Consider the following 144,179-nt stretch of genomic DNA (forward strand, 5'->3'; position numbering starts at 1 on the left):
GGATCATAATTTACAGCATGAACATCATACTGGATTGAAAAAAATTGACCCCCCCCCCCAAATAAAACCCCTAATTAATAGATATACATAATAGATGTTTCCTTATGTTGTAAATTACAAAGAAAACAAAAAATTTGACTGCATATCTGAAGCATGTCCACATAGGCTTAACCTTTGGGACCACGGGGCGACATCAGTCTTTTAAAACCCGCACTGACAGGTGCTACTGAAAAAGTCTTCTCTCTAATGTCGGAAGGATCAGTGTTGCTACTACTTGTTATTAAATTCTCTCCAGGGAGTCGGTGGTGTTGCATTCGGCTGTACACGTGTCACAATAGGTTGAGTCTGAAGTAAAGGACATCCAACATGAAAAGGTGAAAGGGGAGGTGGTGGCCAGAGTGCTGTCTGAACATACAAAACATCCTTTTAGCTCAGTTTTTGGTCTCCATTGAGTCCCGAGGGAACATTAGCAGGCAGATTTTCCACTGACATGTATGTATGGTGTGGTTATAAATGATTAAGATTCAGAAAGAATAGATAGATAGATAGATAGATAGATAGATAGATAGATAGATAGATAGATAGATAGATAGATAGATAGATAGATAGATAGATAGATAGATAGATAGATAGATAGATAGATAAAGTATGAGCATGAAATAATGAAGTAGGCTTCCATCTCTGACTTACAGTGGTGAAGTGTATCAAGCCCTTTAACCATCCAGTGGGCCCAGGGGACTTGTGTGTAGGAGGATTACAAACCTTACTGCCAGCTCCGGCCATCATTTAAACCTTCTTCAGCATCTCATGCACTTCTAATCGATGCGTTGCCAAGCATTAGCATCACATTAACAGTGTGAATATATAGACTTCTGCATTATTATAAACATTCACTGCAGTCACCTCGTACCATCAGCCCGCGTAGCGCCGCCACCCTGCCAATAATGACTTTAATGAGCATCCTCCTGCGTGATAGTGGGCTTTTATGAAGTGGGCAGAAAGCATGAAATATACAGTAGCTTGTTTTATGGATTTGTGTCCTCTGGGTTTCCCTCCGATGCCTCGGCATAGCACGGCACCTCCATCACATTGACAGTCAGTCGGTGGGCTGAGCCGTGCTGCTGAAGCTGTATTGTGTAGGCTTGTACAGTACAGTTAAGCTACAAGCTGCTGCATTAGAGCTTGCAGACTCTGATGTGTGCTGCACAGAAAAAGAAGAAGAAGAGGGGGAGGAAAAAAGAGTTTTTCCTTCATCTCCTCCTCCTCCTTTTCCTCCCCTATCTTTCACTATCCGCTTCCTGGAACCTGCCCATGCAATTGGATTTAGTGTCTGTCTGTGTGCCTGGCTTGTCTCAGCCCTCTCTCTCTCTCTCCACTGCTCCATAGCACTCCACTCTCCCACTTTACTGCCCCCCTTGGCTCGTCTCTGCATTCTAATAGGACAATAATGCAGCCAGTGTGGTCCACAACTACAACACTACATGACAGTGCAACAACAATAGAGCTCCTCCAACAGGCTCACTGCCGACTGTGTATTGAGCCGCTGCTGCTGCTGCTGCTGCTGCTGCTGCTACTGCTGCTGCTGTGGTGTGTGTGGATTATTCCACGTCTGTTTACATTCGTGCACGCGCAGTGTGATACCCAGGTCTGTCCGTACAGTGACTATTTGTATTTAGATAAGGGGGGCTGAAAGAGGGAGCAGAGACGAGGGACGGCGAGACAGTCCACTGTTTACCCTCATCGATTGAACTCCAACCACCACGCCTCTCGTTCACATTCCTAGCTGGTTTTTTGCCTCTACTGCATGTGTTCATTTTATGTGTTTCCCCATCCATCCATCCATCCATCCATCCATCCATCCATCCATCCATCCATCCATCCATCCATCCATCCATCCATCCATCCATCCGCTCTCAACAAAACCCTCCTGACCCTCTGCACACTTATCACTGCTCCGATTGCCCTGTGCTGCTCCCTCTGCATCTGCTCCACGTTCAGCTGGGGAGTGGGGAGCTGGCCGGGTAATGGCTGTAGAAACGGCCTAATAACATTACAAGCTGCCATAAGAGTGGGGAGGGGTCAGGAAGGGTGAAACGAGGGAGGGGTGGGTGGGTTAGCGGGTGTACTTATGAATTGCAAGGGGTTGGTGGGGTCTAGAAGGGTGGCTGGTTGTGAGTGAGGGATGCGGGTGTGTGTGTGGGGTGGGGGGTGGAAGGGGGGAGGGGCAGGTGCATCACTAATGGCTTTTTAAAAAGGTTACAGCATGTCGCTCCCTCTTCATAATGGGGCCCTGGCTGTGCTGGAAATGCAATTTCCGGGAAAGATAATGCAAGGAGTGAAGGGGCTGCGTGTGTGTGTGTGTGTGTGCCGGGCAAGAGGTGGGTGGAGGGTTGAAGATGGGGTGAATGGGTCTGGGGGGAGGCTTAGTGTGTACCTTGCGCTTATATTCAAGTCAAAGAAACAGAAAGGGAGTGAATGAGACGGGGGGATGAGGGGGAGAGAGGAGGTGCAGGTGTGAAAAAGCACGGGGCTTATGGAGGTGTGTGCATGCATGCGTGGGTGTGCATGTGTGTGTGTGTTTTGGGGGATGTGTGTTGGGGGGGTGGTTACACATTTTCTCGGATGTTCAGATAAAGCAGGAGAGACGGCGGGAGACGGGCATGAGAGGAGGAGGCGTCGAAGGTGGAGGAAATGCCGCATGTACGCTGGAGGAGATACGGGGTTTATCTGTGTGCTGTGTGCAGCAGCATCAATACTTAATGAAGACATTATCTGCGGACACTGTGTCCGTGTATCTAAACAAACATAATCCTTCAACCCCTTCCCCCTCCACCCCTCCAACATCCTGAATGGTTGGTTAAAGCCAAGTATACTAATTAACCCCACTCCACCGCTGGATATGAGTCTCAACTTTGCTTGATTGAATCTTCCTGCTTTTCACCGGGCATCTGTAATTGCTAGTCATGTTAGAGGGAGGATTTAAGTGTATACATTATGTTCCTGTCGGCGCTGCACACTTTGCTCAATGCTGTAGTAATACTTTCAATTTATTTCACACCCTCTGCACATAACACAAAATCAATACCTCACAGTTATGTGTAATTTCATTGTGTCAGCCTGTAGTTCTGCCTGAACAATTATAATTTAACTAAATTAATATTGAGCTGACATCTGGTATCAGTGCGTGTGTGTGTGTGTGTGTGTTCAGCATGAGTGTGCCCGCCTCTGTGCATTATTTTTCATACATAAATAAAAGAAGAGACTGAGGATTGAGAAGCAGGAACTTAATAAGTTTCTCTACACCTGCTCTGTGGCTTATTTTCTATAGAAATTCAATACAGCACCACACACACACACACACTCACACACATATACCCACACTCTCACTTTCTCTCCCCTCCCTCCCTTCCACGTCTCCCTCTGTTCCATCATGACTCATCCGGCTTGTCTCTCCTCCTCTCCTCCACTTAACCACGATGATGACATGTGCAACTTCCTCAGTGGAGCAGCTCAGCTGACTGTGCCTCACCTTCAAACTGTCAGGGGGAAACTGATGCCCCGAACCTACAGCACCCGCTTTTAGAAACAGGCCCCATATCCCGGCAGATGGGAGACAACGTGGAGTGGGACGGAATTTGAGATTTGAGTGGGAATGCCCCCATCGTCTGCTTGTTATAGATTTTGTGTGGTGCCTCTCCTCTGCCTGCTCGCTTGCTCGCCCTGCTGTAATCAAAACTACAGGAGTGAGAATTCAAATCAGGTTCCACGGCAACACTTTAAACACACTCAAACACACAACGAAATAAAAAGCAAAAGACTGAAATAATTATTGTGAAGATATTATTTTATTTACTCAGTTGTAAAATTATTCTGTTTATAGTTTTGGAAATAAAATAAATAAATAAAATAAAACCTGCTTGAAATGCATTCGCTGCATAAACCTGGATAATAGAAAGTTTATTCAAGAAAAAACAAACAAATATTGTTTAGTGCATGGAACATTTAAATTCCAAGTGGAAAGATGTCAAAAGAACTTGTGGTATCGTACAGAAGACACACAGCTTGATTTGAAGTCCCTGCCATAAAGAGTCATGCTGAAATGTTTGCAACAATGTAAAATTCATTCATAACGTAACTTTATTAAAATCAGGACCGGATTTCCTGGCTAAAAGTAGCAACTCATTACATGAAGGCAACCATTTCAGAAGGCTTGTTACTTCCTGTAGTGACAAATAATCCAGCAGTGAGCTGAAGATGTGGTTGGACTTTATACAACTCGTGTATCATATGATATGAATGGCTGTGTAAGGTCCAGCACAGTATTGGAGAACAACCTCTCAACAGTAACATGTTGTCCGATACTCTGAGGTTTGTGCACTTTTTTCATTTAAATATTTAAGAAAATATAAAAGCAGATGGAATTTGTGAGTCTTCTGACTCACAGCGGTTGTATACATGTGCCTGTGGTCTCTAAACAATGCTCAGTAGAAGCAGCCTGAACCAGTTTTTGGTGATAGTTGTTGTAGCCTCAGTTTTCTCTTCTTAGGTGGCAGGAGAAGTACCTGCTGTGGTCTTCTGCTGTTGTAGCCCATCTACTTTGACTTCAGTGCATTGTGAGATCATCTTCTGCATACTTAGGTGGTAATGAGTGGTTATTGAGTTGAGGCCATTCTCCTCTGGCATCGGAGAACTGTTGCTCACTGGATATTTTCTTTACAGACTATTGTCTGTAAACCCAAGAGATGGTTGTGTTGAGCGCACCAACAGCCACGCCAAGTCCAAAGTCACTTAAATCACCTTTTTTATCCATTCTGATGCTCAGTTTGAACTTTAGGAGGCCAAGTTGACCATATCTTCATGCCTAGAAGTGTTGGGCTTCTTCCATGTGATTGCTTTGTGTTAAGAAGCAATTGATCTTTCAAAAATGACTGGTGCCTGTATTCTTGTCATTGAATGCAAGATAATAAGTGTCTAAATGGGCAGCAAATATTTAAATATATATTTATGTTTGCAAATATTTAACCCTGTAAGACCCATTATTATATATTTATTATATTTTTTTGTATCGCATTTCGATACATTGGGCATTTTGTGCAACTTTTTGTAACAACAAAAGACAAAAAAAAAAGTTTTGTCCATAACATTTTGAAATTATGGCAAGTACTGATCATGTTGATGAGATAGAGGTCTCAGAAACTCATGTATCAAATATGATAAAAAGGGCATAATAGGGTTAAAGATCTACACTTTCTCCCATTATGTAGAAGATGTGATGCATAGTGCGGTTGTGTTTTTTTGCTGTTTGTTGGTTTGGAAAGAGAAAAACTTGAAGATCTCTCAGCCTTGTGCACACTGCTCACACATGTGCATAAATCTGAAGCCCGACAGGCTAAAAATAGAGATCATTTAAGGTTTAGTGATGGGTCACCTAAATTCACTAAATTACTCAATAAATATTGATTAACCTTCACTTGATATCATCTCCTGAGCAAATGGTCCACATTTGCCCATATGCAACTTGACTGTCCAGTTTTACTGACTCGGGAAGGAGATAAAGGATCAGTTGTGTTTTCACCTTTGCCTCTCCACGTCATGCATATTTGCGAAGCATAAATCAGTTAGACGGCTTCAGCCTTGAATTTTTAATATATTTTCTCTCTGTTGAATTGAAAGATGTTGATTGTATCTATCAGGATCATAAGCATAAATCATCAGACTCCTGGAAACAATAACAAGGACAGTCACTGCTTCAGTGTATTTCTTTTCCACTTATGCAAAAGAAGAAGAAGACAAAAATGACATGATTTCTCTCTAAGAAATCTCTTAGTGCACATTCTGCAGTCATATTTTTTGCGCACTCATCCCCAGCATGCAAAACCCTCTCTGCTCCGAATTGGTATTAAAGCGTTTGGTCACCCCAATCACGTTTACCTTCAAACCCAAAAGAGCTTTCTGGTTGAAAATAAAATTACCAAAAATTACAAGAAAAGCTTTGCGATAGGAATGCAGAGAAGAAGACAGTGGAATTAAAATTCCCAGCAAACTAACAGAAGGAGTTGTGCTGCCCACACTAATGAGGCCTGTATGGGCAAGAAAAAAAAGAGACAGAAAGATGCTGCAGGTGGGATTTCACCAGGAAACGGCACCATCCTTTGAACCTCTCTTACTGGGATGTTTGGTAGTCATTTACATTCAGTCAGGCAGTTAAAAATATATATATTTATTTATTTTTTAGGAATTGCAGGTGCATCTCTCTAAAAGTCTGGAGAATTGAGCTGGTTGCAATTAGCGTCAGCTGTACTGTAAGGTTTCTTTGATCAGCTTTCCGTGGATAGTGTTCCATGTTTCAGGGCCCGAATTTCCCTCCAAAAAGAAAAAAAGAAAAAGAAAAAGAAAAAAAATCTGTCAAAAAAGAGCCACTCGCTGTGCAAATCACACGTGCAGAGTGGCAGAGCGCGCAGACGCTTACGTATAAGCAGTACTTACCATTATCTGTGACATTAAGGAAATGGATGCCATTATAACTCATTAGCGTGCACAGGTGCAGATCTTCTCATTAGAAACTTTGATTGTTCCTTTCATTCGACTACCTCACCGACAGACCACAGTACGTCAGGCTGAAGGACATCACGTCTGACACAGTGGTCAGCAGCACAGGAGCACCACAGGGAACTGTGCTGTCCCCTCTTCTCTTCACCCTGTACACCTCTGACTTCTGCTACAACTCTGAATTATGCCATATTCAGAAGTTTGCAGATGACACGGCCATCATGGGGTGTATCTGGGATGATCAGGAAGAGGAGTACAGAAGTCTGGTGAGGAACTTTGTCGCATGGAGTCACACAAACCACCTGCAACTCAACACCTCAAAGACTAAGGAACTGGTTGTGGACTTCGGGAGGTCCAGAGAAGGTCCACTGCCAGTTCAGATAGAGGGGGAGGAGGTGGAGGTGGTCAACAAGTACAAGTACCTCGGGCTGTGGGTGGACAATAAACTGGACTGGTCATGCAACACAGAGCACCTGTATAAAAAAGCCCAAAGCCGACTGTACTTCCTCAGGAGGCTGAGGTCTTTTAACATCTGCAGGAAGCTCCTGAGGATGTTTTACCAGTCAGTGGTTGCTGGAGTACTTTTCTATGCTGTGGTGTGCTGGGGGAGCAGCACAGCAAAGAAGGACTCATCCAGGCTGGAGAAACTGATCAGGAGGGCTAGCTCTGTGGTCGGCATGAAGCTGGACACTCTGGTGACAGTGGCAGAGAAAAGGACATTAAAGAAACTGATGGACATTATGAACAATGCTGGGCATCCTCTGCACACGGCCATAAACAATCAGAAGAGTCTGTTCAGTGACAGGTTGCTTCTCCCCAAGACAAGAACTAACAGACTTAAAAACTCCTTTGTCCCACACGCCATCAGACTGTTTAACTCCTCTCTGGAGGGGAGAGGGAGGGGAAACAGGAGGACAAAGGAGGGGGGAACAACTAAGCTGCAGTGCCTCTGCACCTCACTGTACAATACCTTGTGCAATACTTTTTGTAAATAGTCAACAGTGCAATAGACTCAATACTTGAAATGTGCAATTCACTTGTATTTTTATTTTTTATTCCTATTTATTCTATTTATCCCCTTTGTATATTTTATTTATATTTGTCTCTGTATTTATATATGTGTGTGTGTGTGTGTGTGTGTGTGTGTATATATATATATATAACAGTTCTGTAACTGTAACTTTGGTCGTTGCTGTGCTTTTTTTGGAAGTCGAATTTCCCAGAGGAACCCACCCGAGGGATTAATAAAGTTCTATCTTATCTTATCTTATCTTATCTTATCTTATCTTATCTTATCTTATTTCATGACACAGCTTGAGATGTCTCTTCACGTCTGGAGGATGAATGCTTTGTTGGAGCCGACTTTGTGCTCCCTCCCTTAATATTTACATGTCTGTGATGTACAACGCCATCGTGTGGATTTAACCCGCAAACGCATGCACCCCTTGAGAGTGGCCAGTCAAGTGTTGTTAAAAAGAAAATGAGAAAAAGCATACTTTTAAATTTTTTTGAATTTAAAGTTTCATATGGTTTTCTTTCATGTGGTCATTCCCAGCACGCGTGACACCGTAGTTTAACTTCCTTTCATTCATATTTAATTGATTCATTTGAACATATTTTAAATAAAACTCTGAAAATAACTGGGCTAAAAGATTATAATTCCCCTTCACAATCATTGAGCTCCATCTCAGGTGTGTGTTGGAAAGGAACGCTTTACCCCACATGATGGCAGTACTGAGCCTGCCGTGTCACACAGCTTTAAACAGACTGGGAATTTATGCCGAATGAGACTATGTATGTATTTGTTTTCGGTTTCTTTTTTTCGAATATTTTAAAAGTTGTGCTGTAGGTTTAAAAGAACACTTTGCAGACTTAACAGTTCAGCAGTCATGCGGAGCAGCCTGTGAGAACAGTTGGAACAGCATGTCCCCTGATGATGTCATTATTAAGTGGAAGACTGTGAATAGTTTCTGGAGCTTGATGCGTAAAAACAAGTCTGAACATCACAGCCTCTGAATTACTCATATATGCCAGTGATTCTCTTAATATCTTTCTTAAATGCAATATATCTGATATCCTTGTGTTGGAGTTCCTGCATCATAATAATGTTGCAATTGGCCAATCACATTTTGTGATGTCATAGCCTTGCAAAGTGGGGATAGAAAGCAAAAAACAAAAGGATAAAAAAGGCTTTGTTTATCTAAAACTCCTTTCTGGAACAAATTATCAGCATTTCAATTGTTTTATTTGTTCATTTATACAACATAATGATGTCATGTTAGTCAGATTTACATTATTCGTGTTGGTTCGCTTGTGAAAGTTTTAACAGCATTATCTAATGTCTTGGCTCCTGCTAACCTAAAGCATTGATCAGTTGCATTGTTGATGATCCTGGATCAATGATGATGTAGGAACAACACCAACGCGCGGATATCTCATCAGATCGTGCCATATATATTCTGTTACGGTGCTGGTTCATAAGAAAGATGGCCAAGGGTTCAATGAGGTCAGTGTATGTGCGAGTAATCCCTATGAGCCATACTTTAAGGCTTTTTCTCTACTCCTGGCTTTATAAATGTCAATGAAAGTGGATAGCCTAACCCTGTTAGGAGGGGTGCCCGATGCTAGCTTAAAGGTGGTCTTAATGGAAGAGAAGCTAAAACAGCATGTTTCAGACAGTGGATGAGGTGTGTGGCTGCATCAGCTCGAGATAAATAAGGGTTATTTTGAGCTGTGAAGTATGCAAAGCCACTCTAGTAGAGGCCACGAATAAAGCAGGATGAGTTCCCTATGGAACAGATGGAGGTGGAAATTAGCCAACTACCGCAGGTCTGCTTCGTGACACTTTAATGTTACTTTAACTTACAACTCAGCAGCTAGACATTTTAGAGAGACATAGGGCACCCTGTCTGCAACTGATTTCATACATTTATTCAAAAGTAACTTTAGGTAGTAAGATTTTATATTTAAAAAAATTAAAGTCGAGAAAAATTACCTTAAAACTTCTCTCATTTTGATTACATTTAAACAACTACTTCACTTTAAAACTTTAAAAGCTTAAAAGAACATTTTTTCTGTTCTAATGTTTAAACTTCTGACACCCAGTGAGACTTATCAAGAGACAAAGGGCCTAGGTTATGTAGAGTTAACGATCCAGTAACATGATTTTTAATGATAATGAACATAGAGACATGCTGCTGGTAATACTGCTAAGTACTTTCTGTCAAGTAGAATGTTGGATGTGGGACTTTTTTCATTGCTGTACTGACACATTTGTAAAGAATTTGTCATCTGGAGATATACACCATGTGTATATGGGAAAGGAATGGGAATAATAATGTAGTAAGTCGTGACTAATCATTTTAAATGAATCTGTACCTTTTGTTATTAGTTTTTTCTTTTAATCAGTGATACTTTGGCTCCATGTCAGGAGATCAGAAGATACTTTAGGAGTTGAGCTGCATTTATAAAATACAAAGAAGGGGACAGAAGGCTTTCTAAAAAGCCCTGACGTTATCACTTTTTCCCAACAAAACGAAATGAAATGCAGTCTCAAACCATGACAGAGTCTCCACTGTGTTTTACATGGCAGTTCACTGTTCTAACTTTCTCCTGACCTCCTCTTTATATATTGATAACCTTTTTAACCAAAAATGTAAAATTTGGAGCTATCACTCCATAAGACCTGCTGATGCTGATTTTTTCGTCCAGTTTTTGTGTGACTTGGCAGCCTTTTCTCCCCGCTTCCTTTCCTCAAGTCAAAAAAAGCATCCTGTTCACATGCAAAACAAATGCAGCAGCTCTGACACACAAAATCACCGCCAATCACTCTGAGAACACAACAGCAAAACAAGAAGTGCAGACTGACACAGACAGCTTTTCTTATTTCAATATCCATTTATTGTTCTCATCACACAAATCTTTACAAAAACAGAGGGTTTGCTGCATCAGGATCAAAGGAAACACGGTCCTGCCTCTGAGTAGCAGATCTGAAGGAGACTGGTGCTTTTTATTCACATGTCAGTCAACTGCAGCGTGTTTGTTGTTTGATTTTTAAACATGTGTTACCGAAGACTTTACAGGAAAGTAAAGCTGCGGCGACGGCAGTCGAGCCGGTGGAGAATCCGAGTCTTCGTGGCGGGCGTGTTTACCTTTCATGTTTGATTGTGTCTCATTTGTGCATTTTGGATCACAGAGGATTCACAGAGAATTTGGACAAATGACAAATTCGCACTTGCAAATGAAATTACAGCCAGTCACTGCTTAGAAAACACTTTCGTTACATTTTGTCATCAAGATTATCTTAAGGCATTTCTGCTTCACTGGGACATTGAAGACTGGAAAGAAATGAGGAAACACATGAAACAAAGGGCCATCATGCAGCAAAGGTCACATGTCTGACTCAGCTTCACAAAGTTGCAGGTACACTATGTGGTATAAGTAGCCCTGGCTCTCTGAGCCATCAAAATGTCACAGTTTTGATTATTTATTTATTTGTTTTTTCAGTGAAATCAAACCTCTCACAAGTACAAGATGCTGATGATAATGAAGCTTAGCATCCATCAGGGAACTATATAAGGGTAGTTTAGCACATATTCTCAATGGTCAAACACATGCTTTTGGTTAAGTAGAAGCTATAATGAAAAATAAAATCTACTGGGTGCTAGATTTGGATCTCCAAAAGATGGTCATTTTTATTTAGCTGAGCACAATTAAAAAAAAATAAAATGAAGAGAAGTTATGTTCTTTTTGTTTTAATTTCCAAAATGATACCTATGACAGCCACATAGAGTGTGAGTGGAGCGTTCGTAAGGAAGGTTAACAAAAAACTTAAAGATATGTAGGCTGATGGAGGATTTAGTTGTTGTCACGCAGTCTGATGGCGTATTATCACTAATGTTATAATGCTAATGATTAGCCAGAGAGGCACATATTTACAACACAGGCCTATCATCAGAAAATTGGGCCATCTTTATCTTACATCCACATGAATGGGGAACCAAAAGCGATACATGCCTTTCCATCTGCAACAATTATTCTTTTCTGGGACCTTGCGGCTTTATTACACAATAGACATGACATTGATGAAGTCAGATAGAGCATTCGAGAAGGGGTAGTGATCAAGGTGGGTTGCAAAGCAGCTTGCAGAAGTGCATTAACTGCAGACAGGCTACACCAACTCAAATAGCATAAGTCGGATCAGCTAATGTGGAATAGCATGAGGATCAGCTGATCTGCTGGTATCATGAATGAGTCTCACTTTATGCCAGATAATTAAGACTTAAGAGCAGTAAGCTCCCTTCAGTGGGGAAACCTCTGGTAACTGTAAAACTGGTCCAAGTAGACAGCAGACAAACAAAGTTAGCAGCTGGCTGGTGATCATAGTAGAGCATAGTAGAACCAAAATAGAAAATATGCCCATTCATCATTAATATTACACCATTCATCAAATTAAAGCTCTTAATCTGTTAAGTTGGATGTGAAAGCTGTTAGATAAAATATTAGTGCTAACTAGAATGCAATAATTTGTGAAATGTGTGTTCACAGCTTGACCTATTGCCTTGAAAAAGGAAAAATAGATCTCTTAGGGTGTTTAGATATCTATGCTTTAAATTTATGGCCCCACTATAAACTGTTGACCTGTCTGGGATGTAACCTCACTCTTGCCCCATCACAACTGAAAAGTAGAGGATGGATGGATGGATGATCAAAGCATGAAAAAAGGAAAGTGAAAATGGCCTAATAAAACTCAGAAAGTCAGGATCACATAGTGTCTGATGTCAGAGTAAAATGACTTTTCCAATCCAGCTTTATTCAGTCCAACAGACAGACGCAGCAAATTGAAACAAAAAGTGAGTCATCTGAGTACTTTCCAACTGATAGGTCAGAGTGGTTCAGCACGTCTGCTCGAATTCTCCATCATTGTAACAAAAACAAGATTTTCCTTCAATCGCCACACAGAGTCTTGGTGATGCTCGTGTAAAAATCACACTCTCAATAGAAAAAAGAGCTATGTACAATATCTTACAGGTTCGGTGTTAGAAAGTGGGGAAGAGGAGAAGTACAGTAACAAGTAGGGGGTATAAGTGTGCTTGTGCATGTGCGTGCTTTCAAATATGTTAGAGTTTACGTCTGTAAAACGAGGTCTTCTGTGCTTTGTGTGTCTGTGCTTGTGTGTGTGTGTTTGTGTGTGTGTGTGTGTGTTTGTTTGTCCAGCAGAGGGAAACATTTCACAGCACAGTGATGGCATATTAGCCTAGATACAGACACCACAGAGAAGAGAGATAAATGGAGAATGTAAAAAACAAAATGTATTTGTAAAGAAAGGAAAAGCAAACAAAGGCAAATGAAGAGAACAAAAGACAAAAGTGGATCGTGAGGGAGTGTGCAAATCAAAATCAGCAAAACTGTCACGCCACACGGAGCGCTTATGGCAACCACGCCGTATATACACAAACGTCAGTAAATCAATATATCAATAAAATCTCAGAAATAAATCACAGTAATTACACGACGCAGCCAAAGGAGACGCCACTTCGGGATGAGCGATGCTGTTCCACAGTTAAATGAAAGAGACATTTTTTTTAAAAGTCAGTTGGCATCACAGAGAAGTGTCCTGTATGAAGGCTCCTCTTCGCAAAAGAATACAAAAAAAAAAACAAGCAAAAAACAAATATTTGCTCCTGAATGTGATGCACTTAATTTGGCTCACTGTTGTGCCACCTGCATTCGGGAGCTTGGGTTTGTCTCATCCAATGTGTGTTTCTGTTTCACATTAGGTTTTGGCAAAATTGCAACCATCTGAGAGCGACGGAAAACACAAAGTTGATAGCCAAGTGAAGATGTCTGTACCTTCATCCTGTTTGCTTTTGTCTGGTGCTTCTGCTGAAGGATAAGAAACGGATCCTTTGATCCTGGGAAACCTCATGCGAAGCTGACTAGGGCACTGCTACTCAACCCTGGTGGGTGCTTATGCGTGTGTCTGTGTGCACGTGCATGGGATGAAATAAGGAGAGCAAGTGTGTTTGTTTGTGTGTTCATATGGCTTGCTAAAAGGATGTTTTGTACGGGTAAATCTCAGCAGCACACATTTCCTCAGGTGGGTTTCTTTGGTCCAACACGGCGCACGTCAAAGCCGCGTCCTGAGAGCTCACCATCACCTTTCGGGTTCTTTCCTCAAACAGGCGTGCGCTCGTACGGTTGGAGAAAAAGAAGCAGCGGACATTCTCAGTGGTCACCGTTTGATTTCGTTTTTGTAACAGAGCAAACCACTGCTGATGAAAGTGAGCTTCATGTGATTGAGTTTATATACATATAAAAAAATTAGTTACATTTTTCAACATGAAAAAAAAAGGAAAGAAAAAAAAGATGTACCTGACTCTGTACTTATTGATCAGAGCTTTACTTTACTGGTATTCCAACAAAGAGAAAGTCTTTGAAGAGTTTGCCTATCGGTTCCCCGGGGGTTGAGAGGGCAACGGGGGATGTGTGTGCTGTGTATCATGTATTAGGAGGGGTGGGGGGTCTAGACCTGCGTGGAATAGGAGCGGTGCAATGTTGTGTACCGCCCAGCCGGATGGGCGGCGCATTGTGGTGAGTGCTGCTCCGACTGGTCTAGACTTCGCTGGAAATGGAGCGAGACGGTATGAGGACATCGGGGGTGGCGGGGAACCGATAGGGCTGATGGTCATGTGATCTCTGTGAACGGAGATCCCCGCGGAGTCTGCAGGGGAAAGAGAGGAGTGAGAAAGAGAGAGGAGGACGGGGCAGAGAGGAGGCGGAGGAAGAGAGAGAAAAGTGAAGAAAAGAATAATCAAGAGCAATGTACAGGGATGAGTGGAGGACAGAACAGATGTTCGACAGAGCAAAAAACAGAAATAAGGCAACAGATGGTGGAGATAGTGTTGGGGGGGGTGGGGGGGGGGTGACAACGTTGGGTAAAAAATATTCAAAGCTGGTTAGAATGGTTGGACGTAGGTGTTGTAAGGTGGGGAGGGGGAGGAGAGTGCAAGATGCTGAAGGAGAGTGAGGGACAAGGGAGCAGATTGAAAGGAGAGAGGCAAGGTGGGAGACAGAGGAAAACAAGGCAGTCAGGTGAGGGTTAGAGACAGTGAGAGACCACAGAGGACGCACGATATTTTTCTAAATGCTTCACCCCTGAGAGAATCGCTTTAGAAAATGCAGCGCTTTCGGAGAGCAGATATAACTTGAGGGGATCGCTTCCACAGCTGAGACTATTTTCTTTTAGCCTCTGCTGACTTCACAGTTTCCCTTCAGCCAAGTGCTCTGCATTATATCCAAATGGTAAATAACACTTGGAGTGTGTCAGCCAAACTGCTGATTCACCTCAAAGACACAAGTGGCTCTCTCTATAAACCAGATAACGTGAAAATTTGTAACACTGTGGGATTTTTAGGAGTAAGCAGCACCTCTTTCCAAAGCAAACATTCACACTAGAATTTGTTCCATCCTCTGACTGAAACATAACCGTGGCTCATTTCACACCACTAGAACAAATCTCACATGCGTTCTTATCAGGGTACAACAAGCCTCGCGTGCGCAGAGATTTAAAGGATTCACTTGGGTGTTTTGCTAGGACTGGGCGTGCGGGTGGGCTTGGAGCATGCATGTTTGAATTTGTTCTTTTTTGAGGAACAAAAGGAAGGTCACGGATTCAGTTAAGAGACAAGGGGTGTGTATCTCAGCCCTTCTGTGAGCACAGTTGTGCCTCACACCCACCCCCGCCCCTTACCTGAGGGCCACTTAACTTTTCGAGTGGACTCTCCACGGAGGGCAGTGTCACCATCGGCATGCCCAGCATTGACTCGGGACGTTGGGGTCGCGGTGGAGGAAGACCGGGCTGCAGCTGTTGGAAGTTGTTAATCACACAAGTCACCTGATGATAGAAACCAACATAAAGAGTTAACTGGGACCAGAATGAGACACATGAGAGAAATTGACCATTTGTCAAATTCAACACCTAATCAGATTGTTCAGTAACAGCTTAGTGGATTTTCCTGTGTGGCAAAATGGTTTACAAGGGCTTTGGGGGAAAAAAGGACCGAATTATCAAAGAGCATGAATGTTAAAGTTATTTTGGGCTTTGGATAAAAACTTTGAACTGTTCTTTTTCCAGTGTACATCTTTAATGGACAAGTTTAAATATTGTTCTCCAATCCACACGGGGTCAAAAGTACTCAAACATACTCAGATATCGACATACATTCACTTAAATCTTCTAATATGTGGTACGAAAGGTTCTTGTCTTTTAACTTGACATGGTCACGGCATATTAACCTCTCATTAGTGATCATGATTGACTACAACTGGTTCTACAACTTTTCAACTCAACATAAAAAGAATTTGACAGTACTCTCTGGATTACTCGATACTCAGAATGGGAAAGTCCACGTGAAAATCTAAGAATGAGAATTACAGATTTACACAAGTTGGGAAGGTCTCAACAACTGCACCATCAGTTCAAACATTTCTATGTAAATGCAAGTTATTTGGATTTTTCCCCACCAGAAAACCCAACTGTCATCCTCAGCTGAGAAGAAATATGTTAGGATATTCAGGAACAACCAAGGAACCACCAAGGTTCCAAGGCATGACCTGGAAACTGCTGGAACACCAGTGTCACTGTCCAAAGTGATGTGGGTTTTTTCACAGCCATGGACTAAGACAGTGCTAACCAAGAAAGAAGGCCCTGCTCCAAAGGTGGCACTGTCAAGCTCAACTGAGACATGCTGCTGCCCACATGGCAAAACCTAACACTCCTGAAGAAAGGTTTTATGTTCAGCTAAAGTAAACAGCAGTGGCGTTTGCAGGGTTACTTAAGTTGGACTACCTGGTATATAATGTTGTGTTACCTGATTGCTAGCGACACAGCTATGTTAGCATAACATTAGCACAGTGAAGCTGGAGGATGAACGCCAACTTTCTTTCCACTCGATAAAAGTTAATGTGAGGGATTCTGGTGATTAGGGACAAATGCAATCGCATAGCAGGATGCTTTCGACCAAAACAGGCGCAGCTTGATGACATCATCAACATGCGCTATCGCGATAGAGCTATATAGTCAAAATCTCTATTGTTGGCCAAATTTATATCGTTTCTATCGTATATCGTTTATATCATCCACCCCTACTAAGAACACTCCACCAAGCCTCAGGCATGGTTGAGGTAGCATCATAATCTGGGGTTGTTTTGCTGCTGGTTGTATTGCATTACATTAGATTAGAAAAAATCCAAAATAAAGTCAAACATTTGCACCCAATTCTTGCTTTTTAAAGTCATTAAAGAGTATCCTAGAAAAAGAATATATCAAAGAAATAATTAGGAGTCCAAAGTTACCATGGCATTCATGCTCATGATGAGTGGGTGTAAACTGCAAAACATTATCAGGCACCGCTAACTACTGTTAGGTCTGCAACTTTCAGTTACATGATTTTTCATAATTTGGGGTCTCTATGCCACTATAATAGGTTTGAAATGAAACACTCTGTGTACAATTGAAATTGAGACTCTCAACTTTGATTCAATGAATTATACAAAACATTTTGTTACCTGTTTAAATGTTACAGTTATTTTAAGGAGTAACCTAGAAATTCACTTAAAACAATTTTATAGTCAGATTAAGGTTATTTTTCAGTATTTCTTTATCAGTTAGGCAAAGAAAATGTCTTGAGTAATTTATTATTGTGGTACTTGCATTGGGAAACTGTTATAGTGGACCAAAGCAATTGGTCAAAACAAAACCAGATACTATAGCGGGAAAGTTAGAACCAACCAAAGCATGACTCATGCCATGAAAATGTAAAGCTCGCCAGGTATAGTAACAGTAACAAAAAGGGGTGTGGTTTAAAAAAATGGTTGCTTGACTTCTGCTACTGTGGTGCAGCATATTAAAATTGCATGTAAACCTATTTCCGAATGTCATTTAATCTGTTGAGATATTAATGTGGTCTTTAATCATCTGATTGATATGTAGCCCATTAATGACCGTTTTTGTCTTTTTTCATAATTAAAAGCACCTAACAGGACATTTTTCTAAGACACATTGTTTTAGATTATGAAGAAAGATAATAAATTACCATATGAGACATTACACAGCTGTTTTCACAGTGCTCTCAGGGGCAAGTAAGCTCGTCTTTACATGCAAAGATGGAGCGCTTAAAAAACTGAGAACATGTCTTTCTTTTTTAATCTATTTGTCTGCCTGTCTCTCTGCTCCTTCTATTCTCTCCTCACCAAAAACACAGCGATGGCTCCCCCAGTGAAGAATCCCGCCAGGACATCAGCCCAGTGGTTGCGGTACTCAGCCACTCTGACCACACCGACTAGCATGGCGAGACAAAGCAGCGTGAGGCTAATAGTGGGCTTGGTGAGCCGCGTGCCTTTGGTTTTGAACACCAGTGTCACGTACATCTGCAAAGAAGCATAAGGGAGGGAGCGCACAGTAGGGTGCAACAAACACAGAAAGCCACAAAGAGCATGCAAGTGCATAAGATACATCACTATTTTAAACCAGGTAATAAGACGTACAAGAGATTTTCTTCCTGTAATTGGCTGGTTAAAGTGGACCTATGTAGCTTGTCCTTACTTTCTCTCATTATATATTCAGCTACACTAGTGGATGGTCATATTAAACACAGCATTTACCTAATCATAAGGGGAACTAATCATAAGAAAGTTAGCTTAAAAGGGAATGGAGCATAAAGCAGGTGAACTGAGGAACTGCACTAAGTGGCATAGCATAGGATAAGTTACAAGAAAAAAAATACTGAGATAAAAGTGAGCATATTATGCCACCTTTAAAGTTAAAGTACCTGTTAACTGTTTCGACAAAGGGAGGAAATATATAATCTGAAATTTTGTTCAGGCTAAACACAAATCAAATTTTTGAGGTGGCAGAAATCAGCATAAGTATCCACTTGATTACATCAAATAACAGCCAGTGTTATTTCTTGTTCAGCGTGGTAATGATTGTTTACAAATGACAAATACAAACTGGTAGAAACAAACTAATCAGTGTTGAAATAATTGGTAGGTGGTGCCTTTTTAACTGAAGGCAGCATTTCTGCAAATGTGTTTGTTAAGGTCTGTTTACTTGCATACATCCTTGTTTTGCTTAAATGTGAGTGGTAAAAGGTAAAAAGGTTAAATTTATATTAGTGCTGTCAGCGTTAATCTTGTTAAAATGACCTTAACTCCATAACTGCATTAAAGTGGCAAATCTCCATTAGCGAGTTATCGCGGATAGCCTGGTGCGTGGGGCTGCAAGGCCGTGGTTAGCTCTTTAACGCGTTAGTGCCGTGCAGCCACGTGTGAGTGAGAGAGAGAGATAGATAGATAGATAGATAGATAGATAGATAGATAGATAGATAGATAGATAGATAGATAGATAGTAGGGGTGCAACGATATTTGTATCGATATTGAACCGTTCGATACAGTGCTTTCGGTTCGGTACGCATATGTATCGAACAATACAACATTTGTAATTTATTTTATCAACTTTCCTTCTGACGATGCTGTCTGTGTTGAGCGCTCAGTGAATCTGCGTTCGACTACTCCGCCTAGGCTGCACTGTCGAGCGCAGATCCACTGAGCGCTCAACACAGACAGCATAGTCAGAAGGAAGAGCGCAGGGCAAGCTAGCAAGACAGAAGTTAAGCTCTCCTTGCAACATGGACCTCCCCCAACCTCAATCAGATCTGGCATTTGGAATTATTTTGGTTTTCATGTGACGTATGACCCTGAAGGTAAGCGAGTCATGGACTAAAGTAAAACAGTATGTTGGATGTGCCATGCAATGCTCAATTACATGGGTGGGAACTAGTGTGTTAGCGCAGTTAGCTCGTTAACGTGTTGGCCGTCTAGCCCCATGCACGGGGCGATCGGCGGTAGCTCGTTAACGGAGATTTGCCGTGTTGTGGCGTTAAGGTCATTTCAACGAGATTAACCTGAAAGCACTAGTGGGAACACAACGAATATGACTGCACATTTACGCCGACATCATCCTAGTGCAAAGACAAAAACAACAAGCATGCTACTAACTTTAGCCGAGTCATTTAGACAGCTGTTAGCACATGATTCTCCTTATGCTGCTGAGAATATAGCCCAGAAGAAGCGGATAGTATAGCTTTTATTTTGGAAAGAGACATTTCTCTGTAATAAACTCTCTTTTCCAAAGATGAGTGATTCCTCAATCAGATACAGGGCTCGCAATATCGCTAGCCCGACGTCCTGGGGCTAGCGATTTTTCCAGTCGGGCTACCAAAATCTATCTCTGCCCTGCCCGTCGGGCTATTGTAGGAAGGAAAAATATATGTCAATGCTTTTGCATTCTTTCAGAAATTTAGCTGGGTAATTATATCATTGGCATCGGTGAGCCACTGTCAATATGTGACATATTGAAATCGTGTTTGAATTTGCGCTTGTTTTTTGCTTTCACTTTGCAATCGCGCGAACTGTGTATAGAGAGCGACAGCACTGATCTGTGAGTGATGATAATTTGTGCACCAATTCCTCTGGCATCGTCTTATTAATCGTTAGCTTACTATGCAAACATGACAAGTGAAATCTCCCGCAGCAAGCTTAAACATGTGAGAGGTTGATCACGCAGAGAATCGCTGAGCTTATGTGAGTGCGTGTGTAAAAGCAGCAGGATATATATTTTAGTTCTGCTGAGCCAAATAAGACAGGTCAGGGTGAAGAAGTGACAGCCAAAGAAAAGCTTACCACAAAACGGAGAAGTTATGACAAATCAGACTATAAGGCAAAAAGAAAGTGCAGCTTTATGGTTTCATGGACAAAATAATTTCTGTGGCTGCAATATGACGAGCTAAATAACCAGGGCTGCACATAAGTGGTCCGCAGGTGTGCATTCGCTGTCAAAATAAAAAACACGCACAAGGGTTAGGGTTAAATTTAAAAACTGTACTTTTGAGTTAAAATATATATTTATAATTTTAATAAATGACAAATTAAAAAGGCATGAACATTTTTTTTGTATCGAAAAAATATCGAACCGTGACACCAAAGTATCGAACCGAACCGAACCGTGAATTTTGTGTATCGTTGCACCCCTAATAGATAGATAGATAGATAGATAGATAGATAGATAGATAGATAGATAGATAGATAGATGAGCACTCGACTTTGACCGAGTCAAAGTCCAGACCTCAACCCAAGTGAAAACTTGTAGCAGGACTATAACAGAGTGGTGCATAAATGAGTGCCCACAAACCTCAAAGAACTTAAGCAAAGTCCTAAAGAAGAAAAGAAAACACTTATTTCAAGTAGAGATGGCACGATACCACTTTTTTATGTCCGATACCGATACCGATATCATAAATTTGGATATCTGCCGATACCGATATGAATCCGATATAGTGTTTTTTAATCAACAAAACTGTTTTTTTTAATATCTTGCTGCATTTTGTATAAGTTCATACTCAAGTTTAAAACAACAACTACACTAAAGCTATTCTGTTATACCTGTATGCAAAAAAAAAATATTTCATAGTTCAGCAATACTGATCAATCTAATAAACTTAAACCTACACCATCCTCCCTATTCTGGTATTTTAAAGAGTACTTAGCGTAAATATTAAGCAACCTAACTAATAGGGTTCCAACTCCCAGCAACAACAAAAATAAATAAATAAAAAATAGGGAACCACCCCTCACACTCCACCTCATGATGCTTAATCGACGTAATCAACTTTAATTTGATGCAGTGTGAAAAAAAATGCACAGAAATCAATTATTTTTCAAGAAATATTAAATAGATTCAACATCTTTCTTCAACAAAAGTGCAGACTGCACAGATGGTACCTTTCCAAAGGAAAAAGTACTATAGCTTACTAGGGTATATATATTAGACTTAATAGTCACTATATACTATATACAGTAATTGACTTCTATTCATTTTACATCAAATTAAAACTTTGGGTGTCAGATAATTATTTATTAAAAGCTAGACATTTTAAATGAGAATAAGAAAGAAAAGTATGTCTTTGTGCCCCCTTTTCCCTGTTAATGCCCTATCGGCCCCCCTGGCTAAACTTTGCTAGATCCGCCCCTGCACAGTTACCAGCCGTCAGCTATGTAGAAAAAGATCCTCGAGTAGAAAGTAATATTAAATAAATTCTAACAACAGCTTATCAAGCTTAAACGTGCTGCTGTTGTTCAGCCACTGGTTTCCTCTTTCTGGTGCAAAGTGGGCCAAAAACAAACCAGAGAGACGGACTCACTCGCGACAGAAAAGCAGATCAGCTGATCATTAAGCAGTTTCATGATTGAAGTAGCAGCAAGAAGAGGCAGTCGCTTGTTAAGCTTAACGCAGGAATGCTTTACATACATTCAGAGATGGACTTACACACTTGCTTTACTTCTCTCGGGGATAACTTTGTCGGAGATGACATGCCGGGTTGCTAGCGAAGCTCCAAATGCTATCCAGACCACCGACAGGTCCCGCATGCCACAGCCGCTCTATCACATGATGCATACTGCTCCGACGTGCTAACGTTCTGAGGTGAGTTACGGCGTGTTGCAAGTTTTGTGAGGTGCTTTCATGATATTTAATGGATCGGATTACATTTTTTATTTTTCTCCGATATCCGATCCAGTAATTTAGGTCAGTATCGGACCGATACCGATACGTAATATCGGATCGGTCCATCTCTAATTTCAAGTTATGGATGCTAAAAGCAATTCAACAAGCCATTTTATTGCCGTTTTCCACAGGACCCTATGTAACTTTCCTTTTCAAATGACTGCATTCTTTAATATGTGATGGTCTTCTTTGATTTCATCCTAATCTGAGATCTAGTGGCAATGGTGTTCACTAAAAACAGAAAGTTTGGCATGGGCCTGAAATAACACAGTAAAGACAGCAGGTGGGCTTCAATTGCTAGAACACATCTGAAACTCCCGTTAAGTCTTAAATCTTTACAGTAGCAATATCACCTCCAGTTTTGTCCAACCTACCACTGTGTACACTGCTGAGTAGACGCTGAGTGCTGCATCCTTAGATGGGAAGGATTTACGTGCAGACATAACAATCAGTGGGTTGCCTGTGCAGGCCCGTCGCTCTGTGATGTACTGCATCGTGGACTGGCAGCCTAATGCTGTGTAGTTTGGTCGGCAGGCAGACAGGAAGTGAGGCGTCTGGTTTCCTGTCACTACCTGGCCGGCATTGGCGAAAATGGTCGTGGTGAATAGACCAAAGGCATAAACACCTGGACAGGACAAGAGTGTAGAGAAGGGGGAATTGTGGAAAAGTTAATAAGCAAGCATATATTTTATTTTTATTAAAAGAAAATATAGATTTTGAAAGAGACACACGTCACCAGGTGATAAAAGTAGTAAATGCTTCTACTTCAAAGATCCCCAACACATTATTATGTGTGAAATTGCAACAGAATCCTCCTCCTCAGCTGATTCAGCTCAAGATGCAGATTGGTAGGCTTCTTAATATTCATGGGAGCCTTACTGCCAGGATCCTGAGCAATCTACCTCAAACATTATGCCACATTTGATCATCCAATTAACAGCTTCATGTGCCAGCTGTGGCTGACAAACAGCAGGTCAGGTTTTTCCAGTTCAGCAATTTCTTTCATAATGTTAAATGGTACTTTTTATTCTCTTTTATTTTTCATCATTCAATTACACACTTATGAAGCACTTATTTATAGACTGAGGATGCCTGTAAGTGAGAGCCCCAATGTTAAAAAAAACAAATAAACAGATTAAAGCCTGCCATCGAGCAGTGCTGGGTCCAACACATCCCAAAGTAATGTGTTACTGCACTAAATTCAGTAATTATATTACGGTTACATTAAAGTCATTACTTGTGTTACAAGTTATCTGCACGCTGAGTGGATACCCTATATATGAACGAGCCCATTACCATTTACCATCAAACAAATAGCTAGCCAAGAACCCAAAGTGACGTTAAATCTTACTGCATGCTGACCCCAGCCCAGCAGCCAGAGTTTAGTCTTGCCCAGGTAACGAAAGCAGTGATGAGCAGTCAGTCTTGCAGCATTGTAGCATTAATTTCTACCTGTTCATGTTTCTATAGTAGAACATGAACAAGTAGAACTGTGGAAATCACTTTAAACTCTCTTTAGGTTGTTTTTCAATGCTGAGTAATTAAGTAACAAAGTAGATTAAAGTTCATCCAGAATGTTCTCACAGTGCTTCACTTGTTCCACATTGTGTCATGTAAAGCCTTGTTCCATTATATTATACAGCAATTACAGTCTCAAGTCTTTTGGAATGTGATGCTACAAGCATGGCATACCTGTTTTTAGGGCAGTTTCTTCTTTGCAGAACTACCGAAAAAAATAGAAAAAATACACCCAGTGGCTGTGTGCTTAGGGTAGTTGTCCTGTTGGAAAATGAACCTTCACCCCAGTCCTGAAGCCAAGAGTGCTCTGGAGCTGTATATCATCATGGACGTCTCTGAACATTGCTGCACTCCATGTTCATCTTTCCCTCAACCCTGACTAGTTCTCAGTTCCTGCTGCTTAAAAACATCCCCACAGCATGATCCTGCCACCACCATGCCCAGTGCTTGGTGCCTTTGTTACTAATGGTCACACGCCGCAAAATGTGGACCAAGTGAAGTGCTGTGAATATTTTGCACTTTTAAGAAAAGTAATACATTACTTTGTTGAAAATGACTAAGCATTGCCCAGTACCTCAAAGTCTATGTGATGTTTAAACAAGTCAGTGTCAGAATACAACAGGTAAAGAGAATTCATTACAAGTGTTTGTTACAACTCCAGCTACCTGCACACTGCACCGAGCTTCCATCCTTTTGGAGGAATCGTGACCTGACACTGTCCACAGTTTATATATGAAAATGGTTAGAAAGATTTAGATGTGTCACTTCAAAAGCCTGAAAAAGGGACTGTGGAAGACACTACAGCATGCTCACCCAAGAAGCGTATTATGCGTCTCAGTAAGGGGTTGAAGTAGCAGCAGTCTGCAGTCACAATGGTCTTCTCCTGGGTTCCCTCTGCCTTGGTGAAGAAGGCGCACAGCTCTCCAACAAGAATCTGGAAACACACAAAAAACATAGTAGCCATGGTTCCATCCATCCATCCATCCTCTACTTTTCATTGTGGTCCAGATCACAGCGGCGGCAGTCTAAGCAGAGATAACCACATGGGAGCCAAAAGCAACCTCCTCGGTTGCCTTTGTCACAGGAGGGATCCTAGACATAAAACCACCTCAGCTGGCTTCATTCAATATAGAGTAGCAGCTCTAGCCCCTTCAGAATAACTTGCATGCTACCTAGAAGGCTAAGCCCTTCAGAAGAAGCTAATTTCTGCTGCTTTTATACAGTGTTATTCTTTTAGGGGTAATTCAGATATATACATATAAAGGAGAGGACTGGAACATAGATTGACCAGGCCATCTACAGACACATCTTCACATTATGTTTTGGTAAATCTTCAAAAATTGTTTTGTATAATATCACTATAATTTTTTAAAAAATACACTCCAAATACCATTTCTAGGTGCACCAATAGTACTGGGGGTTGTGTGTGCATAGACCAAGTTTAAGCATGCCATTTGTGCATGACTCCATTGTGATCCCTGTAGTTAGTGAGTCAAAGTTACTACCTGGTTTTATTTTATTTTTTCTTTATTTTTTGTGTTCCTCTTGTTCTTCCGGTGTGGTTTTGTGGTATGATGTGCCATGTTGTCCTGATAGGGGATGCAGCCACCATTAGAAGGTGCTGACAGCAATGGTAAATAATATCCACAAGCATGCAAGGCACCAAGGTTTCAGAACATTACATTGCAACGCAATAATCAATTAGGTTCACTTAACCTCTCAGTGGTTTTAATGGCATGGCAGGAATGGAGTGGCAGGAATAGAAGCGATCATATTATATGTTACAATTGAACAACTCATAAACTCCATAGACTGTTCACTGCAGAATGACAATGAGCTCAGGATTTGTTTATCTTCAGCTATAAACATGACATAGCTCTACAAAGGATTTAGCCATGACAGTATTGCGGCTCCAAACATTACTTATGATCTCAGAACCCACTGTGCGAAAATAGCTAATTACACACTTTAGTTATCATCTCTTTAATTAAGTGTGAGCTCTCTGGCTGTAGTGCCATAGAGCTGTAACCTCAGTACAGTGCTGCACATTCTGTGAGCGAAAAATAGCAGTCATCGTTGCTGGGTGCTGACAGTTTTATTGCTGTTTTTGTGATGAGCATCAGGCTTGGAGCAGAGAGTCTGGTCAGATGACTTTGTTCAATTCGCTCCCAGCGAGTCTGAACAGTGGTGGCTTTCCAGACTGATGATCCCTTAATGGGCTGCAACTGTGAGGCTCATCTGTATGAGAGCCTACTCCACTCAAAGACTATAGCACACACTGCAACAGAGCCCTGAGTAACCACCTATGGCAGATATATCCTTCATCATCCTGACAATATGCATGCAGACTGTGACAGAAGTGGGACCGACATTGACACTGATTGTGTTCCACAGATTCATGAGCCTTGCTCTTACTCTTTCCATGCTTAATATAATTCACCATTTACATTCACAGTGGCAATATCTGAAGCACTTCTGTAAAAGGAAACGGAGCAGGAGAAAATGAAAGAAAGAAAGATGAGAGATGCAGAAAATGATCGCGTTTCAGTCAGGTTTGATAAATTTCCATGAGGGACCAGCCAAGCTGAAAGAGTTAAAAGCATGCAGGGAGCCAGCCAGTGCAGCAGTGCTGTGAAGTGCATGCCCAGCCAAGTGATTTCTTTCATTAGAGGCACACGGCCCCACTGGGTTTCCCATGGCAACCATCTAAACACTAATATAAGCATGAAATCAAAGCTACGGGGGGATTAATCAGAAGCTTCAAATCAGAGATGTTATGGGTAGTATGAGACTCTGGACAAGCATTTAGGGGGCAATTAAAAGGCAGGATAGCGTCTATTTCCACAGGGACAGCTTGTCTGCAGAGCATTTAAGCCTGGGTACGCCACAAAATATGAGATAATAGCGCTTTTTAACACTTTACCTGGGGCATAGATGTGGAGGAGTGGGTGGCAGGCATTTTAGAAGCATTTAACAGCACTATAACCCCAAAAAGCCTTTATTTTTAAGGCTTTACAAAACCCCACACTCAACATTCCCAACTCCTCACTGCTTCTAGCACTGTCCATCCTGCCCCTATTGTCCAGCTGACATAATCCTCCCAAGAGAACCTCTTAGTTGACAAAATTGATATGCTTGCAGAGATTTACCTCCTATCGGTCTCACAGTGTGCCTCGAGTAACAGGCTTTACAGACCGTGCCTAAATCAAGTAAAATTTTAAATTAGAAAATTAAAAGGTTTATAAAGTATGTCCACTTGGAAATTACATTCAATTAGTTAAATTATTACATTAGTTAATCTTCAACCTAATTGATTTAAAGCAAGAAAAAAAGTGAGTTTACTTTTCCATGGGATTGTTCTGCAAACGTCTAAATAGATTCTGTGTTAAAGCATTAAAGCATCTGTTTTCAAGTCTTACTTACTTTGTATGTTGTTATATTGCTTCAAGTTGAGCCCATTATTGGAATAGCATGTGCCTTTTACAGTAAAGTTAAACAGTAAAGTGTAACACAAACAGTGCGTGTGAATTGTCTGGTGTTGCTCTGGAAAGTCACCCATGACAGAGATTAACAGGATTTAACAGCTCTACATTTTTATAAAGTACAAAGTTGTACTTTTGTTGTATTTTTACTCAGTTGTATATAGTATTTGTATTTGTATTCTATTTTTATCTTATTGTATATTTATTTTATTTTATTCTACTGTATATAGTATTTTATTTTATTCTATTCTGTACAGTTGTGTACTGTATTTATTCTTATTGTATTCTAATTTTTGCCTCATAACTTTTGCACTGTCCACTTCCTGCTGTGACAAAACAAATTTCCCACGTGTGGGACTAATAAAGGTTATCTTATCTTATCTTATCTTATCTTATCTTATCTTAAGTAGCACAACAATAACACCCACCTGTGCTGATCAAGCATGACGGTCTTTATCACAGAATAGGCATGATATGGTAATATTATTAATGTGCAATTACACATGTGTATACTGTGAGGGAGTCTCATGATTTTCTGTTCAGTTACTCTGTCGTGACTTACAGACTTACTTATTTATAAACCAACCAATCTGAACAAGACAGTGTTTACTGAGTGGGTGTAAGTGAAAATATTAGGTTTACATGAATACACCTTGTTAGTGAAAACACGCACCAGGCCGGGAGTTTTGAACAGATAAACCCTTAATAAGACAAAAATTTAAAATATAATAATGTTAATTTATGGATTTAACGTTACATTTAGATCCCCTGGTGTTTCGATGAGATGATTTAAGTTGCTTTTAGACTCAAAAATAACCTGTAAATGTCTTTGTCTAGTATTAATAAAGCGGGAAACAGCCATCAGCAGTGGGGGGAAAAAAGTACCCAACTACACCAATAAACTGTGACTAACTACAACGTTAAAACTCATCTGTACCTTTCAACATTTATACCCTAAATGTTGATAAAATCTTATAACACTGACTTTAAGTAATCTGATTAGATGTAAATTTTCAGTGTAATTTTGTTACATAAGTACACTGTAAAACTTTAACTGACTCTGGCCAAATGAAATTTACTTGACTGGTATACAATCGGTTTATACAAAATATGTTTTTCTTAATGATTAATGATTTTTATATTTTTGGCTGCCTTTTAATCAAAATTGTTGTCTCATGTTATATGAGAGCCAAGAATAAATTTTTTTGTGTAGAGTGTGTGAAATGTTTTATGCTGCCTCACTTTGCAAAACAAATCCCTGCTCTCAGAAGCAGCAGGAGCAAAAGAGAAGATGAGTTTATGAGTGAAGAAAGAAGAGGGGGCGCTGTGCTGAAGGTAGAAAGTTAATGGGGTTAGGGTTAGTAATGCAGGAATACATTATTCATGCATTGATGGCATCCGTGTGAATCATGAAGCGCATTATTTCAACCAACATTTTTAAATCATCTCTCTCGGCTGCGGCAGAATGCACTCTGGCTCCCTGCCTCTGTCCCGACTGCTCCTTCAAGGACTCACGGTTAAATGTGATGAGGCTGTCACTGCAGTTTAGAGACAACAGGATAATAATTCCTTGAAATTAAGCTGCTCATCAAGCATGCGCGATGACAAAGCGGAGGTAGTGTGAAGCATTCGGAAACCAAGGACGTGCGACTTTGTTGCTTCAGCGAACTGCAAAATCAGTACGTAAAGGTGAGAATCAGAATCAGAATCAGAATACTTTATTGATCCCTGGGGGAAATTATTTTTTGTTACAGTGCTCCATTTTAAACCAACATTAAGACAAGACAGACAATACGCTAACTAAGAATAGTACAATATATACATATATATACATACATACATACATAAGTCACTTATAAATAAATAGTTGGAAAAGAAACATGTGTAGCTGTAGCAGCAAACAGTGTGTTAAGTGGATGCGTTGTACAGGGAGATGGCCACAGGCAGGAATGATTTCCTGTGTCGTTCAGTGGTGCTTTTCGGTAATCTCAGTCTCTCACTGAACGAGCTCCTGTGACTGACCAACATGTCATGGAGTGGGTGGGAGGTGTTATCCAACATTGTCTTTATCTTGGACAGCATCCGCCTCTCCGACACCACCTTGAGGGAGTCCAGCTCCATCCCCACAACATTGCTGGCCTTACGGATCAGTTTATTAAGTCTGTTGGCATCTGCGACCCTCAGCCTGCTCCCCCAGCATGCAACAGCATAGAGGATCGCACTGGCCACCACAGACTCATAGAAAATCCTCAGCATTTTCTGGCAGATGTTGAAGGACCTCAGTCGCCTCAAAAAATAGAGACGACTCTGGCCCTTCCTGTAAAGTGCTGTGGTGTTTTTAGCCCAGTCCAGTTTATTGTCAATGTGTACTCCAAGGTATTTATAGTCCTCCACAATGTCCACACTGACCCCCTGGATTGAAACAGGGGTCAAGTGTTTCCTGGTCTTCCTGAAGTCCACGATCAGTTCCTTGGTCTTTGCCACGTTGAGCTGCAGATGATTCTGCTCACACCACGTGACAAAGGAGTCGACCACAGCCCGGTACTCTGTCTCATCATCCCTGCTGATGCATCCAACCACCGCAGAGTCATCAGAAAACTTCTGAAGATGGCAGGTCTCTGTGCAGTGGCTGAAGTCTGTGGTGTAGAGGGTGAAGAGGAAGGGGGAGAGGACAGTCCCCTGTGGTGCCCCTGTGTTGCTAATCACCTTGTCAGACACACACTGTGGGAGACGTACATATTGTGGTCTTCCTGTCAGGTAATCAACAATCCAGGACACCAGAGAAGCATCCACCTGCATCGCTGCTAACTTATCACCCAGGAGGGTCGGCCTGATGGTGTTGAAAGCACTGGAAAAGTCAAAAAACATGACCCTCACAGTGCTCGCCGGCTGGTCCAGATGGGTGTAGACACGATTGAGCAGGTAGATGATGGCGTCCTCTGTTCCGAGACGAGGCTGATAAGCGAACTGAAGGGGATCCAGATGTGGTCTTACTATGGGTCGCAGCTGGTCCAGGATGAGCCTTTCCAGGGTCTTCATGATGTGGGAGGTCAGTGCCACGGGCCTATAATCCTGGGGGCCACTGGGACGAGGCGTCTTTGGTACAGGGACGAGGCATGATGTCTTCCACATCACCGGGACCCTCTGCAGACTCAGACTCAGCATAAACAGTTTATGAAAGACTCCACACAGCTGGGGGGCACAGGCCTTGAGGACAAGGGGACTCACTCCGTCTGGTCCAGCAGACTTGCCTGAGTGAAGTCTCCTCATTTGCATCTCAACCTGGTATTGAGTGAAGGTGATGGGTGGGGGAGGGGTGTCAGGAATCTCACAGGAGGCAACATGTGAAGAGAGAGGCTGGCACAGTGGTGTGGCTCTGGGTTCCAGGCTGACTACAGGTGAGGTTGTGGGGGTAGGAGCAGACACTGTGGTGTCGAATCTATTGAAAAACAGATTCAACTCGTCGGCTCTATTCTCACCTCCCTCAGCTCCCCTGCTGTTGGTTGGCCTGAATCCAGTGATGGTCTTCATGCCCCTCCACACCTCTCTCATGCTGTTCTGCTGGAGTTTCCACTCCAGCTTCCTCCTGTAATTGTCCTTAGCCTCTCTGATCTTGTCCTTTAGTAACACCTGGACCTTCCTCACCTCCTCTTTGTTGCCCCCTCTGAAAGCCCTCTTCTTGTTGTTGAGGAGGGCTTTGATGTTCTTAGTCACCCACGGCTTGTTATTTGGGTAACAATGAACAGTCTGAGCTGGAACAATGGAGTCGGTGCAGAAAGTTATGTAGTCTGTGATACACTCAGTAAGCCCATTGATGTCCTCGGCGTGAGGCTCACAGAGTGTTTCCCAGTCGGTCACCTCGAAACAGCCCTGTAGTTCTGCTAAGGCCTCCTCTGACCACCTCCTAACAGTCCTGGTGGTCACAGGTTCCCTCCTCACAATTGGCACATAGCGGGGGGTGAGGTGAATCAGGTTATGATCTGACCTACCAAGTGGGGGGAGGGAGGAGGAGCTGTATGCATCCTTGACGTTAGCATACAGTAAGTCTAAAGTTTTCTCTCCCCTGGTGGGACAGTCCACATATTGTTTGAATGTTGGTAGTGTATTGTCCAGTGATACATGGTTGAAGTCACCCGAGATCACAATAAAGGCACTCGGGTGCTGAGTCTGTAGCCGAGCTATGGCAGAGTGGATAGTGTCACATGCAGTTGCATTGGTCACATGATGCAAAACTAGAGATGAGTCGAGGAATGAAACATTAATACAGACGTGAGATGTGATTAACAATCGACATCATGACTACACAGCCCATTTTTGTCCTCACAAGGAGGCTGGAGGATTTGGCTGTGTGTGTGTGTGTGTGTGTGTGTGTGTGTGTGTGTGTGTGTGTGTGTGTGTGTGTGTGTGTGTGTGTGTGTGTGTGTGTGTGTGTGTGTGTGTGTGTGTTTGTGTAAGTAATCAAATCTCAATTTGTGGGTATTAGTAAAATGCAAGTGTGTATTCAGACTGGCCCTTTTTATGAACGTGTGTCTATTATGAGGCAATAAGCGGGGACGTTTTACTCTGAGCCACGAGATGAATGAAGAGGATTGTGGAGATGACAGACAAGCGGTGGGAGTTGGAGAATAAAGAGAGCAACAAGAAAGCAGGGAGGATTAGAGCAACATTATTAAAGAAGAGGAGAGCGGAAAGAAATAACATTTTAGATAAATACATTTCACACCCATGTGCGTTATTTTATATCTAGCTTTGTAATTAGCAATTTCACACTGAACATGTTCATTCAGAAGAAGGAGGAAAAGAAGTCAGGATACACAATCCAGCAGTTTCCTTCAAAGCCGTGTTAAACAAAACCAGCTTCATCTTTTTTTTTCCCTTTTAGTGTATGAAAGAGTGAATTTCAGAGAGCATATATGAGAACAACAGCCAGACATTTTAGCATCTTCTAGAATAATGACATGAAGCTGTGAGGGCCAAATCAGGCATCTAGGAAACAGCCAGGACCTGCTGCTTAGCAGCAAGATACAGATTACTTCCATTAGGATTCCTCTCTGCAGACAGCTGACTTTGGTGTGTTAGTGATCAAATAAGGTGGCAAAAACAGAAAACTCAAACCAAAGGGACAGATGAAAATAAGACTCATGTTAGGCTCTGAGTATTCACATAAAATGTATCAGTATTTATTAAGTCGTCATTGCTAGAATCTGTTTAATAGTAAAATGATCAAAGACACATTTCTAGTCTACATTGTTAACCCTTTAAACCCTGAACTGTTAAATAAGTGCCAGAAAAGTCACATTTCTTGAAAATGGAGTGTTTATAAAATCTTATGACAAATAAAAAGGTATTACTCCACATATATGAGTTTAAATTTGTATTATATTGGCTAAATCTGCCAATTATTATAGGTTTATATTTATTTATTGGCAGCTTATTGCTTAAAAATGTATTGTGCAATTTATTTAGGTGTTTCTGGGGCAAAAAAAAATCAAAAATCAAACTGATAGTGTAGAAGCACTCATTTATCAAATATGATCGACTAGGTGTTAAGGGCTTAGGTTAATTTCACCTGCTGGTGAACACATTTGACCCATTGTAGTGTTTTCCATTTGTCTGAACAACATGATACACTTGGTCTTAAGTCCAGTAAGGTCATTCTTTTGTGATGTGATGCAATATGAAAGAAGTTCGCACTGCATGGGTGTTTTGCACTTTGTTAGTTAGTGATTAATTTTCACTTGGTGTTTTTTTGTGTTTGTTTTTTTCTTCACTTACTGGTTTAGTTTAGCACCAAAGGTACTTGGTTAGGTTCGGGTACTTAAAACTAGTCGGTGGGTGCAGGAAAAGGTTGGCGTGTGGGCTAAAATATTCTCCTTCACAACAATAACTCTGCAGAGTGAAAAATGACTCTATCCAGTATGTTGAAATGTGACACCAAGGGGTTCTTCTGACAAGCTGGAAGTGACAGACCCATCTCACTACAGCCATAACCCACTGTGTCACATGCCAATGTCAAAGGACCTCTTGCATAAATGTGACACACCAAAGTCTTTGAAATAGCGGTATTTGAAGCCCCAGGAATGCGCTGCTGATTTGTCCCATGTTTCTACAGCCTGTGAAACAAGGCGACAAGAGCACACACAGAGACATATGAAAGGCTCACTTTTTGTAGTCCACATTCATTAAACTGTAGTTTCACCGCAGTAGATCTACAACAGCATTTGCTATCAGGTTATTAAATACTGCAGTGCAAGTGTAGCTGGATACTCTGAGCTCTGTGTTTGTCTTTTCCTAAGTGCCTGTGTTCACTCTGTGAACTTTTCTACTGAATTTGAGAGGCAGTGATTAGAAAAAGACACGATACACGAATATAGTCCAGAATTAATCCACCCTTGCAGGACTATCATTAAGTGCAATATAAACCAACACTGTTTTTGATCCATATGAAAAGCTGGATTAGGGCCAAGCTCCTTTGTTTTTAACATTTTCTTTCTTTTGCTTTTCTTTTTTGTTTCTGTATGAGAGGGATGGGTGGGGTGGGGAGTGTTCTGGGTATTTCTTAAAATTGGCCATGGTGCAATATAGCTGGAGGGTATTGTGCAATATTTGAGTGTATTTGAGCTAAAGCTTAGTCATTTGGGAGTAAAATCCATGTACAGATTTTAGTGACCCTCTTTGGTTAAAGCATAATTCTGGGTGTAGAGCTATTAGTTATTCCCCATGAACAATTGATTACAGTTTGCATTTCTGCCACTTTCTGGTGCGTGGAAATCTTAAAATACACTAGCTGCCTTTAATTTCTTCTTCAGGATTTTGCTATTCTCAAATGATTGAGTCAGCACTTAGCTTTAGGCACCCTCTCAGGATCACAACCGTGATGTTATATATAGTTCTTTTTTGTCCTGGCTTATTTTTATCTAGTGGAAATTACTGTAAATGAATGTGAATTTTAAGAAAGTTTCTGATTTCTTTTTTGCTGGACATGCATCTCCATATGTGTTTTTTATTGAAAATAAGTACTGTATAGCTTTCAACAATATAAAGATGAGAGAAGTTAGGATAAAGCCCCCAGAAAGTTCAACTTAGAAAAGCAAGAAAAATATCCTCTGTCAATATTATTCAAAGATTGTATGTAATGTGTATGTACAATTTTGTTGCTGCAGATGTTTAAATTGTCATGTTTAAATGACTGAAATGTTTTAAGGTGGACCATAAAATAAAAACAGAACAAAAACCTCAGGCTTTATTTAAACCTTAAGTCCAGAACAAACAAAGCATAAAGGTGTAAAACTCTAAAAAGCAAACATCCAAAATACACAGACAAGAAGCATGAGGAAAGGGAACACATGGGAGGAAAAAGTGAAGCACAAAATTCAAAGAGAAAGGCAGGGCTATTTATACACACCAACTAGAGTAGTTGGGGATAGGAAACAGGAGCCAATCAGACACAGAGGAAGTGAAACCCTAAACAAGACCAAGCAAAACAGGAAACAACCCCAAAGTGCACTCACTGGTCATTTCATTAGTTACACCTCATTAGTTTTAGGTTGGACCCCTTTTGCCTTCAGAGCTGTCTTAATTCTTCAAAGCAAAGATTCAACATATCGACACAGACACGGTGCATACTGACATGACAGTGTCATTCGACTACACATCCATAATAAGAATCTCCAGTTCCAGCACATCCCAAAAATGCCTATTGGACTGAGATCTGGTTACTGAGGACAGTGAAGTGATCGTCATGTTCAAGTTATCTAAAAATTCAAAACACAACACAACCCCATGGCCTTAACAGTTATCCTTAATGTACCAGTAGTTCTGTGTATCTCTATGTCTCAAGACACAATCACTCACATATTGTATAGCTGAAAACCTTTGTTGGGAGATATTCAGTTCATGTCTGTGGCTTAATTTAATGAAGGCATGCTGCAATTCTTGCATTGCATGGACCAACTGCAGATCCACATTGATGAAACGCAGCTCTGCAGCCATGAGACTTAATGCTTCTGACAAGATTGGGAAAGTCATTCATGTGTAAAGTAATGCGATGCAGTGTATAGATGAGATCTGGGCTAATGGATGTTAAAGACACGGCACCTGTCTGAGCAGATCAAGATCATTACCTTTCCTTACATGTGGATCTCACCAGGACTTTGACTGTGAGGGGTGGGTACTAACACGAGACTCCTGGTCTCTGTAAATACAGACTGGACGAGTCTATAGATCAGAGACTTCATAAACACTGATAAGATATGATGAAGAATAACAACTGAGAAAAGAACATGATCTCATTTATGGATGAATAGACATACAAGGCCAAGGGGCACTTTACACAAATGCTAAGGCTTCTACAAAAATGGAGCCTATCAAGCATACACGTCAACACACATCATACAACCTAATAAACAGAGTGATGCCCTTCTTCTACTAGGAAAAATTCAACATCACAGCCACTGTTATCCTGCTTGGTATCCGTCCAGAAAGTCAAACCCTGCCTGCTTGCATCAAAGCGATCCTTCTTCCTTCTTACATAAGCACAATCGCTTCATCATTGCGTAGCAGCATCACTAATCCCCTTCTTTCCCTTTAATCTCTTCTTTCCTCTTCCTTTACCTTAGTTTTTTTAAACTGAAAGAAAAAAAGTAGGTTATACATTTCTTACTTTTCCCTTCTCTATTTTTATCTTGTTCAATTTCACACCCCACTTTTCTCTGCTCGGTAACATCCCTTAAAATATGTATCAGTGGGACCTATGGCTGCTTTATATCTCATTGTTATCTATCATTCTGTTTCTTTCACACTTCACATCTTTGCTGGGACATTGTTTATTTACAATGAGCCACCTGGATGCACATCCGATGACAGAACTTGGATTTGAGTAACAGAAATTTCATGGAAAATATTCCCCATATGTAGCAAAATGGGAACAGATGTCAGCCTGTAGATGTGTAGGCCTACTACACATGTGAGCAGTGTTGGGCAAGTTACTTTAAAAAAGTAATTAATTATAGTTACTAGTTATCCATCCATCCATCTTCATCCGCTTTATCCGAGGCCGGGTCGCGGGGGCAGCAGCCTAAGCAAAGAGGCCCAGACCTCCCTCTCCCCAGCCACCTCCTCCAGCTCATCCGGGGGAACACCAAGGCGTTCCCAGGCCAGCCGAGAGATATAATTTCTCCAGTGTGTCCTGGGTCTGCCCCGGGGCCTCCTCCCGGTGGGACATGCCTGGAACACCTCACCCAGGAGGCGCCCAGGGGGCATCCTTGTCAGATGCCCGAACCACCTCAGCTGGCTCCTTTCGATGTGGAGCAGCAGCTGCTCTACTCTGAGCCCCTCCCGGATGGCCGAACTTCTCACCCTATCTCTAAGGGAGAGGCCAGCCACCCTTCGGAGGAAGCTCATTTCTGCCGCTTGTATCCGCGATCTCGTTCTTTCGGTCACTACCCACAGCTCGTGGCCATAGGTGAGGGTAGGGACGTAGATCGACCGGTAAATTGAGAGCTTCGCTTTTACACTCAGCTCCCTCTTCAACAAGACGGACCGGTGCAGCGTCTGCATTACTGCAGCTGCAACCCCAATCCGTCTGTCGATCTTCGGCTCCCTTCTCCCATCACTCGCGAACAAGACCCCGAGATACTTGAACTCCTCCACTTGGGGCAGGAACTCATCCCCGACCCGGAGTGGGCATTCCACCCTTTTCCGGCTGAGAACCATGGCCTCAGATTTGGAGGTGCTGATCCTCATTCCCGCTGCTTCACCTCGGCTGCGAACCGTTCCAGTGCAAGCTGGAGGCCCTAGGGTGAGAAGTTCGGCCATTAAGGAGGGGCTCAGAGTAGAGCAGCTGCTGCTCCAAGTTACTAGTTACTTCTTCAAAAAAGTAACTGAGTTAGTAACTGAGTTACAATATTCTAAAAATAATTAATTACTTGAAAAGTAATTATTGCGTTACTTTAAAAGAATGTTTAACCCTCTGGGGCCCAGGGTATAATTGGCCATTTTTGACTACGTTTGATGTTTCCTCTATATTTCACCTTTAAAAACTATTTACTTTGCTTCGTTTGGTATCATCCTTTTCAGCACAACCTCACGTGTCTGAATTTACAGTTATGTTTTCATTTTGACATACTGTAGTAACACAACTGATCTAAAATCAGACAAAAAAAATATAAAATCTGAGTAGAAAAAGTTATATTTTTTACTGTAACAACCACAAACATGTTTATTGAATCATATTTCATAACTTTAGATGCAAATATAAATTGTCAATTTTAAAATCCTATGCACAAGTTTTGCGGACAACAAAGTTATTTGCAGCCATTTACCTTTTACCCTTAAAAAAAAAACATTTCAAACTATTTACAGAACAATCAGCTGTTCGGCATTAAATAAGATGCCACACAAATTATTTGTGCCACTCCCAAAAAATAATTTCTGTCCACTATAAAGGAGAAAATCACAGCCTGATACCTGCAGGTCTGACAGCAGCAGGTGTCTCGCTCATCCTGTTTTTTACCTGAAGACAGCAGTCACCTCATTGTTCTGACACACGACACAAAACTACCCACTAACTACACACTAACTACACAAAACAACACTCCAAACACGCTAAACATCACAAATCTCTCACATCTCAAAACTTGCTCTCTCTCTCTTTCTGCTGTTTCTCTCTCTCTCTCTCTCTCTCTCTCTCTCTCTCTCTCTCACACTCCTAAAACTTCCCCCTCTTCCTAAACAACCAAATGTCACATTGCCATATCAATTTTGATTGGTCGACATGTTACATTTTTCCATCAACACGAACAGGCTGTTTTTTGTTTTGTTTTTTTTATTTTTGGCTCATAAGCAGAGAGTGCTCGCTGTGCTGTCCTTCGACAGTAAACGTGACGAAACTATTGAGGAAAAAAACCACATATATATTGTTTATCATGACTCTGGTTTTACGTGGCCTATCAACACAATTTAAAAACTGGTATATATCACCTTGTTGCTTTGTCATCTTGAAGTGGTCATGTGATTGGCTTACCACGACTTTATTCTTCCTCAGTCAAACGGCAGCGCTCATTTGATTGTTTTCCCCCTTAGCTCCAGGTGTTGTGCCAAAAAGTGCTTGTCTACCAGAAAGTGATTGCAGTCCGCGGGAGCGCGCGCAGCTGCTTAAAGCTGTAGTGCCCAGATTACTGACAGCTACTGATATAAGATGCGGTAAGCTGAAGACAGCTTCAACCGTCTGTTTGTTGAAAAATAGTAACGGACCGCATTTTCTTGTTAGTAACAGTAACGGCGTTGTAACGATAGAAAAAGTAATTAGTTAGATTACTCAACACTGAAAAAAGTAATGCCGTTAGTAGCGCCGTTACTTGTAACGCTGTTATTCCCATCACTGCACGTGAGCATGGACACTTATATATATATACATGGGTCAAAGATGCCTTTCCCACATTTTATTTAAATAAATAATCATTAAAATCATTATTAAAGTGAATAAAATTATATAACCTGAGCCTGTTTCTTCCTGTTAAAAAGGAGTTTTTCCTTCCCACTTTTGCCTGCATGCTCATAGGGAGTCATATGATCGTTGGGGTTTCTTTTTAATATTTTAGACTCTTTACCTTCCAATATAAAATGCCTTGAGGTGACTATTGATGTAATTTGCTAGATAAATAAAACTGAATTGAATCAAATTGAATATATTACTTACAGTAATGCTTTTATACTGTAAACAAATAAGCTAATAAGCTTTGCAGGTGGATTCTATTATCTTTAGATACAGTGATTAGCTGTTTTTGATGCTAGCTTAAGCTAACTGGTGGTTTCAGCTTCATATGAGCGGTACAGAATAACAATGGTATCAGTGTGAGAAAGTGTTTGTGGCTGGTCGTGCAATCAGATACACAAGCTTCCTTTTTCAAATAAGTATACAGTAGTACTCTCCAAGCATGACATCCCGGTGCATTTCAGACCCAGCAACACGCTCAGACAAAAACTGGTTCGCCCGAAAGACAAAACTCCAAAACACAAACTTAACAATGTGGTGTATGCTGTACAGTGCAGCGAGGAATGCCCAGACCTCTACATTGGAGAGACCAAACAGCCACTTCACAAGCGCATGGCACAACACAGAAGAGCCACCTCCACAGGACAAGACTCAGCAGTCCATCTGCATCTTAAGGATAAAGGACACTCTTTCGAGGATGCCAATGTTCACATTTTGGACAGAGAGGACAGATGATTTGAAAGAGGAGTGAAAGAAGCCATCTATGTCCACTGTGAGCGACCATCTTTGAACAGAGGCGGTGGTTTACGACACCAACTCTCTGCCATCTATAATCCAGTTTTGAGTTCCCTCCCCAGACGCCTTAACGCTCACTCACATCCTGGGCCATCTGACCTCAGGAATTCGTATGATAAGGTGGGGCCAGGTTTCACAATGAGCTCACCCGAAACTCTGGCTGATTGGGACCCACACCCATTTTCACAACTTGGCTCAGGCGATTAGAGGATCATCAGGGGTCCTTTTGTCCCTCTGTGGGGGGTTACTCCCACTAGGTTTATATCTGGGACTCTCCACCATTTGACCTTAGAACTGAAGAAGCTTCTCGGATGAGAGGTGAAACGTCTTCAAGCAACTTAAAGAAGTCCAGACGCTTTTCTTTGCAAGCTCCTTTGACTACGATGACCTGGATGACTGAGAACCTTCACAGATATACCTGGTACAGTATATACTGAACAGAAGCATGCAGCTCAGAAATCATCATGTCATGTAAAATCAGCATGCAACAAATTTCAGTTTGCTGCGATGGCGCGCAGTATTTACAATTTTACCACCATCGTCCCTGTACCCAAATCCTCCACCATCTCCTCATTGAACGACTGGCGACCTGTAGCCCTGACCCCCATCGTAAGCAAATGCTTCGAGAAGCTGGTCAGGGACTTCATCTGCTCTGCACTACCCGACTCACTGGACCCTCTACAGTTTGCATACCGCCACAACAGGTCCACTGATGATGCCATAGCCCTGACACTACACACTGCCCTGTCACACCTGGAGAAGAGAGACACGTATGTGAGGATGCTGTTTGTAGATTACAGCTCAGCATTCAATACCATCGTTCCCTCGAAGCTGGACAGGAAACTGCAGGATCTAGGACTGAGCAGCTCCCTCTGCAGCTGGATCCTTAGCTTCCTGTCTGACAGACGCCAGGTGGTCAGACTAGGCAGCATCACCTCATCCCCCATCACACTGAACACTGGTGCTCCACAGGGGTGTGTACTGAGCCCTCTCCTGTACTCACTCTACACCTACGACTGCACAGCCACTAACAGCTCCAACATCATTGTGAAGTTTGCGGACGACACTACAGTGGTGGGTCTTATCACCAACGGTGATGAGACGGCTTACAGGGAGGAGGTCAGCGCCCTGACCCACTGGTGTCAAGACAACCATCTCACCCTCAACGTCGCAAAGACAAAGGAGTTGATAGTGGACTTCCGGAGGTGCAGAGAAGTACACACCCCCATCACCATCAACGGCGCTGCTGTGGAGAGAGTGAGCAGCTTCCGGTTCCTTGGAGTACATCTGGCTGAGGATCTTACGTGGTCAGTACACACAAACAAAACAGTGAAGAAGGCGCAGCAGGGCCTCTTCTTTCTCAGGAGACTGAAAAGATTCGGCATGAGCCCCCGCATCCTCAGGACCTTCTATCACTGTGCCATTGAGAGCATCCTCACTGGATGCATCACCACCTGGTATGGCAACAGCACCGCCTACAACTGCAAAGCTCTCCAGCGAGTAGTGCGGTGCTCTGAATGGATAATTGGAGGTGAGCTTCCCTCCCTCCAAGACATCTACAGGAAGCGCTGCCTGAGGAAAGCGGGGAGGATCATCAAGGACTCCAGTCACCCCAGCCATAAACTGTTCAGACTGCTTCCATCAGGAAGGAGGTTCTGCAGCATCCGGTCCCGTACCAGCAGACTGAGAGACAGCTTTTTCCATCAGGCCATCAGACTGCTGAACACGTCATAGACACCTCAGCTTCACTACTGGAACTTCAACACTGTATATAAATGCCACTTGTTTTGCACATATTCAACTCTGTATATTTTATATATTTTATTATTATTATTATTATTATTATTATTATTTTTTTTTTTTTTACTATTTAATTTGTAAAAATGTGTATACACACACACACACACACACACACACACACACACACACACACACACACACACACACACGTAGGAAAATATTTAGTATACACATCCAGAAATGCATACACTATTATATATTGTACATATATTTATTAGTTTCAGGTTGGCCATTCTTGTATTTTGCTCGTTTGTGTTGTTGTGTTTGCACATCTCTGTTGCTTGTGGGGCTCGCACACAAGAATTTCACTCGCATGTGCTGTGCCAGTGTGCCTGCACATGTGATGTGACAATAAAAGTGATTTGATTTGATTTGATTTGATTTAGGGTGAAAAAACATTTATTGGAAACCAATATTTTCTTTAAAAGTAAATATTTAATAGTAATATAATAATTTGAGAACCTTCAAACCCTTTCCCCCATTTTTAGATAAGATAGTGACGATGGAAAACAGGACAACTTTGAGACACATTTCCTTACAGAACGTATGCCTCTGCTTGCTGCCTTTAGCCAGAATCATTTTTCACAGAGAACTTGTGTGAGTATTAATCCACACTACTGCATTTTTCCTTAGAAACATATAAGTATTACAAGCATCACTAAAACAGTTTATAACTTCTTAAATGGAGACATTTGGAAATACTGTCAACCCAGTTTCAGGTTTTAGACTTTTGGAAATGAATGAGAATCTATGCTTGTTTCATTAGTTAAGCAATTTATGTCATAATATTATAATTCATAGAGTTAACTATTGGTAGGAATACAAACTTAAAACAAATACCAAGAAAAATCTTCAAGGCTATTTTTGATATAAAAATATGTAAAAAAAAAAAAAAAATTACATGCAAAGATTATAACAACACAGACAATAATATAGAGAGTTATTTTTAATTTGTCTGATGTAGAGAAACATTTATTTACAAATAATTATTTCACACTGTTAAATGAACACTATCATTATTTCAAATGGGCAGGACTGAAAATGTTAGCTACCAAGCTCCTACATTGACATTATTGTTTTATTATTACCCATAGCTGCTACCTTAACAATAGCTTAGCAGATGGCTAATGTTGATGGCTATTGGATAAACATATTTTCATCTGCTCCATTATTTCCCGAGGCGTCGCCACATCATTTGGATCTACTGATGTCTGATTTGGCACAGTTTTTTACGCTGGATGCTCTTCCTGATGAGCCCATTTATCCAGGGTTGGGAAGGGCACTAGAACCAGTACACTAGCTTGAGGCTGGATTTATATGTGTCAAATAATGGCTAATAGATAATATGTGCACTTGCCAGGTTAACATTTATGGTAACCGTTTAGTACTAAAGCGTTGTTGAAACTGGAGTTTTACTGAAATACCTGATAAAATATTTTTTAATGTTTTCAATCTCAATTACCGTTAATGTGTTCAGCTGCTAGTGAGTGGAGGGGTCAACCCTAACCCTATGTCCTGACTAAAGTTTAGTGTCAACCACAGGAGGTTAAAACAGAACTGTTAATATCGATATCGTTTCTAATTAGCATCTAATTGTTTTTGGGGTTTTTTTACAACGCTATACCGTTTGTAATTTCTTCCTTCTTTCACTGTCCTGAGTGTTGGATAGAGGACCTACACTTCAGGCTGAATATTAAACAAAAGGTGAGGCTTTATTGTGGTGGATCAAAGTTCCACTTTAAATACAAAAAAGTCCAACTAAAACCATGTAAAAAATATGAAGGCACAGACAGGAGCAAACCAGACTGAAAAAAGGAAAGACTGTAAATACATTTTGTAGTAATTGGTCAAGAAGAAAGAACACAGTGAAAACAAACAGGAGATCAGGGGAAGACAGAGACAGACAACAAAACAACAGGATATGAAAGAAAACCAGTCTTCAAAGTAAAACAGGAAGCAAAACACAAATACTAAACAGAGATAAAAACACATTTCAGATGACAAATAAAAGAAAACAGAACAAGAAATAACACTGAAACAAGACAGAGGGGGAAACAGCGAAGGTTCTTGAAACACCCTGATTTTATTTGAAGCCGTTGCAATTCCTTGTATTCGTTATTTTCTGCAAACAAATAGATCTCTGCTCTCTGTCTACACCGCCATAGTCAGTGCGCACATGACAGAAAATATTTCTTAAACTGTCCAAAAGTGTACATCTGGAGAGTTTTTTAAAAATGCTGTTTTAAAAAGAAGCATTATTACTGTGATTAAGCGTGAGTGTGAGTTAGATGCTAAAAAGAAAACCTAAGCCTTGGACCAATGTACCCATGTAGAGATGTAAGAATAGACAGTAGCGAACCAGTATGCACCCCTGTTGTGAATGCAGATTGGGCACCAGCATTTGTCAGAGACCTCTGAGATGTTGACTGAAGCATGGCAGTCCACCAGCCAAGCAGGACCCCTGAGGTGTCTCTGCTTTCGCCTGAGTAAAAATGGATCAAAGCTAAGAAGCAGAAATGACAACCACTGTTCAGTCTTGTTGAGTATTGCAGCATCGACAGCGATCAACTCGAAGGAAAATGACGACGGAGGCAAAAATGTCCTTAATATTTTGGGAACTTTATTCCTCATTAACACGCGGCAAAACTTTTCTCATGGGTGCCATTTTCGTTGTGGTATACTTTTTTTTTCTTAGGGGCGTGATGACGCAGCATCCGTGCTCTTACAATGAAACAGTGCCTCCTTGTGGTGGCAACTAAAATACTGTCTCTGTTAAACCACAGTAACCATAATGCAGTTAAACACTGTACAACATGAGTACACACAATGAATATCTTAACACCCCCTCTTGTACTCAGGTTGCTGGAATCAAAGAAAAGTTGTACAATAAACGATAAACAGTTGTACAATCTCTACCACACTTCCTTTTTTTTTTTTTCTCTCTCTCTTTTTTTTTTCTTTTAAGCACCAAACATAACGTTAGCAAACTTAGCAAGTTTTAGCTTAGAAACAGGTTTGGTCATAACATCTGCAACCATTTCTTCAGTGGTGCAATATAACAGACACATTTTCTCTTCATTTACAATGGACCTTACAAAATGATATTTAATGTCCACATGTTTGCACCTCTGTCGGCTCACAGGGTTTTTAGCCAGGGCAATTGTTCCCTGGTTGTCCTCGTACACTATTGTTTGAGTGTAGCTGTAGTCATCTATACCTTTCAAAAGCTGTTCTAAATATATACACTCTTGCATTGTGGAAGCCAGAGCCATATACTCTGCTTCACAGGTAGAGAGCGCCACAGTGGGCTGTTTCTTGGTCTTCCATGAAACTAAAGAACTGTTGTTACATAGACGTACACAGTAACCAGTAGTGCTGCGTCTGTCGGCAGTGTCACCTGCCCAGTCAGCATCACTGTAGGCCACTAGACCCAAATTTTCATCTGTGTTTCTTCTAAAACACAACTTCTTATCTTTGGACCCTTTGAGATATCTCAACACATGTTTCACAGTTCCCCACTGTTCTTCTGTAGGCTCATGGAAATGTTGCGATAACTTGCTTACCACAAAACTCAGGTCAGGACGGGTACCTGATGCAAGGTATATAAGACTGCCTACAGCCTCTCTATACATCCTCACATCTCTTATCTTAGTAGCACCTTCTGTGTAACACAACTTCTGATCACAGGGAGTTCCTCTGGGTTTACAGTTCTGCATGTTAAACCTCATCAGTATCTTGTTGACATAGGTTTCTTGTGACATTGTTACACATCCATCAGACTGAGTGAAATCAATACCCAGAAAATGCTTAAGTCTGCCCAAGTCTTTCATCTTAAATTTGACTGAAAGCATTTCTTTCGCATCCTTCATTACCTTTTCATTGCCAGCAGCAATTATCAGGTCGTCCACCCAGATGATCATAATCACCTTACCATCTTTTGTCTCTTTGGTATAAACACAGTGGTCTGCTGGGTTTTGCCTGAAACTGTTCGCTGTTAGGTATTCATGCAAGATCCTATTCCAGTTACGACCAGATTGTTTTAACCCATACAAGGATTTTTGTAATCTACAGACTAGCCCTTCTCCCTCTTCATAACCTTCTGGCTGATCAATGTAGATTTCATAATCAATGGGAGCGTGTAAATATGCTGTCTTCACATCCATTTGATGGAGTAACAGGCTCTCCTGCGCTGCTTTCTGTAACAAAACTCTTATGCTGGTTAAGTTGGCTGTTGGTGAGAATGTCTCTCCATAATCTATCCCCAACTGTTGGCTGTAACCTTTGGCTACGAACCTTGCCTTGTATCGGTCGTTTCCCTCAATGTCACTCTTAACGGAATAAACCCACTTCCCCCCCACTGTTTTCTTTCCCTTTGGCAAAGTGGTTAGGGTAAAAGTGTCATTTTCCCGTAACGAGTGAATTTCTTCATCCATGGCTTTGATCCAGTTCTTTGAGTTAGCTGATTCTATGGCTTCCTTAAATGTGTTTGGGACACCACACACTGCCCTGTAGCAGTAGTCTATGGTAGTGTGGATCTCATCGCCGCCACTGTTGGCAGCTACAAAGTCATTTAAATGTCCCGGTTTTCTTCTCTCCCTAAGAGGATACCTTTTGTTGACAAATCCATCACTTGTCACATTTGTCTCTTTTCGTTCACGCTCATCAGGTATACCACTTTGTGGACTTGTGTCTGTCACAATAGGTTCTGGAACCTCATTGTCCTTGTCACCTTTCTCTGAAGGTCTGTTAGCCATAGGCTGTCTTACTCTGCTACAGTCATCATTTAGTTCTCCCTCATCTGTCTGTGTTTGTCTTTCTACATTTACTTTGCTCACAAACTTAACAAGTCTATGTTTCTGAACTTTCTCAGTTTCAGGGTGGTAAACTAAGTAGGCGGGACTGTTCTTATCATAACCTACAAAGAAACCTTGGTCACATTTTGAATCAAGTTTCCCCTTGTCCTGTTTGTATGCATAGCACACAGACCCAAATTTCTGCATTTTTGACAAGTCTGGCTTTTTACCTGTCAGCATTTGGTAGGGTGTTTTCCCTGTTCGCTTATTAAAGCATCTGTTCCGTGTTACAGCAGCAGTTTGAATGGCATAGTTCCATAGGCATTTCGGTAGCTGACTCTCAATTAGCATGCACTTGCCCATCTCGAAAAGAGTACGCCACCCCCTCTCGGCTGTACCGTTCTGATGGGGTGAGTACGGGGCTGATGTCTCATGCTTAATGCCATTTTTCCTTAACAGGGTTTGGAAATCTCTGCATGTGAACTCTGTCCCATTGTCTGATCTAATGCATTTTACGTTGCCATATGGTGCAACATCCGCTAGAAATTTCTCTGTTGCCTGCACTGTATCAGTTTTCGTCTTCAGGAAATATACAAACACTGAGTTTGAATAATCATCAGTGAATGACTGCACATATTTGTACCCATCAATAGATTCAGTGGCTATCGGACCTGCTAAATCTGTGTGTACCATTTGTAAAGGAGCCTTTGCTCTTGTATCAGGATCTCTGTTTCGGGTTTGTGCAAACTTTCCCTGGATACACACTTCACATTCCTTTTCAGGTCTATCGGTTCTCCCCTTAATCTGCATACCGTTAACCACACCTTGCAATCTTACTACATCTTCATAGTTGCAATGACCTAATATCTCATGCCATGCCTGTATGTCATGACAGGTGTTACACTTATCATTACCCTCAACTTCAGTCTGCAAATAGTACAACTTGCCATACACATGAATGTTAAAGTTAGTACCGTCTTTGTGGGTCAACGTGTCCTGCCCTTGTTTAAAGGTGACTGTTGCTCCTAATGCAGTGGCTGACTTTACAGAGAATATGTTCTGGGGGTATGATGGAATAAACAGCGCATCTTTCAGCGTTGCTTTGCGTCGCTGGCCTGTATTGTCAATCAGGAACACCTCTGCGTCCCCCCTCTGTTGGGCGACGCCTCTGCACTGGGTACCGTCTGCCAGTTCTACGCTGTGTGACTCCGGTCTGAACGCGTCGTCGAAGCTCTTGAACTTGGCGATGCTGTTAATGATGTGTGAGGTAGCCCCAGTGTCCACCAACAGGCCTTTCTCCTCAATGTTGTACGCTGACTGCTGGACTTCGATGTCTACGCCCTTAATCCTGAAGGCATAATCTGGCGTTTCTGCTTTGGATCCGTTGCCGCTCTCATCTGCGACCTTCCGCGCGCCATCTTGTTTGTCTTTATGTCTACATGTGGTATCACTGTGTGTGCTGCTTTTGCAATGACTGCACCACGTCCTCCGTCTGCACACTTTTGCTCGGTGGCCTTTTAGTCCACACTTGAAACACACAATGTCCACATCGCTCTTGTATCTGCATTGTGCGCTGGATCTCGTGTGCTCACGCCCGGTTCTTCCTCCTGTTTTCATTACGTTGTCGCTACACTCGGATGCGCTTGACTTTTCAGTGTCTTCGAAACTCCATAGCTTTGTTTTGAACTCAGCAAATGTCATATCGTCTTTATCGTGAGTAACGTGTATTGCAAATGGCTTAAAACTTTCAGGTAGACCTTTTAAAACCATAGCAATCAATAATCCATCACCTAAAGTCTCACCCGCATTGCGCAGTGCTGTAATGGCGGCCTCTGCTCTGATGACATAGTCTGTGACAGTCTCTTCCCTCTTTTTCTGAAGCGATGATAGCGTGGTGTACAGGTTGATGATTCGGGGCTTCCCCTTTCCAGCGTAGTAGTCCCTCAATATTTCTAATGCTCTTCTCCCATTATCAGGGGCATCTCTCATAATCAGTGAGAGGCTTTTATCGTCCAAAAATTGGATTAACTCGGCGTAAGCGTCAGCGTTCTTCTTACCGTCTGCTGCTACTTCAGCCTCACTGTTCGGTTCCTTCAGAACAGTGGCTTTTAATCCCAACAAGTGCAAATATCCTAGCACCTTAGTTTCCCAAAGTTCATATCTGGTCTCATCTCCGTCAAACATGAGTCGAGGCAGCCTGCTTGCTCCTCGTTGATCCATGTTGCTATTTAGCCGTTAGCCCGCTATCCGTTGTGGCTCCGGATCTTCATGAGAAAAAACTCTTCTTCGAGTCGGCCCTGGGCCCATAACCTGTTGAGTATTGCAGCATCGACAGCGATCAACTCGAAGGAAAATGACGACGGAGGCAAAAATGTCCTTAATATTTTGGGAACTTTATTCCTCATTAACACGCGGCAAAACTTTTCTCATGGGTGCCATTTTCGTTGTGGTATACTTTTTTTTTTCTTAGGGGCGTGATGACGCAGCATCCGTGCTCTTACAATGAAACAGTGCCTCCTTGTGGTGGCAACTAAAATACTGTCTCTGTTAAACCACAGTAACCATAATGCAGTTAAACACTGTACAACATGAGTACACACAATGAATATCTTAACAAGTCTAATCTCATTTCACAGGAATGGGTGACTTTAGCTGAAAGCACTAGGAAGGCATGAACTTTATCTTTCTCGCCCTGTTCACTGCATAGGCAATCAGGTTGATGCAATAACCGCCCAGGGCCATAAAGGAAAACGGTAAAGTACAAACTGCAGACTTATGAAGACACAGAGAAACTGGTGGAGAAAAGAGAAGGTGATGGACGGAACGAGGAGATGTGAGTTGATGATTAAAATGGTATGTTGATGCAATCCCCTCCTATCTTAAGGTGATAATCACCATGAGGAGTCAGATGAGAGCTGTGACTGCATGCCAGGCAGAATGGGAACTGTGCAGACTGTGGTAAATTAGCCTTCTGTATGGATTCCAGCATCACAGATTGATAGAAAAGATAGAGAGTCTTTAATGTGTACGGAAGAAAACAGCACAAACGGCTTCTTTCCATGAATAGAATCCTTATCAGTTTCTTTTTCTTAAAGTTGCTTTTTTTTACGTGTATTTTCCCTTCTGGTAGCAGCCTCAATATCAGATGTCTCTCCCTGCATTAACATCACCTCTTCTATTATTATTTGAACATTTTATCTCCTTGCTCTTGTCATCACAAGCTAAGGAACAGAAGTTGAGGGGGCAGAAACCTTCGCCCGTGTGACATATGCTCTCATGGCAGCCAGTGTCACAGAAATCGATGCCACTCATCTGCCGCATGGAGCCCACCCTGCCATCTGTCTTATTAACCTGGCTTAGCAGCATACAAAACCAGACCGTGTGCTCGTGGGCCCGTGTATGAAAACATAAAGGAGAGATGCTAAAGAAGAAAAACAGCAGGGAAGACTAAAAAGCAAAAGCTTAAGGTAGAGTGAAAGTCTGGAAAATGGGCACTCATCCTGTGGGCACAATTTAAAATGAAGGTGAACTGTTTTGTGGGGTCGTCAACATGAGGTCATAGTTTGTGTCAGTGATGCACAGTGAGGTTTAATGGAGGAGGAAGAAGCAGGCAAGACATCTCTAAGAGAGGTTAGGTAAATCATTCAGCTTCACCTGTTCGGACCTCAAAGCTCCATCCCTGTTAGTACTGCTTTGAAACCTGTGAAATACCTAGCACTTTTGGGGAGGCTGTGGCTCAGCAGGTAGGTAGGGACATCGTCTCCCAGAAAGTTGCTGGTTTGCTTTTCAGCTCTTGCAGTCTGGATGTTAAAGTATCCTTGGGCAAGATACTGAACTCCAAGATGTATCCACTGAACTGTGTGTTAGACAGAGTGCTTAGGTATGGGAAAAAAGTATGTGTGTGTAATTAGGTAGGCTTGTAATAAAAGTGCTTTGAGTGCTCATTTAAGAGTAGAAAAGTGCTATACAATCAATATATTTATAGAGTACTTTAACTAAATTGAAAACATCGGTTTATTATCGATGCACCAAGGTTAAGTTAATGTTACCGTCAGACTTGATTGAACTTTAGCACTTTACCTTTAACATAGCTAAGATTACCACTGTCTTCAACATAATTTTCTAGGATTGTTTGCCACTGGGGGAAGATGGGTATTTGGGCATTCTGACAGGAAGACTTCAGGAAGTTAGGGAGGAAGCATAAAGTTAAACTAAACCAGGAGGAAGCTGTTATGGCTGAAAAGCTAAAACAGGACTTTCAGTCAGTAGATAGTGGTTTGAATCCAAGAAGAGAGTCCATGTTAATAAATTATTTTTAGCATAAGTTGATTTTTTTCTTTCTTTCAATTTTCTGCTGGACCTTGGGACAGTGGGACAGGCCAGCCTCCACCTTTTGACTTTGCAGTGAAAGACATCTCTATAATGCTTGTATTATTATTATTAGAAACCTATTTTTGAAATAGTAATTTTTCCAGTGGAATTCAATTCAATTCAATTCAATTCAATTTTATTTATATAGCGCCAAATCACAACAAAAGTCGCCTCAAGGTGCTTCATAGATACAGAGAAAAACCCAACAATCATATGACCCCCTATGAGCAAGCACTTTGGCGACAGTGGGAAGGAAAAACTCCCTTTTAACAGGAAGAAACCTCCGGCAGAACCAGGCTCAGGGAGGGGCGGGGCCATCTGCTGCGACCGGTTGGGGTGAGAGAAGGAAACAGGATAAAGACGTGATGTGGAGGAGAGACAGAGATTAATAACAGATATGATTCAATGCAGAGAGGTCTGTTAACACATAGTGAGTGAGAAAGGTGACTGGAAAGGAAAAACTCAATGCATCATGGGAATCCCCTGGCAGCCTATGTCTATTGCAGCATAACTAAGGGAGGATTCAGGGTCACCTGGTCCAGCCCTAACTATATGCTTTAACAAAAAGGAAAGTTTTAAGCCTAATCTTAAAAGTAGAGATAGTGTCTGTCTCCTGAATCCAAACTGGAAGCTGGTTCCACAGAAGAGGGGCCTGAAAACTGAAGGCTCTGCCTCCCATTCTGCTTTTAAATACTCTAGGAACAACAAGTAGGCCTGCAGAGCGAGAGCGAAGTGCTCTAATAGGGTGATATGGTACTATAAGGTCATTAAGATAAGATGGGGCCTGATTATTTAAGGCCTTGTATGTGAGGAGCAGGATTTTGAATTCAATTCTGGACTTAACAGGAAGCCAATGAAGGGAAGCCAAAACAGGAGAAATATGCTCTCTCTTTCTAGTCCCTGTCAGGACTCTTGCTGCAGCATTTTGGATTAGCTGAAGGCTTTTCAGGGAGTTTTTAGGACTTCCTGATAATAATAAATTACAGTAGTCCAGCCTGGAAGTAATAAATGCATGAACTAGTTTTTCAGCATCACTCTGAGACAGGATATTTCTCATTTTAGAGATGTTGCGCAAATGGAAGAACGCAGTCTTACATATTTGTTTAATATGTGCATTGAAGGACATGTCCTGGTCAAAAATGACTCCAAGGTTCCTCACAGCGTTACTGGAGGCCAAGGTAATGCCATCCAGAGTAAGAATCTGGTTAGATACCATATTTCTAAGATGGTGGAAGAGGTGAGTGAGTGGAGATGAAACTTGGTTTTATTTGAATAAACTGAGTTCAACTACATATGGATTTAACAAGGCCTTGAATGTTCTGTGGACCTCTCCTTGATTCTGTCAGAACACAGCGTAGCTGAAAGGTGACGTTTTTTCAGATTTATTAAGCAAAGCATTCATCTCCGTGTGTGCCTTTTAACTCAGTGTGACTGCAGTCACATAAAAGACTTATTCTCCTCTTCATCAGAGGTAAAGAGTGGGAAGTGGGACAGATGAGCACAATTTTGATCATTTTCTGTAAGATCTCTATGCTTATCAGTCTAGCCACAGATTTTAATGGCAGTGAGGTGAGAAATCCCATCAGGTGTGAAAATGTGTTAATTGGCAGGTGAGACAAACACAGAAGAGAAGAGCGGTCAGGAAGGATAAAGGGTAAAGATTTACAAATGGAAGGAAGGGTGTTGATGAGTGGAAGCAATGTCACAGTACCCAGGATGGTGAAAGGTGGGGAAAAAATATTTAGTACTATTATGCTGTTCTAGTTACAAACAGGATATTTCTGAATAAATAAAAAGAAAAAACACAGAAAATCCTAAATAGCATAGAAAAGAGATGAATGGTAATAAATAGAACACGAAGGCAAAAAGGTCAATGTGGATGGGATGTAGTGGAGTGAGAAATGTGGACGGTCGTGGAAAACGGCTGTGCAACAGAGAGAGAAAAAGACAAAAATGAAGCTGATCAAAGGGTGGATTTACAGAGAATGAACACACATTTGTGCGCAAACTGTCAGACTGAATCTTTGCAGGATAAGTTTATTTATCCTAAGATTAACTGGCTTACAAGCTCCATTAGGCAAACTTCCAAGATGTCCTTAAAATGAACCAAACTAAAGTGTGCGTTTATACAGAGAATTCTTACTGTTATTCCAGATACAACAGTGGTCTTTTGACAAATGCTGACAGCATTTATGTGCAACTAATGTATCAATAAAAAGGCATATGGATTATCACAATATGTGTTTTCCTTAAGTAAAACATGATCATTTTGATTACAAATAAGTGATTGACTTGCTGCAGTGTTTTAGGTGCTTTTTGCATTGATATGGTTGCAAGAATTATTCCTAAATATGTCTGTGAAGGTTCTCAGTCATCCAGGTCATCGTAGTCAAAGGAGCTTGCAAAGAAAAGCGTCTGGACTTCTTTAAGTTGCTTGAAGACGTTTCACCTCTCATCCGAGAAGCTTCTTCAGTTCTAAGGTCAAATGGTGGAGAGTCCCAGATATAAGCCTAGTGGGAGTGACCCCCCACAGAGGGACAAAAGGACCCCCTGATGATCCTCTAATCGCCTGAGCCAAGGTGGGAAACTGGGCATGGGTCCCAATCAGCCAGAGTTTCGGGTGTGTTCATTGTGAAACCTGGCCCCACCTTATCATGCGAATTCCTGAGGTCAGATGGCCCAGGATGTGAGTGGGCGTTAAGGCGTTTGGGAAGGGATCTCAAAACTGGATTATAGATGGCAGAGAGTTGGTGTCGTAAACCCCCGCCTCTGTCCAAAGATGGTCGCTCACAGTGGACATAGATGGCTTCTTTCACTCCTCTTTCAAATCATCTGTCCTCTCTGTCCAAAATGTGAACATTGGCATCCTCGAAAGAGTGTCCTTTATCCTTAAGATGCAGATGGACTGCTGAGTCTTGTCCTGTGGAGGTGGCTCTTCTGTGTTGTGCCATGCGCTTGTGAAGTGGCTGTTTGGTCTCTCCAATGTAGAGGTCTGGGCATTCCTCGCTGCACTGTACAGCATACACCACATTGTTAAGTCTGTGTTTTGGCGTTTTGTCTTTCGGGTGAACCAGTTTCTGTCTGAGTGTGTTGCTGGGTCTGAAATACATGAGTGTATTGAGTCACCCAACAAGCTTGAAAGTCAACTTTTGGTATGACCACCATTCTTCAACATAGCCTGAACTGTCTGAGGCAACTTTCTTGTCATTTCTTTAAGTAATCTTCAGGAATAATTCTCCAGGCTTCTTGATTCAAAGCTCTTCTTTGGATGTTGCTGCCTTTTTCTTATGTCCTCTGTCAAGATGATCCCACACTGCTTCAATTATGTTGAGTATCTACTGACTCATGGATTGGTTCTGGGGAGGCCAATCCATGACTGATAGTGTTCCATTGTGTGTTTTTCTATCCAGGTATGTTTTGGGGTTCATTGTCCAGCACAAAAAGAATTCCATTGTCAATCAGACAATAAAGTATATTCCATAGTGGATTCAACCTAAAGTAGTTTTCTGTGTAATTTCATCAATTTTGATGACATCTCCAACACCACTGAGTGAAACGGAGCCCCAAACCATGACAGAACCTCCACCGTTTTTTTAATGATGGCTGTAGTCACTCATGTTGTTCTTCACTCCTCATCTTCCCTGTTCACTGACAGTTTAAACATAAAATTTCAAATGCATCTCTCAGGTTTTATGTCAGGTTTTGCTGGTTTTTCCCTGTTTCTTAAGGACATGACTTCCAGACTGTTCATGTGCTATATTCCTGCCCCCCCCCACACACACACACACACACACACTTGTGCAGGACACGCTGCACACCAACCTGAAATATGCCAATTTTTCAGCTAATAAGATAACCTTTATTAGTCCCACATGTGGGAAATTTAATACCTCTTTGCTAAGTTGTCTGTTGTGTGTAGCCGTAACACTGGTCCTTGGGTTCCTTGAGATGACCATTTATGCTTGAATGAGTCATAGGGTGGTGTTAAGTGACTCAACAAACAAACAAACAAACAAAAAACAAGTACAACAACATTCCTCTGAAATATAAAGAAATCAAGTGTGACTCAAAACTTTGCTTAGTAATTAAGATGAGCCATGGCCATTGTTTGAAAAAATTACAGCGCATTTGGAAATTTGCTCATGCATAGCAACAGAAGCTAACAGTAAATTGGCAGTGCTTACCGGGTGGGAGGTTAGTGGGGGATAATTACATTGTCTCCATGTGGAGATGCAAAGATAGTTTGAAGAAATAATTGACCAGTTATTCAGTACTCCCTGAAAGTGGCTGCGATATCACCCAACTACAGTATGCTTGAGAAAGAAGGCAAGTTTGCTCCCATGGAAAGATGAATGTGACCTGGACGCATATGAATTTTAAAATCTTTACAGATTATAAAAGATCTTACCTAAATTACCCTAAATGTCCGCTCATATTGTTGGGTTATCTTAACAGGCAGATTAACAATTCCAAGAAATTGGACTAATAGGAACTGGTTTTCTAAAACAACCGGTTCTCAAATTCCATCCCTAATTATAGGCCTGTTGTGGACTGTATTAGATTTCATAAACTTATAGGTGTAACAAATTTTGACTTTTTTTATTACTGAAAAGATGGATCTCACCCATGCTCAGTGCTTTTGGAAATAATCTAAAGAAACTATAGAAAAACATAACCCCTTCTTTATTAGTTCTTCCCACCTTTAGTGTAAGTTATAAAAAGGTTCACCTTAATGTTACTGAGGCGGAAACCTGCCTTGTACCTCTTCTTATGTTTTGGTCTCCACACAGTGGACTGGGTCTTTGTGCTAAAACTTTCAAAAAATGATTGATGATTTTAATTAAATGTTGGGAGCCGACTGAGTGCTAGACTGCCCTCTGTTGGGCTTGGAGGACTGGCACTGACCCAAATACACTGGATGCCTATTACCTTCAATGGCTCAGCCAGACAAGGTCTCATTTACATGGTCAGTACAAGTAATTAAGTCCACATTCTAAAGTGTAATTAGTTCCTGCAGTAGCAGTATTATTGTACGATGCTCTAATACTCTATATCTCTACTACATTCAGTAGAGATTCATTCTACATTCAAATCAAAGAATATGCACAATAACTGAATATAATTAAAAAATGGCAACGCACGTTTACACCAGACTGCCACTATCTCAGGGAGTTACTGCTGTGATTTTCTTTGGTGCTTGTTACACATACCAAGGCCTCTGTCAGCACAGGTTAGGGCAGACTAGCTGGTGTAAGTAATGTGCTCTGACCCAGTTCAACATCCCGAGTAATTTACCCTGAGTTAGGGCAGATTTAAAGGTCTCTGTGGATAATCCAACTCAAGAGAAATTAAATTATCCACAAAATAATATGTCCTGCTGTGTGGGTATTAGTGAGTTACTTAGCACTAAATAACACGTACAATTTTCTGCTAAGTCCTATCCTGAGCCAGCCCTATTTCTTTATGAGACAGACTTTCTTGTCATTTTTAAGTGGTCTTTCTGAAAAATTTCGAAAATTTTATTTGGACATTGGCTGCTTTTCCCACTCATCTTCAGTCCAGTCCAGTTTCTTAAGCCATCATTCAAGCATAAAAAAGCTCCTAACTCAGTGGATGAATCAGTGTTGTGTCTGCACAGAACAGACTTAGGCCCATTGTTACAAGCAGCAGTGGCAGTCCTAGCCTGTTTGGCACCCTGGGCGAACACTCCCTCCCTCTAATTTTGCACTCCAGTCGAACACCCATCCCCCAACCCGAGGATCACCACAACATAACCTAATACACCTACACCTTAATTCACAGATTCACTTTGTCTAAGGTGTATTTCTGGGATTTTGCACAACCCAGGATTCAAATCATGAATACATAATGGGCTTGGATTTACAACATTAGGATTGAAATGTGCTCTTTTTGGAAGCAGCCGGGCACCCTCCCTTTTCGACAGGTCGTGTGTGAAACTTTAAATCATCAAACTGTAAATTTTAAATTTTAAATTGTTATTGATCCGTTTACCCCTAGTCCTAAAGTGTATATTTATTTTCTTACTCTTCTTATATTTATTGTTTGTTTACTTGCACTGCTGTAACTGGAGCCTCGTAGTCTCGTCTCTCTGTATACTGTACTGTATGTAGCGGAGATGACAATAAAGTTTATTTTGACTTCAGCACAGCAGCGAGCAGGCGCACTGAGGGCTCTCGCGCTCACTTTTCGCGCATAGAATTTAGAAAAAACAACGGTGCAAATTATAAGTCTGTATCATAATGTCTGGTGTTTTCGTGTTTGTTGGTTTGTTTTTATTTTGTTTTATTTTGCGAGTTAGTTATTAGATGCAGCTCCAGCCAGCCAGAGAATCCCCCGCCGCCCCGCCCTCTCCTCCCTGTGCCGCAAGCAGCAGGCGCACCTCGCAAACGGAGGGCGCCCTTACTCCCAGCAAATGGGCGATAGAAAACCGATCGGTGCCTATGCCATTCCCAGTATGCGCTGGCTGATGTTGGGGCAGCATGAATAAGAGCAATTTTTTTTTTTTGCCGCCCCGGACAACCGCCTGTGTCACCCGTATCAAAAACCGCAAGCAGCCTTTCACAGAAACACATAATTTGTTCTGATTTCTTATTTTGAATTTATAAAAATGCAAACAGTACCACAGTTTAAAATAAAGAAATAGTACTTTTGCACCAACAAGGTGATTCACAAAGAGTTACCATATTAGCTGAAAACAGCATGGAGTGCAGCATGTCCTTAAAATATTGAAAAAGTGAGGAAACTGTACAAATGGAAGACAAAAGAAGAACCCAACAAACATGCCCTATGCACACACAGCCCTACAATCCAATCCCCATTTATGAATGAAATGAAACAGCATTTATAAAAAATAAATGCTGTTTCATCCAAATGTGAGAAAACAAACACTTTCATAAAAGAAGACATACAAACTTGTACATTTGTACATTTTCTTCTCTCTTTTATTATATTCCTACCAAATAAATCAACTTTATCACTTAGTTGTGAATATAAATACTTTCTGAATCCATTAAATTACTTACGCGTATTGTTTTGTCTGCTGTGGTTGCTAACAGCTCACAATTAGAAAAAAAAAATCACTGTGTATTGTGGCTGCGAGACAAACTGTACACAGCGGTACCACATTATAACAGCCCACAGTCTTTCTTCTGGCAATGAACTGCTGCACAGAAAACCTCATCATCTGCGATTGTTTGGTGCTCCAGTTGTGGAGTATTCTTGTCTTTGCACTGAGTGCAGGCTGTGGTTTTTGTCTGTGCATGTAATCTGCTCAGGTTATTTGTGTGCTTTGTATTGTGGATGCTGGTTGGTTTCTGTATGTGCTGTTTATTTTCTTTCTTTCTTTTTTCTTTCTTTCTTTCTTTCTCGTGGTGTGCTGGGGATTTAAGCTGTTCGGGTTTTTTTCTGCACTCAGGGTCAGGTGTTACACATTTCAGGCTCAATGCCTCCTATCTCACTTGAGGCTCAACAGCTAACCTCACACGCACACACATGCACAAGCATTCATGCATGTGCAAACATACATGAATACAGTACAAAAATAATAGCACACACCCCCTCTTAAAAAATTACTCTCCGTCGTGCTCATGTGTCTTTTTCTCACCTATTACTTCAGGGTTTTTTTGTTTTGTTTTTGAAGAACAGCATCTGTTGCCTGCCATCACTGCTCTGTCTCAACTCCAACTTTTACCTCGCTTCGTTTTTATTGCTTTCTGTGTTGTTTGTCTCTCTTCCTCTGATGCTCTCTTTCTCTCTCTCTAATGACCTGTCTGCCTCTTCCTATCACATCTCTGTGTGGTCCGAGCTGATGGTTTCCTCAGTTTTTTTTGTACTCTTCACACACATACAAACACACACTTGCATCCGCTTGTCAAGAACAGAGGGCGGAGGGGGTTACCTCTATGCAGCTTACCAATCTGCACACTATCGACAGTGGTGCAACACACAAACACACACACACGCGCACAACAGATGATTCATCATGAGAACTACCAAACACCAGAAGTAGGAGATTCTTATGCACTTTCGCAGCATCTAAAGACAGAGCAAATCTAATACACAATCTCAACTTTGATAACTTCCATCTTTCTAACGCATCATTTTCCCCCACTCTGCTTTTTCAGAGCACGGGAGATGCAAACCCACTTGCATGATTATCTCTTGAATTTCTTAACTACCCACCCCCTTCCATATCTGCCAAGCTTTACTTCCATACTTAGAAATGAATAAATAATTAGAACTCTTACCGTGAGGGTAGGGATGGCTGTGACGAGCGAGTAGATGAGCACCGGAGGGATCTTGCTGGTATCATCCGGACCAGGGTAGGGCTTAGAGAAGGTCTTGTCGTAACAGAAGAAGCCCTGGATGTGCACGGGGAAGGTGTCCGTGTACTCAAAGTAGTAAGCCAGCAGCACCGTCCCAGCCATGATCACCAGCTGGAAATAGAACATTATCCCTCCGTTAGGAAGCGAGAGGACGAGAGGTGAAGCAGAGGAGGTAGAGGTGGAGGAGCCGGAGTGGGAGCGGGAGAGAAAGAGGGGAGAGACGAGTCCCTGTACCCCTCAGCAGCGGGGAGATGCATAGGAAATGCCGGATCCAGAGAGAGGCAGAGTGAGAGGTTCAGTGTTTGGAACCAGGAGACATGGCGAGAGAGAGAGAGAAAGATGAGAAGACAAGAAATAAAAGAGCCAAATCTGCAGGAGACTTCTCTCATCAAGAGATGGAAACAAAGATTCAAAGAAGGGGAAAAAAAACAAAACAGGATAAAAGAGGATTCCCAACACCGCAAACAGAAAAAAGACAAAGAATTGCATAGAGAGTGAGCAAGAGAAGGAGAGAGTGAGAAAGCAATGGAGAGAGAAAGAGTGATAGAGAGAGAGAGGGAGAGAGGAAGTGAAATGTGAGGGAGAGGAAGGGGGAGGCAGCCTTCATGCTGCTGGCACTCATGAAATCTACTACAGTTGAGCTGTGGGTGTATTTGTAGATGCTGCGTGCACATGTGTGTGTCAGTGTGGAATACGTGAGTGTGTGTGGCCTCATCACGTGCACAGAGACTGAAGTTTCTGCAGACACTCTAACTATCAGCTGCTATCCCCGCTAAAAAGTTTAGTTGATATCATGCAAAATTTAATCAATTTCATTTCATTTTCTGATGTAACTTGATGGCTTTTTAAGTTTTCAAAAAACTCTTTTTCCCTCTGCGTGTCCATTTTAGAATTCATTTGTGCACTGCTTTCTACTTTGTTTTCTCTGATCACTTTGATTTCAAAGTGATCAGAGAATGCTTCCATGTGCCATTTCAAGCTGACACATGCAAGCAGTGCGCCAACTTGAAATGAAATTCCAACCTAGTGAGCAGCGTCACGAACCCTGATTGGTACTCACAGCTTGTTTTTGCAGTTTTCAGAAGGAAACAAGGAGGAGATTTCTCTAACACAAGTCCCAAATGAGAGTGCACTCCTCAGATCTGCAGATTCACAAATGCAGCAGATCAAAGGCAGCAAAATTGATTACGATTTGTAGTAATTAAAGCCTCACCAATTTACCAATATTGTGGACCAGTATTGTTGACTGATATTAGCTGCTGGCCAATCCATCTGTATCAGCATTTATAACAGCTAATAACTGACAATGTACAAAATAAAGATCGTAGAAACACCCTTGACACGTGTTATGGATTTTGATGTTACGTTATTTGACCACCAGAGGGCAATCTGCATTTTCCTTGTTGGCATCATCAAAAACACAACAACAAGCTGGCTTAAATGTGAAGTCAATAAATAACGGCAAGTTATTGTTAATGTCTGGCTCTCTTCCACAGTGTCTTTGTCCTGTCTTCCTCCACTCAACTCCGTTGCGGCAGGTGGCTTCGCCCTCTCTTAGCCTGGTTCTGCCAAAGCTTTCTTCTTGTTAAAAGGGAGTTTTTCCTTCCCACTGTTGCCAAAGTGCTTGCTCATCAGGGGTTATCTAACTGTTGGAGTTTTCTCTGTTTGCTGTTTATTGCTGTCGGGTCCTTACCTTACAATGTAAAGTGCCTTGAGGCAACTGTTGTTATGATTTGGTGCTATAGAAATAAAACTGAATTGAACCAAATTATTTATTTCACCTTTGCTGAAGAAAATTCCTATTACCTGGAAAATCATCAACTGAGATTCTAACACGGATCACAGACAATGGGAAATGGTGGGAAAGCTTATTAACTCCATTTGATGGCAGCTGGGACTGTATGTTTTCAACTTGGCTAAGACAGGAGGACCATAGGCTGTATTCACCCTTGTTGTGTTGGCTATTAAACCTTGATTATACTCTAATTTAGTCAGACATGGACAGCTAGAAATACTGCAGATGAGTAGGTGTTCCATCTATAGGCACATGTGTAGTTGGTGTATTTTTGTGTGGTCACAAAAAGCTTGGCAAGTCTGATGACAACATTTCATTCGAACCCATGATGTCTGTACTGAGAGGTGTGCAGTCTGCTTTACTGAAACGAAAGCTATGCACACTTGATGTTTCGGTCTTCTGTCACATCATCAATAAGCACAGGTTACTCAGTGCCACTGGAAGTCATGCTTGCCCATACATCACAATGTTTCACACAGGTTTTACAGATGATGTTGTGAGCGTTGAATCATGACCCATTCCAAACCTTCTCCATATATTTTTTTCCCTATAATTCTGTTGCATTCATAGTCATTGATCCAATGAATGCTGTTTCGGAACTTTTCTTGCTTTTTACATTTTCTTTCTTTCTTTCTTTCTTTCTTTCTTTCTTTCTTTCTTTCTTTCTTTCTTTCTTTCTTTCTTTCTTTGATGGACTTGTAATGATACATCTACCTCCTGAAAATGGTTCTTGTGAAGGGCGTCAAAAGCATCAGGCAATCATCTACCACTGGTCTCTTCCACAGATATCCAGGCCTTTTTATGCCTGTAGAGCTGACCAGCTCACTATATTTTCAGAATGAACTAGAACCGAATGAACTCTCATGTTTCCACTTTCTCTGTGATGGATTTGTTTTATTTTTGAAGTATGGGCAGAATTGCCCATTTCACACACATTGAGAGTTCCACTGAAACTGTTTCCGAAATCCAAATGCTACACTTGGAAATCAACTGCAGACCTTTTACCTCCAAGTACGGGAAACAGCTTTTGCTAGAATTGTCCGATTACATTTGAGCCTCTGAAAAAAGACCGTCCCTTAAAATGGATGTAATTCCTAGAAGAAAAGTCAACACTTAAGGCCTATATCTATCTTAGAACTGTAACCTGGGTAAGTATATAAAATAAGTTGTATTAGTGCCTGAAAATATATGAATGTTATGGTAAGATGAAGCACAGATCCTTATTCACCATTCATCATTGGCAAATTTTACCTCACATACATGTACACATGTTTACACATGTCAATGTATATCAACATCTACACATATACGTCTGGCATGCACTTTACATATGTCCTGAATTTATATATAGAAGGGTGCATGTATTTATATTATATGCAAATATACATAGGGGCACAAATATAAAGGATTTTTATTTGTATAAACACCCTTCATTTGTGCCTCCCTCGTTTTGTTTTTTGACTAGCTGCAGTTGTCATAACTGAAACACCAGAATTATAAAATACAAAAAAGTGTTTGTACAGATTTGTGTTGAACTTACGCTTCACTTTGTGGTTTATAAATTATTGTAGTAGCGGTTTATGTTTGTATTTTATGTGTTTGTGTATCTTGCACACACGCTTGATGGGAGCTGTTTGTTGGGTTTGCTTTGGGTGAGAGGAGGTGTTCTAAATGTGTGACTCATAAAGCCTTCCCTTGTTTTCCTGTTTGATGGTGTAGCGCTCCTCCCCTGCATTTTCCCAACGTATTGTGACTGACTGTGACTCACACTTCTAGGAAGAAACACTTTTAAGTCACAACGCCACGTTAAAATCATGATCATACTTATGCATAGTTGAGCACAGAGCACAGCATACCATGTCTCCTTTATTTCCACTTCTATGCGCTGGAAAAATATTAGAGAATGTGCGTCTGCTGAAGATTTTGCCTCAAGCTCCCATATGTCGGAGTTCATAGTTGTTGACCGGCAAATCTGCATCTCCAGCCAATAGATGAAGAGCTTATTTTTAGAGTCATCTTTAAATATGAGCTCTTTCTAAATCAAACCAGGAACCAAAAAAACACTACAAATGAGTATTACAGCCACATGAATCGAGAACAGAGAATATTTTATTTACTTTACAGAATAAATAGAACATTATTATATTAATATTCATTAAAATGGAACATCAATAATTTAGTAGCGCATTGGGCTCACAGTTAATAACACCTAACAGATTATTGTTCGTAAAATGATCAATATAACCTTGACCATGACTTTCAGCTTTATTGTCCATAAACCTATACTTTATTCTTAGCATTCCAACTTCAACATTTTAACTCAGGGTTCTCAAGTTTTCAAACTTAATTTATAGCACTAGATGTTAATAGATTGTAGATTGCAGTCAACTAAATTCTGTTTTTTACACATTCTAATTCAAGTGCATTATGTTATCTATGGCAGCTGTTATAGGACAAATATTTTTTACTCAGCAATAGAGATCAGAAACATTGAATTAAATTAAGAATGTACCACATAATGTAACTCCTGTTGTTTCTGTTGTTAGCCACTGTTAGCTGCTGCCAGCTAGCATTAGCTGCTATTAGCCGATGTCAGTCAAGTTTTCTTTTAAGTGGATCTAACATTGCTGGACTCAGGCACGTAGCGAATAAACTCTCATCAATTTAAAAATATAATCAAACTGTTTATCAGATTGAAAGTGTAATTTTTAGGACACTCGAGCCAAACATTAGCTGGCATAATGTTAGCTTATAACCAGCTATTGTTGTGGTTTAGTTTGTGGTTTTGTTGTCAGGTGCCTAGAAGAGAGGACCATCAAATTTGTCCAATTTGCTGAGAATAGGTAATTGCAACAATTTCAGGAATAAATAAGCATGTTTATGCAGTTTTTTTGTGTTTAAGAGCATTGATTCCAGTTTAGGAGATTATGTTTAGCGTGAGGAGGAAGAGGATGATTTTTAATCCAGATGGCTGTTAAGTTGTGTCTTTCCTTCATATTTTAACTTCTTTGGTGAGAAGGGGATCCCTTCTCATATGTATGATCACAAGTATGAGCAATCTTGAGTCTGAAGGTGCAGATATGAATAAAAATTTGTCTCCACAGCACACGTACGCTGCTGCATTCTCTTATGTATGTGGCCGGTCTATAGCCATAAATGTAAAATGTGATTAGATGGAATGGTGCTTTCCATCTTGGCCACTGTATTCAAGATGGTGGGGCCACATGGCAGCTTCAAAAAGACAGTGTCCGCTCCTAAGTATTTGTATGCAAGATGCAATTGCACACTAATCATGTATTTTTATGAGTTCAATATTCTTTTTTAAAGTTAAAAAAACAAAAATAAAAAAACCCCACTGACTGTTCCTTTAATTTAACTTGTGGTTTTTTTTATTCTCAGAATGCAAAATAACTAATAAGTGAATAGATGTGTGGCGATACCACTCCTTCAGAAAAGACAACATGGAATCAAGTACACCATAAAACTTGTTTTTGAAGCTATTAAAGGGGGGGAAATAGTCTTGAGTCACTTTCATCGTACTTAACATAAGAACGTTTTTTATATTTGCCAGTGCAGATTAAGCCGCTACTCTCATGATGGTTTGCTGTTAACTGCGATGTGACTTGTGGCAGTTTATTCACACCCTGGCAACTCTCTGTCCTACCCTCCTCTTGGCACTCCTTCACATTCTTCTCTCCACTCTGCTGTGTACCTGTCTTTCCTTTTTTCTTTATTGACCTCGTCCAAAAGAGAGCAGCTATTAACAGAAAAAAGGGACAGGCAGAGTTAGAAACCTGCCCTGCTCTGACCTATTTTTGTCTGGAGATGGAAGGGCAGATCAGCAGCACAAAAGATCCGTGGCTTGTCAAGATGAAAGGTCACATTAAGACAGTTCAAGTCTGGAGCTGTCAAAAAGCAATGTGTGGCTGCCTGTTACAGTCGCAAAAAGAGGGTGAAGACTGACGAGTGTCTTCTTCTATTCCCAAGCTTCTAAAGATGTCATCATCTCCCTCTGAGCCTCAGCATTTTCGAAATATGCTTTTTGGCTGTCATATTATGAAGGCGTTAGGAGACTACATCTCATTAAGACATAAAACTCACTTCATTATTTTAGGTATCAGGATATTTTGAACGAGCTTCATTTCCTGATTTAAAAAAAACATGCAGGAAATAAGTTTTGAATCATTGATTTCTGTGAGTATGAAAAGTGCTTGTCAGTGATAAGAAGAGGGCTTATCTGCCCTGCATGTCTGATCTGTTAAGAATAAAAAGGCAATGAACAATAATTTAATTCATATATCTAAAACCTCGGGTACCCTTACTTTTGTATCATCACATTAAAACAAGAATAATTCCACATTTACTCCGCTACAATTGCAGCAACATACACTTTAAATACAGTTGTGTGTGTTAAATTTACATAAAAATATTTCTGAAGCAAGTTTACATAATGTATGTCTTTATTCACTGCTCCAAATTAGAGCTGCCTATTTTTCATCTTTAAGTACGGAAATAACTCAAGCTCAACAGAGTTCTTTGTCATGAGGTAGATGTCTTTTTCAGATGATATCTTCCAGTAAAAACTGAGTTTCTGATGTTCAGCTGGCTTCTGGTATAAAGGAGAATATCACTGATGTCAGGTTGCAAAGCTGAAAGTTCACAATTCTAGCAACAGAAAATGTTCTTCTTAAGGTTGAAAGAATGTCACCAAATATAACAGGAGCTGATGAAGGAGTCGCTGTCTAAACCAAAACCAAATGCAAAATGCCTGCAAAACCAAAAGTGTCAGTGTAATGGTGCCACTGGTGGAAAAGTTTTGGGAAGAACAAAGTCACTACTTTGGGAAAGACTAATATCAAATGCAAAATTTAATGCAAATCTAAATTGTAGATACTGAGATACTTTAGTGGCATAAAAAGTCAAAACTTCACAACTGTCAGATTAATTCAATGACCAACATGAATGTCTTAATTCACATCAGTCACTAGTGGTCCAAAGTTTGCTTTAAAAGCATCCATCAATCCTTCCATCCATTCATTTTTTTTCCATTCAGGGGTGGGTCACAGGGGTTTAGCCTAAACTGGGACACCCAGACCTCCCTCTCCCCGGCCACCCTCACCAGCTTAACCAGAGGAACACCAGCACATCCTGTGTCTACCCTAGGGCCTCCTCCTGGTAGGACATGCCTGGAACACCTCACCCTTGAGACAAGCATCAACTGACTCCTTTGCAAAGGCAGTTTGCTTAAAAACATCTGGAATGGTTTTCCCAAAGACCCAACCTCAAGGTTGTGGACTATACTTAACAGCTGGTTCCGTGCTTTTAAGGTGAACTCTAACAATTCTGCCAAATATATACAGTACATATATATTTATATTTGATGGTTATGTGTAAAATTCAATAAAGAAGGACTGTGTTCACTTATCTCCCTGTTTTCCCAGGTTTTTGGCTGCTAGTCTATCCTTTATCCTTCCCTGTAAAACAGAATTGCTTTAGTCCAATCACCTTTCTGTCCACTTTGTCCAAGCCAATCAACCTGCTGCATATTGCGTATTTTAAATTGCACTGATCCTCTTTCATCCAGCATGCAAACCACCTCCTCATCTCTGCATCACCCAAGTACTCAGCCTGTATCCTATCTTCACCACCACTGCCATCTAGACTGCAGGGGGTCCTGATCTAATTCCTATCACTGCTGGGATTCTGTCTGCTGTGATGGCCCATCAGAGTCTGATTGCCAAATAGCATAACTGAATTCTGTATTGCAAAAATTCCTATTTATTTTATTGTAATGAGCTCTCCTTATTGATATATATTACTATTTATATATTCAGATTATTAAAAACCTCACAAACAAATGTGTAAAGCTTTATATATCTTTTTCCATTAGTTATAGTTGGCAGTCCAGAGCAAAATAGCAGATTGGGTAACACACTGGCTGCATGACTGATAAGGAAAAGACAACTTTAAGTATTACAGTCTCTCCCTTGGCAAGACTTAAAAGCCTTAAGACCTCACAGCACACAAATCAAGGCAGGAAAATATTTCTCATCTTGCACATCATCATTCACTAAAAGGGCACAGTATTCAGTATGTGCTCCCTCTGTGAGCATTGTCACATTCCCGATGGCACCACAGGATGAGCTCTTGCCCTTTTCTCAGATGAATATTCTGTTCTACCTGATATCAGTGTGTCTGACAATGGAAACGTCGCAGTGTGTTTCTCTTTAAACTGCTCCATGCTCCCTGCTGCTTTTAAAGGATAAAACATGGCTCAGATACCCAGACACTCCTTTTCCTGTCCCTGACAGAGATGAAACATTTTACCTGTCAAAAATGCACCCCACCCCACCTTGGTATCAGTTCTTCCACTTCTCCACCAACATACACAGCTTTTTGATGAATATTTCATATCAGCTGATGAACTGACAGACTGTGCCCACTTCTAGTGGCTGCGATGCCACGAGGCAAGAAGGGTTTACATCAGCAGTGACATCAAGACGTCTGAAAACACGGCACAAATAACTGGAAAGCATTTCAGGAACAAGTCCAGGGAACAGCAACAGCCAACGGCATGTGAAGGACCCACCACAGCGAGCTCAGATCCAAAAATATGACCACTTTCCCCTCCTTCATTTAACCGGTGTGAAATACACAGCAACATCCCACATATCCAGTTTTTTTTTCTATAAACAGGAAGAGACAACACTGCTCAGAGTTGATGAACTCGATCTTAAATAGAAAGTTGTCTTTATATTTTTACAGTTGAGATTTGAGTTTGGACGTTCTCAGCTTTTTTTGAGCAGATTATGTATAGACATCATAGATATCACAACACTTTGCCACTTTTATTATTAATAAACATAAAGTGGTGAAATGTGCAGTAACACCTCAATTCTCTTATTTCCACAGCTTTTATTGTTTTCTGAGGCTGCCATGGACACGCCACAGCGCTCCTGTATTTATTAGCAGTTCATTTTAAAAAGCCACAGGGGTGCGCCTTTATACTCTACCTGCTAGGTAGAGCAGGCTGAGCAAATCCAACATAGCCGTCTAGCTCATTAAAAATAATAAAAAGGAATTCTAACATGGCACCTTATCTGCAAATCTACCCTCATGTTGTTAAGTGGAAAACGTCTTTTAGGTTCTCTTTTTCCAAAAGCAAAACTAAAGACTTTCTTAGGTTGGAGCTCAGACTAATGTAAACATCTACTACTGCAACCATATTTTTTATCTATCCAATGGATCAAATTCAGATGACATATGGAGTCATTATGAGCTGCGCCTTTAACAAGCAAATATTAACTCACAGGCCAGGGATGCTGTGAGACTTTTGCTAGCAACTCAAAGCTTACCATCTTATCATGTATGGAAGCTTACACTGAAAAAAATGAATTAACTGCGTTTTCCCATTCATAGGTCAAAGAATTCAGGCTCTCAAAAACTTGACTTGCTGCTTAAACCATTGATTTATTTGAAATTTTTAGATAATAAGCGGAAATATTGACTGATTTTTTGTGTTTTATTTGTTTTATTTTTACCAGCAGCGAGCTACTATAGAAAACTGAGGCAAAATTAAAGAAACTATATTAAAATTAATTACTAGTTAGCTGTTTTAATGTCAGTGAACCAACTAATATTGATGTTAATTCTTTTGCACTGTCTTGCAATGTTTCACTATAGTTCATTCAGAAAATGTGATTAATATCATAATAATATTGTTGACCGTGCTATTTGTACTTCCACTTAAGCACTAAAAGTCGACATGAGCACATGTTTGCAGTCAATCCTTAATGAATTATAACATGGACTGTGTGACAGAAAATGTACAAGAACCCACAGTTGTATAAAGCAGTGGTTATCACTGTTGCCTAAGAACAAGGAGTTTCCTGGTTAAAACCATCTGGTCAGATAGAGGCTTTCTGTGTGCCGTTTCTGTGCTCTCCCTCTGTCTGCGTGGGTTCTCTCAGCATGATCTGGGTTTCACTCACGGTCCAAAGAAATGTATTTCAAATGGTAATTTAAGCTGGTCATAGGTGTAGATGGAAGGCGGATAAAGTGGTCACCTTCATAGAATAAAGTGCTGTATTAAAAGGTGTCAGAAAAAGGGTAAATTTGGCTTCAATTGTGGCCAATAAGACCAATAAATTGTATTTTATATTTTCAATAATGTCCATCTCTTCAAAACCCATTACGCCAGTTTCTCAAACTTTGAGAAAATAAGTGTTTTTATTTGCTTGTTTCTTTTTTCTACATTGATTTGGTTAGTTTGGTGGTTTTATATCAGGATTGTTCACTGATTTATGGATGGCTGTGCATGAAAATGTTACTAAAGGCACGTGAATACGTTTGATTTTTTGTTTTTTACATTTTTGAGTCATTCTTGTTCTGGAAATTCATCACACTGAGGCACTGATAGACATCTATCAGATAGATAGAAATACACATCTTACATTATATGTTTAGTAATACATCATATCATCATGATATTGTAATAATAAATATAAATAGGAATAATTTAGCACTAAAAAACTGTTTCAACCATACATTGTGGCCTGGGATTTTCCTGACTTGAAATCATCCTTAAACATACATTTAAATAATTAATTTTTCAAAGGTACACAAAGGTAGGCAAGCTATCTTGTAATTTCTTTAAGTAGTCTTTTGAAGTAGTTCTCAAATCTTCTCTGGGGAGTCCAGTTTGTTCCAGTGTATGTTGTTCCATTGATGCTTTGACTTTGAATGACTTGGCAGCATGTTAGAGATCATTGTCATGCTGAAACATGAAGCCTGATAGTATTGCATGGCGGATCAAAATGTGACAGTATTTTTCTGCATTGATAATTTCATCATTTTCACCTCGTTCTGAAACACCACTGGCTGAAATGTAGCCTCAAACCATGACACAGCCTCCACTGTGATTTCACAGATGGGTGTAGTTACTCATTGTTGTATCTCTTTCCTACTTCTTTGTTCAACAACGGTTTGAATAAAACATTTAAAATTTGGATTCATCACTCCATCAGACCTGCTGCCACTGATTTTTGAGTATAGTTCTTGTGTAAGTTGGTATACTTCAGCCTTTTCTTTCTGTTTTCCTACCTTAGTAATGACTTTTTGACTGTCACCCTTCAACATTTCTGAACCAGCTTCAGTGACACTTCACTGAAGTGTCACTGAAGCTACACACTTTTATTTCACACTTCTGACTTGCTCCATAAATACAGACATGATTGACAATGGTTTGAAACAAAAAAAAAATCAAATTCAGTCTGACACTGCCACTACGTTTCTCCTGCACTCGTCCAGCTTACTTTAAATTTTTGCAAGAATATCGGGTTCCTTGGAAGCAAAATATAATGAAATGATGGGAGACTCAAGACTTCTGCACAGTACTGTACATTAATACTTGTATTGTTGGAAATACTTCAGCATTAATGCAGAAATATGACATAAATGGCAGGTTTACATTAGTGATAGTATGAATTTAAAGAGTACACTTTCAGCTCCTTGCATCCACATCAGTGAGTGCTTCGTTTCCGTAATCGCATCGCAGCAATGACGTTTTTGCTGGAAGCATGCTGCCCTCTTTCTGTTAAGGTTGTAAATCAATCAGATAGATTTAACAAAAAGTGTAAACCAGAGAATGCCTCGGATTTGATTACCAATAAAATGTTTAGTTGTTCAGACTGATAGGATTGATAAATGTTAAGATTTGCACTTCCACGTCTCCACAGTGTAAGTAAAAGCCACAGCGCTCTAACGAGGGTCACGATCAAAGCTTGTCTTTCCTGTGTTGTTCTCCTTCCCTCTCTTTCTCTGGAGGTCCACGTGTCTCCCTGAATGCTGTTAAAGCTGTGTTACCTAAAAGAGCAGTTTTGTGTTTTACAGATGGAGGATTTAGAGCAGAAGCTCAGGAGAGGCACAGGAGTCCACCATCAGACACATGCTATCCATTAAGAGGCCTGCATCAACACACGCTACACTGCACCTGGCCAGCATGTCAGGAGTCCTGGAGGAAGAGGCGGAAGCCCAGAAGAGTAGCGGGGGTAGCAGGGGATTGAAAAACAATGGAACAGGAAAGAGAGTTGAAAGAGGAGTTTGGACGATGATGGTGAAAGAACACAGACTGGGTGCTGGGGAACAGGTGCAAAGCTTGGGGGTGCAGCAAAGTTACCTTGCTGCCTCCACCTCTGCTCTATTTTCTTTTTCACTGTTTGTCTTTTAAAAGTATCATTTCTACTCAGGTGTTTTTGGGTTTTTTTTGTGGAATCCATCTCATAGTCTCAAATCCCCAGTGCTGTCAGCATAAAAAGCAGCCACCTTGTTGAAAATATGAAACACGACAACAAAGTCTCACTGGGGTGTACATGTGTAAGCTCTATGTGCTTTTGTCAGACCTGCAGCAGCGCTTCGGCTTTGCTGCTCTGCCGCGAACGCCACAAAAACACGTCTACGGTGCTCAACGGTAACGCTCTTCGGTGTTGAAGCAGAGGAGCTTCACACCATGACAAACTGCACAGAACAGAAAATGTGATAAATTATTGAGCAACTGGTGTATCTGGTTTCCTCTGCTGCACATTCCAGAAAAAAAAAAAAAAAAAAAAACCCCACAAAGACTGTAAACTTGAATTCTTTTACTGGGATTTGGAGCTTGTTTCACCACCTAGGTTTGAAGCCAAACACCACCTACTAGCCAATACGTTGCCAGTGCAACCACCAACACCACCCACACGCCGCCCTCCCACTTCCATTTCTTTGGTTCTCCTCTCAGCCTTTGATTAAATAAAAGAAAGGCCATGACCCTAGCTCTACGCATGGGATGATTTCCATCATGTCATCCTAATATGTGTTATTTTATGTGAACTGGAAGCTAACAGGCAGCCGCTGCTAACTTCATGGCTCAGCGGTCTGTGCTGATTCTAATCTGTCATTCTAAATACAATAGAGGCTTTCTGCTGAGAGTGGCATTAAGGGAACTAGAAGGGGTAGAAAACAATAAAAACCCAGTTTATTTGGTGCAGTATACCCTGTTATATATCAACACTGTTAAAAAGCCTTGTGGCTAGAAGTGTTCACGAATGAAGGGCTCAGGTTTGTAAAAGTTTGCCTGCACGGAGACAAAAGGATGAAATTTACTTTTCTTCTTTTAGTTGGCAAACAAACTGTATGTTACTGCCCTAAAGTGTTGAAGAGGTTCGAAACAGACATTTACGATCTGACTCTGCAGTTCTTCTAAGCTAACCGCTCCACAACTTTACTTTTGTTTTAGTACATCACCAGTTTACACATTATAGTTTTAGAACAATAGTCTGGGCTCGCACCTGGTCCACTACACACTGTTAGAGTCGGAGTGAGAGGAATCCTATTCACACTAAATGCAGGACAGAACAGCTAACCATCCACAATTAACTCCATTTAGCTGGGCATACAGCATGGTGCATGATGATTTGTGAAGCATAAACAATTTGTTACATTAATATTTGTACCATCCATTCTCTTCCACTTATCCAATTCATGGGGGCTGGAGCCGTGCCCAGCTACCATAGGATGAGAGGCAGGGTACACCCTGGGCAGGTCACCAGTCTGCCGCAGGGCTAGCACATAGAGACAGACAACCATTTGCACTCAATTTAGATTCTTCAATTAACCTAGCCTAGCTAACTGCATGTCTTTGGACTATGGGAGGAAGCCAAAGAGAACCCACACTAACAGGGTGGTGGAATTGAATTTAGGACTTTCTTGTGGTAAGGCAACAGTGCTAACCACTGCGCCACCATGCTGCCCCAACAGCTCTATATTTCAACAATTACAACAGCTTTTTGGATAATGCTACTCATTTTGAAAAGTAACAGCTGGGCAAAGAAGGCAAGGCATCCCTGTTTGAAGACAGCAGGAAGATTAATTTCTTTACTTAAAAACTCTGATAAACTTGAATGCACTTCTTGCCAGAAGTAATATCAATAACGGGAAAAAAATCCATCAACACCCAGAACTGCTGGTGTATCCGCTGAAGTAAGGCTGATGGCTGAGGAGAAGTAGCAGGTCTAAATATTAATCAAGGTTCATTAATGTCTGTGTAACACAGACATTTCTACTGATACCACCTTCATCTGATCAGCAGCTTCATTATGTCTTAAAATATGTGCTTGTTTGCCTTCACACACATATGAACTTGAGTGACATCCCATTTTTAATCCATGGGGTCTATTATGATGTCGGTCTATCCTTTGCAGCTGTGACAGCTTCATCTCTCAGTGGAAGACTTTACACAAGGTTTAGGAGTCTGTTTATGGGAATTTCTGACCATTCTTCCAGAAGCATTAAGAGTTCCTTTCACCACAACTAAAGGGATCAGTTCCTGAAAAAACAATCATGTTTGTCTGCAAATACTTGCCAGCCAGTGGTGGTAAAATTTGAATAAGGTACATGTTCCTAAGTGTTGCAGCCAATGTGTGTTTAAATAAAAGCAAAATGTTTACTTTGAAAGCAGTGTCCATTTCTGCTGTCTGCTGCACTTTTCATGATTTCACAACAGCTCGGAGAGTAGCTGGTCAGTGTTTGCACACAAGTTCGTCACTACCACAGCAATATGCTAGCAACCAAAGCAATCACAAACAGTTGGGGAATACAAGCTTTTCCCTACCCACAGCTGGATGCATGATTGGAGCCTTATTCACTTGAACTTACACTGTCACCGTGATTATCAGCCACCGAAATGGAGGACAAGTTGACCTCAAGAAGTCAGTGTCTGCATATCTGGAAAACCTAAAAAGGTTACCAGAGTTTTTAGGTCCTCCCCAGGGACTGGTGACAACACCAGCACACCAACATTATTATATTATATCATAGTGCTTCTTGGAGTGACTTTGATTTAAGGTTCACTGTAGGTAACAATAAGAACTTTGTCTCCTATTTCAAAATTCATGTCAAGAACTTAAAATTGAAACTCATCTGCAGCTTCATTTAGTGCCTATGTCAAAACGGTGTCTCAGTCTTGTGTAATTGTGTTGTATCTGTGAAAGCAACAGTTGAAGCGAGTCACTAAACCTCACCACTAACAACTAATGATTCAGCAGCTTCTGCCAAACTGTCTCTTATCGATTCTGTCTGAACATGGTCTGCCCAGCATTGCTCCATAAAATTTTCTGAGACTATATCTAAGTTTGGTGCAGATTGATCCAGTGTGTCATCTGATTTGGTTGTAATATTATCTTTCATACAGATACCTGGATGGACAGACAGGAAAATACATTTGCTGTCTCCTCCTCCCTTACTCTGTACCATGCACCAGTACTCTCTTGATATTTTGCTCAAATGATGACAAACAGCTATATTAAAGCAATAATAGTTCGAGCTGCCTTGAGCACCTAATCTATACAAATATTCCAATGTGACAAATAGGCATTGTAAGCAGAGTAAATGGCCCTGCTTTGTCAGGTTTTTGCAGCTGAATGAGAACGAGAGTACAAATTTGAAAAGTTTAGGCAGAGTGCTCAAGAGTGAAAAATGTGGAGCAATGGGAGCTGGAAAAAGAAAGAACTAACGGTGCATTTAGCAAGTCCCAGAAGACGAAAGGAAAAATAGAGGAAGGAGAAAAACAGGTGTTCAGGGAACGAGAGAGGGTGGGAAGATGATGGGAGCAGACTGAAATAGTGCGTGTGAATGTAAGAGCAGGACGAAGAGGTGAGCTGGTGATGGAGAGGGCCGCCCAGAGAGTTTCAGTCCATCTCCGAGTGAGTATGTGTGTGCGTTTGTTTATGGGCAGGTAGGGTTAGGACAGATGTGAAGAGAATACAAGAGTGGGAGCTTTTGTACATTCTGCTGTAAAAAAAAAAAAAGGGCTGAAGGAAAAGGAGTCCAATGGGATCAGTAAAAAAGAGATGAGAGAAGCAAGCACTGCTTTAATCATCCTCCAATCCAGCCCTCTTTTTCACACTTTAAAAAGAAAACACCTCTCCTAGTGCTCTTATTTCACTGCATACCAGTCACCATGTAAACTGCCTTGTAGGAGTCTTTTAATAGATAACACTGTGCATGTACAACCATGCATGCTGCTGGGGATCCACCTCTTTGCATGCCGTTGGTGCAGCAAGAAATCCACCTCTGCAGTGCATGTATCTCCACGGGGAAACCTTGTGTATACAAAATATAGAGATTACACTGCAGCAAAACAGCTATTACCAGCCCACAATCTGCCGCAAGCTCCTAACTCCTTGTCTGCCAAGTTATACAGTGTGCAGTCTATGTATTACTCACTCCGACTACAGTAGCTGGTTTACCTTCTTTTTTGATGAATCATCAGAATATTTTTTATTGCTAAATTTACCATGCATTATTTCAACCAGAGCACAAACTGTAAATAAAAGGTGGATGTAGCTACCATATTGCCAGCCACTGGTTTATGGACTAGTATAACATTTTGGTTCCTGCTTTGATGATTCTTGGAGACTGAAATATCTATAAATAAATACGTATAAATTTCACTTACGTTTTGAGTTCATTTAATAGGAAAAAATGTGAATAGGCATCGCCATTCCCCCTAACTGTATTGTAAGTATGTGACTGAGACCAAGTTAAATGTGGAGGTGAATATAACTCTTAGGAGGGAAATTTTAATTTGAGTTAATTTGGCCTCAAAATATGACACTGGGGCTCTGACACTGGAAAAAATGCATAACACAATTACAATCACTTATTGCCAAAAGATTAGAGAAGTGACCCTCCCGTCTCCAGACAGCTTGCTAAAAAAGAGCAGCTGGTAAATTATAAGTTATTGTTATGTCAGCTAATGTTAGCCTAACGTGAGCTAAAAATGTAATTTTCCCCTGTGGTAAACAGTTCGAATCAAACTGTACTGTGTCTCATATTGTATCAAAGTTTATTTTCTAAGAGTCCAAGTCCTACAATCTTAGATCAACTTCAAACAAACTTTTACTAATGCCAGCTAACGACAACTAACAGCAACTAACAGCTGCTAACAGCTGCTGTTAGTTGCTAGTTGACAGCAGCTAGCGTCAGCAAAACAGCAGCGCTTTACTGAGAGAAAAGTTCAGACTATCCTCAACAATCGGGCAGCTTTCACAAAGTTTTACAGCCTCCAACAGAGTAAATCAATGTGGACACATATTGACAGCTCAGGTCAACACTGGACTGTTAGCCTGCACTCAGAGTTGTTTGTCCTACAGTAGCCAACTTTATCTAGGACTATGCACTTCAATTGGGAGGAGTAGAAAAACAGAATTCAGTTGACTGCAACCGACAATCTACTCACGGGGTGAAGCTAATATTTTCAGCTAAAAGTAGCTAACTTAGTTAGCAGTCTGCAATCATAAACTGTATGAGTGCAATGGACAGACACACTAGTAATATTAGTAACAGACTGAAATACTAGAGTTTCACTTCCCAAACTGAGACATAAAGTTCTAGTAGTCAGCAGTATGATCAGTCCCTTTTGAGCTTTTGAGTTACAACTCTATTATAAAAATGCTTCAAAAGACGTGGCTGCTCACCTATTTCCCAAGGGGTTACCAATGCAGATAGATCCAGATGTTTGGTTTGGCATTCTATTCCTGCCTTAACCCTCACATTTATTTCGTATCATCTCGGGACAAACACTAGGAGTACACTAGCTTGTCACCCTCTGAGACTGGGTTTATGTCTCCTCCCGGTCTCAAACATTGAATCTTTCACAGTGAAATAGGTTAACAACCACACCATAAAGCATTTTTAGTGTTGTCGAGTTTTGGCTTGCTTTTGGATCAGCCACAAGTGATCACTACACAAAATGCATCTTTTGAGATTTTTCTTCATTGTCAACAAATGTCATGAATATCACCTACTGCTTATTCTCTAAAAATTGTAGCTGCATCCTGACAATGTTTGTCTTATTAATCTGTCACTGAGCCGATTCCCATAAACACATAGATTTCAAACTAAAGCCTGTACTGTCTATCATTATCTTCTCTGAATACAGATACAACATGCAACACCAGATCTGTCCTTTAAGGGAAAATCCTGGTTGTTATTGTGACATTTTGAAGAGATTTTTGATTTAATATATACAGGTTAGGTAACCTCACAGCACAGAGCTTTAAACAGACACGGTGACACAAAAATCAAGCAGCTCTAAATTGCTCTGCCAACAAACCATAACCTTCTGCTGGTCTTTTCATATCATCTTTATTACATTCACTGTCAAAATAGCATTGTCTAACCTGGTGAATCTGTCAGTCATATAAGGCAATAACACATTCAGTTTTACTAGCTAAGGTCTCAGAACAATCTATATGTCATATAAGACACTCATTCAACTACAGCTAAGCCACCGAACTTGCACAAAAAATAAAAGAAATTAAAGCTAGAGCACAGCATTGTGCTGTGAGTTCTACTTATAGAGTTAACCAGATGGACTATAAAAGAAGTCATCTAGTATGATTCGCTTGATCACACCCAAGATACAGCATTACAGCATCTGTTTTGTGGGTCAGCGTTTGCCTTTGTTTGAGCGGATTTAACAGTTAGCTCAGTATTTCTGGCTATTGACTGTCTATCTCATTCTCCATACATTTGACCTTGTGTGCATGCAAAGGTTTGATTGCGTGGGGAAGAGATGTGGTTGGCTACACCGGGAGACTTCGTGTGACTTGGTAAGCTATCAGCTATCCACCATTAAACACTCTGGCCTATTTATAGCAGCTGAGGAGGCAGCTCAAGACACTGATGTGATGCTGAAGTGTTCTCTGTCTAATCTCTGCATGTCACTCTGGTGTTAATGAGGCTTCTGAGACCGATGTGTGTGTGCGTGTGTGTGACACATTCAAGAGTTTTTTTGTTTTTATGTGCTGTGTGTCAAAGTGAATTAAGAGAGAAAACTGAGTAATAAAAACTATGTGAAAGATCAAAGTTCAAATAGTTAATGCTGCATTTTGCAGGAAAGCTTTAGCTGTGTTACAGCAGTGCCCTCTGGTGGAGACATTTTTGCCTGTAAATCATCAGACTGAGAGGCAACACCAAAGGAACGGATGTATATATACCACAGAAATGAAGGTTTACTTTCAAAAATGTGAAAATTTTTCCACAGATCTACAAAAACAATGAGATTGATGTGCAAGATGTAACCCATTGCCTCTCATTTAATTTTTTTAAGCAAAGGAGTTCAGGGATGATCGAGATGTGAGTTAGTCATATTTGGTTCAGTTTAATTGTGGCACCCACACTATCAAAACTGGAAGTGCATAAAAGCTGATGTGCGACACATTGGAGAAATGCATGCAAGCTCCGAGTTAAAGAACAGCTACCTGCCTTCATGGTAAATCTTAACTATGGCTAACATCCTAATTTTAACCTTAACAAGGGCATGAAAATGACTTCTTTACAGTATTGCCTCAGTCCATCGAGGCATTAATTTATGCACAGCTGTACTCCAGCATTTCAGTGGAGTTAAAGTCTGGATTTTTGATTGGGATATTGTGGAGCCATGATTCTTTCTTTTTTTCATCCACTCTGTTGCAGATTTGCTGCTGTGATTGGAATCATTGTCCTATAGCATGAGCAGTTTGGGCCAAGCTTTAGCTGTCACATTTGACTCTACAGAGGAGTTCATGGTTGACTCAGTGAGTGTAAGGTGCCAGGTTCTATGGCCTGAAAACAAGCTCAAATCTTCCCCCCTGCATCACCATGCTTGGACAGCTGGCTTGAGGTGTTTGTGCTGATATGCCATGTTTTGGTTTTCACCAAATGTGTTGCTGTGTGTTATGATCAAACATCGTCACATTAGGCTTGTCTGGCCAGCAGACATCATTCCCTAAGTCTTGTGGTTAGTTGAGATGCAGCTTGGCAAACTTCACAGTGCTGTCATTTTATTCTTGAAGAGAGGAGAATTTCTCCTACCAATCCTTTCAAACAAGTCATACTTGTCATAAATTTTTTAACTAAATTGTCGTGGATTTTAACACTTAACATGCTAACATGTCTGACACACAGCTCTTGGGTTTTTCACAATTTCTTTGCACAGTATGAACTTGGGGTGAATTTGGGGCATCCATTCCCAGGTAGGTTGTGGCATTGTTCTCACAAACACCTGAGTGCTCCAGACCAGCAAACTGCCAAATGTCTGCTTTTATTGAGGAGCTCCCACTTGCTGATAATCAGTTAATCAAGTGCATTTAATTAGCAGTGTCTGGCTGCTACTTATCCTCTTGGTTTTTATGTAAGCAGTAATTACACAGCTTATTTTATTGCCATGATATGGGTTAGAGTATTTGGACATCTTATTTCTGTTTTTATTAGTCTCAAGGAAATGCACAATCATAGTTTTAAGGCTCAGGATTTAAGGCTCAAAACTACTTTGGCCTTTGAACACTTCTGTTTTTTGACTCCTACACCCCAAAAGGACAAATTATACAATTAGCTGTCCTAAATAATAGCAGCATGAAAAGGCAAAAGGTACGTTTTTAACACAGCAACCACATTTTAATGTCAGAAGTCAGACTGAACAGTTTAGTTCAACTTGTGAGGAGACCTGTAAAAAGCATTTAAACTGGCAGAATGTGACTTTATATCTGGTGCTCCACTGGTTTAGATAAGAGTAATCAGCTGTTCTTCACAATCGAAAACACCTCTACACTGAACCACACAGTAGATTAGCATTGAACAAACGTTTTGTTTAAACAGCAAATTTGCTGGTGTCTCTCCGAATGGCAAAGACAATTTTTTGAGGTGCAGAGGTAGAGAAAGTATCACCTATCAGATAACAAATAGAAAAAATGTCCACAGAATATATTTTTAAATATGATATTTAGGTAACAAAGGTTAAAACAGTTCTTATCTCCAGCCTTTACAGAATGGGATTAGATTAGGAGCAGAGACGATAAGATAGAATTGAACACGGTAAAACAGGATTAATTTGAAATTAATGAAAGGTGATGTTGATATCTGTGCTGCTGTGAATGGCTGGGAGAAATCCTGCCAGAACCAGAGACCAAAGATAAGTGCTAGCAGGGAGGGAATCACACTGAAAAATGGGAAATGACAGAGCAAAATGGAGGGGATAGAATAGACACACAGAACAAGATGGCTGAGTGGGTAGCACTGATAGAAAAGGTTGTGACTTGTGATTAGGGCACAGAGGATGAAAGGAGTCAGAAGAAAAAGAGCACAGACGGAGAATGAGTCTGGCTGATTGGTTTCCATGGTAACTGCTGATGAGGTGTGTAGGGCTCAATAAAAGAGCAGGTCCTTCTGGCTTGGTATGGATCACTGTCACACACACACACACACACACACACACACACACACACACACACACACACACACACACACACTAAAGATGTGGAGGGACATGTTTGATAGGTATTGTCAAACCTGTTCCTACTGCAGGACAGTGAGAAATTATTAACATTCTTCATTTATGCAATTTAAAAATATACATCACTTAGCAACAACATTACAACTACTGCCAGCAGAAATAAATAACACTGATTGGCACATTACAGGGCAGTGCTCTGCCAGGAATCCTCAGGTGCTGGCATCAATGTGGATGTTACCCAGTCTAAACATGCTTCACACTAATAACACACCCCCATGGCTTCCTCACTACACTGGTTTGCCCCACTGTAACGCATAAGGTGCTTAATTATTGCTCAGGGTTGCACGCCCCATCCTGTAACCCTGAGATTTGAAAATCTCTGCTGCTTGTTCCTGATGATACGACAGGGCAACCTTAGAGGTCCCATGTCTGTGCGATGACAGGTTAGAGCTATACAATACCAAACTGATGGTTTCAATGTAATAGTTGATCTGCGCATCCAACTCCCATATTATGACATCCAGAAGAACTCTGTTAAACCACAGTCTTTTGTTTGTTTGACAATATAAAAGCTGGACAGTCTGAAAAGTGAAAACAATGGGGAAGTGCCTTAAACATGAATTCTTCTTTGTTGCCTTTAGGAAGCAGTAGGTGTAAAAGCAAAAAATATTTCTGGTATTAAAGAACTTTTACTTTGCCCATAGCAAGCCCTTTCTCAATGGTGTGTTAGTTAGCTAAATCCAATCTGAAAATGCTTTTTAAAGCTACAAGTTTCTGTTCATTTATCAAAGGCCTCAGTATTTCTGTTTATCCATTTTTCTATGACTGGTTAGTGAGTAACTACTACTTCCCAACTAACCAGCCAAACAACTCCTGGAAACCTATTTGTGAAATAGTAACTGTAGTTTGCTCACACTGCTTCCTATGGGTCAGTAAGCAGATTAGGCACTGTAGCAATAATTGTGGTTACTCACCATGGCTGGTAATCATTATCATTCATTATTTTTGAAGTAATTGATTAAGAATTTATTTGTTGTCTTTTCTTTCTTTCTTTCTTTTCTTCAGTTTCAGACAGGAATTAAATTCACCATGAACTGGAATAAACTGGGATACAGGATGGCAGTAGTATCCTGTGAAGGTAAGCATGGCAAGCAGCAGTTGCCCAGTGACAACTAAGAATAAACGTGAATTAAAACCTACCAAAGTAAGAGTGAGGTCTGTCCTTGCATTTCAAATTACATTCTGTCATCAAGAATTCTTCCTGTTTGAATTTATCCTTTCAGTCACAGTTGGCCGTTGTCTCTGGAAGCATGCTCGTACCTCTTGATTGGCTAAGAGCCGTTGAAATCTGTAGTGTCTGTTGATTTCATTTGCATGTCCATGTCACATTACTAAATGCTATAGGCAGCTTGTAGTATCCAGAGAAGTAGCAACACAAACCCTTGACAATCACAGAATATGCAGTCATCTCCAAGAATCATCCCCTGCAACATAAACTGCTAAAGCACCTCACAATCAATAATGTAATGTTATTTAAGGCAGTGTAGAGGCTCAATAGTTAACACTGTCAATTTACAGTGAGAAGCTCCAGGGTTGGGAACTTGAATGCATGGAAAACATCCAGGTAAAATTATGAATGTAACTTGGACTCTTTGAACTAACAATGGGTTTGTTATTGTAGCTGTGTCTTTGAATTTAAACCACACAGGCAGCTGTCATAATATATGGAAGTTTGGGCAAGAAAACTCTGGTAAGTTTTTTTTTCCTTGCTTGCTTAGAAGGCACCTTCTAATGCCATATTTTAGACGTAAGAGTTAGAAAACCACTGTTCTGCAAAAAAAAACAACCAACTTTGATGCCTCAAAAGAAATTCGACCCTTAAAAAGCAGTGGGAGAGAAAAAAAAGCTCTGTGATGTTTTCTGTCTGCTTAGCAACAGTATCAGTAATGAGACAACCCAGTTTATACAGTGACTCAGTGCTGTGATTTCCAACTTGCATCAATATAAGTCTGTTGTAAGGGTATGTCTAACTGTAGAATGACTTGTAAACACTATTTATCTCTAGAGTATTTCTGCATCTAGTATTACCATTTATCAGGGATGAATGTTTTAGTAGATCATCCACTGCCATGTCATTCCCATTGCCATTTTACAGAAAGATCATCATCAAACAAAACACATCAATCTAGTCAAAAGAAGGAAAAAAATCCCCAAACTTCTTTTCCAAATAACAAAAGTCTGTTTGTAGCTTGACAACCACAAATACATACATGCAGTTATTTTCTGTGTACTTTTTCAATATGCTTTAGACATAATGAAGCTCAGTGAATCCAGGGGAAAAATTCTAAAACATTAAACAGACGGAAAATTAACAAAACAAGAAGGATTTTTAGAAAACACATTCTCCTCCAAGGCCTGTGCCCTGTTTTGCAATTATAGACAAAGAAATTCATATCCATCCCAAAACTCAATTGGATTCTTTCTTTACCCATGCTCAGTCATGGAGAAGACAAACAAACAGCTCTCATTCTGGCAGAAAAGTAAATCTGGGCAAACTCAACTGGCTACAAGTAAAGTAAGAAAACTGTGAAGACAAATAGAGAATCAACAATCGAAAGACGAAAATAAAGAGAATTAAAAGAAAAAGCAGGTGCCATGTATTAGTAGCCTAAAACAGTATGTTTAACAGAGGTGGGAGGTAACGAACTGTACTTAGTTAGAATTTTCAGGCATCTGTACTTTACTTGAGTATTTATTTTTCTGACAACTTTTTACTTTTACTTCCTACATTTTTAAACAAATATCTCTACTTTCATTTTTAAAACAGGCTCATTACTTTCGGTTTGACACGTTTGAGGGGAGGGGAGAGCCCGTACTTTTTCACTTTTACTCGAATAGAAGTTAACTCAGTACTTCAGCTTTTACTGGAGTATGTTTTAACACTAGTATCTGTACTTCTACTTAAGCACAGGATGTCTGAGTGAAGTAACTAGGAGTATAGAAAAGTACCAATTCAAAATTGCTTCCCCAAGACTGCTAGCTATACTATGCTCCCTGCATCAGTGACCAATCATTACTAACACAGTGAAAAGACCACATGATTAAATTGTCTTCATTAGTTTATTATATTTCAAGTTATGTTAAATGGTGCACATCTACAATATAGTATTTCACATGTGTGTCAAAATGAGTCCTGTTTAATATTACAGTGTTAGCTTAATTAGCTAGCTTACAGCGGTGGATTAATTCTGCTACCAATAGTTGCCATAAATGGGGAGCCAGTTATTCTTAAATACAGAATTAACAGTTCAAGAATTTAGATGGAGGCAGGACTTAGCAAACAATCCGTTTGCTGTCCCTCATTAGTGCTCCACCAGTATTGTAATTTTCAATGCAGTAATGAATTTGGCTAATAGCTCATAACTTTGCAGCTGTGCCATACAAGATTTAAATCATTCTATTGTTTAAACGTTGCTTAATTTGATATATATAAATATAAAATAATAGCTTTAGAAGCCTTAAGCTTCTCTCCCATGCCAAAGAAACCCTTTTTTTCACTACTCTGCCTCTACAGGTAACAGCTGCTGGCCTCCTTTCTTTCAACTCGATTACTTGCCAGGCTTCTCTATCACAGTGCAATCATACACATACAGACACACATAGATGAAGAGTTAGTAAGGGAATTGACTGAGACCTGAGGGCTGAGCACCAGTGTGTGGGAGGCATATGGCGGAGTGGCCTAATGGAGAGCTTTTAGAGTGTATTATAACCAAAGACACCAGTGTTTCATTGGTAGCCTGATGAAGGAGTTGGCTAGTGTAACTACATTATTCAGGTCCCCCTTTGAAACAGTTTGGTACAGTAGGTGCACAGCGCAAATTTGCTGAGCTGTTCAGATAAAGGGCAGCAAAAGGAAACCAGGATCCCCCTTTATTTCTTACTCTTGCATCCACATATAAAACAATGAATGCACTAACAGCTGAAGAAAGGAAAACAACAGATCTCTAACACACCCATTGAGTGTATGGATGAACAAGCATTTCAAAAATTGGACATTTCTGCATTGCAAATCCTTTTTTGGTTGATTTTATGAGATATTGAAATATTCTAACATACTGGGATTATGAGTTCACTTATTTCACACATAAAGTGATATTTCACTTTACATGCAGTGCATGTATAGAATGTGATAAAGTTTAATTTTTGAATTCAATTATAAGGAGCAAACCCTTTTGTGCTATTCTAATTTTCTGAGATGTACTAGTACTGTATTACACTGTCACATTGAATTGAAAATGTGCATCATAAGGGTGTGTTTAGATCTGACTGAGTTATGTCTGCAGGAAAGGATGAATTTTGACAGAAATCAGCAGGCAAAACAAGACATAACTTGTTTTTGGAAAAACAGCAACTGTCAGTCTTTTTCACCTCACATACTGTGTTTTGTCTCATGTCTGTTTTTGTGTTTTCTTCACTCTTCGACTCTGCCGTGTCCTCTAGAGAGGTGCATTTCATTTCAAAAACTTCACCTAGTTCAAAGTTTCCTTTAATGAGACCCATCTGCAGATAAAGTGCAAATTATATCCAGCACATACACTGCACATGTATTGTCAACACTAAACAGAATCCTAATGTTTAAATCCAAAAGGATGCTGTGGTTGCACCTGGAAAGCAATGGTGAAAACAGCTTCTCTTATCTGTAACAGAACAATGCTTTAACTGCAAAGACTGCTCCCTAAAAAGCTGATGGTTGGCTTAGCTGAAGCCAATGAGCTTCAGGACCGCTAGCTTTGTCTAATTAGATTGCAGATCGTCTGATTACCTCACCAGTTTGTGCTTTTCACCACCTCAGTTTCAAATGGGTGAAAGCTCTGGGACTTCCACAGCCCTCTGAGTCATCTGTCTGACTGTTCTCACAAACAATGTAGAGCACCCTTTCCACAAGGGATGTAGCGGTGTGTGTGTCCATGCATGTTAGCGTGTTTTTCTGAAAATTTTCAGCCTGCCACAGAAAATGACCTTTGGTGTGCCCAAACCTAAATCCTGCAGTACATCAGCTGAAAATCCACTATGTCTCTGCTGTGACATCCACAACTACCTCGATGAATCATGCAGTTCACAAATGTTCTGGAAAAAACCTCAGCATGCCACAGAACAACTGTAGCCACTTTACCAAGCCACCACTTCCCCTGGTGCTGGAACAGAGCAGAGCGCGTGACACAAAGTGAGAATGTCAGCAATTTGCTGAGCTGTCCCAAACTCCACTGTTGAGAGCCTGAAAAAATGTTACCGCTGAGGCTGAGCCTGTAGGGATGTAAAGAGATGAAAGCGCTTAAAGCTGGGCGTTAAATAGTGAGTCACTTCTCAGGTCTCTCGTCGCTAACACGATGGGCAATCTCAGAGATAAACCTGGAGTCAGCATGAAACAGGAGATTTGGTCAAGCTTTTTGCATGATCTGCAAAGTGAGGTGAGGAGTTTTCTGGTGATTTCATCAGTTCTATTGAAAACCGTTTTCCTTCCTAGTGTAACACAGGATTAGTGCAGAAACTGCAAGCCATACATCAGCATGTCCATACTGCTTACCTCCACAAACAGAAAGCAGGGAACGATGGAGCTGCTGCTCTTCACGCCCGGCTTCTCCTCCACAGCCATCCCTCTCTTTGTTTCTTTGAACATCCCCCTGAACAGGCCCAACTTTCTACCACCTTATCCTGAAAGAGAGAGAGAGAGTAAGTCAGATGAGTGTGCTTGCCAGCCCTGAGGTCATGCCCAGAGTGCAAGATTAAGTAAAATCCATTCAGGACAAACGAGCTTTGGATAGATCTGAAGCTTTCTTTGATGTCTTTTTTTTGCTGTTATTTCATATGCTTCTATTGTTATTTTGTTGCAAACTCTAAGAGCAGATTGTACCCAAAGCCCTAACATTAGTACACCTACTCTAATGAGCTCACCAGCCATGCTGTGAGCCATCATTTACATTCGATTTTTTAAATAAATGTATTCATTTGTCTTCCTTTTACTGACGTTCTGCCACTGACTGTGAGTAAATATTATTTTGCATTATTGCAGTCTGAATTTAAAAAGGGAAAAGCGTGCTGTCATACATTTCATTCATACTATTTGCACAAAATCTAAAGATTTAATATATATAAGAGTGAGAAACACACAAAGATTTTCTCAGAATAGGTCATTTTTGATGATTTTGCTCATTTGTCTAAGAAGTTAGAGATCATATTTCTCCCATGTTAAATTATCTTCATTGGCTCCCTGTTAAATTTAGGATTGAATGTAAAATCTTTCCACACGTCCTGAATAATCATATCTTAAAGACCTTGTAGTACCTTATTATTCTAATAGAGCACTTGGCTCTCACACTTCAGGCTTAGTTGTGGTTCCTAGAGTTTTGAGAAGAGTTCCTTATCTCTCTGTCCTCGTGTTTTTCCCCTTATCTCTTTCCCCTCATGGGAGAGGACTGCCCGTCCCTTAGCCTGGTTCTGCTGTCTCTGTCTGTTTAAGGGGATTTCTTCCTTCCCTTTGTCATTAAACACTCGTTGGGGTTTTCTATCTAATATTGTTGAGTGTCTTCTATTTATATCACCTGCAGATTTTTGCTGTTATAAACTGGAACTATATAAATAAAATTTAATTGAACTAACTGCACAACAGAGTGGTCTACACATGTCCCAGGAATTTTATGTAATAAAATCCCAGAAATACTGTTTCAAATGCATAGCTGGTACAATATTGGCATAAAGCCACAACAGCCCACCAAAGCTAGTTGTAGAGACAGACAACATTACCCAGACAATACAGTTTATTCAAGATCGCGATTTAATGAGTGTAAACAATTTAATTTCTGGGAAGAACATATAGTGTATTTGGATGTGTTTCTTTTGTTTGTAGAGACTGCAGAAATCATAGAGCTGTGAATAGTGTGAATAGTAGGTTTTGCCAGCACTGGGTTGTAAGGAGGTTTTACACAATTGTTGAACTATTCCTTTTTTGGTTGTTTTTTTTTCCATTCAGCAATCAACTGCAAGTAGTTGAGCAACCACTTTGGATTGCAAGTGGACAGAATCACAATCATAGCCAGCTTAGACTGACTGCAATTTGGGAACATTTGCAAATAACTGCCTTCTAATTTCTAACCACAGACAGATTGCCAACACTATGCAATTCTTCGGAGTCAACCTGTGCAATGAGGGCAACTAGTATTTGATCTTTCTCTTTGCAACAGGAAACTTGACTACACTAGCTGCAAATTGGTTGTATTTTTGTTATATTCCCATATAAACGCAAGGCTGCAGAGCACCTATGTCATCTTGCAGTTAAATTGTTGTCCTGCAGCAACTACTTCACTCTTTGCAGAGGAATTTCTGAATTTCTGTTTCAGGTCTATGAGCTTCTGGCTGGACTATATTTTCATTTCTGTTTAATGAGAATTAAACAGACTGACTCTGTCTTGTTGCAGTTTTAGCACCTTCTCCTGACTGTGAATGAGCAGACCATGTCCTAACACCCATTCAAATGCAACAACATTGCAAGTTCACTGCAAACATTCACAATAATTTTAGTCATGCCATTGTCTGAAACCAGTTTTCCCCAGTGTCACTGTAACATATCCCACAATCTACAATCTATCTGTGTCTTTATTAGGGAAAATACAGTGACACACATTTCAAGAAAAATGAGGACAGAAGGGAAAAATCTTTGTGTAAAAAACACAAAAAGACAAGGATTGTGAGATTGTACGTGCCAGCAGCATGTACAGTCTGATTTCTGTTGTCACATCCAAAGTGAGTAGGAGTGCTCAGCTACAGTTAGTGTTGTCTTTCTGGTTTTATGACATTATCGTTTCTAAAAATGTCACAGGCTTGATATAGACCCTGAAATTTCCTGTTGTCAAGTTCACTTTAAACACACATAAAATACACAGACAGTAGATGAGAGAAGACAAGCAGTAAGAAATAAAAGATTTTCTTCTTTGTTTTGTTTTTTTGCCCAGAAGTTATCAGATTGACCTCTATCCTGTTGGTGAGTAGTGTGTTAGGTGCCGGACAGCTTTCCTCCTCCTAAATTCTTCTGCACTGGTGGAAAGAATAGGCCTGAGGGATGAATAAGGCATGAAGCCAAGCTCTTAGCAGCCCCCAGAACAACGCAATGTGCCAACCAAGACTGCTTTTAGAGACGGTTGGTTGTTTGGTTGTGTGTGTCTGTACAGCTGTGGGTATGTGATACTTGTCCAAAAAAAAGTAACTGTCAGGGTGAACAAGCAGAAGCCCCAGGTAATGGAAACCAGCAGTGAGGAGGAGAAGAGAGAGAAACAGAAATAGAGGGAAGAATCGTTCCTGTTACTTCTCCTCTGGAGGCTGATGGGAAGTGTTACTTTGTGTTTCATTTCCGTGGTGGGAGGCAGCACAATGAGACTCTCTCCTACAGTTTGGCCACCGGGTGGAAAAGTGAGTTGGCGGTAGCAGATTTCCTGTAGATGTAGTCCTGGGAGAAACTACTCAGGTGGCCAATGATGAGGCGGAGAAGCTTTTAATGATTAATATCTAATAAGTGGGACATCAAGAACGGGAATAATAAAACCTGTCACGTTCCTTTGGGGTATAAGCAAACTTCTGAGCCATCCCATTTGATATCGCTATTATATTTTTTCTCAGAAGTGTTCTCCAAGTGCTGATTTGGGTGGCAGGTTTGCAGCCTAATTAGTATGGGAAAATCTGTCCGCTGCTCAGCATGCAGCACAAAAACAGAGCCAGAGGCTGACATGGATCTTTTTAGTCTTACTGTCCTTGCATCAGGTCAAGAGCATTAATCAGTGCTGTGCAGGTTATTCGAAGAATCTGCAGCCTTTTTGCATAAATCTCACAGCTTTAGATATTCTGACACAAAAAAATAGTGCAGCAACATTAATTAGAATGTATGAATGTATGTAAAATGTATCAGATCATCCCAAGCCATGCAAAGCTAATGACTTACTATATTCACATTATCCATCCATCCGTTTTCTCTTATTCAATTCAGTATCCAGTCAGGCTGAAGCTTATCCCAGCTGTCACAGGGTAAAAGAGGGGGAGGCCCTGGATAGATCTGTATTTACATCATTAATTGGAGATTATGTATCTGAATTTTAGGAGCGGGACCACGCCTCCAAACACGCTCCTTCCTTTTGCCATCTATATAGGTTCCCCCCAGCAGGGCCGTGCAGAGAGGTTTAAAGGGGCGGGTGCTCAAAGTTAAAAAGGGGCACATTGAAGCAGGCTGAATAACAACAACACACATTCATCAAGAATCTAATATGGGCAACAAGGCAAAGCAAACGTCGCCGATGTTTTACCTGATGGGTACATGGTAAATGGCCTGCATTTGTATAGCGCTTTTCTAGTCCTTAAGGACCCCAAAGCGCTTTACAATACATTCAGTCATTCACACACAGGCGATGACAGCTACATTGTAGCCACAGCCATCCTGGGGCGCACTGACAGAGGCGAGGCTGCCGGACACTGGCGCCACCGGGCCCTCTGACCACCACCAGTAGGCAAACACGGGGTTAGTATCTTGCCCAAGGCTATTTGGCATGCAGCCAGGAGGCAGCCTGGGATCGAACCACCGACCTTCTGATTAGTGGCTGACCTGCTCTGCCACCTGAGCTACAGCCACAGTACAATGTTGCTGTTGAGGGGTTGCTGCTCCTGCTGCTGATAGTGCTGGAGGGCAGGGCTGTGCTGAGACTGTAGACATTAAAAAGTCCATAGGAGAGATGGTAGCTGATTAAACAAGTATCATGAGATAATAACAAAATGCAAAGATTGGTGACAGCGCTTGGAACCATAAGTCAACAAAAAACTGTGAGAAATAATTTAGGCTCTGCCTGTGAATCACTCTTTGCTTCTCTTCTTCCTTCCATCCCATCATTTCATATATCACTCTCCACTTGCTGTCCATCTGAGAACAAGGCACAACTTGCTATTGCAATAAACTATAATCTAATTATCCACACCTAACAACTCTTGCACTTAATCTAAATGATGACAGAAAAATGTTATAGCCCTGCCTTTAGTAGCCTCACACAGCTCCTACTGTTTCCTCCTCATGTCCTTACCAGCCATGTCTGGACAATGTTATATCATGAGTAATATTTTTTTTTAAAAATCCATCTAAATAAAACACACACATGCACGCACACACAGTGACATTTTAGACCTTCTTCAGAATACTGTATATACTATGGGCATCATGGTGCTGATCCAGAATCCTTACATTATTATTTATTACTAGAGCTACAATAATAAAGCAATGAGGAGGGGGAAGTAATAAATATGAAATAATGTCATTATGATGATTCCATTTGTTTCACTATCCACTCTGTGCAGGGGCAAAGCTTATTACATTTTTAAACTGTAGAGATACAATAATGTTACTGCTGTAACATCCAAATTTTGTCTTATTTAAAATATAAATCTAATATAATCTGCTTCTTAATGTATGTTCTTTAAAATACAGCGTGTGTTTTTTAAAATATTATAATAATGCATAATTATGTGGACATGCATATTAGATCGTTTTTAGTGAAATATAACCCCTTGTTTCAGTTCGTCAGCTGCAACAAGACAGCTTACCAACGTGTACGTAATAAGCTAATACTCCTGTGTGCTATACACTACAGTGTACGCTGTACACCTACTTACTGGGTTTGTAGCATCAGTCTGTGACTCTGAGTTAACTTGTGTTTCTCCTACAGCTCCGGACCGCTAAAAATGCGCGTGCTCTTTGTGAGCTCGTTCCCGGCTCGTAACCAGCGCGTTCTGCCGTCAAGGGCGATCATTGGTTAAATGTGATCATGTGACTGATGCAAGCCAGATCCTTTTATTTAGCAAAACTGTGATTAATAGTTAGATATTATTGTTGAGGGGCACAGACAGGACTCCGCACGCACACACACACACATTAAAAATAATAATAATAATAATTTTAAAAAAAAAAGTTGCCTCAACAAAAGGGCACTTTGGGCACCCATCAGGAAAGGGGCGGGTGCTCAAGCCCCTCTAGCCCCCCCCTCTGCACGTGCCTGCCCCCCAGTTCTGCAAACTGTTCATTCTCGTTTACGTGCCCCACCCTCCTTGTTCTCAATTCTTTAACTGCCTCAGCTTACAGAGTAGAGATGGACCGATCCGATATTACATATCGGTATCGGTCTGATACTGACCTAAATTACTGGATTGGATATCGGAGAAAAATAAAAAATGTAATCCGATCCATTAAATATCACGAAAGCACCTCACAAAACTTGCAACACACCGTAACTCGCCTCAGAACGTTAGCACGTCGGAGCAGTATGCATCACGTGATAGAGCGGCTGTGGCATGCCGGACCTTCGCTAGCAACCCGGCATTTCATCTCCGACAAAGTTATCGCCGAGACAAGTAAAGCAAGTGTGTAAGTCCATCTCTGAATGTTTGTAAAGCATTCCTGCGTTAAGCTTAACAAACGATATATGGAGCGACTGCCTCTTCTTGCTGCTACTTCAATCATGAAACTGCTTAATGATCAGATCGGCTTTTCTGTCGCGAGTCCGTCTCTCTTGTTTGTTTCTGGCCCACTTTGCACCAGAAAGAGGAAACCAGCGGATAAACAACAGCAGCACATTTAAGCTTGATAAGCTGTTGTTAGAATTTATTTAATATTACTTTCTACATCAGGATCTTTTTCTATGTAGCTCACGCTGGTAACTGTGCAGGGGCGGATGTAGCAAAGTTTAGCCAGGGGGGCCGATAGGGCATTAACAGGGAAAAGGGGGCACAAAGACATACTTTTCTTTCTTATTCTCATTTAAAATGTCTAGCTTTTAATAAATAATTATCTGACACCCAAAGTTTTAATTTGATGTAAAATGAATAGAAGTCAATTACTGTATATAGTAAGTCTAATATACCCTAGTAAGCTATAGTACTTTTTCCTTTGGGAAAGTACCATCTGTGCAGTCTGCAATTTTGTTGAAGAAAGATGTTGAATCTATTTAATATTTTAATATTTCTTGAAAAATAATTGATTTCTGTGCATTTTTTTCCACACTGCATCAAATTAAGGTTGATTACGTCGATTAAGCATCACGAGGTGGAGCGTGAGGGGTGGTTCCCTATTTTTTATTTATTTATTTTTGTGGTTGCTGGGAGTTGGAATCCTATTAGTTAGGTTGCTTAATATTTACGCTAAGTACTCTTTAAAATACCAGAATAGGGAGGATGGTGTAGGTTTAAGTTTATTAAATTGATCAGTATTGCTGAACTATGAAATATTTTTTTTTACATACAGGTATAACAGAATAGCTTTAGTGTAGTTGTTGTTTTAAACTTGAGTATGAACTTATACAAAATGCAGCAAGATATTTAAAAAACAGTTTTGTTGATTAAAAAACACTATATTGGATTCATATCGGTATCGGCAGATATCCAAATTTATGATATCGGTATCGGACGTAAAAAAGTGGTATCGTGCCATCTCTATTACAGAGCTCTGGCTTCAGGCTTTATTGGAACCGATACCAATAGCTTGATTTGATAAGGCTTGGGACCATTCGGATCCGCACTACACCAGTGTCTGCTTCAGGGGCCTGTGAAGGGGAGCACTCCACCACCTTGAAAGAGCTCTGTGTGCATTAAGATTATGCAGTCTCTTGATCGGTCAGGCTAAGAGGTGGATATTTCCCTTTGGGAGACCAAAAGATTTTGATGATTTTGATGATTGCAAGCAGAAGTTTGATCCTCACAGTCCATGCAGTGTGTTAACTGAAAGCAGGGAAGTGATATAAACTCGAGTGTATCCTTTGATGAAATGGGAAAAAGTTGAGTCAGAACACGTATTTAAGAATTTTTTGAATCAGTGGCCCAAAGGGTGATTCTGGATTAATAAATGTAATGTGCATTTGACAGACTAACAGAGATACAAATGATTCTGTGAAGATTTCATGCAATTATGTAGCGACTGGAGATGCCTTGTGGTCAGAACTTGGTCAGCACTACTTGAAATAAAAAAGCTGGAGACAGCATAGTAACATTACCACCACTGGCATTTTGAAGGTATAATTACAAAGAAATGCAGGCATGTTGTAGTATACTGGGCTCAGACTACACAATATTATTGTCATGATAATCACCAAGTCAGATTAGAGCATTATAGAGACATAAAATCGTCTTTTGCTCCCCAAGCAATCATGCTTGACCCCTTAAAAGATACCAGTGGGTAGGACTTGGCAATTTATGATGCAGGCTGTCTACTCAATTTTACAGTTCTTGAACTGATGTCCTGCGTGACTTGAATTGACCAAAATTGGGCTGGTATTGTGCAGTCTGAACCTGGCAACAGATAAACAGGATATACTGCAATTTATATCCTTTTTCTCCAGCAAAGTGGAGCCCTTTATATTGAGATTTGTTTGGAGAGAGAGGAAAAGAAGATCTTATACCCTGATGCAGTTTTGGAGGGAAAAAAAGTGTCAATGACTTCTTAGTTCTTAGATAACTGCAATCAGCAGGTCATACATAACTGATCCACCTCGAACTGCAATTACTTACGTTCTTGAAAAAGTGAGCCTGTGGCAGTCATTTAGAAATGCTGGTTAAAATCTGTTTCTGTATAGCAGAGTGAGTGCATGAAAGTGAGAAGCGGTCCAGCTGGTTGTTTAAAAGGTCCATGTGAAAAGGGGCCTAATCGAATAGTCCATCTATCAATTAGAGAAAATGAAATCAACCTGTCAGCAGACACAATGATGGTGAGAAACTCCCAAAACAGACCAGAGACAAAGAGACTTTGTTGCATAGCCACACACACCAGCAATACACCCATCGGAATATAAAACATGAGAGAACTGAAATCAAAATGGTGGAGATGAGAGAAGCAAAGGGAGCAGCAGAGGGGAAAGTTGAATTAACACTAGCAAGCACACACACACGCCTGCACTTCAGGGGGAGCAGGACATTTGAATCGTCTGCTGCTCTGAGGACTCCCGTCAAAGAGTAGAGACCCAGGCAGCCATATGTCCTCTCTTTTGCCTCTGCGGTCCACCACCCTGCCCCAGGACATCCCTGTGCATGTAAGCACACACTTAGACACAACCTCTCTCTCTATTACACACACACACAAAAGCTAATTGGGCAAAACAATCTGGATCATGCTCACTCCTGCTTTACCAAAGCATGCTCTTGCATGTCTTTTTATGCAAAAATCCACATTTGTGCAGCGGTAACATGAGAGGATGTGCAGCAGCAATGCAGCGTTAAAATACCAACTGTCAGTCACCCGTTCCTCTATTTCATGTCTGCACCACAGCCAAAGACATACACGAGCTGCAAACGAAATATCCAAGACTTTGTCAGCAGAGTATTACTCTGTATTTTGGACACTGTTTTGGACCATTTGCATGGAGTCAGGTGCCAGAACATGCGATCAGAGCAAACTGTCGAATACCTCAGCTCGCTTTTGTGTGTGTTCAGTGTGTTGAGATTTATTTATTTTTTGTCCTGCAATTGTCAAACCACTCACTTGCAGTTCAGATTGCATGCACAGTCCTACTCAGCACGCTTCTTCCACACATAGAGGCTATGTGTGAACAATGCACCTATCCTGACACCTGAGTTGAGTCACAAACGAACAGCAAACATCCCACTCCTTTGACTAAGGGGCAATCCCTTATACTATAAAAGAACAAAGTAAAAGGGTGAGAGTAAAACCATAATAGGATTTGCCCGGTGCTCAATAATTAGGGCTTCTGTTTGGGGAATACCACCGAGAGACACTCCCCCCACATTCACACGACTCTTAGAAGAAGCACGTAACAGCGGGTCTTTGACCGGTTAGGGTGCAGAAAATCCAACAGCGGCTGCTCCGTTACAGCATCCCGGGCAGGCATGCTGTTCAAATCATCCCGGCATGGGAGCGAGGAGAGGAAAGCCTCCCCGTCTGCCTCTTCATTCACCACTCCCCCTCCCTCCTTACCTTGGATCTGACGGTTGCCACGGCACCAGATTCCTAAGCAGTGGCCATGTCAGAAGAGATGATGAGGGGAAGTGGTGTGAAAATGTCCTTCCACCCAGGTGTCTGCCCCTTCTCTCTTTCTCCTCCTTCTCTTCCTCTTCTTCCTCTTCTCTCTCCTCTCCTCTCGCCTGCTCCACAGCAAAGCGTGAGAGAGCTGATGAAGGGGACGGCAGCAACAGCAGCAGAAGAAGCAGCAGCAGCGTCAGTCTCTAAATCTCACACACAAATACACATGCACACACACACAAACACACACACACGCTCACGCTCCTTTTAATTAGCTTGTTCCAACAACCAGCGATGACTAATAAATCAAGTGGCAGAAATCACCTCCTGTGCTCCGCTGATCGGATGAGGAGACACAGAGGACAGGGAGAGAGTGCAAGCACATGTGTTCGAGGAAGTAAGAGTGTGTGTGAGAGAGAGACAGTGATCTAGAGCATGAGAGAGGGGGAGAGAGAGAGAGAGAAGGAGAGAGAGGAAGGGAGGGCATGCATTGTGTGTCAGCTCATTTGTATTCAAAGCTTGTTTTGCCTCTCCATCCCTCCCCTTCTCTCTCTCCCTCCATCCATCCATCTCTTCCTTTATCTAACTCCCTCCATCCATTCTTGGTTTCTCTTCTTTTCCCCTTTTACTGTTCTGTCCTTTGTGCATTCACGTAAAGGACACAAACTTGACCGGAACATCAGAGGAAAGAGGGGTCAAGGAATTCCACAGATTTAAAAAAATGGGATGGAAGTGGAAAGGAAGGTTTCTCATGTGTGTGTGTGTGTGTGGAGGGGGGGGGGGGGGGGGGGGGGGGTTGTTTGTTTGTTTATAAGGTTTCACAGCTGCATGCCTCCAGCAAAGCACACTCTGGATGTGGGTTAATGATACATGGCTGGCTATTGATCTAGGTCAGAGCTGGTAGCCGAGAGCCAGGCTGGACACTAGTGCACGTTTACCCCAGAGGTGAATGAAAGTTTGCTGTTATGCAGAGAAAAAAAATACAGAAATGCAATACAAGCTTGGCAAAATGTTTTTAGCAATCAGTATTTCATGTAGATGTTAAAGAAACAGACAATAAAACAGCAAAACAAGCATCTGACGGCCCCTTCTTCATAAAGCCCACCAGTTCTGAAGCAATGCTTCTCTGTAAAGGGTCAGGACAATGCCATACTGACAGCTGAAGACAGGAGCAGCAGTGGCAATGTAATGAAGAGAGTTGCAGAGAACTCTCATCGCTTTTGGATGAGACAGAAATATCTTAAAATTTCCCAAAATAAAAAACATATTGTTGTTATTAGCAGCAAATGAATGCCAAGAAAACAAGTTTCCAGAGCCATTTCTTTGGCATTCGCTACTCAAATGCAACAAATATAATAAGCGTCATAGGCACCATAACAAAAAAATACAAGCTTTCTTGTTGGTAGTGTCCAAAACAGCTGTTTCTGTATAATATGAATGAGAGAGCTGGTGGGTCTTCAAGAATAAAAATATGTTTTGGGGGAATAAGTATAGCTGGTCCCCTTTAAGTCACTGGATGAGCATTAAAAATCTCAGATCTGATTACCTTTTGCTAGAAGCTTCAAAAGTCAGGTTTTTTCACTCTTTTGTCCACTTAGACATTAATAGGATGTTGGTGTCTGCAGCTCAGAGGTGCAAAAGGAATCAAGGTTGCTCTTGGTTGAGGTCTTAGGTCTTTTTGTGTGGTAGGCTCCTAGTGGCTTCCGCTATGCCCAGTCTTCATTAATATAGCATTACCTTTGGGGCATTAACAGCCCGCAGGCTTATTTTATGCACACAGCTCCTGACCTATTTTAGGATTGACAATCCATCAAAAAAAGAGGCGAAGAACACCAGTAACCCAATGGTGATTTAGTTTCTCGTGCTGGTGAAACTGTTAGCATTGTAAGTAAGTAAGAATAAAGGCCACAAATGGGCATGGACTAATCAAATAACCTTCCTGTTGTGCAATTATTTACCTACAAGTAGATGTGGAAATCAAATCTAACAGTTTGTGAAATTCATCACTATTCTCTGTCATTCTTTTCAAATTACCTCATCACTGGGTTTCACTTCCCCTCCTCCAGTGCTGAGTGTACTGTCCTGACTTGTAGGGGTCTCAGTGGGATTGTCATAGTGGTAGATGAGATATGGGCTGAGCATCTTAGAAATGAGAAATCTGCCTGTTATGGGGCCATTATGGTTTACAGCAGGTTGGATGTCTGTCCCATGGGTCTACTCTCCTCCCGCCCATATACCCTGCTCCCTTTCTCTTTGTCCAACCCCCTCTCTGACTGCTTTCACCCACGCCAAGCTTACAGTGGAAACCCCACAAACTAATGCTAATATATATTGTAATATATCTATATCACTAAGCACTTCTGGATGGATGCAAACTGCATTTCGTTGCCCTGTACCTGTGCATGTGCAATGACAATAAAGTTGAATTCTATTCTATTCTATTCTAAACTATGTCCATGACTGATGGAGAGAGAAGTCTGAGAAGGTGAAGGATAGAGAAGGGCAAAAGAAAGAAGAGGAAAGGCCAAAAACGAAAGAGGTCCAGACCTCAAGGAGAATTGACTGAGCTGTTTCTGTGTATGAATTGGGTGTTTCCATGGAAACCATTGCAATCAGAACCATACACAGGAAAACGCACATTTAGTCATTGGAATCAGGTTTGATGTAGGATACTGTATGCACATTTACTTATTCGTGCGCACTGCAGTTAGAATCCAGTAAAGCGTCTGGAGTTTATATGTGTGCTACTTGCCTGCATTCATATGTCTTACTGCTGCAACCAATTAGCTATGTAAGCATTATGGTAATTTAAAGTATCAAAGTCTGGTGGTAAAAGTTAAGTCAATGCAGAAATAAAAAACAAACAAACAAACAAAACTGCAGTTCCACAAATAGCCACTTGAGGCTAACTCAAAAATAGAATTAATTCCCACTAACTCCCATGTTAAAATGTCCATTGTTACAGCAGAATTAAAAATGTTTACAGCTTGATTTTGGTCCCTTGCCAGAATTTTATTGCTGTGTTGTGGTTAATATTATATTATTATTTTGTCTTAAAGTTATACATGACTGAAGATGGCTGTGACTGCTTTGTTAGGCTGCTAGCTGTAGGCCTTACCTCAGCTAATCTGAATGACTGAACTAGACCTCTTGATTGTGGTTGTTGTGTTGGGTTGAATTTTAGATTCTTTTCAACACAATTATCAAAGAAGTGTTACAGCCTGGTTTGAAGTTTGTGTTTCAGTTTTGGTAACTGGATTTCTGGTATTTCATTAGCAGTTACTTAGCTGTAATTAGCGGATTAGCAGCAGGGTTGCTAGCTTTAGCTGATAACTAACCTTTCTATCTTCTTGTCGAATTGCAACACTTCAGAATTCAATAAACCAAGATGGAAACAATAAAATGCCAAACACAAGGCTTGAAATTTATTTGCAGTAGGTGAAGTGACAGTAGCTACATCCATCTTCTTAGTAATGGATAAACACCATCTGTTTTTGCATCTATCCAACCAGTCAATCTATTACTTGTAGCTAGCTGTTGCAGTCATTTATCCTTTATCATTTTTTTTATACAAATGACTCACTTACTAAATACCATGGTGGCTCTGCGGTGTTTCAATAAGACATTATATAATAATGCTGGAGACTTTGATGAGTTTGTGTAGTAAAAATGAAGCTACTGTAATTTCACTAACAAGGTAATAAGAAGTTGGGCTTAATACGTTTAAAACAACAGAGGTGTGAAACTTGCATTCTGACAAGATTGTTCTTAATGTTTTGTTTTATACTTATAAAGATAATATAATATATTTATATTTTCTCTGCACATATGACAGTGGTATGAATGTCTACAAGAAAATAATTCAAAGGATACAAATGGCTTTTTTCATACAAGACAACCATGCTTAAAGTATCCAGCCACATACTGGGGAAAAGTGGGGCACATCAGTAGGCTACATAACATTAATAACTCATTTTACACCCATCATTTAAACATAAATGAATAGAGACAAACATTATCCCTCTATTACCACAAACATCATCCTGCACAGCTCCCCAAACATCAACTCACCAGCACAGAAGCCCCCAAATACCTCCTTGTATCATTATGCCAAGAGCTCCAGCTGTGGTCGAGAAGGGAAATTCATTAATCAGCCTTAGAACAAAGGACCACATTCCTCCGCTATCCCCCCTTTGTCTGTTCATCCCACTTGATCCTGTGCTAATTCTTCCAGTAAAACTGAGAAAAAAGCTCTAATTTTGTTTCTCAGTCTTGAACCAGACCAGTTAGATCACATCTGTATATTAATTATTTTGAATATGGCAACTTTGACAGTCTGTAAGTCTAAACACATGAATAAATAGTAGATATCATTCTGGTGCATAGTTTGATTTGTGCTTGGTAATGTACATTTATCTTAAACACAGCTGGACAAACATAAGGAAGTACAGTATTTAGCAGCTGTTCCAATATTTGTAAAAAAGTATCCAGAAGAATTAAACTGAATTAACCACTCATCATGCAGTAGATTTGTGGCATGTTTAGCAGCTCAAGTGTTGACACACAGATACTGAGTGGCTTCTTCAAGAGTCTTCTTTAAATTATATGAAGGATTTCCCTTAAAATAATCATTTCATACCATAGCCTCTTATCAGAGGTTTTACCATGGAACTGTATGGCTTCTTGTTAGTCATAAGAAATGTCCCATTGCCTGAAAAAAAAAACGCCATTAGTGACAAACCATCAACACTACAGCATGCTTCTGCAAATATCAAGGTGGGGCCTACAGCAGGTGTTCCTTCCTTTTCACAGTGATTGGAAAATAAATTCCATCTCATGCGATTTGATTTCTTGAGCTGCGGTCGGCTATTATCACCCCCACCTCTTTACACAGGATCAACTGAAGTGGTCCCTTGTTCATGTCGGAATGCTATAAACCCCTCGGGCACAGAGGGAAATGATGCATGTTATTGTGAACACACCAGATGGGGTCCCGAAGCAGAGAACGTGAAGGTAGAGCAGCAATCTTTCTATAATGAGATGTAAATGGAGGCAACTCCAAGCTAGGGATAGTGACAGGCTCATTTTAATGGATAACAGTGCAAAGTAATGTAAGTGACAGGTAGCAAACCTGCATGAAAATAAATCACATTTGTTAAATTATGCTCAGCACACAGCTCCTCTCAGAATCTAACCTATTATTAGTCCCACCAGTCAACATTAAAGTCTCTAAAATCAATATTTTTAACAATAACATTGTTTCAGAAGACTGTATGTGATGTGAAATGAGTCACGAACCCCATAATTATCATCTACCTTTGTTGTTTTCCTTAGTGCCACAGCTTTTTATAAGCACATCTATAACACTGCTTGAAAAATACTTGGAAAATCTATTGTAAATCCCTTTCCTATACCAAAAACTACAAAAGGCTAAGATCCTAATTTACATTAATTTACTTAATGTAATCTTAATCTTAAATACTGTAGATTCAGCATCATTTACACATTATTCTTCTTTTATTCTGTGTACATTTTAGATTGAAATCTGTCCGTTTTGCTCGTGTAAGTTGTATGTGACACATGAAGGAGAAAGTAACACCTCATTTGCAGGGGGATGATGAAATTAACATAATATCTATGCAAATCAAAATAATTAGGATTATATAATAGACAATAATTTTTTTTAAGTATAAATGTTAATAATCACTGCATGTTTGATGAGTTTTGTTTAGATCGGCCCACCTGTTAAGGAGGAGATAGGGTACGTACAGACATATGCATATATATGTATAGTGGGCAGCACGGTGGTTAGCACTGTTGCCGCACAGCTAGAAGGTCCTGAGTTCAATTCCATCATCAGGCCAGGGTCTTTCTGTGTGGAGTTTGCATGTTCTCCCCGTGTTTGCGTGGGTTCACTCCGGGTACTCCGGCTTCCTCCCACTGTCCAAAGACATGCAACTTGTGGGGATAGGTTAATTGGATAATCCAAATTGCCACTAGGTGTGAATGTGTGAGGGAATGAGAGTGCGAATGGTTGTCTGTCCCTGTGTGTTGGCCCTGCGACAGACTGGCGACCTGTCCAGGGTGTATCCAGCCCCATGACAGCTGGGATAGGCTCCAGCACCCCCCGTGACCCTGAAAAGGATAAGCGGAAGCAAATGGATGGATGGATCATTATAGTAACGTTATATGTTATAGTAATATATCCAAACTAATATTTGTTTGGAAGAAAAAAGAATAGCTAATGTACTAGTGATGTATTTATGCAAAGGATGTGGAATATAAATTATTTTATATAAACATTTCAGCATATCCTATAAATAAAATGAAAATAAAACAACAGTCTGCATCTAAAGTAGCTGTTTTATATGCAATTCAAAACATGTAGTAAACAAGAAGTCATTCATGCATGATTTGCAATGAATCCTCAGCGGACACATCACTAACAACAAAGAGCTCAGTCCATGGCAGGAAACAGGAATGATATGACCCAAGCGTTAAGGAGACAAATAGCTATAGTCAGGTTGCTTTTATTAAAAGTGGTGGCTGAAGTCCAGGCACTCGACCACCCATCATCATCACTGTCATCATCCTTATCCCTGCTGCCACCAGTTCCTCTCTGACTTCCTCACTGCCACTTTTCCAAATGCTTCCTTGCCCGATGTCAAAGTCAATAATCCATCAGTTGTGAAATAGGATGCTAAAATACTCAAAATATCAAACATTACAGTCACACAAGAGACTGAAGAAGTCAATTAGATGAGTGACGAAACGTTTTACCTACTGAAAACTTTACATCCAGATGAACAGAATCAACTTCTAGGGTTTTGCTTAACTTCTATTTACAGCTTAGATACAGTTGGATCCAGAAACAAAACTGGAAAAAATGTAATTGTTTGTCTGTTATTTTTTGAAATTTAAAGAAACCCCATGAAAAAAAAAAAATGTGTGTGTATATATATATATATATATATATATATATATATATATATATATATATATATATATATATATATATATATATATATAAATGTGTGATTGGGTGCATTTAGTGCATTTAGTTTTATGTGTTTATATGCGTTTCAGATTCTGAAAGCAGAGAGAGACGCAGAGTGAAGCGCTGAGGGTCTGATGGTGTTAACAAATCCAGATTGGAGCCCAAGGCTGGTGAGACTTGCGATAAGACACCCACATGCTGAAGCAGAGCGCCTCATTAGGTAGGACATGCAACGGTGGGGGCGGAGGACCAAGAGAGGATGGGTGGGAGGACGAGAGAGATGAAGGGAATAGTTGTTCACACTCCATCTGGGTAGAATCTTTAAAAATGCTCCTGCGGTGTCGGGACTTTGCACTGGCAGTTCAAAGTGTTGGTGACATCGTAGATGGGTGGAGGGTTACATAAAACCATAAAATTCTCCGAATGTGAGTCCTACTGATAGTGAAAAGATCTGCACTATCAGACTTGAACTGCCCACAGCTTTTTAATTTGTAATGATGACTGGCTACAGCTGGCCGGGCAAGTGCACATAGGGGTTATTAGGCCAAGATGTCAAGCAGAGGTAGTAGCAGACTTCATGGGGCGAGAGTAGTAGTAGAAGTGAGGTTATACTGTATATAGCAAGTCTGAGTTTCTTGTCCTTAAAATTTGCATGCAACCCTTTGTGCTTGATAGTTTTGAATATCTGGGAATAGTTCAGCTGGACAGCTTTGTGAAGCTATTTCATCGTCTAGAATGTGTAAAAAGAAGAGTATGTGTGAGTACGTGAGAAAGAAAAAAGCAGGCAAACCTCCAGAACTCTTTTTTTTTGGCTTCTTGGCAAGATTTTACTACTCTGCTGGAGGAATCAGAGACATAAGCTCAGGGCTGTCTCTTTTGCTATTATGTCCAAACGTAACTACATCATGTCAACACAGAAACACAGACAAAAAGCCATCAAGCACAACAGTCAGTGTCGTCAAATATCAGTTAAAATGCACTAAGTAAATACGGCCACTGTCAATATAATATTAGTGTAGCAGATTTCAGACAACTGAAAGTTTGCCAAAAACATCAAATTAATTGGGGTAATTTTGCTATGGGATCTGGGAGGCTGTTAGGGGTACTAACAGTTTTCTTTGACAAAATGCACTCTGAATGTTAAAGGGTCATATTTGGCACAGACAAGAGACTCCCTAAAGTACAGAGTCCATCCAAGAAAAACCTTAAACATCTAACAAGTAAAGAATTTTGAATGAAGGAGTAGTCCAAATTTCTGCCACTCAGTCCCGGAGATTTGTGGCTAACTATGTAAAATACCATTCAAAAATTCATTTTCTTAAAAGCTTATCCAGCCAGGATTAAGAGGGGCACTTGGCACCAGGCAGGAGAAAGGATACACGCTGGACAAGTCACTTTCAGCCAAAATATGAGATCATCTCATCCAAGTGCCTCCATAGTTTGGCACTACTTTTGGTCACCCAGCAATATAGGCAAAGAAGAAGGGATGAATGATTCCACACAGCCAGATATATACAGAGACTCCTTTATGCATTAATGAGTGTTGTTCAACAATAAATAAACACGTCGTAGTGGGTTTCTGTCCATCATGGTGACATTCTGCCATCCACTCCATCATCACCTCTTCTTCACCTCGCTTGGCTCTAATGTGTGATTTTCTGGGATGAGAAAGCTGACTGTTTCTCACACAGTGACATCGATGAATCACTCAGCTTTGCAGCCAGCTCTAACCTTAAAGGCCCTCCCTCACCTGTTTCAGTTCTGCCCTAGCTTAAACTCTGTCTGTCCATCATGACGATTAAAGTGGTTTATGGAGATCCATGCTGACAAGCTGGGGGAAAAAACGAGTCCTGCGTTGCTGGAGCCTGGAAGGTAGAACTCAGAATACTGAGTTTCTTACTTTGAGTTAGCTTTGTGAACATGATGGAGGGACACAGACGGGTAACTCTTCAGGTAACTCCTTTCTGACTTACCATAGACCACTATGAAATATATGTCTCTTCCACTTAATCCCCCCATCACCACCACCACCTTTCAAGCTGCTTTTCAAAACCACCATCTATAGTAACAACAGTCTTGTCTCATCTCACCCTTTGCATAATTTATTAGGGGCTCTGTCCCTCAGACCCATTACTGTCTTATCAGGTGACCCAGTTATGGGGGGAAAGCCTGCATCACAGATATGATCAGTCTGGAGACCATAAATCTTCACATTGGAACGCTGCCCAGTCGGTAGGATGCTGAATGTGCAACCAGAGCCCAGAAAAGCTGGTGCAATAGTGGATAGTATTTAAGAAACAATAAATCTACCAGATAACGTTTATTTTTGTAACTGTAGAAATTAACTGATTGTAGAATAACACATTGCTGTATAACCAGTGTGGCATGATCCAGGTAAAGATAACATATCAAGAGTTTTTGAACCACTACTGGTTTTGGTCCTTATACATTTTAAGGTGTTTAAGGTTTTAAGGTGGTTTATACTGCAGTCGCACTAGAGTAAACAAAAAAAATTAACATTAATTTCTTATATTCAGGGTCCTGCCAGAAGCTCATAGAATTAAAAGCTTTTTTGGGGAAATTCCTCCACAAATAGTCACTAATACTGCAGACGGACATAGGTGCTCAGCAGTGTTGCTTTTATATAAGAATATAACCAGAATACAGACCTTTGATTTAAGTCACCTTGAAGAGCTACGCTTATTCACAGGCAACTGTGGCAATCTACTACAGCTGTCAATCTGTTTATGTTCATCATTTGAATTCTAGAATTTTACATTTATAAATTATTATAACCACAATTTCAAAAAGTTGGGACCCTGTGCAAAATGCAAATAATAATTAAAATAGATTTGAAAAAACTTATAAATCCATATTTCATTCAAAGTATATCATAGAAAAGACACCAACGTTTACCCGCATATTGAATTTGTTTGAAAGACGGTTTGAATAATTGTATACATTGTGAGATTTTAAGTAGATAAAATAGGATTTTGTTTGTAGCTCTGCGTGTCATTTTGGGTTAAAGGTCTCCATCCTAAAAAGGACCAAATAGCGTGTGCTTCCTACCTGCATTTTGTTCAACTCGATCAGCTCTGCAACCTCGTAGAATCTTTTCTTTTCTAAAGCAAGAGTCTAAAAGAAAAAAAATGGGTCACACTCAGAAGGATGTAGCCATTTGTATATTTTATTGATCTCAGGGCCAAGTAGTGGGATCATTTAAGCTTCACGATTAAAAAAGGAACGAAGGCAGAAATGTAAATGAAGCAGAAATAGGAAATGATTTGAGGATCACAAAGCAGACGGCTATTTAGAGAAAGTGCCTCAGCAGAGGCCAGAAATAGCTTTGTTCCAGCCAAAAATAGTCCTCCTCTCTCCTATTTCTAACTCGTATTGCCTGTTAATGCAAAATAGATTAAGGATTGGCTTTTCTAGAGATTTTTTTTAGTAAGCAGCCGATTTATCATGTGTGGGCCTTAGAACCACAAAACTGTTGCAAGATTTTATATTATATAAAGAATGTTTTAGTGTTGTGGGACTAGCGAAGAAGCCTGGGCAAAAACCTACATTTAAATCCAATTTTGTCCTCAGGCTGCACTGCCCTTGTCTGTCACAGCAGTCAAAATATTGGATTAAAACTTGTGTTTAGTCAGACATTTTATTATTCCAGGCAGACAGCATGCTCCTGCAGGATGACAATACCTGACTGAAACACAGAGTAATGTATGGGGTTAAGATGCAACCTCGATATCAAAATGACTAAAATGACTTTGATCACCACATGATGTTTGTCATCACAAGTTATTTTGAGCTTTCTTAAATTATGTCACATTACATCACATTACATGTGTTTCCACCAGTTGCTAAGGAAAAATATGTTTTGTACTGTGAGTTGCACCATATATGAGCTTGAATGCTAATCCTTTTTCATGTATTGTGACCCCGTATATCTGCTATCGCTGATCCTTTACTCCCCTCTTTTCATACACTCTCCAGGGACTCTGTGAAAGTCAGAAGGACAGAAGGATGGCATCCTTGATAATAGGCACGAAGTAAATAAGAAAAGTGTTTTAACCTTAAATATGTTGTTGTTTTGGTCATCCTGCTGTAGCTATGTGGACATAGATCAGAGACAGTCAGAAGGGACTGTTATGGGCTACAGTAGAAAAAAATCTGCGTGTGTGCCCCCAGCGCTTCATGTCCCATGATGGCTAAACAAGAAATATGCAATGCTGCCAGACAGCATAAGACAGAGCTGCAGTCCGAGAGGGAGGACAGAGAGGCAATGTTGCATAATTGCTTCTTATCTGTGTCATGCATATAAACTTCTATGCATGCTGCAAGGTCTTGCTCTGAGCTGGTTAAAGTGTCAGCATGCGATGTCCTTCTGGCTATTTTGTGGGCAGATGAATGTGTGCAAACTAGCTGAAATCATACATTTCTTTCTGAGGATGTGGGTGCTGCTGTGCATCCGCTCTTAATGTGTAGGTTTCAAAAACATATATATATGGAAAATTGTAACTCAATTTTTGTTTGAAAGTTTTCCAAAAGGTCCAATAAACACTTCAGTTAAAAAAAAAAAAGTGTATTTCCTGTCAATTATTTCAAGGTTCAGGCTTTACAGGTATAATAATAAACACTTTTATAGGTATCTTCAATTCAGAAGTATTATATATTAACAAAAAAGAGAGCCAAGTTAAGGTAACCGCCACAAAAGCAAATTATTGGGGGAAAAAGTGTAGCTGTGTACACGAAAGACACATTTGTGCATATTTATGGATTCTGTAACCATTTTAGGACGCAGTAAATAGAAGTGTTTTGAGGGTGTCTGGCTTTAAAATTTTAACTGGCTGTGAGAACTGAAAAAACACTTTTCATTTGTAGTGTAATCGTTGGTTTGATTTTGCCCGTGGTAAATACTCCAGTTCTTTTTATCTTGGATTTGAAACATTCATTAACAAAAAAAAGGGTCAGAGTGCAGAGCAGAAGTCAGCAAAAGGCCAAAGAGCTAGAAGGAGGTCTCCACAGTGTGACTGCGCATATGTTACAAACATGTTCACACAAACAAGCAGCAGATGTCTTATTAAATCTGCTTTAATCAGACTTTGTTGTCTTTGTATGTTTTAATTGAAAGTAATTTGTCAAAGTAGATTACAGCCTGGGAAACAGCTGTGAGCAAGATGAGAGGGTCCTGTGGAAAGTGAGAAAGGGCTGTTGAGCTAACTAGGTGCACAATTTTTCCTCTGAACACTGAGTCACGTAGGCAAGGCAGCTTTTTAAAGTGCAGTTAAAAAAACAACAACAACGAAAACATAACTTTTATCTTTAACACTGCTTTTAACTACCTGTACTTTCATAAACGCACTTTACATTAAATGGAGGTTAATTGGAGCCAATCAATATGCTCACTACTGATTGGCTTATCAATATTGCTCCATTGCATAGCTTATTTTTTTCTAAGTCGATTTTAAGAAAGTTAAAAGTGTATCTAGCAGTTAGTAATATGACAGTAAAGTCTCCGAGCTGCAGTTCATAGGAGGTTTTCAGCCAAATCCAGCAAAAGCAGGAGCAGTGTGGGGAAAAAGGATTAGGAGGATTGTGAGCGAAGGGCTAGTATATGAGATTTGTGCAGTGCTGCTGAGGTCAGCTTCTCATGACCAAAGCAAAACTGTGGTTATTTTAGGAAACGTGGAGGCAGAAAAAAATATGTTCCCACAAATCAAACTGATGTCATTTTTTTTCACCAAAGATGCAAATTGATTTACCAGAAAGTTTACTCCATTTCCCCCCAGAAAGTTTACGTTTGTTGTTCAGGGCGTTTCACAAATGGGACTAAGCTGAAGTTGCTGTGGCGTGTCACAGCAGTTGAGGTGCAAGTGAAAAATGCAACAATGGCAACATTTAAATAATGGCAGAATAAACGCTGCGATTTCTGCATACGTTTTGACACCACCACTTTGACTTACTGCCAGAGCATGTTAAGTGTGAGAACTCTCAGACCACACACACAAAACGGGGCTGCACAGTAGCTGAAGCTGAAACATCAACTCATTTCAAATCAAAGATTTCTGCAGACACATTTACTCGAGCCATGTAATTTCAGGCCCTTGAAGTTCTCCAAGAGGACATGCACCCACAGCTGTGGCTGGTCACAGCACTGATATTGTACACAATTGTCATCACAAGCTCAGTATTTTGGGAAATAAGCTTTTTTGCTTTCTTGCTAAGAGTTTAATGGGAAGAAGGAAGCATTTGTGCTGTAAACACAAATTTAAACATTTGCACTTAAACTTGCACAAAGGATGGAACCGTTTCTGTGCTCAGTTAATATATAAAGGAGTTACAAAATTCATCTACCATCTACAGCGCTTTAACTATCATGTTTACGTGTTTAAACTGAGCAACAACTATTAAAAATTGGCATACTGCAACACTTTCAGATAAATCAACCTTTTTCTTTCTCATGTTTCCTAAGCTAAGGTAAGCTTAGAATGTGGCATTGAAACATTAAAATGACTTGGGTAGCTCAGTTAGCACCAGATCGTGTAAGTGTAAGCCTCCATGGACCTGACTGTTTTTTGCAGCCCATCCCACAGATACTTAATCAGAATGAGTTTCATGTTTTTAAAGTGTTAGGTTAGGCTAGAGGGAGAACCCCCAAAAGTGTTTTAATTTTCGAGATAACCTCACTAGAGACATTTCAGGTATGAGGACATGTGATGAATGTATTCATAAACGTTTCACCATTTTTTTTCTGGAACTGTTTAGCTTACATATCAGCTAAGCAACACATATTTTACTTAATTAACGTCTGAGGTGTCAGTCTACTTGAAGTAATGTTGTCACGTAGTCCTTAACAAACTAGATAAATTCACTATAAAGGCTATAGTAGATATAGATATATAGTAATTTGATTAATATTAAGCCATTAAAAGCGTTCAAGTTGTAATTTCCCCCATCCACATTCCCCAGTGGACACATGAACACATGTTGCCAGCTATGTTAATTTTGGGGGATTGGCACAGACTACAGTGCCATCAGAGAGTACCATTAATATGGAAATCTGCAACAATCTCTAGATAGGAGCTAAGTTGTCAAAGCTTTCCCAGAACATCAGCCAGAGCGTCAAACTGCCTCCACAAGCTTGTCCTCTACCTGCTGTTATCTCCTCCTCAGTGACACATGATGTAAAAAGAAAACCAGGCCACCCATCCACTGTCCAGTTCTGTTGCTGGTGTACCCATTGTAGGTGCTTTTGGTAGTTGGTGGACAGGTGTCTCCATGGGAACGCTGTACAGAAACAAAGCTGCAAGGCACTGCATTTTCAGCAGTTTTAGTTAGGATAGATCTTGGGTGGAACTAAATCTCACACGACAGCCTTTGGTCACTCAGGACCCTGTTTCCGCTTAATTGATTGTCCCAAAAAAAAAAAAAAAAAAAAACACGGCTTGTTTGTTTAGGGATTACGTTGGGTCAGTAGATTGTAAAGTTTTTCACAGAGTGTGTGTAACGTGGGTAACTTGACATCTACATGATTCAGACGACGATGCAAGGAATAAAGTTACCAATGGCACCGTTTGTGTACGTAACCGTCTTTGTCATATGTCAGTTAAAAGTATTTTTCATTCCCAGTGGTTATCGCCAAAACCATTTGGCTCAAAGTTAACATTAGTTTAACTCAGCGACTGCTCGCTTCAAATCGTTAATGGCTAAGTAACTAACTGTTTGTTTGCCATGCTGATACTAGTGTGTTCATGTTTGTTCAGATATCTTTCATTCTTTACTAGTCCCACAGATGCTCCCCAGCTCAGCACAGACTATAGTAGGAACTGAGACAACTCTAGACAGTACATCATTTTCCTTTCTAGCCAAACAGAGAGTGCATCCGAGCATGGCAGCATGTGCACTGAGGAGTACTTTGAGAAAGTCTGAGTGCGCACAGGGGATCAAATGAAAACACACAGAGAGAAATGTGCTCAGCACATAGTGTGCAACAGTGAGCAACATCATCTTTTACTGATCTGTTATTTGGAGAGATGGAAGGGGTTAATCATTGAAAGCTGTTGAGGGCAGCATTCAGCCTGCTGGGAAGCACGGGTTTCCCTTCTTCCTAATTAACAAGTACTTGACAGAGCCACTCAAACAAACAAGGCAACGGAGCACACAGCCGCCATCTGCAACAGCCTCGTGTTTGATGGGGCTTTGATGCTGATTTGAGCCAATGATGAAGTAAGTCACGCTGACATCAGGCTGCACGCAGGCCTTTGAAGGGAGCCGCGCACGATGGCTAACAATCTGTGCTGCAAGATGACGACTCCACAGAAATAAAAAAAAAACATCTGACACTGCAGAAGAGACTCAAAGGCTGAGATAAAAACAGAGCGATCACTTCTGTGTGAGCGCAAATACCTGAATGTACCGCGATGTGTCATACATGAGTCTGCCTCAGGCAAGTTTGTAACATAGAGCATATTGATCTGAATCAGGCCCCTCACCCCAAGGGTCTCTGGTGTCAGCTGGCAGGAGGCTTCCAGTTATGCAGTCTCCCCCTGTGTCTGACAAATTCCATCCACTGCGGACACGATGATCTGCCATTACTTGTAAACACTCAAACATTACTTTCTCTACAAAAAAAACTGTTGTGTTGATTTTTGTGCCAAACATAACAATCTATGTCATACAGCAAGAGATCTGTTGCTCTTTTGTTACTTTTCAAAGTTAATCTTTGCACTCTGACAGATCCACTATGATGTCTTCTTTTTGGTGTCATAGCACAAGCCACAAGCATGGTTTAATTTGCAAAGCAGACAGAGGAATGTGCAAACATCTTGAGCTATCCTCTTATGCTTTGTTAGAAAATAGGAAATAGGTCCAGCAATTTATTGAAACAAGTGCAAGCACACATGGAAATGCAGTGTATGAGGTAAAAACTGTGTTTGTACAATAACAAGCTTCACTGTCAGTATTTGGTATGACCCCCTTTATTCTTCAGCACAGCCTGACCTCTCTTAAGCAGCTTTCTTATCATTTCTTTAAGTAGTCTTCATGAATACTTCTCCAGACTTCTTGAAGGACGTTTTTCTCTTCTTTAGATGTTGGCTGCCTTTTCGTCTGTTCTCTGTCAAATGATCCCATACTGCTTTAATAATACTGAGGCCTGAGCTCTGGGGAGGTCATTGCATGTTTTCCAATCTAGGTATGCTTTCACTGCATTGACAGTGTGTTTGGGATCATTGTCATGCTGAAAAATGAAGCTGCTGCCAATCAGATACTTTCCAGATGGAGGTGCATGGTAGCTCAAACTCGGAGGATATTTTTCTGTGTTCATAGTTTCATCAGTTTTAATAATATCTCAATCACTGGCTGAAATGCAGCTCTAAACCATTATTGAACCCCATTTCCACCACTAAAAAAAAAAAAAGTAATCTACGTGGGATCCGCACTCACAAACTGCAACAAACTGGCGCTTTTGAGAGTATGTTTGCTGATAGTAACGCTTTATGATGTTTTATAGATAATCACTGTAATACTTCTTTGCTGACCTTATTAAAAACAGAACCAAATTTGGATCCATCTATAAGACCTGTTGCCACTGAATTTTCAGTCCTCTTCTTGTTTAAATTTGGTATACCTTAGCCCTTTCTTCCTGTTTCACTTCCTTAAGAACTGCTTCTTCACAGCCATCCTTCCACTGAGACCATTTCTGATGAGGCTTCAGTGAACAGTAAATGCATCAACTGAAGAGCGAGATGCATCTCTTAAGTTTTGTGTCAGATCCTTACTAGTGTTTAAGGGCATTTATTACTTTCAGAAATTATTCACCTGCTTTAGATGGGTTTTTTTAGACCTGACACTTCTTCTTTTGTCCTCCACTTGTCCAAACACGTGAAATTTTTAAGGACACACTGCACATCATACTGAGATATGCCACGATTTTACTGGTGTAAAAAAATTCATTTTATCCTTGTCTAAATGTGTTATGTTTGACATTTTAAATAGTTTCAACAGAAGAAATGGGAACAAATTACATGTTTGAGACAGGCTTCTAGTATAAAGTGCCTAAATATATGATTTAAAATAGATTTTTTTGATTCATAGTTCAGTGTTAAGTGGTACAAACAAACAAAATAATACATTCCTCTAAAAATAGCCAGCTATGAGGAAACATTTCCATTTCCATGTTGTCTTGTCGAGATGTCTTAACTCCCTTTCCTGTGTGTAATTCCATGTTTCAACAGACCATCATATCTCTATCTCCTCCACTCTCTCATTTGTCTTTCCTCCTGTGTCAAGCTCATGTGTCAGTCTACATCTCAGTGCTTCCTGCTTTATTTTGATAGTTTTGTGTTTCATGTTCGGTGTGTTTAGTTTTGCGTCATGTTCATTTGTGTCAGCTGTGTTTCCCATGTGTTTCCACTTCCCTCATTGCCTTTAAGTGAAATTGAGTCCTCTATCTTCCTTTGTTCATTGTCAGGTCGTCTGTTTGTGTACCCGTGTCTGCTCACCTGGCCTCATTCCTGGTCTGTAGTTTTGTAACTGTGTTGTTCAGTTAAGATGTTGTGACACTCAAGAAATCTGTGTTTCCCACAAACTGAGAATAAAATAGACACAGTAAAAAACAACACCAGTCTAGCTGTCACAGATGGTAATTAAAGCCACAGTAAGACGGGGGCGTTGCCCCTGATTTCCTAACTGACCTGGCTCAGCTGGGCGAACAAATTTGTTCTCACTTTGTCAAGAAGGAGTACAAAAGCTATACTGAAAAAAAGTGTGTGATATGAGTGATCCTGCTGAAACACGAGATTTATTTCTGCCTCCTAAACTGTGTGTGTGTGTGTGTGTGTGTGTGTGTGGGTGGCAAAGTGCTTCTACGCAGTGTACCAGGGGCACGGAGAAAAGTTGTCGTACCATAGGCACGAGGAGTGTGTGTGTGTGTGTGTGTGTGTGTGTGTGTGTGTGTGTGTGTGTGTGTGTGTGTGTGTGTGTGTGTGTGCCCCTCTAATGATCATGATAAAAATCAGAAGGCAGTTTTGCTATTTTGTTACTTTGAAAATCAGGAGCATACTGTGTCTCATCTCTTGTGTACCACTGATGTGCAAAGTCTTCACACCCACTCCTTCCCACCACTTGCACAACTGTGCTGTCACTTCACGCCAGACCTCAACTGTGAGAAAAGAAAGTGGCAGCAGTAAAAGGCCATTTTGAGCCCCCGAGGAGAAGATAAGGCAGAAAAACTTAAAACGCCAACCATCCTGTAAGCGATACAGATGTGAAATTCTTGTGCCCGCCTTTCTTTCCTTCTTTTCTTTCCCCTGCTAAAAAAAAATGGCTTTCATATGCAACAGAAAGTCCGATGCATTATGGATGGACAGTAGAATATCTAGCGAGGGATTTTAAATTCTACAACAACAAAAAAATCCATTATTTATTTTCCTTCCCTTGCAATTCACATTAACTTCTAAAAGCAGTTATAGAGAAACTCAAATCAGCAACGCGAATAATAGAATTTTTTATTTTACCTTTTAATTTTACCATTAAAGATTGAATTCATACTTATCTGTGTGCAACAGTATTCACGTTTGCAATTACAGCTTATAATGTTGTAATATTGGGGTATCAGGTTAAACAAGTATCATGTTATTACCATTTCATTGGTAATAGTAAATTTTCCTGATAACCACAGTCTTGTCTCAACAGTGGGAGCTGAGTAATCTTAAACTGAAATTCATATAACTGGGTACTAAGGGACCAGAAACTAGGAATAATAATTTGGAAACAAAAAGGGAAACAAATAAAAGCACAAGAAAGACAATATACTAACAGAATAAAACAGAAACACACATTTCACAGCTTCCCGTCGCGTCGTTGTAGTGTTGTGCTGTGTGTTGTGCTTTCATGTATGCTCTCTTGTGTTCCCTCTCTCGTCTGCCTTTCCTCCTGTGTGAATTTCATGTACAAGTCCACGTCTCACGGTGTTTCCTGTTTTATTTTGACTGTCTCATGTCCACGTTCTGTGTTGCTTCCCCTGTGGCATCAAATTCGTTTGTTTCAGCTGTGTTCCTCAGGTGTTGCCACTCCCTTCGTCTCCTCTCTGTGTATTTAGTGTGTGAGTTTTCTGTCATTCGTTGTCATTGTCTTCACGTTGAGTTCCCTAGCTTCCATGTTTCCTGGTTTCCATGTTCTGTAATCCGTCTTCAGGTTTTCATTATCTTCTTTTGATGTTCTTTGTCCCTTGAGTTTAGTATTTAGTTTTTCCCAGTGTAGCTCTAGTTAAGTTTTGCCTTTGCATCTACCTGCTCTTGCTTGTTATTTACTCCAGCCTAATAAACAGCTCGATTTTTGTTTAAGCCCTGCCCTGTCTTGTGTGTCTGCATTTGGGTCTGTTAAAAGAAATATAAGGTCTGCCACTGCATCCCTTTTGACACAGTCTTATACACCACTGCCTGCATAGATGTTAAAAGTAAAATGATTCAGGGACTTAATGACTTAATGATGACTAATGTTGTCTGTCATTAAGTATAGTACCGCAGTAGGGGAGACCGGGGATGGTTGTAACATTTTTGACATTTCTGTCTGTAAATTGGAGCTCTTTTAAGGTAGTGTATTCAAAATGTAATGCAAAGTATTTACATGTCTCTGCTATTAAATAGTGCAGCTATTTTCTCTGCAGCACAATTACCCATTGCATGGTATGGTCTCAAACACGAAGAGTGAAATGTTACAATTAACCCCATAGTCTGGGTTAGTTGTAACATATCCTGGGGTGAAATGTAACACAATGAAATAAGGGTACTAACAAAACATTAACATGTAATCTTTTTTATTCAACACATGAATGCACTTACATCCATTTATGTAGCTGTGTGTGTGTGTGACAGAATGCAGAAATCTAGCTTTTGAACATATTCCAACCCCCCAAAAAAGACAAATTATGGAATTTTCTGCAACTGAATATTTCATTAATTTTGGTTGGTCTTCCTTGAGTTTGGCCTCATTGGCTCAGTGGACATTATAACCTACAACTCTTGCACCAATTTTGAACATAACAATGAAGCTGAAAAAATGTAGTTGTTCACCAGCATCGCAATTCCATTACTTTTTATCATGGTTTACCTTGGTGTGGTTTGCAAAGTGCTTCAGAAAGATGAGGAAATCTGTTTCTTGCATCCATCCTGATTTAGTTCCACTACCAGTACTTCCTACTGGTCCATCTCTGACACAGAGGTCTGCATAATGTATGTGTGGGAACACAAACAGTGGAGGAATTGTGTTGCCAATGGCATTAACCGCATATACAAAAGCGACCAGTGAACCTCTCTCTGCTGATGTCGTTGCCCCAACTTGTTTAATATAAGTTAAAGTAATAGTGTGGTAAGTTGTAACATCTGCATTATTGTTACAACTAACCCAGACTGTTGCTGTTACAACTGACCCAGACTCCTATAGCCATGAACTAGCTAACATTACAGCCAACGGCTAAAACATTAGCACTAAAGACCTACACAGAATATATCCCCATAGACATACAAATAACATAATTTAAGTTTGATGAGTTTAACTGCAAAGCAGATAATGCTATTAGAAATTGAAATAAAGTAGAAAAACTTACTTTTTGGCATACAAATAACTTTTTTTCATGTTAAATTGTCTGTGTTTGACAAAATGTGCTGATTTTTCACATGTGATAGCAGAACTGAATTGGGCATGCACAGGATGAGTCACATCATTTGAAACTTAGCCCTGATTGGAGAAATTGGAAGTGTTACAACTGACCCACGTTACAACTATCCCCGGTCTCCCCTACTAACACTGGCAGCTGGAGCCCCCCAAAAAACGTTATGTCCTTGGGAGAATATTATTGCAGAGAGGAGTAGGAGGTCTTGTCACTGTGGACAAAATATATTCAAGTTGGTAATGCATGCTCAACAAACACAAAAGTTATATACTGACAATAGTCAGTGTTGTTTTATTTTATTTTTTTAAAAAACCACACAGTTCCTCAATGAAATACTGTAATTAATCTGGTCTTTCTTCTTATAATACTCAAGTGATATTATTGCATAGAAATATTGTGTCAGCCCACCGAGTGGCTGCAGCTCTAAATATGAGTCATGTGCATGATTCAAAGAGACTTTCTGTTCTGTTCCTTTCACTGTAGGGATTTCTCCTGGGTCATAAACCTCCATGGAATTCAATCCACATCTGTTCGCCCCTTCTTCATTTTTATGCTTGAAACCTCTTCATCCTTGTACTTTAGTACCTGATCTTTATGTCTTTGGGATGTTTAACTGTTACATGTTACTGCATCGTCTCACTGTTTCTCTGTGTCCACAGGAAGTAGCATGTGTGTTCTCAAATGTTTAACACCCATCATGTAAGCCTGCTTCCTGCTTGTGAAACATTAGCTAGACTGCCAACAAAAAGTCATCCACCCTTTGTCAACCATTTCTCATCTCATTAACCTTCAAGCATAACACATAAGGTATCATATTCATACTCCCTCACTCCAATGCAGTGTGTTTGTGTGTTGTGTTTGTGCATGCATAGCACTGCAGCTGCCGTCATGAGGAGATAGCAGTTCCCCCAGGGGTTGTCAGTGACCTTGTGCCTCTCAGTGAGCTTCTTTGTCATATTGAAACAGAGCAATATCTCCCAGCGGTGCCATCTCATTCACGAATGGGCACAACTCTTCATTACTCGTGCTTCACATGTCACAAAGACAGGACTCTTCCACCGGTGGCCTAGACGGACATTGTTCTGTGTCACAGATCTAATTTGTCTTGATCTTAGCAATTGCTGTGATCTCTGCTGTGCTTTGTTCTTTGTATCAAATCGTTTGACTCAGAGTGACAAAGTTCTGATAGCGAGTCTGTAAAGTAACACACATGTACTGTCAGGGTTTGCCAGGGCAAACCGTGGGGATGTGGGAAGGAGGACCCAAGATGTAGGACTCTCCGATTCAAACAGTGCGTTTATTTACAGCGTGGTTAACAATAGATGCACAATTTATCCCCCTTGCTCCCCAAGACTCCTGTGTGTGTTTCCCAGTTAACACAATCTGTCCTTCCTCTCCACGTTCCTCCTGCAGGAAAACAATAGAAGCAGCCGTTAAACACTGACCCCCGCGGGCACACACGATCTGCAGCCAGTCCCCTAGCCACCAGGCCTGAAGGCTCCTGTAAACAGGTGTTCGCAGAAACACCTGCATCCATACACACACACCCACACACACACATATCTGCAAATAGGGAGAAGAGGGACAGCACTACCAAAAATACATAAAATAAAAGATAAGTCCATAACTGCTCAGGGACCCTGGGTCGCTCAGACCCAGGACCCTGACATGTACAACAGTAACTACTACAGAAAAATTCTCATATAGATATTTATTCCATTAGCTTGAAAACTCCGCAATATGTCAAACATTGAGACAACACAGTACTGTGACTTAATCTATATCCTAGTGGACTGTGTTGCATCATGAACCCCTGTTGAACAAGACTTCTACACCTGATTCGTGGCCTTTTCCACTGGACATCTCAGTGTAAAGGACAGGCAAAACCTGCTGCTTTAACAGGGACCTTTAATTGCCAAATTCTGAATAGTTCAATCTTGAATAATTTCCAAATTTCAAGAAATTTCCCTCAGGACCTCAGGACATATCGCACTGTAATGGCGATCTGAAGTCATTCCTCTTCAGATAAGTGGTTCGTTGACTCATGAGGCAGCTCTCTGGGGACGATCTCTCAGTTCAACAAGCAGTGAGTACAGTGACGGTAAATTATGTTATGTTTGCAAGGATTTTTAAGCACACTGACTTCAAAGGTCCTTTGCAGTGCAAAGGTTTGATCTAACCTGACAGCACTAAATCTGAAGTCTGTCATTGAATTACAAACCAAGAAGCACCAATTTTTTATACAGCTTCACAACGCATGTGGACCTGCTCCCACTCCACCTGTCTTAGCTGAGCCTGGTCCTGGCAAGGGCTTAAATGTTTGATTTATGAGTCAGGGTGCGAGCTAATCAATATCTATGTAGTACAGCACAATCTCTTTATCACTTCCCTTCCCCTTAGTTTCTTTCAGAGCAAGCCTGCTCTTTAGCAATCAATAATTCTTTGAATCTGCCTTCTCATTAATATGGAATACAAAGTTTGTGCTTGCGGTTTGTTTTCCTTCCACTGAGGTCTAATAGGTGTCATCATTGAATCAGCAGAGTGTGTTTAGCACCCTTTCCATTTAGAGTGACCCAATAACTGTGCACAGCTTCCATTAAAAAATCATCTAATTTCAAAAGGCTATATATTTTAAAGCAATAGACATCGAAACTTGAGGTTTATTTTAAAATACATTGTTAAATATAAAGCTTTGCAAACAAAACTTACAATGTTAACAAGATATGATAGTCAGTGGATGGACGTCTGGAGCCACTCTACCCACTGCTGTTGTTATGCTACCTTCTGGAAACGTAAAAAATCCCAAATCCACTGTTTCTAACAGTACGTGTTTCGATTGTTAACGGTGAACAGCTGTGGAATTAAAGCATGCTGAAAACTGGACTATTCTTTTTGATACACCCTGTATACTGCTGCTTGTTTACATGTGTGGTTAAAGTTTGTCCACTTCTGATCTGGTCGCCTTAGACACATGTTAGAACAAGATATGTGTTGCGCTAGCATTTTTTGCATGTTACATGTACTATGTGCACCAGCTCGTGCCCATTCTTTGTTTTTATTGGCCGCACAAATGTATGGCACAGTCCGCTTCCCACACACCATGCTTCTTCAACATATTGGCAAACTGTTCGTGCACAGCTCAAGCCATTGAAAATAATGGGTTTCAGATCCCAGCTGTGTCGCTGCCACTCAGGAGTCTGTGAGAGTTTTATTCCAGGATATCACTGGTCGTAAGACCATTACAGCAGTCAGCTTTGTATCTCTCTTTCACAACGGTCATTTTTCATGTGGGACAGCCTGCAATTCCACAGAGTACCGTACATGCAGCTTTAATAAGGTCCAAGTCATTCAAGAATCATAAAATCAAATCTTAATATAATAATAAAAGAAATAGTTGAGTACATCCTGCACTCTCATTAAATACTGTATCATAATTCATACTGTAAGATTTATCCATCAGACAGAAGCCACAAAACTGCTACTGCATATTTCCTTCAGCAGAATCATTTAAACACTTTTTAAAAATAATTCTAAGAAAAGCACCAACATAGGCTTCAAGCTACTGAGTTGAAAGTCATTCACTCAGTAGTTTTTCCCTTTTACTGTCCACTTTGGTCAGCCTTTTACCATCTTGAACTTTCACCTCACGTCAACATAATCTTACTGCACCGCCATTGTCTCCTGTCATTTCAGTGGAATTGTCTCACTTGATATGCACTGCCTGTCCAGAAACCATTCCACAGTTAACTTTCTGGCCACTAACTATTGGTCTGTGAAATGAATGGCTCGAGGGGCCTGAGTTGAGCCTGCCCGCCCGCACTCAGATGTGCCATCAGCCCAAACATGAGTGACCCACTTCGCTGGGTATAGAGAAGGCCTGAAGCAGACCTCAGCATATTTATAGCTTACATTAACAGTAGGCATACAGCATCAGCATGTATGCAATGTGCTGTGTCACTGAAGTATTTCTTTCGGTATCCCTGAACTCTGCCAATGCTTTAATATGTCGGTCACATCTCCTAAAAATATCCCCCCTCTACTCTTTCTCACTGTCTGTGTTTCTCAGTAGACTCCTTTTACACAGAACAAGTCCTTGTCTTTAGGGAACACGGCAGTAAAGGGGTGTTACCAAAGAATTCTATTAGAAGCGGGTGTAACCCACAGCGATATGAACCGTGTTCTCAGTTCTCTCTGGTTTAAGCAGGAGGAAAAACAGCCGTCTCTGCTGCTTCATCTTGCAGTAACCTGCCTTTTTTTTTTTTTTTGGCAATTTGGCTCTTAGAAGGTAACTTACAAAGGGTGGACAAGGGGTAAGTACTGACTTAAAAAATGAGAAACTTATTTGAAAGCAAATCCTCTCATGGTAATATTTTTCTGAAGTCAGTACAGACAGTTCAATGCTTTCAGAAACATTCAGTGTTAGAAAATAATTAGAAGAAGTATGTGGTCAAAGTTTGTATGAATCCTGAACAATGTGAAGGAGTGTGAAACTGTACAAGCTTTCTTTATCTTACTGTATCCACACATGGACATCCAGAGTTTGGCCACTAAACATGTTTTAAATGTACTATTATCCTCCCTTTGATGACAACTTCAAATGCTTTTATTTCAAACTTTTTTCCTGTCACTGACCTGAGTTCTCCTTGCGTCACCAGGAGAGGTATCCATACTGTAAAAAGAGGAGAAACTCAGGAGTGAGACTGGGGGAAAAAAAAGGTTTGCATCTTTCTTGTGCTGATAGCTGATTGTCTCAAAGTCAACCCAAAAGTGTAATTTAAATAATATCTGAAGTGTCTGAAATGTTTGCAGATGAGTCGGAACACAAGTCAGCACAAGCTACTGGCGATGGCAGAAGTATGCTAGTGGCCAAAGTTAACACAAGGAGTTTTTTTGTGCAGCGCTGTGCTAGCAACTGCCCACAAACACTTTCTGCCCGGTCGCGGAATACACAATTTCCACCGAGATTGGTGGTTACCAAGAAGTCACTGAGTGGTCTGTAGGCCTGCCTGAATCCAGTGTTTTTTTATAGGATCTTCACACTTCACCTTTAGCATTTTCAAAATACATTTTCTGTCCTGTTGTGTTCATATTACCCTGAAAATACCTAGCTACTAGCTATTGTTAGCAGAGATGGGCAGTAACGCGTTACTTGTAACGCGTTACTGTAATCGGATTACTTTTTTCAAGTAACGAGTAATGTAAGGGATTACTATTGCAAAAACGGTAATTAGATTACCTTTACTTTCCCGTAGGAACGCTGCGTTACTGCGTTACTAAAACCGTGAACTTTTTGCGAGAATGTCTCATGACAATGACGCAAGCGAGTGCGACGGCTATGGTAGCTCGTGTGTCAACAATAGAAAACATGGAGCGAGGGATAGAGTACGATCGTGCAGCATTTAATACTTGGAAATACCGACATTATTTTGAATTTGACTCTTTAAAAAGCGACAAAAACATAAGCGTACGTTGTACACTCTGCATCGGAAGAAAACTTCTTTCTACGTCGAAAAATTCCACTTCCAACCTGAGCAAGCACCTAGCACGCTGCCACAAGAATGTTAAATTGACAGAAAACCCCCAGGATCCCCTCACTGACGTGACCGCTGTGGCTACCACATCTACTTCCACCGGGCAAACCTCAGATGGACCCACTCCTGCTAAACAGGTTAAACTAGACGTAAGAGCGACAGGACTTAGTGCCGCTGAACTGAAGAAGCTTGTCGCTGCCTATATCGTCGAGGACATGTTGCCGATTTCCACTGTTGACTCTGAATCATTCCGACGCATCGTAGAAAAAATACCAACTAAAAGTGGTGTCAAGCTGCCCCAGAGAAAGTCATTTGTAGGATACCTTGAGAGAGAATATGACAAAATGAACTCTAACTTGAAGGCTACACTCGAAGAGGCAGAGTTTGTTTCCACCACTGCTGACATCTGGACGGTAAATAATAAAAGTTTTATGGGTGTAACAGTTCACTGGATTAATTCCACATTACAACACAACAAGGCCGCTCTAGCATGCAAGAGAATTAGAGGCAGCCATACCTATGATGTAATTGGAGCAGAGATTGAAGAAATCCATTCATCATATGGACTACAAGGCAAAGTTATTGCCACTGTAACGGATAATGCATCCAATTTTGCCAAAGCATTCAGAGTATGTCAGCCCTGTCATTTGGAGTCTGAATCTGAAAATGAAGAAGGTGATGACGAGGAACCGACCTTTACTGATGTCATAGAAGCTCTTTCAGCTGCATCTGGTGATGCACAGTTCAGCCTCCCTCCACACTACAGATGTGCATCGCACACAATTGACTTGATTTCAACAAGCGATGTTGACAAACATCTAAATTCCTGTGCAGACACCAAGGCTGTATATAGGAGTAGCATTGCAAAATGTTCTGCTCTTTGGACTAAAGCAAGTCGATCAACATTAGCCTCTGAACAGGTGGAGGAAGTCAGTCGGAGGAAACTAATGGTACCGACATCCACAAGGTGGAATTCCCTGTATGAGGCCATTTCTAGAATCATCACAATTCCCTTGAATGAACTTAATCCCCTGTGTGTAAAACTGGGAATCAAGTGCCTTAATGAAAGGGAGTACCAGTTCTTGAAAGAGTACTGTACTGTGATGAAGCCCCTGACAGTGGCTCTGGACATCTTACAAGGGGATGAGTGCACCTACGGGGCTTTACTGCCAACACTCACAAGCCTGATGTCAAAGACCCTTGCCCTGAAAGATGACCTCTCTAGAATGACAGCCAGCCTTCCAGATGTCATTGTAAAGGTAAGATTATTATTAATTGCTTTGGGTGGATTTGTTAAATTTATTATACCATTCACAGTGGGTGGATGTTATACTTTGTTTTAAGCAGTGGGTACAATTATTAAAATGATAGAATAAAAGACCAAGTATTCACCCCTTGTTAAATATCAGGGACATTGATCATCATTAATCATGAATATTAATCATAATATCAACAAAAGCCTCAGCCAAAATTAAATCTCATACAGTATTGATAATAGAAAATATAGATGGTTTAGAGCTGTAAAGCCCACAAAATATTGACAATAGGTAATTATACAGTAAAATAATTTTATTCTTAGTTGCATCATATTGTATGTTACAGGCCATCAAGACTCGTTTTGATGCTGTTCTGGACAGCCAAGAAGGACTTCTCGCAGCGGCCACTTGTCCCAAGTTTAAACTTCGTTGGCTGAGAGATGAGCGTAGGAGAGAGTATGTGAAGGAGCTCCTGATAACAGAGTGTCGTAAAGCTGCTCCTGCAACTGAGAACACTAATGTGTCCCAAATCCCAGCCAGCCCAGCCGAAATGGACTTTTTTGAATTTCAGAATCAGCCCACAGAAAGCTTCTCAGCAGAAAAAGAAATAACTGACTTTTTAAGGTCAGGCTATGAGCTTGAGATTCTGAATCAGTTCCCAAATCTCAAAAAGATGTACATGAAATACAACAGTCCAACTCCATCCAGTGCACCAGTGGAACGGCTGTTCAGTTTAGGTGGATTGGTGCTTTCCCCAAAAAGGAACAGAATGTCTGATAGAAGGTTTGAGAAGCTTCTGCTGATGCGATATAACCACTGTTTCAGTCCAAAAGAAAACAATAAAACATAGGTCTTTTTCAGGGTTGCCACAAACTGAGACTGGATTAACAGCCTGAATGTAGCATGCAATAGCATTTTCTGTTTTTGTAATCTCAATATTATGCCTCTCTGCACTTTACCAACTGTTAAAAGATGTTTTTGTTAATTTTATTTATTTTATTTATTTATTTTTTGCTTTATTTATATGAAAAGATGTGTGTATACACAAAAATAATTTATGTTATATGCTGGAGTATGCAGAAATACAGTTTAAGCCTTTATTTTCTTAAAATATGGTGTAATGTGCAGAAATATGTTCAAATGTTAAACAAATTTATTAAAGTCAAAGACTGTTGAATTTAATTTAATTTTTGTTTGATGCACTGTTTATAAAGTTAAGATTAAAAGTAATAAACAATTTTTTAAAAAGACACTTTTCCATTTGATTCACTTTTATATGATGGATTATGCAGAAAAAATAGCATTGGCCCAAAAGGTCTATTGCTTTATCAAGCATTCAGGTAGTGTATCATGTTTTTTAAAAGTAACTAAGTAACTAAGTAATTAATTACTTTTGAAAACAAGTAATCAGTAAAGTAACGGGATTACTTTTTTTGAGAAGTAATCAGTAATCAGTAACTAATTACTTTTTTCAAGTAACTTGACCAACACTGATTGTTAGTAACCAGCAACAGCTGCTAGGTCCAAAGTCTTCCTGGTATTCAGAATTTAGTCTTTAAGTGCTGTTTATTTGTTACTTTTTAAGAACTACCTCACCATACTATCTTTACATGCCAACAGGCTAGCTAACTAGTCCTAAATACTTGTTTCATGGAAGCATGTACAGTGTTTGGGTAACCACAGAGGAGACATTAGTATCTCAGAAGGTGGAGCAGATCCACTGCTCATTGAAAGATTGGTTGTTTGATCCCAGGCTGCTACAGTCTACATGTCAAAAAACGTCTTGGGTGAGATACTGAACCCTGAGTTTCTTTGAGTGCTCAAATACAGTAGAAAAGTGCTAAATAACAGCCAGTCTGTATATGCTTCGCTGTTAACATCTGGGAGAACGGCTACACTGAAAAAAATGTAGTGTTTTTTACAGTGAATTGTGCCTTTTTTCCTTTATGGAAAATGGGACGCTGAAATGGAAAATTACGTCATACTCAAGAGATTTTCACAACACACGCCCAATTTGCTCTCCCCAGTTTCCTTTTTGCTGCTTCATTTCTCTTTATTTATTATTTGCACCTATGACTTCATAAAGCTTTCAGTGGCCTCATGCTTGCCATTCAGACACAGGACGGTCTCACTGGACCTTCAGCTAAACTGTGACTGCAGTGTAAACTGAGGCAGGGATCTGGAGTTGTTGCTCTCTTTTTAGCTGTGTTAAAAACTGGCCGCTGGTAGGCCCCACCCTTATATCAGGCCATATCTTGTGGCTGCCAGAGTGAGATATTTCCCCAGCTGACGTGTAGTCAGATGTTTTGGGTTGGGTCACTTGGACTTTATTATGTCTGATTGGCTCCAATCCACACATGTGCAAGCTGTTTTCAGTTACATGTTGTGTTTCAATGGCAGAAATCTTACAGACACCTCTCACCACAACCAAGTGGTGCACAGAAGAAAATGCATTTACATAAAACTCTGGCTGTTTTTGTGTTGAAAACTTAGAGAAAATGCAAGCGTCTCCTCCTGTAATGATGACGTCAGAAAAGGACCTTTATTTGATATTGTATGGGCACTGTTTGCTGCAAGCCACTATGCATACCATTGACTGCTAAACTGTTCCCTGAAGGAAGGATATAAGCTTTTTAAAGTAAACAAGACATAACAGCCTAAATTGTCTATGCAGCCAGTAGCCGTGTGCTGCATCATGCACACTGCAAAAGCCTCCCACACACTGTGCAGCACATTTCTGCGTTCTCCAAACACCCGCAGCCTCAGGCATGTGCACTGCTAACGGCAGGAGCAGACCATCCGCACTGCAGTCGAGCCTAAAGATACAACAATACCTCCTTTCTTCTTTGTGGCAGTAAATGTGAAGTAGTATTTGTTTTCCATGGAAGAAATACATGATGATATTCTCCAGTATATTTGTAGTGTTCCTCCATCATGGATACTGTGTTCTGATAAACAAGGAAAAACTGGAAAATTCTCATTTAATGTGTATATAAGCAACCACTTTTGACCAATAACATTATGTCTTTCAATGATGTTTCACATCAAACTCAATGTAAATAAAAAAAATCATGTATTTCGAAAGACGCTCTACTACCAAAGCAGGTAACTTACAGCAGGTAGGACTGCTAGTTTTTGGCCTAAAGTGTTAAGACACCCAATTGTCAGGTTTCAGGATGTCACTCCCGACAATGAGTGACAGATCGCATTGAACAAGATGTCTGGGTCTCTGGGCTGTGGTGCTGAGCTGTGACATCTTTTCTCTGTCACTCTCAGACAACAGCAGGCTGCTGGCCTGACTCATACTCAGTAAGATCCAAAATGGCAGCAATACAATCCTCAGTCTTTCTGCCAGGACTGCAGAACGAGTAAGAGGACCACTGCCAGGCAGCTGGCCGTTTGTCTTGATCCCTTGAATGGGCCCTTCTGGTCTGTTAACACTGGCAGATGGTTTTGGTCATATATAGGCTACACATTATGTTCAGACTGCCACACATTAACATTGCGCAGGTGCCCATTAGCTCACCAAATCAGCTCTGACCTGTTAGGCCATGGACATGGCATCTCTGGGGCTGCCCTGTGGTGTCTAGCAATAAGAGGTTCTGTGGGTTGCAGACTGGGGACTTTGTCTCTATATGTGGAGATTGTATGTAAATGTAAAACATAGCAAGGCAGATTCAGTTGATTAAAGGGAATCATATAATGATATTAATTTAATTTGTGAATGGGGAACTGATCTACAAATCTCAACAGTCAACTTTACCATCACTGATCAGGACAACTCTAATCTAGACAAAACATTTAAGTGGTTTAAAGGTGTTATTTTAATATTTAAGGATTTATTTCAAATATATCTAATAGATGAAGCAGGTTCAGTATTCTCTCTAAGGATACATTAAAACTGAAGACTGGAATATCCAGGGATCAAACTACTGACCTTCCAATTGATAGAAAACCTGCTTGACCAGGACTTTTTTTATTCACTGACCTCTGATTTTTCTCATAGTGCTCCTTTAATTATTTTGAGCTGCTTACATATAAGCTGTGTCTAAGCAGACTTTCCTCTCTTGGCATCTCTGACACACCCCTAGCTTGGTGCCAATCATATCTCCATGACCGCTCCCAGTTTATTCAACTTAAATCATTTTGCTCTTGTCTATTCTCAGTCACTTCTGGTGTACCCCAAGATTCAGTCTTAGGCCCTCTTCTCTTCATAATTTACATCCTCCCTCTTGGTACCATTTTCCACAAATTGGATCTTCACTTTCACTGTTTTGCTGATGACACCCGGTTATATCTCTCCTGCAGGCCTGATTTTTCCCTCCCAACTTCTTCCCTTACAGAATGCCTATCTGAATTAAAATCCTCGTTCAGCTCTAATTTTCTTAAGCTCAATGAGGATAAAACTGAAATCTCCTTATTGGAACTAAATACAAACTTTTGAAGGCAAATCTTTTCTCACTCACTATTGATAACTCCACAGTTTTCCCTTCACTTCAGGTTAAGAGCCTAGGTATCATCTTACCTAGACAGTTCACTATCCTATAAATTGCACATCAATAATCTCACTGCCTATTTCCATCTACGCAGCATTAACAGATTACGTCCTCCTCTTTCCACCCAGTCTACATCTATTCTTGCTTTCAGTTGCTCTGCTCCCAGACTGTGGAACTCTCTACCCCCAGATATAAGAAACATTGGTTCTCTCCTCCAGCTTAAATGTAACTCAAAACTCATCTGTTCAAATCTGCATATTCACTGTGAAAACACTGTTTGTTAATTTTATCTTGCACTTTGTTTCTATTGTTCTTCATTTTGTCATCTCTATTATTATTTTATTGTTAAGTGTCCTTGGGTGTCACCAAAGGTGCCTTTTAATTAAAATTAAAATTTATTATTATTATTATTATTATTATTTAAAAAAAATTATCTGCTGAAACATCCGTTCATGATTATTGCAGATACAATCTCCCAACATTTACTCTAGTCTCCTATCTGACCCATCCTCGCCGCCTCTCCTCCAGCTCTGTCCTTCTGCTTCGTTTTCTTGATTTTCTGAGTTTGAACTTTCCTTGACTCTTATTTCGACATCCTTCTTCAGAGGAAGTTCACAAGAGGCCAGCGGCTCAGTGAAACAACTCCACCTCCTGTCCTTCATGCAATTTACAGCTTTCAGCTCAGTCCTGTGCTAAGCTGCTGAACACACAGCCACATTTAAACAGTTTCATTCAGATGCAGTTGATCGAATCACTGATTTGACTGTGTCAAAGTTAACGAGTCAACATAATCTACATTTTACTGGCTCACACTCATCGTTTTCTAAAGATGTGAATGTTTGCCATGAAGCATACAGTATTCTGTCACAGACCCACTGCTCTGCTAGCCATGATGAGTTCAAAAAGAAGGCAGCCATGTGACAGTTGACGTGATGGATTAAAGCCTAGGGCGTACGACATAAACACAGACACAGTGTCCACTGCTCTGAATCATTTATATTATGAGCTCTAATGTGTGTCGTTTTGTGTTGACACACATGATGTCTACGACAATGTGTGCGTGTGTGCATGTGTGTCAGGGAACAAACTAAAAGTCAAAAGAAGCCTGAGGATGAGACAGAGGGGGCAGCGGTTGCCAGAAAAGAGGTCTCTTCAGAAAAAAACACAGACTCTAGTGACTGCACGGCTTCAGCCAGATGACCAAGCTGCTCTCAAGTATAATAGGAAGATGTGCCCTAGGTTGAGTAAGCATTTACATATATACAACAACAACAGTAACTTCATATTTTAATTTGTGCTGTCAGCGTTAATCTCGTTAAAATGACGTTAACGACATAACCACATTAACGTGGCAAATCTCCACGAGATTAACGCTGACACCACTAATTTTAATTTGACATTTTTCTTTTCCTGATACAAAATATTAAATTGTCTGTACATCTATATCTATATCTCTTACCTAACTCCTCCTAGACACATTAATTAATCTGGAGGAAGTACATTATATTAACTGCCTGGGGTACCAGGATAATACACATCGTTAAAGCTTATGGGAATTATTTTTAGAACACTCATATCCTAATTAGCTGATCTCAAAACATACATGTACACTGTTCACAATACGTGTACGTTACATGTATGTGTATATTGTTCACATTATGTATATGCTGTTTTTTGTAAATAAAACAGTTTTTAGTGCAGTGGCACTTTGGGATTTAATGAACATAAAAATAATAACATGATAACATTAACATACATGTCTGAGTTTCCATACATGAGCAAAGTGGACAAGCACTGTAGGCCTAGCAATAAAATATCCATAGGATAGGTTTTTGCGAGTAATTAAATATATTTACAGGAGCAACAAGACCTTTACCTGAAATTAGGTAAATACTGACAACATCCTGCTTGTTTTTCAATGCAAGCTGTACTAATGTAATGCCTTAGCATCATGTATACATTTTAGCATGTATTTTCTTCTTCTATCAAAAAATGTGTCGTATTTATTGACCTCTGGCCTCCACCAAATGTTCCACTGTGCGGTCCAGCCCACATTTAGCTCTGTCTCATGCTGACAGCCAGTATCAGGCATGAAATGGTTGTTGGGCAAGACAGTCTCAGCTTCTTTTAACTTGATGGAACTAAACTTGATTCAACACTTCTCTGACGATGGCTGTGAAATATTTACAGCAGGGCACAAACTGGGGAGGGCTCGGGAAAGCGAGGGGCAGAGGCATGAGTTTAAAGTTGCAGACTCAGTATCTGCTTTGAGTGTCTGACCATGGGGAGTACTTAAAATAGTCTCTTCCCTTTACCCACAGGCTGGCACTGACAAGGACGTGCAAGGTAAGAAGTCAGCTGCACGTAGCCGCCATTAGCTTACCATCAGCTGCTATCATATTTTGTCACTTTTCATCACTATGCCTGTCTAGAAACCATTCTTTCTTGGCAGATGATAATTTGCCATAACTAAGTCTTTGCCTGAAGAATAATAATCTAAGTCTGTGTGACAGAATGGAGCCGTGGCTGAGAAAGAGCTCTACTTTGAGCGTAACAACATTACTTAAATTCCTTCTGACTCTGTGTGCTACAAGAAGACCATTATCACAGCACTTTTTGGCCAATCTCCACATTGTGAACAAAGCTTCTATGGAGTTGGGAGGGACACAGAAGTAAAAAGAGTGTATACATTATAAAAGCACATCCAGCCCTGATATGAAGCAGTGAACATCTGACACTAAGTGAAATATATGAGTGATGTTAGTGTTTGAGATATAAATAAACAGACAGATGCATACAAAAAATCAACCCTAATTATGTTAAAGGAGAAAATTGGAACTTCCTGTTATTTACTCACATGTTGTTTCCAGGGAAATAAATAAATCATAAAGAGAAAAGAGAAAAGAAATCAACGATTTTAAAGGCTTTTTTTAATCTCTGTTTTTGTTTCTTGTATATTTTCTAGATAAGATATGGCCTATATTTATACTCAGCACTATGCAGAGGTCTTGCACCATCACTGGGAGGAGACACAATACCCTTAGAGTATTACAAGCTAATGTATGCCTAGACCAGTGGTGTCAAACATAAGGGCCAGGGGCCAGAATCTTTGGCTCCAATCAGGCCCATTGGACGGCTTTTCTTAAGTTTTACAGCTTTTCCCACTGATAAACTCCTCTTCTATGGTATTCATAGGACACTAAATAGGTATAAATAAGCAAGTACACTAAAACAATAAAATAACAGAAAGTTCCTGTTTTTTCACTATCTAAAATCTACACTATCTACTGAAGAAATGTATGATTTATCTGTGGATTATGGGATTATAATTACAGGGTAGAGAAATATTCCTATAATTTTAAACATTTATTTCCTATAATTTAAGCCCATCTTTATCGTGTGCAGAAACTGAGCTGTATTGTTGAAATGTTGTTCTTTTTTATTAAAAAAAAACAAAAATAATAAATGTGTAGTTGTTCTTTACACTGACTAAAAGTGGACTTTCACTGGCCTGAACCAGTGGCCCACAGTGTAAAATAATTTGACGTCCCTGGCTTAGATGAACGGGAAGTTCTGTTCCAGAGTAGGAGGAAGGAAAATCTGTGCAGATCCATCTGCTGTGATGACCCCTTGGGAAGGGCGCAGTCAAAGTACCTCAATTCTCTATTTAACTGAGCTCATCCCTTAGTAAACGTATTTAAGAACTACAAGATACTATGTTTGAGCTAAGTTGTTTTTCATGTAACAATACTTTATTTATCCCAACCATTGGAATAAATAAAGTATTTCTTCTCCTTGTTCTTCTTCTTATTATTATTATTATATTATGAAAAGGGGTGTTGCTATCGCTCCTTCAGTTGTGGTGAGAGCAAATTTGTGAACTGTCAAAACTCGTCTGCGCACGTCATCCTGAAACCTCCACACTCTTTTTATGCGCGTCTAATCTTGTGAGTGAGCAGTGTAATGATAAATGGAAAACTGTTAGCAGTGTTGGGCACATGTTCATTATATCACCTTGTCTCAGTAATAACTGTGCCTATTAATATAGATAGTGCACAAATGACATCCTTAATGAAGACATTGTCAGTCAGGTGATTTGTGTTCATTAACATCAAATAGAAAAGCAAGTAAAAACACTCTGTGCGTACACTGCACTGAAAATACAGTTATTTCCATGTCTATGTTTTCTTTCTCAGGGAACAAACTGCCTGTGGGTCCCTTTTCTGTACTAATGGCGCAAAGGATGTTGAATGAAGGTGGGCAAGATGGCCGATCAGGTGAGACACAGGAATGGACTATCGATGATGGAATTTTGTGAATGCTAATGAAGTTTGCATGACAAAAATGTTTACCAGTGAAAATGCCAACTGTACAAGTTGATAAACCTAAATTTTGGCAAAAGGCTATCCTCAGTTATTTGTATTTCCCTCTTCGTCCTTCCCTTGGAAATGATGACCTCTTTATTTAATGTTGCTCCGTCCAAGTTCAGCCCCCAGGATACGACTTAATGAAGGGACTGCAGTGAAAGGCCTGGGAACAATGTTATATTTAGCCTTCTTGTTATTTCTGTTGGTTAATTTTTAATGCCCACTGGAGGGCTGTGTGTAGAGAATAAGCGTGCTACATTTTGCTCATTGTGCCCCTATAATTTCTGTTGTGCCGGCTCACATTAGTAACACAAAAGCTCTGTTTCATGACCTGGCATTGACCTTAGTACTTTCTCACTTTTTGTTAACACCCAGGCCTATGAAACATTTAAAAGCAGTTTTGTTAGGAAAAATAAAGGTCTCACATAGTCTGTGAATGACTTGAAATTAGATCAATATGAATCATTAATTATAACTGGGCCTTTTGATTTGCCTCACTGTAAGCATTTTACTTTGTCTTTTGTGACTGCAGTCCTGGGAATGTTGGAGGTGCAGGTAGAGCGGGACCCCAAGACAGGTGCCACCATCGTTAGGTCAGTGGCTCCTGTGTCCACACCAGCTGGTGCTCCAAAGGCTACCACTGTCTTTGACGACGGCAGGAGGAGCATCCACACTATCAGTGGGTCAGCAGATCAACCCTCGTCTAAAGAGCTCGGGCAGATCTTGAGTGTCATCGATGGGGTCGGGATGAAAGTGCTGCTGAATGAAGTCACAGTCACACCAACCAAGACAGAGACAGTAGAAGCTAGCAAAGGCTCAGAGAAAAAAGGCCTGTCGCTTCATACCCATCCCAGCACATCAAAGGAAGACTACAGGCCATTCGGCGGCTCTAGAAGCGATGATTTAGAAGTTGAGCTGAGCAGTGAGAAGTGTGTTGTAAATGTGGGAAACACAGATGATAAAAACACGATGGCAGTGAGAGACACTTTGGAAAAAGTAGATATTGTGGAGAATCAGATGTTGGAGGAAAGTCCTGTCACACTTGTGTTCTTGGGATACGCTGATGCTACAACAGACCAGAGTCAGAGCCAAGAGGAGCAGGAAGGCATGATCACTGTGGAACGAGTGATAATCACGGAGGATGGAGAAGAGCATGTCTTAGGACCTGAAATGCCTCCTCCACTTTATTCACCATTAGACCAGGTAGCAGAGCAAGGCACCGGGAAAGAGTCCAAAGATGAAGCAGTTCAGGTTATTCCCTCGGGTGGAAACGGAGCTGGAATCGATGTGCAGGCAGAGGAAGGTGATAAAGAGTCACATAATACATCTCCACCAGGCATAACAGAGGGAAAAGGCAGTTCTACGCACAGGAGCTGCCGGTGTTGCTCTGTCATGTAAGAAATGGTTGAAGAAAGACTCCCTGTATACCATGTATACACTGCTTCCTTTATATGTTGCTTTATATGAGTGGGTTTAATAGCATACTAAACCATCACCCACCATTTCACCTCCCCTTGATAATAAAAGTGGCACTTATATATTTGTGCAGCTTCTACAAAGCTGAGAACTAAAGTCCACTTCCACCCCCTACTGGACAGAAATAAGAACTTCAAGCAAGCAAGCTTATCCAAGAGAAAAATTCCACACTAAATGTTTAGCCATGGTTCCTGTAGAAATGGGGGGGGAAATTACGCCATCCTTTAGCACGCACATCTTAATGCTTATGGTGTCCCTCACTGTTTCTAGTATGAAAAATACCCTGCAACTGACGGCTGAGATTTTGAGTGTTTCTGTGTTTTGATGCATCACCTTTACACGTTGAGTTTCTTAAGACGGATTCAGATTCACCATTTCTGTGTAAAAATCCAAACATGAACATTTTGAGAAATTATCTCATTCTTGCTCAGAGTTACATGAGAAACATTACACTTTTTTAATGTCTGTGCAGTCACTGTGAAACTAAAACCAGCATCTGGTTACTGCTGCGCTCGGGCTGCAGATAACCTCGCTGACATGGCAACAAGACATTTTTATCTCTCAGTTTCAAACACTGATTAGGTGTTAATTAGAAGTTCTGGCTGGCAGATTTTTTTTTTTAAACTTCCTGGCAGTTTGGCTTGTTGGTTTCACGTTCATGCCAAGTTAAGAAAATTGGTTTGTAGAATTTGTCTAATATTTTTCTGAGGCACTGATCGTCTCATCTAATTCTTGGGGAAAGAAAGTAAATAGTATACCGCCCACCATCTTGAACTATGCCTTCACTATTTTAGAACTGATATATACATTAAAAATACTTCTAGAATTGTTTGAAACACTTTAAAACCACATTGGCAATACAAGAAGAACAACATGTTCTTCTTGTATATTCACTGTAGAAAATCTGGAAATCACTGTCTTTATCTGACCTTTGTTTGATTTTTTTTTCTCACTGAATTTAGCTATAACACTGATTTATGGCAGTGGATGTTAAACAGGATATGTTGTAATATGACAGATTCCAGTTGGTGTAGTGATCGAGTTTTACAATTAGATTTGAGATGTACTCACAATTTCACACTAAAGCAGTAAACATGCAGACCTCCCATATTTGCTTCTGTATCATACACCGAAATGCATTTTTTTAAAATGGAGATTTTCCAGCGCAGTTTTGTGACTTTTAAAATCACGACTTTAAATTGTGAATTTTAATTCACGTGACATCTTTGTATTTCTAAAATTTCCTTTATTTAAGGTGTTTACGTGTGTAAAAACAGTAATTACACCAACAACAAATACTGACCACTGCTGTAGTACAATTAACCAGGTGTAAAGTTGCAGAAAAATACTTTAATTAGTTCGATTATTGTGTAATTTAATGTAAAAATCTTGTACATTTGATGCATATTTAACAGGATAAAATATGGCAGCATACTTTCATTTATATGTTCAAAAAATGTCAAAATCAAGTTTATAAACTAGCAAATGGGTTTATCATTATGAAAATATCCAGTTAATTTGAGACTATTATGTTACATAAGCTGTTAAATGTAACTTTACATCAAAATGTTGAATAAACAACAGATCTTCACATTTAAAGAAGGTAAGCCCACATATGAAATGATTGGATTTATCTTTATTTAACACCATAAAATATAATTCCCCATTGTAATATACTGTTAATTTATGATCATAGTAAGTTTAATATGATTCTTTATAAATAACTTCACATTCAAATATGAAATATTTCACAGAAGTTTACTGTAAAAAAAAAGTGTGCACTAATTACATTGCTGGATTTAACTTAGAAAAATCCATTTTAAAATGGTTAACCTTGATTATGATATTATTATTATAGTTAAAACAAGCTGCTGTCATATGTAATATGTTTCTTACCACATGAAATTAATGGATGGACATTTTTAAAATATGCTGTTAATTAAAGATCACATTTAAAAAAATGCATTAAACCTTTATTTTAATAAGGTTATCAGAGTAACAGTATTTTGCCTGCAGCATTGTGGTCAAATGACGAATCATGAAATGATGAGTTTGCTTTATAATGCCATCATCAAACCATTAGGAACCTGGTGCAAAAATCACACACATACAAAAAAGACCTACTTGTACACTCCTAAACTATCGTGATGAATCAGATGAATGTTTCAGTCCCATGAATCAGATCTCGTTCAAATACAGACGAGGTTGGAAGGAACTGATGAACAGTTGAAGAACAGTAGAAATTTGCAAAGAGTGTGTTTATGATAATACATTTGCATTTGGAGCCTGTTGCTACATATTGATATGAGGGTGAATTGAAAAAAAAAAACCACATAAATTTGTATGAATCCATAGTCAATGGTATGCTTCGATGTCAATAACCTGGTAGCCCTGTTTTTTAGTGAATGACAGTTTAAATGGTGATAATAAAAAAAAACCCTTTTGCAAATGTCTACATAATCAACCAACCTACAGGCTGCAAGCACATGTGAAAGAGTGCATAAATTTCATGCAAGGACCCATCCTTTCTTTGTACGACAATGAAACACCAGCATAAACTGCATCCTCCAAAACTGGCAGATGTTCAGTCAGTAGTAGGATGCAAACATCAACACAACACCACCAGAAGATTGTGATGTGGCCATAACCAATGGTCTGACCCACAGATAATATGAAGTACTCTGCTGCCAAAGAAGAACTTCACTACACATAAGTAAGACAGGGAATCATTAACTGTTAGCCACAGACTGTAGGGTCAGTGGGTCTGACTGTATTTCAATGTTGAATCCCGACCTTCATATCCCCTGTGGACCTTGATATCCCTGCTTGTTCAACAACAAGAAACCAAAAACTGTACCATGCATGAACTCAAAATGAGGTAAATATGACACTGCTGATAGAAATTTCTCATTCCTGTCCCATAATGCACTGGGAAATCAGAGGGAAAAGGCCAATACAGAACTTGCTGGAGAATCATCAGAATTTTACATTTTCTTTAACATCAAGTAATCTAGTAGAAGTGGTCTGTAAATGAATGGTTATCTTAAAAAAAAAAACCTGTAAACAGCTCAATCAGGAAAAACTGGGACTCCAAGTCTGACATTACAAAGATTCAATTTATGAGGCCCCCTTTAATCTGATGCATGTGCTTTAACTCAGAGAACCAAAATCGGCTGTGTTAGCTTAGCTTAGCTTTACCAGCAATTTGTACTGGAATGGGAGAAATTCCTTCATGTGTTCAGCCATGGAGTAACAACCACCGGGACAGATCGTAAATAATATGGGGTCACCTTAATGGGTTCCTGAATGAAAGAAGAAATTTCATTCACATAGACACCTTTTCTGATTTTATTAAAGAAATGGAGGGCAAATGCAAGCTACCTGAGGGAAAAAAGAGCTGGAGTACGAAAACGAAAATATTGAAGCAACAGAAGGCAGATGTGACTAAAGTTAATGATGCACACATCCAAGTTGAAGTACTCAAGGAGCAGAAGGAATTTGAGAGTAAGAAACATCTGGAAGAGATAAGAACTGGAGCAGAAATACAAAGATCTGGAGGAGAAGGATAAACTTCTGCAGAAAAAACATCAGCTCCAGGAGAAATGTATGCAGCCTTAAAAGCCGGAGAACATAAAAAGTCAGTATGCACAGCTGGAGGAAAAAAATAAACAGCTGGAGCTCGAACACCAAATAATGGAGAAAAAGATCCATCTGGAAGTATCAGAACTGGAAACAAAGTTAAAAGATGCACACATGATCATTGAAATAGAGGATGATTGCAAGAAAAATCTGGAAAACTGGAGGAAATGCTGAAATATTCAAAGAAAAGAACTGGAAAATGAGCGCAAAGAAATGGAGATCAAAAAGTTTGAGTTGGGTTGGCGATGTGTCAGGTTATTTAATCAACTCCCCAGCTTGAATAATTCTGTTGGGTTATAGTTTGGGTAGCTTTGATCAAATATTAGTTCAAACTTTTACTATCATCCTCCATCTATCAGCCACATCTTGCTAGCGCTGGTTCATGTTATAGCAGTCTTCATATAAAAATGTGTTAAACAAAAAAAAAAGAAAAATGCTGTTGCTAGATAGCCAAGCTACATTCACTACATAATGACATTTGGGGAAAGCACTGCTTTCATCTAATTCTTGTATTTACAGCATTAAAGTAGTCTTTAGCAGTTTTATCAACTAAATAAACACTGCATATCTGTGAACTAATCATAAGTTATCTACAGTATTTTTGCAAGAAGCAAAATGTTTCTGTTTAAAAAATGACTTTTTTGATGTTAATTCATCAAAGTTATGTAAAAATCACATGAAGCATTCTGTTACATTACATACATTGGGGGAGTGGGGGGTTACTGTGTAGGACCAACGACAGTATTTACCAAGAGTCAGACTCCATATTTTCACTTTGCAGCGGGTCATTCAGCTCTTTGGGCTCACTCACTGCAGGTCATTTGAACTGTGTGCTGCTGCTTAAAGATGCGGATTTTGTTTGTTCACATGACATAGAGTAGAGAAGGGCACATGAGCTAAGAAGATGAGCTGGATCATTCATATTTCCATTGAGGTTAGTACTATCACGCACAGGGGAAGACCACAGCACTGCAATCAGGTGAGTCTCTTCTTTTAAAATGCCTGTGTGATGCAAAAATCTTTGTACTTGTTCGGTTTGATTATCTGTCTCAATTTCTTTCTTTGATAAAGTGACAGGTTTCGATAGTAGATCTTTAGATAGATAGATAGATAGATAGATAGATAGATAGATAGATAGATAGATAGATAGATAGATAGATAGATAGATAGATAGATAGATAGATAGATAGATAGATAGATAGATAGATAGATAGATAGATAGATAAAGCTGAAGTCATATTATCACAGCACAAATATGAGTAAGAACAGCTGACTGTGTGTGAGTGTATCCATACTACAGGAATAACTACCAATCATATAGTGGATAATGGAATTACAAAATTCCATATAATGTTACACAGTCACTTAAGGAGAAGGAGGTATTTTAAAGAACTACAAATAACTACAATATTCGGACTATTATAATATTTAAAAGATCTCCAAAACTCTTCACAGCAACGATAGAAAGGAAAGTGTTCCTCTAAAGCACGGTGGAATAAATAGGTTAAGCTCATTAAGGTGCATTAATATGTCCTGTTGCTTGAGCTTTATAAACAGCGTGGTGTTACTGCTGTTGATAATCCTTAACTGCAGTGTGGCTGGCATTAAGCCCCTGAATACAGGTGTAAATATAGACTCTTAGATTTAAAACCTGCAGCTCAATAAACCAGATTATGCCAGGACATACATTTCCATATCTAAGCATGTCTTAAAAGAATTATTAAATAATTATACAAATTATTGTGTGATGTTCAGAGTAAATGTACAATACGTGTTTAAATAGCTGTTGAGGTTCTATTTGCAAACATCTCACAGTACTTGTCAGAAATTAGCTTGATGAGTTCAGACAGAATGAAGATAAATCAGAATTTAAGGCAGACTTGCATTATGATGACATTACTTTTTTTCCTTTGTCAGAAGAAACGTCTGTACTTGACCTGAATAGGAGAGAAAAGCTACCAAAACACAAAGTAATTTAAAAACAAAAACAGAAAAAAACAGGAAGTATAAATGAATGGATGGACGGATAAACGTATTTCTATTTTTGGTCCATTTTAAGCCTGCTGTTGTTGTGATCCCGACCAGATCAGCAGCTAAACAAATCCTACATTTTGAGATTTTTGGTCATATATCAAAACTAAGAAGACACAGTTTAGTTAATTTCACCAGGAATTTGTTATGAACATCGACCACCTAAGTAGTGCTTACTTGAAAAGGTTTTAATAGTACCCCATAGTCCTTTTATATAAAATAAAAAGGGTTTCATTTTCAGTGTGTGAAACTCTGTCATCCTTTACTCATTATTGTCAAAGCCAAACTTGCACTTTTCACTGCCTTCGTTGCTACACATCTTAAAATTTTTGTGTTTTTTTTCTTTTGTTTTGTTTTGGGGTTTTTTGCAATAATTGGTGCACAACCGCAGACAATATGGCAACACAGGGCACTTGTGTGGATGAGTCCTAATGTATAGCTTTATCCTGAGGTCTGTATTATCAGGTTCCTTGTATCAAAATCTAATTTAAGAACTTTAAGGTTCAGTTACTGTACTGTTACTAGACAAAAAGAAATGCTATACTGCACTGTAAAAAGAAAGAAAGAAAGAAAAACTGCACAAAGATCACATCACACACTGGTAATTTTCTGCTAGTACACTGTTTTTAACAGATAATGCACTAGAGGTTTCTGTAAATAGTAAAATTAGACAATGCATTGTACAATAATACCGTATCGTTGCCAAATGTCGCAGATATAATGTTAACTAAAAAGGCATTTTCTTAGCCTTTTCTTAGTTTCTTTCTTTCTTATAGTTTCTAACAGCAGTAATAATAATAATAACAATTACTAGCACTGACGCTTATAAGCCTCAATGACACTCATGTCTCTTATTTAAATTTTATTAAAAGGCAACGCAGACAGAACACCACAAACTGCTTCAAAGACGTTTCAACATGGAAGCAAGAGGTCCTAGACGCAGCCCTCAAATTCTACTTTCTGATGATGACAGTGGTCTGTGGATGAAGATGGATTCAAACCATGTGAGCAACCACACAGAGAATTTTTCAGCGACCTCTGAAGACAAAATCACAACGATCTCTGCTGCTCCCACTGCTATAATGAGGTACTACAGTGTGATGGATGATGAAGGTGCAGATGATGTCTTCATCCCTCAACCACCTCCTCCACCTCGCACGGCTACATCGCTGCCAGCAGAGAAAAGCACAGGTGCAACAGCAAGTAAGTCTGGTGTGACCCTTTCAGTTGACGCAACAGAGGCTGAAGCTAATCCAAGAGGCTTAGACTTGTCTCATAGTGAGGAGCAGTTAATGGTAGCACGAAACGAGCTGGATGAAGAGGTGACTGCAAGTGCAGTGCAGTTGTCTATGGCCAACATATCCAATGAACAAGACTCCTCTCCACCAACTTATCAAGAACAACAATCCATGGATGTGACTGGTTGTCTGATGGAAACTGGTTATGATACAGATCGAAGACCTTACGGGAATAACGCAACAGAGAATGACAAACCAGAGGACATTGTAATTATAAGTGAAGAACAGGGAAACTGCTGGGAAGCCAATACGGAGGAAGACAGTTACCCAAAACAAACACATTCAAACCACAGAGAAGACTCTGAGAATCAGATCCATTTAGACAAAGACGGAGACAAAATAAAACACAAGGACATTGGTGATTTTGATGAAACAGACTTAAAACTATTAAGAGAAAGTATAGCTATCGAGAGTGTGGAGGCAAATTCCGATGATGATTTCAAGCTCTGTAAATGCAACCAAAACAGGACCGATACAGCAACCAGTCAGGCACAGGCTGCTGACTTCCAAACAGATACGGACAAAGACAATGAAGAGCATGATGACCGTACATCTTTGGATTATAACCTCATAAAGTGTGACTGTGTGAGGAAAGAAAGCGGCAGCACAGAAATGCAAGTGCTATCCAGCTCCAAAGGTTCTGAAGAAAGAGAGACAATGGGGGAGCAAGAGGATGGAAGCAGGAAAATATCTACTGATATCCAACAAGGTGAGCAACTGCTTCATCGTCTGCAGCTGGTACAGCTACGACATGATGTGAAAATGTCAGAGAACGCTGATACCCAACAGCAGGCTGTCATGATGGATGAAAAAAAGGGCATGTTTGGGACTGAAACAGAGAATATACCTAGTGAAGAAGAGAGGGAAGAAGGCAGATTCGAAACTCTTAAGGAAGATGAAGAAAAGGTGAGCCTGATGGAAAAGGAAAATAATGAGGACAAAGACATTCAAACAAGAGCAAGGACATCTTCATCCACAATTCCAGGAGAGTCAGAAGAAGACCAGAGGGTTGTCAGAATAGATCCGAGTGACTCTAATGACAATCAGAGTGATAGCTGGGAGCCTACAGATTTGACTCCCAGTAATCCTCATGAAACTTCTAATGAAATTCCATTTCTTTCCACTGGACACCGATTTTCAGCTGCTGAAACCTACATGGAGAGGCAGCTCCATGAGGCAGCCCAGGGGAAGCAGAAGCTGCAGAGAGCTGGAGGTGTTTTCAATCTTGCAGAAAATCCAGATGTGCTGGAGATTCCCTTTAAAACAGATATCTCTCTTGAGTCACTCACTACCAAGGTAGGTACAAGCCAATGCAACGAGTGGCAATTCTCTGAACAGAAGATGCTCAAAGAGATAAGTCAGGATATTCAGAGAGAACTAGTGCTGGTCAATCAAGGTAAAATCCCAGGGGGGTACAGCAAAGGAGAGATCCGCCAGTTAAAAGAGACAAAACTGCTGTTTGAAGCCTTCCAGCAGGACAATCCGGAGGGTCCAACAAGACACCGTGAATCCCCCACAACTCTGAGGAAAGGTCACATTTACCCTTCAGTGCTAGAGCGCACACGTAGCCTTGAGATGTTTTCCCTCAAAACTTGTCCTGTTTCCAGAGCACATTCCCTCAGGCTGTACCAATCTGCAAATCTTGAGAAGGAAAAAAGTCCTGACAGCATCAGATCAAAGAGCCCAACTGGAGGGTCACGAGACAAAACTCGCTTATCCCCTTACCCAAAACAAGACAAAAACATTCGCCTGTACAGAAGCATGGACTCTATAAGCAATGACTTCTCTACGTTAGCTGTGGAGGGTAAAGCAAAGGCAGCAAATGCAAACAAAGAGTCTTCAATCCTCAAGCAAAACCCATTCTTCAAATTGCGCCCAGCCCTGGCTCTACAACCAGAGGTAGAGAAGGACATCCGAGAAGCCAAAGAAAGAGAAGAGGAGCTGCGCAAGCAGAGACGCAGTCTGTATGGAGAGAAGAGACAGAATAGTGAAGATGAACAAAAGTCACAAACACTCCCAACAGGTTAGTATGCACCTGTTTAACATCAGTTTTATACTACTTAGCAAAGTTCTTAACCTCCTAAGACCTGAACTTTCATGGCATGCATTTTTAATTTCTTTATGCTATTTGGGCTGATTGGGACCTGATAATTGTAAAAACAAAGAATTACCATATTTTCTTTTACCTGATTTTTGTTTCTGAGAAAAATGACATTCACATATGAGGACATTTGTTTTAAATTTCGATAGAATAGTGGCAGTATAATGTCCTCGTAAATGGATATCAGGCCCTTGTAGAGCAAAATTTTGTATTTTAGTCTAGACATATATGGACGCCAAGTCCTAGGAGGTTAAGGACAGCTTTTTATACTATTTACTGAGGAACATTACTATATAATATAATTTTGGCATGATTTGACTTTTACTCGACTAAAGAATACTCCAAAGTTTTCACAGAAAAATATACTTTTTACTTGACTACAACTATTTGACATGTGAGTGCCTTCCATCAGTGATAAGCAATTGCATGAGCTCTAACCTAATTTGCTCATTTAGCTAAACATTGCTGACAATGTGAAGCATAAGATCTCTAAAATCCCATCAAGGGAAAACAAGAGCCAATTCGGTCTTTATTCATCCCACATGCCTTTTGACACTTAGTCTGAACACTTTAATGAATGCTTCTCAACATTAGCATCACATAGTTTTATCCCAGACATGTTATCAACAACTCACTGTCATTCCTGTCACTGATGGTTAAGGGCACATCATGCTGTCAGCTGTCTGATCTAAACGTTGGCTGAGGGAGAACATGAATGGCACTACCTGGAAAATTCTAGTTTGGTTATAGCCTGGTGCAAATAAAAATCAGTTCAGCCCGCTGAAATACCTATTTGAAAGAACTATATGAAGTGTAGCTTGTGTGCATTTTTTTCTCCTGTTGCATGAGAACTCAGAAATCAAGGGAGTGTGTCAATAAGTATCACCATGTTAGAATTTAGTCATCAGCAGCTGTTGTTGAAGATTGAGTTGATTCCAGGTCATGCTGACAAAGCTACAAATGTCAGTAATATGTGGAAGCAAGAAAGAGTCATTCCTAAGGTCAAAGAAGCTGTTTTGTGTTACCCTAAACATTTACAAGAGGAAACTTTGTACTTGTTTAACCCAGATACACTGATAAAGCCCGACAAGCAAAAAATTTCACGCTGAAAATATTAACGTGATTTGAAAAATAATACAAAATAAGCCTAGAATCCTTTACGTGCATATCAAAAACAAAGGTTTGTGAAACATTTTTGAAAGAATCTGTCGTTCTAAAGTGCTCACTTCCCTCCTAGATATGTAAGTGGTATCATTGCAATGTACAAGCGTCCAGCTGAATTTGTGATTGCTACACATATAGTATGCTAAATGAATGACACCGAAGTTGCGTGTGTCTGGGAAAGCATTGGTATCTTTACTATTTGCTGAGCCATTTAGAAGGCATGGAAATAAAGAAGCTCAATTACTTACTGTCATTACAATAGAACTGTGTAGATTCTCAGAACTACCCTAAAACTTCTAAAATCAGTCTAAGCAGTAGAGAGCTGCTAATCTTACCAAATATAGTAGCTTAGCTACTGAGCTACTTAGTTGTTCTTTTTCTCTTTCTGTCCTACAGACAGCAGGAAACAGTCACGGGGGAAACTGGAGCGGGTTTGGCCACCTCCTTCTAAAAAGGACCAGATAAAACTGGAGCAGATAGAGGTGATTCACCTGCAACAAGCCTTAATTCTACATTTACTGTTTTCTTCATTGTTCTGTAAAACTATTGGATGTATTGCTAAACACTGGCAAGAACAGAGGATTATAAAAAGGTCCTGTTTTGTGTATTGCACTGAATTCCATACAGAAGCATTGAAAAGAGTTGCTACAGAGCTCAGAATTTCAAATTTTGTAATACTAAACAAATACTAAACAAATAAAAGAAAAACATTAAGTTTAAAGTATCCTCTTTGTTGTAGAAATGCTTGGATAAGTATAATTGATTGTGAATTGAGAAAGCAGGAGCTAATCTCTCACTCTAAATCCAGGTTGTTTTTGTTTTTCTTCGTCTTATCTCACAGCAGGAGCCAAAAGTTCACCGAGCAGGAGGACAGAAAGCTTCTCTCTGGCAACGCTGGGAGTCCGGCCTGATCAATGGGAAGCCGTCAAAAGAAAAGAAGTGATGTTATATGTCCTGGTTCTTGAACACTACAAACAGAATATCACCAGCACTAGACTTATAGTCAAAATAACCCAAATTGTTATGCTAGTCCCAGCTTCAATACTTCCTCGCTCTTTTAACTCTGCTTTGTATCTGTGACAAATATGCTTTTTTGTATCTTTATTATTATTTTAAAAAAAAAATAACAATACCAGTCCATAGATTATGTTAGGAAAAACTCTTGGACCAAAACAGCCACTGTTCCAGCTGGTCCAGGAAATGACTTTGTTAGAATGCTGGCTAGCATTAG

General features: G+C 40.3%; 3 protein-coding genes across 7 annotated transcripts in view; 2 read left to right on the forward strand and 1 right to left on the reverse strand.

Annotated features, from left to right (window-relative positions):
• Positions 1 to 14,163: 14,163 nt before the first annotated feature.
• Positions 14,164 to 85,551, reverse strand: plppr2a (phospholipid phosphatase related 2a). Of its 2 annotated transcripts, none has more exons than XM_085351357.1 (7): positions 85,459 to 85,551; positions 58,693 to 58,881; positions 24,504 to 24,624; positions 22,547 to 22,797; positions 17,803 to 17,979; positions 15,318 to 15,445; positions 14,164 to 14,272 (listed from the first exon to the last, which is right to left on the reverse strand). In XM_085351357.1, the coding sequence occupies exons 1-7, from the start codon at positions 85,549 to 85,551 to the stop codon at positions 14,164 to 14,166; spliced, it is 1,068 nt and encodes a 355-aa protein (XP_085207483.1). The 2 variants fall into 2 exon arrangements, with proteins under 2 accessions (XP_085207483.1, XP_085207484.1); XM_085351358.1 differs by lacking the exon at positions 14,164 to 14,272 and adding an exon at positions 14,508 to 14,564 and having other exon boundaries at positions 15,302 to 15,445; positions 85,459 to 85,527.
• A 34,701-nt stretch (positions 85,552 to 120,252) lies between these two features.
• On the forward strand, positions 120,253 to 134,131 carry LOC146633184 (uncharacterized). 2 transcript variants are annotated; one of them, XM_085351360.1, is made up of 4 exons: positions 120,253 to 120,305; positions 129,194 to 129,218; positions 131,069 to 131,149; positions 131,772 to 134,131. In XM_085351360.1, the coding sequence occupies exons 3-4, from the start codon at positions 131,104 to 131,106 to the stop codon at positions 132,635 to 132,637; spliced, it is 912 nt and encodes a 303-aa protein (XP_085207486.1). In that variant the 5' UTR covers positions 120,253 to 120,305; positions 129,194 to 129,218; positions 131,069 to 131,103; the 3' UTR covers positions 132,638 to 134,131. The 2 variants fall into 2 exon arrangements, with proteins under 2 accessions (XP_085207486.1, XP_085207485.1); XM_085351359.1 differs by lacking the exons at positions 120,253 to 120,305; positions 129,194 to 129,218 and having other exon boundaries at positions 130,593 to 131,149.
• A 2,904-nt stretch (positions 134,132 to 137,035) lies between these two features.
• LOC146633185 (uncharacterized) overlaps positions 137,036 to 144,179 on the forward strand; it is a 7,406-nt gene continuing 262 nt past the window's right edge. The window contains exons 1-4 of one of the 3 annotated variants that reach the window (XM_085352060.1): positions 137,036 to 137,333; positions 139,258 to 141,706; positions 143,345 to 143,430; positions 143,790 to 144,179. The exon at positions 143,790 to 144,179 is cut by the window's right edge and continues 262 nt beyond it. In XM_085352060.1, the coding sequence (XP_085208186.1) occupies positions 137,259 to 137,333; positions 139,258 to 141,706; positions 143,345 to 143,430; positions 143,790 to 143,891 (2,712 nt within the window). In that variant the 5' untranslated portion in view covers positions 137,036 to 137,258 and the 3' untranslated portion in view covers positions 143,892 to 144,179. Of the gene's footprint in view, positions 137,334 to 139,257; positions 141,707 to 143,344; positions 143,431 to 143,789 lie in introns of those variants that run through there. The other 2 variants (XM_085352058.1, XM_085352059.1) reach the window with 2 other exon arrangements.

The sequence above is a fragment of the Diplotaxodon limnothrissa genome, linkage group LG4, assembly GCF_057381915.1.
Source record: "Diplotaxodon limnothrissa isolate DT_005_m linkage group LG4, D_limnothrissa_male_GT1.1, whole genome shotgun sequence".
Lineage (NCBI taxonomy): Eukaryota > Metazoa > Chordata > Actinopteri > Cichliformes > Cichlidae > Diplotaxodon > Diplotaxodon limnothrissa.

Excerpts from the sequence above, each read along its gene's own strand:
- plppr2a (XM_085351357.1), bottom strand. The coding sequence starts at position 85,551 with ATGTTCAAAGAAACAAAGAGAGGGATGGCTGTGGAGGAGAAGCCGGGC. Across the intron at positions 22,798-24,503 it reads ACGCATAATACGCTTCTTGG|GTGTTTATGCCTTTGGTCTA; the intron begins GTGAGCATGCTG and ends TGTCCTGTCCAG. Across the intron at positions 17,980-22,546 it reads ACTCAGCAGTGTACACAGTG|ATGTACGTGACACTGGTGTT; the intron begins GTAGGTTGGACA and ends GCTTCTTTGCAG.
- LOC146633184 (XM_085351359.1), top strand. The coding sequence starts at position 131,047 with ATGTCTATGTTTTCTTTCTCAGGGAACAAACTGCCTGTGGGTCCCTTT. Across the intron at positions 131,150-131,771 it reads TGGGCAAGATGGCCGATCAG|TCCTGGGAATGTTGGAGGTG; the intron begins GTGAGACACAGG and ends TTGTGACTGCAG.